This window comes from Pan troglodytes, chromosome 5 (genome assembly GCF_028858775.2).
Source record: "Pan troglodytes isolate AG18354 chromosome 5, NHGRI_mPanTro3-v2.0_pri, whole genome shotgun sequence".
Classification (NCBI taxonomy): domain Eukaryota; kingdom Metazoa; phylum Chordata; class Mammalia; order Primates; family Hominidae; genus Pan; species Pan troglodytes.
In genome coordinates this window covers 161211732-161333627 of record NC_072403.2, presented here as the reverse complement: position 1 = coordinate 161333627, position 121896 = coordinate 161211732, and the positions used below count along the sequence as shown (strand labels likewise).

The 121896-nt window shown below is 37.5% G+C and overlaps 2 protein-coding genes across 16 annotated transcripts; both read right to left on the bottom strand.

Annotated features, from left to right (window-relative positions):
- Positions 1-8964: 8964 nt before the first annotated feature.
- TAB2 (TGF-beta activated kinase 1 (MAP3K7) binding protein 2) lies at positions 8965-102272 on the bottom strand. 15 transcript variants are annotated; one of them, XM_054686397.2, is made up of 11 exons: positions 101761-101839; positions 77257-77405; positions 72991-73075; positions 72806-72892; positions 68337-68419; positions 49932-50122; positions 40975-42475; positions 22724-22884; positions 22426-22519; positions 21304-21384; positions 8965-11010 (listed from the first exon to the last, which is right to left on the bottom strand). In XM_054686397.2, the coding sequence occupies exons 6-11, from the start codon at positions 50031-50033 to the stop codon at positions 10868-10870; spliced, it is 2082 nt and encodes a 693-aa protein (XP_054542372.1). In that variant the 5' UTR covers positions 50034-50122; positions 68337-68419; positions 72806-72892; positions 72991-73075; positions 77257-77405; positions 101761-101839; the 3' UTR covers positions 8965-10867. The 15 variants fall into 15 exon arrangements, with proteins under 15 accessions (XP_054542372.1, XP_063669634.1, XP_063669633.1 ...); XM_063813564.1 differs by lacking the exons at positions 72806-72892; positions 101761-101839 and adding an exon at positions 101367-101665 and having other exon boundaries at positions 68337-68416; XM_063813563.1 differs by lacking the exons at positions 72991-73075; positions 101761-101839 and adding an exon at positions 101367-101457.
- Positions 19210-20227, bottom strand: SUMO4 (small ubiquitin like modifier 4). The gene has a single exon (XM_001173140.6). It carries the CDS (start codon positions 20095-20097, stop codon positions 19810-19812), a length of 288 nt encoding a protein of 95 aa, XP_001173140.1. The 5' UTR covers positions 20098-20227; the 3' UTR covers positions 19210-19809.
- Positions 102273-121896: the final 19624 nt, after the last annotated feature.

The following is a 121896-nucleotide window of genomic DNA, read 5'->3' as shown; positions in this document are numbered from 1 at the left end:
AACAAATAAAGACCAATACAGCATAACAACTATTTACAGAGCATTTCCATTGTATTAGGTATTCTAGGTAGTCTAGAGCTGATTTAAAGTGCAGGGGAGGATGGGCATAGGTTATATGCAAATACACCACCATTTTATATCAGGAACTTGAGCATCCGAGGGTTTGGTATCCATGGAGGTCCTGGAATAAAACCTCTGTGGATTCCGAGGGATGAGTGAATATTTTAATGGAAAAGATACTTGAAAATAGAACTAGAGGTGGGCAGCTCCCTGGAGAACATCTCTTTAATCCAAGCTGTGAGGAGGCCAGAGGCCATGCCTGCAGGATGTCCATCCCTGACGCTGGTGTCCCTTTATCGACCATCAAATGGTGGTTGCATGGGAGTGTGGGCACCATTAGGACAAGGCAGCTCTTTCCTACCTCAAAACAGTGATCCTCAGCAAGGACCGGAAGACCAAAGTACCAGGATGGCACGGATCTTGGTGTACATATGGCAACATTCACTTGGACACTGTCAGTGGGTCACACTGAGCTCCCTGAAAGAAAATGATGACAACACAATGCTCCTAACACAGGGTGACCACAAGCAATTATCCTTCTTAGCATTAATTCAGTAGTGTTATGGTTGGAGAAGAAAACCATGCAGATATGTGGTGATATATTATAGAGGAATTGGCGTATATATTACTAGTATAAAGTAAGTTTTAAATAAAACCGAAGTTAGCAACAGTATGGGTAATGGAAACTATCACACAGGAGGGCGTCTCGTAGCTTTGGCTTTAGATACGACGAGGTTCTGTTTCACATCTGATCATTACTAAGGGAGAACCTCGTGGGTAGCTTGTTTTGTGTTCTGCTTTTCCTCTCGTTTGTCTTTCTCATGGATGTAAACACAGTAAATGTTTCTTCTCCTAAATATTTTTAAAAACATTATTTTTATTAATTTTTTTGAGACAGGGTCTCACTCTGTCACCCAGGCTGGAGTGCAAAGGTGCAATCTCAGCTCACTGCAGCCTTGACCTCCCTGTTCTTAAGCAATCCTCCTGCCTAAACCTCCTGAATAGCTGGGACTACACGTGTACAGGTACACTACGCCTGGCTAATTTTTTTTCTTTCTTTTTTTTTTTGTAGAGATGAGGTCCCACTATATGGCCCAGGCTGGTATTTGTTCCTTTTTACTGCTGAGTAGCATTCCAGTCTGTAGACACACGAGCATCTGTTTCTCCATCCACTATTGATGAACATTTGGGTGGTTTCCAGTTTTTGGCCACTATGAAGCTTCTCTCAACATTTAAGTCTTTATATGGACTTATTTCTTCATTCCTCTTGGGGAGATTATCCCCAAACTTTTCATGGCTAATTTTTGCCCATTTCTTTAAGTACACTCTTACTTGTCCTCCACAGAATGTATGTTTTCCATCTTATCTTCTCCAGCTTTTAGCCAAACAAGGTTACCTGCAGATCCCTATACCACCCCTAGAGTTTCTAAACTCCACCATGGCTCACACTGTTTCCTGTGTCTGGAATGTTTCCCCCTCTGTCAGAGTCTCACCCACCATTTCAGTCTCATCTCAAAAGCCTCCTTTTCATTAATTGTCCCTGACTCAACCACAAGAAATTGTCTCTCTTCACTGAACTTTGTAGCTTTTTGTACAGCACCTGTCCACAGTTAATCTCATTATTAATAAGCGGTAGTTACGTTCTATAAAGTCTCCACAAACACTGATTTAGCAGAGTGAACAGCGACTTGCTCCTAGGGGAAACGCAGGGTTAGGTTCCCACGAGCCTCTGCCCACGATATTTTCACCAGCCCATCAATACATGGCCTAGTTTTACGTGTTTCTGTTTCAAGACACTTTATTCATGAACACTGAACTCATAACTAACAGGGCTACAGCTCGCGCATGAACAAAGCTCTCTAACACATGTATTTTCTCACTAAGGCCCATCCTGGCATTCTTGGGCTTAGAACACTCGACACCATTTCCGCACAATGTTGAGGGCATTTTAAATGGCAAAATCACCAATACAAATGCAAAAAACGTATCCCTAAATAGACTGCAGACAGGACACTTGGTTCACAGTACAGGAGCTGACACAAGAGGCAGACCATTGTGTAGCTTGACCTGAGATGGGAATATGACCATTGGGTGACTCAAGTTTGTCACTGTTCTACCCATATCTGCAAAGGACTATGAAAGTGCCATGACCATTTTTAGCAAATAGGGAAATTCACAAACGAATCCACAGATAATGATTGACTGTACTTGCATGCTTATTTCTCCTTTATAAGCTCTAAGGTGGTGACTGTCTCTCGTGTCATCAAACACACTGCCTGACCTATGGCAGGAATGTGATACTGAAAAGCATTTGGGGAAAATCATAGAAAAATTAAGCTAGACCCTGTCATCAAATTTATAACGTAACATAAAATTTGTTGCCCACCTACTATGTGCCAGACCTAAGCTGGAAGCAGGGTATAAAGCAGTGAAGAAAATGAGAGAATGTGGCTAAGATTAGGAAGACTAGCAAAAGGAGGAAGTAGCAAATTCAAAATGTGAAATTTTTGAAATATAAAGATGATTGTGCAGATTGAGAACTGATAAATTACTATTGCTACCTTAGAACAAACTGGAATCAAAAGGACAAAATGACAGTTGGCCTAAGGTTTTCAGTGAGTACTACTTATTCTTTACTCGTTTCCAAATTTGGGAGCCCCTTGTTTCTTGTAATGTGAAGCCAGTAGTTACCTGTTAACTGTTAGCATATTAATAATAAACAGTAGAGGCCGGGCGCAGTGGCTCATGCCTGTAATCCCAGCACTTTGGGAGGCCGAGGTGGGCGGATCACTTAAGGTCACGTGCTCAAGATCAGTCTGGCCAACATGGTGAAACTCCATCTCTACTAAAATACAAAAATTAGCTGGGCATGATGGCAGGTGCCTGTAATCCTAGCTACTCAAGAGGCTGAGACAGGAGAATCGCTTGAACCCAGAAGACAGTGGTTGCAGTGGGCCAAGATCGCGCCACTGCACTCCAGTCTGGGTGGCTGAGCTAGACTCTGTCTCAAAACAAAAACAAAACATAATAAACAGTAGAAAAGAAAGAGATTGTGGTTAATAAAGAGAGCAATACAGGTGGAAGTTTAAAAATCTTTGCTGTGTGTTTTTGTCATTCGATATTGAATATAATCATGCTTTGAGATACTTCATAACAAAAATCACCTATTATCATTCACTGGAATGGAAACTGCATATATTGCTTCTCATTCATTACCTTAGCAGAGCTTGGTTGTCTGGGTTAGCAAATTGGTGTTCTAAGATGTGTATGCTGTTTTATTACAAAAAGAATTTGGCAGTTCAGCAAAAGGGCATGTGAAAGACTTCTGTTAAAAACCAAAAGGTAGTAGTTAAGACTTCAATTCAGATTAATAAAATGTGGGCTTGTTTCATGTCACTCACTCTCAGGCAATGTGTTGGCTATCAGACCCAGTGGAGTTTAACCAGTGAGAGTCCCTGCTCTCCGCTGCTCATCCTTTAGTCAGAAGCCTGTCTCTTCACCTTTCTTGGGAAAGAAGAAGACAGGATTTTTACATACTTTGCATTTAATTTTCTTCTTTCTTTCCTCTTCTCTTGACCAGTGTTCTCCAGAAAAATATTCTCCCATGTCCCTCTGCTTCAATTTTGAGGGAAAAAAAAAAAAGGACATTCATTATGTCTAAGAAGAAGCCACTCAAACACTTTGGTCCATGAAAAAGCAAACTTTAAAATTTGAAGTAAAGTTAGATGTAACAGAGGCCTCAGGTTGAAATGCCAATTTCTGAATTTTCCAGAATATCCACAAAGATCTCTACTTCTTCATCCCCCTCTGGCACCACACAGAAGATACCAGAAACATTATTTTTGAGTTTCATTGTTACATTTATCTATCCCAATAGTATGATTGTGCCTTATTTCAGTTTTCCAAATGCAAAGCGTTCCAGCTAATTAGTGGGCTGGCCTGGGAACCTACTGCTTCTAATACTAGTTCTAGGGGAAAATACATACTACATTCAAAATGGCTGTACCCACTGGTTAACTTGAATAAATGTTAGAAATTAACTTGGCCTTCATGTTAAGAGTCGTTATCATCAAGTCTGGGTGCGGTGGGGCACGTTTGTAGTCCCAGCTACTTGGGAGGCTGAGGTGGGAGAATAGCTTGAGCCTAGAAGTCCAGGATGGGCAACACAGTGATACCCTATCTTAAATAAAAAATCATCATCAACTACTGACCTTTTGCCATGTATGAAGTTATTTGCTATGGGGACACAAAGACACACCTGTCCTGACAGTCATACCTTGGAGATATTGCAGGTTTGGTTCCAGACCACCATAATAAGGTGGGTATCACAATACAGTCAGTCACATGAATTTTTTGGTTTCCCAGTGCACATAAAATTGTTTACACTATTCTGCAGCCTATTAAGTGTGCAATAGCATTATGTCTAAAAACAAAATGTACATTCCTTAATTAAAAATACTTTATTGCTAAGAAATGTTAACAATCATCTGAGCCTTCAGCAAGTCATAATCTTCTTGCTGGTGGAGGGTCTTGATGGCTGCTGATTGATCAGGGTGATGGCTGCTGACCGATCAGGGTGGTGGCTGCTGAAGGATGGGGTGACTGAGGCAATTTCTTAAAATAAGACAACAATGAAGCTGGCTGCATCGACTGACTCTTTCTTTCATGAAAGATTTCTCTGTAGAATGTGATGCTGTTTGGTAGCATTTTACCCACAGTAACGTGGAGTCAATCCTCTCAAACCCTGTGGCTGCTTATCAACTAAGTTTATGTAATATCCTAAATCCTTTGTTGTCATTTCAATAATGTTCACAGCATCTTCGCCAGGAGGAGATTCCATCTCAAGATACCACTTTTTCTCGTCCATTAACAGCAACTCTTTATTTGTTCAACTTTGATCATGAGAGTGCAATTCAGTCCCATCTTCATGCTCCACTGTTAATTCTAGTTCTCTTGCTATTTCCACACCTGCGGTGACTTCCTCCACTGAAGTCTTGAACCTCTCAAAGTCATCCACGAGGGTTGAAATCAACTGCTTTCAAACTCCTATTAGTGTTGATATTTTGACCTCCTCCCATGAATCATGAATGTTCTTAATGTCATCTAAAATGGTGAATTCTTCCCAGGTTTTCAGTTTACTCTACCCAGATCCATTAGAGGAATCACTATCAATGGCAGCTATGGCCTTATGAAATGTATTTCTTAAGTGATAAGACTTCAAAGTCTAAATTATTCCTTCATCCACAGGCTGCAAAATGGATATATTAGCAGGCATGAAAACAGAAATCTCCTTGTACAACTCCCTCAGAGCTCTTGGGTGACCAAGTGCATTGTCAATGAACAGTAATATTTTAAAAGAAATCTTTTTTTTTTTTTTTTTTTTTCTGAGCAGTAAGTCTCAACAGTCGGCTTAAAATATTCAGTAAACCAAGCTATAAACAGATGGGCTGCCATCCAGGCTCTGTTGTTCCATTTCTAGAGCACAGACAGCGTATATTTAGCATAACTCTTAAGAGCCCTAGGATTTTTGGAATGGTCAATGTGCATTGGCTTCAACTTCAAGTCACCAGCTGCATTAGCCCCTAACAAGAGTCAGCCTGTCCTTTGAAGCCAGGCACTGATCTCTCTTCTCTATCTATGAAAGTCCTGGAGGGCATCTCGACACCTTCTTCCACTTCAAGGCTGTTTCATCTACATGGAAAATCTGTTTCCTGTAGCCACATTATCTTAGTTTGATCTTCTGGATAACTTGGTGCAGCTTCTATATTGGCACTTACTGCTTCACCTGGCACTTTGTTATGAAGATGGCTTCTTTCTGTAAATCTCATGAACCAACTTCTGTTATTGTCAAACTTTTCTTCTGCAGCTTCCTCACTTCTCTCATAGAATTGAAGAGTGTTAGGGCCTTCCTCTGGATTAAGCCTTGGCCTAAGGGAATGTTGTGGCTGGTTTGACTTTCTATCCAGATGATTAAAACTCTTCATATCAGCAATAGGCTGCTTCACTTTCTTATCACTTGTGTTCACTGAAGTAGCACTATTAATTTCCTTTGAGAACTTTTCCTTTGTATTCACAATGTGGCCGTTCGGTGCAAGAGGCCTAGTTTTCAGGCTATCTTGGCTTTCAACATGCCTTCCTCACTAAGCTTAACCATTTCTGGTTTTTGATTTAACGTGAGCGATGTGTGACTTTTTCTTTCACTTAAGGTTAGAAGCCACTGTAGGGTTATTAACTGGCCTAATTTCAATATTGTTGTGTCTCAGGGTATAGGAGGCCCAAGAAAAGGGAGAAAGACAGGGGAATGACTGGTTGGTGAACAGTCAGAACACACACATTGGCTGGGCGCGGTGGCTCACACCTGTAATCCCAGCACTTTGGGAGGCCGAGGTGGGCGGATCACGAGGTCAGGAGATGGAGACCATCCTGGCTAACACGGTGAAACCCTGTCTCTACTAAAAATACAAAAACTTAGCCGGGCGTGGTGGCGCACGCTTGTAATCCCAGCTACTTGGGAGGCCAAGGCAGGAGAGTCACTTGAACCCAGGAGGTGGAAGTTGCAGTGCTCCGAGATTGCACCACTGCACTCCAGCCTGGCAACAGAGTGAGACTCCATCTCAAAAACAAACAAAATCTCTCTCTCTCTCTCTCACACACACACACACACACCAAAAAAACCACGTATTATCAAGTATCAGTTAAGTCTCACACAGACATTGTTCAAACGTCACTTAAGCCTTAGATGGATATGCTTCATGGTGCCCCAAAACAATTACAACATCAAAGATCACGGATCACAAATCATAACGAATATAACAGTAATGAGAGTTTGAAATATTGTGAGACTCATCAAAACGTAATACAAAAGACACAGAGGTACATGCTGTTGAAAAAAATGGTACCAATACATTTGCTCAATGCAGGGTTACCACAAACCTTTAATCTGTAAAAAACACATCTGTGAGGTGCAATAAAGTGACACACAATAAAACAATGTATGTCTGTATCTAAGTGGAGAGGTCAAAGTAGCAATGAATGCCAAGTAGGCAGAAAATATAGCAAGTGCTATGAGAAAAGGTGCGGTTTGGAAAGGTCTCATGATGGTGACCCTTGATTGGATCACTGGAAAGTTAAATTTAAGTACAGAGACAAAGCAAATGGCATGGACGAAAGTACACTGGTGGGGATGTGCAAAGCCTATTAAGGGAAGTGATTAGACCAATTTAGTTTTAAGAGGACTCTGTTGGAAAGTAATGATCCTGAAGAGACAGGTAAGGAACAAACAAGTCTTACCAGTAAGCTCAATGAACAATGGGGAAATAATAAAGATTTCTGAACAGGACTGTGTGGGCATAGTGTTATTTCTGTAATATACTGTAATCTAGCTGCAGTGTGCAAGGAAAGAGTAAGAACTTGGAATCAATTAGGTCACAGTGTGAAAGGGACGAAACCTATCAACAATCCATGGATGAGTTCAAAGGTGAAAATTAAAAAAAAAATATATATATATATATATATACATATATATCTGGAGCCAGGTGCAGTGGCATGCATCTGTAGTCCCAGCTACTTGGAAGGCCAAGGTGGGAGGATAACTTGAACTCAGGAAGAGGCCAGCCCAGGTAACACAGCAAGACCTTGTCTCTAAAGAACAAAACCAAAAACCACTGGAAAGGATTTCCATGGTGAAGATACCGCAGTCTTTGTTCATGGCTATGAGGATCAATAAACACTTCTGGCATAAGATCAGTAAGCTGTATTGGTTCCGCATCATGTCAGGGGAAGGCTGCCCTCAGAAGAGGAAGAACGGAGTAAAGAAAGGAATCTGTGAAGAGGGAGGCACTAGAGAGAAGTGTGCTTTGGGTCCATTTTAGGCTTAAAACAAATATGCAGACATGCAAACACTAGAGTAAGTTCTTTAAGTGTTTTTCCTGGAAAAATGATTTGTTATACTCCATCATAAAATGTACACTCTTTAGACAGCTGAACATATAATACAAATATAAACATACCTGATCTTCAGGTCAGCCTTCCAAAGTTTTATAATCTTTGCAAAGCTACCAACCTTTGACATTAAGAGGGAAAAATTCAATCTCAGTGATTGAAACATTAAATTCTGATCCATTGAGATGTCCCTAGACCAATTCAGATAAATAGCTAACTTACCTGTTAATACTGTTGAGAGAACAATACTTCACAACCCATTTATGTAAAAAGACGGCCCACTTTTAGGACAATGCAGTTCCTAGTCAGAGAGAAGGGGTTGGCTCAGATAATAGTTTCACATTAATCCTTACAACACCCTTGTGAGGTGGGTTTAGCATTAATCTAATCACCTTCGTTCGACAAGGAGAGGCAATACAAGCAAGGAACTGTCCCAGGATTACAGAGTAAATCTAATGAAGACATCTGAAATCACAGCATTTTGGGAGGCTGTGAGCCGATCACTTGAGGTTGGGAGTTCAAGGCCAGCCTGGCCAACGTGGCGAAACCCTGTCTCTACTAAAATACAAAAAAAATTAGCCAGGCGTGATGGCGTGTGCCTGTAAACTCAGCTACTGGGGAGGCTGAGGCAGGAGAATCACTTGAACCTGGGAGGCGGAGGTTGCAGTGAGCCGAGATTGCTCCACTGGACTACAGCCTGGGTGATAAATCACATTTGTCTTTAACAATGGGGTAAATTTTGAAAAATCCAAAGGAAATAAAAGGGAAAACTATCATAAACTATGAAAAAAGAAGTCTAGGGAAATTGATAAAAACAGTCCAAGAAATGCAGCTGAGTGTCATAATGTCACAAGGAGACTCTAGAGAAGAAGTTTTCCCTGATTTCCATTAATGCTTAAATGATCTGCTGATGTATAAATTATCTCCTGTCCCACAAACTGAAAACAAGTCACAAAATCCACATTAGAATATAAGTTTTTTAATTTTTATAAATAACTTATCTGTTACAAAGATAGTTTACCCAGCTAAATCACAAAACCATCAACTCAAGATATCCAAATTACGTTTTATTAATAAAACAAGTAAAAACTGATTTATCAATCTTCACATAGAACTGCAGATGAAGCTGAAAAACAAGGCCTATTTTAAAAATAAATTGCATCAAACATAAGGGCTTTGGGTCTATGGTTTAATTACCTAGGATTGTCATATTTCTTCCCATATACAAAATGCAAAGCCTGAAAGTTAAGGCTCTGACATTCATAGAGATCAACTGTAATAATCCCATTTAAAACACAGCCACTTGCAAACATTTACAGTGGGTGGTAGTCTATATTATCTTCCATCCTTTGCTCTATTTCAGCACTTCCCTTAGCCCCATTCTAAGCACTCATATAATTTCATAATTCTGTCTTTTTAAATGCATACTGTTATTTCTTTTTCTTGATTTCATTTAGTTATATACATTCCTGATCATCTGAATATTTATTTTCCTTACAAAAATATATCATCAAAATAAAGAGATGCTTGAGGTTGCTTCAGTGTTCAAGTTTGCTTGTTTTTCTTTTTTTCCAGCTTTTCTTCAGTTGTCCTAAATATGGCTAGCCTTGTTTTATAAATACACATGATACTGTCACCAAGTCAGCATTAGAAATGGACTGCCCCAACAGTAAAGCATTTAAACTTCTCTCCAAAAAAAGGGCTGTAGGTACTGCTGCTGTTGCTGGTTTTGAGACTGTACTTTCCCAATAACAATTGCTTGTGCAAGTTCTGTGGGACACCAAGCAGATGAAGCTTAACCTTGTTGTTCTGTCAGTGGGTTAAAAATATCTTGTTTTAAGCTTCCCTGTGGAAGACAAACACTGTGTTGTGTCACCCACTGCTCAAGTCAGTATTTAATGTGACCTACAGACATCACTTCTGTAATATCATCTGCAATTCACTGTGCAGCATCTGCCTGTCTTCACACAACATTGGAACTCATGAGGGCAAAGTACAGAATAAGTAGAGGAAAGTTATTCTGTGCATACTTTCATCTCATTAATGCTTTTTTATTTTAAGGCATTGTTCCTCTCAGGTAAGGCTTAAAAAGGGACATGATCGTGCTTAATTACTAAAAGGAAAAAAGAAAATTAGTTAACAAAAGGCTATTACACTATACATATAGAAATATAAGAAAATAATCAAGAAGAAAAGAAATCACTTAAAGCAGACTCGAGAGATCTGTACAGTAGGAAAAGCTTTGGGGTATTTCACTGCACATTTGTACAGACAATGCATGCTGCTTTCCTTTGCATCTTTAGCCCCTAGATGCTGGCTTCACAGAGTGGAGACATGTTCAGGGAAGACAAAGACAAGGCCAAGAGTACCACAGATTTCTGAAGTTCTTCCCCTATCCAATGGCACTATGCGGCAGCAAACAGTTCTTAAATAGTTAAACCTTGTTCCTTTTCTTCGTGTATGTAGTGTTTCACTGAAAGCTTTACAAATAAAACAAGCTATCATTCTATTCCTTCCTCCTGTCAAAATTCAGTAGTGACATGAGGGGAAAAAGGTATTGGGAACACCTAGGTGTTAACATATTGAGAATTATCCATAATGGGACACTGGTAACACTGTACACAGTTAGGCAGTGGGCAACCAAGTCTTTCAGCAGATTACTTTTCATGTGATGAATTTCAACTGCTCATGACATTATACTGAGGTATTATTAGCTCTGTGGGCTGACATTTAACATTAGCACAACACCATCTTGTCACACCTTCAATTTGACAAAATCCTATGTAGCAGTGAAACTTTTTCCCGATGACAGACTAGTTTCTTGAACTTTAGATGTGGTTTTAGAGAAGATACAGGGCCATTTGGCTCAGAAATGCCTTGGCATCTCACACTGTTCACAGCGAATTAAGGCTGGATGGTTCAAAAAAGTACAGGCAGTACAATTCCACTGAGCTCCCTCATCATCTTCTGTGTCTTGAGTCTTTGGTGTTTTGATGATGGACCTTTGATCTGTAAGAAAGAAAAAAATTATTTTATAAGTAAAAAATCACAAAGTCTAAAAAATTACAGGCAACTTTAAACACCATTTGTAGTGCACAGCCTGATGCAGCTTGCTCCCCAAATGGGGCACCTAGCTGACACTGACACACATGCTTGATCACTACCAACCTCTATCTAGTTGGCACTTCTCCCTCTGGGAAATACAACATGAACATGATGTAATCACCTCCAATCTCCTTAAAGGAGAAAATAGCATCATTACCTACAATTTATAGTAGAATAAAGGGTATCTAATAGCAAAGATTCCCATAATACCACTCAAGATTGTAAAAAGCTGTCCTACTGCAAAACAATACTGTCAGTGTACGTAAGTCTCATTAGAGTTTCGTTTCCCACTGCAGTAGTATTTATATTTGTTTTCTACCAGAAAGGGCAGTTTTTTTTTGTCAATTCATGTTCTCTATCTGCCAAAAATGTAAGCCTTGGATGACACAAATAAAATATAAACTAGTATCTAACGTCTTATCCACAGACTCTGGAGAAGTAAATCTATGTAAAAATTTTACCATACTTTATTTTTAAAAACCACATTTGGTATGGTAGAGTAGAAAGAACACTAGAATTGAGAGTTGTGAGAATGGAGTTCTGTTCCAGGCTCTGCTACTAATTCCTGAATATTTTGCTCTGTGATCTCAGATAAATCATATACGTTCTAGGTCTCTTTGTTTCTTACTTATAAAATAAAGGTCACTGGAACTCTAAGAGACCAATGTTCTAGAATGTTTATATGGATAGTGGTATCTTAAATACAGAGAATAATTATATTCCTCAAAGGTTATCTCTAACAAGCGATTACATTTATAAAACTACTTAAAAAAATTTGGGTCCCATAATGAAATTAGAACAGTATTCCTACAAATTAATTTTGGGAAGTTTAAAGTAAAAGGAGCATGCATTGTTGAATTTTTCCTGTCAAGGTTATTAATTTGAAGAATCAAACCTATGTTAAAACAATGTATATTAATATGCAAATTCCACCTACCCTACTGATAACTTTTCTATTTTAAAAGAGAGACTATTGTAACAAGTAAATAAAAATATAGAAGTCAAATTTTATGACAAATTTTAAATAATTAAGTGATATTTGGTACTTTGTACCCCTTTAGCAGCACCTTTCTTACTCATTGTACAGAAATTTTCTTGCTAAGTCCTCAACTTTAGGTGTTGGCTTTCCATTGTCAAAATTTTTGCCACATGCACAACCAACTTGAATGGTGTTTATACAGTATTTCCCCCAAACTGAATAATTTTAAAACAAACATCGAATTAATTCTTATCCTAAGTAAAAATATCTAAAAAAATCAAGGGTCTGACAATACCAGTTACTATGCCCTGAAACAACTGAAAAGAAATACAGTTTAAAAAACTTTGACTTTTTACCACATAAAATCATCTCACATTCCACATCTGGGAAACATTTTATAGAATAATTGTTTTAATCTGGGGATCCATCCTACTTACTAGAATTTTGGTCTCAGGCATTAGAAAACATTTTCACCTGACATGTTTTTAGTAAAACCTTGTTGATTCTGTTTAACTGCAAAGGTTAAAATTTTAGGAAGAGTGACCATAAGGAAGTCCCTTTTTACACTTCAATGTATTATTAAATGCCAGCAAATTTTTGATTATTTAAGTAATATCTAAGGCAATCAATAAGGGATCTATAAAATTTTTCTTAAATGAAAAATCTCCAGTGGTTTTCTTATAATCTCACTTGGTAAACTTAGAATTATGATTTTTTTTTAATTAGAGGTGTTCAGAAACTAAATAACCAAAATTGGAAAAAAGAGGAAATTAGATCACAAACAATGGTCTAAACACATTTAATTTTAGCTGTTAAAAAAATCTCTACATTATGAAGCAGAACTGACTTCAAGGACTAAACTTCTATTCATGAAGTTAATGTGTATTTTAGCTCTATTGCAAAAAATTATTGATTCCTTATTTCTCCCAAAACAGCCAGCATACAAACTTCTATCTTTCATGTAAAAACTTTTAAGTAATGGATGTTTTTATTGGACCTTTCTTACTTATTACGGAAAATTTCAAACATATATAAAAGTAGAGAGGACAGCAAAATGAACCTTCATATACTCATCCCACTTCAACAACTGTCAAGACCAATTTTATTTCACTTATGTGAAATAACAGATTATTATTATTCTGAAGTAACAGATTATGTTGAAGCAAAAGAGGAAACTTTTCATAAGAAAAAATTCTTATTTTTCAAAAAGAGTAGGAAGATTATACTAAGGAAAATCATTCAGTGTCTGAAAAACACATCTTGCATATTTTAGAGTTAGTGCTTATACCGCTGTCATCTCTACTGCTTTATTCAATTAACATCCAAATAGCATCTAGTCTCTGAACATTTGCTTACTGTGTCAAATGCCCTAATCTCACTCTGATCCTCTGTAATAACTTTTCATTGTATTCCAGCTATATTTAAAAACATTTAAATAAAATATGAGGACAGAGCTACACCTAATTATACATAAAAATGAAGGAGGCTGGGTGCTGTGGCTCACGCCTGTAATCCCAGCACTTTGGGAGGCCGAGACGGGTGGATCACTTTAGGTCAGGAGTTCGAGACCAGCTTGACCAACGTGCAGAAACCCCGTCTATACTAAAAATACAAAATTAGCTGGGCGTGGTGGCGCATGCCTGTAATCCATCTACTCGGGAAGCTGAGGCAGGAGAATGGCTTGAACCTGGGAGGCAGAGGTTGTGGTGAGCCGAGATTGCGCCATTGCACTCCAGCCTGGGCAACAACAGCGAAACTCTGTCTCAAAAAAATAAAAAATAAACAAACAAACAAACAAAAATGAAGTAGAGCACAAAAATTAGAATGTGAAAGGAGAATGTGAAAATTCTTGTAACAAACTAAAGACCAGTAATATACTAGTTCTTCCTTGTTTCCATTTCTTTTTCTTTTCCTGCAATAAAACTTTATTGACAAAAACAGATGGCAAGCTGGATTTGGTCCATGGGTCACTGTTTGCCAGCCACTTGTCTAAAACCCAATTTAACATGGTATTCCTACCAGTATGTAAACGTGTGAACAACTGCCTGATTCATAAAATGTACTAATTTTGTTTTTCTCAACCTCTCCTTTTCCTCCCCTACGTAAGGCACTGAATTTCTCAATGACAGTAACCATACATTTTTTTAGGGTGTCCTGTTCAGCTTCACAGGAAAAATGTACATTTTCCTATCCATAATTCATACTTTCCTAGTCCTACAAACCTTAATGTTTCTTATGAAGGAAGAAGTAACACAAATAATTTTTATCTCTGAAGACATTTGAAAATACAAACATATGGGGAACAAATTGTAAGTCTGGAGTATTTGTTGCAGCACACTAGTGAGGATGATGTAACACTATGAGTGCTGACCTGATTCACCACGTGTTTGCTGACTTCCAGAATTTGTGTGAATGAAAACTTGTTTTGCTGTCTTTGTTTTGTTTCCCCCACAACTTTATTGATGTATAGCTGACAGTTAAAAATTATAAGCTGTACAACTTGATGATTTATGTATATACTGTGAAAAACTTATTACAATCAAGTTAATTAACATATTCAGCACCTCATATAGCTTATGTCCCCGCCCCCCACCGTGGTGAGAACACTTAAGATCTCCTTTAGCAAATTTCAGTTATATAATAAACTACTGTTAACTACAGTCACGTTGTTGTACACTAGCTTTATCTATCTTATATAGTTGAAACTCTGTACCCCTTCGACCACAATCTTCCCATACCCTCTTCTCCCAGCCCCTGGTAACCACCGTTCTGCTCTCTGTTTCCAGGAGTTTGATATTTTTGAATTCTACATATAGGTGAGATAATGCAGTATTTGTCTTTCTCTGGCTTATGTCACTTAGCAAGACATCCTCCAGGCTCACCCATGTTATCACAAATGACAGGATTTCCTTCTTTCTTAAGGCTGAGTAATATTCCACTGTGTGTGTGTATCTCTCACGTTTTCTTTATCCATATACAGAAATTTATGTTGTTTTCATATTTTGGCTATTGTGAATAATACTGAAAGGAAAATGAGTGCAGATATCTCTTTGAGATACTTACTGCATTTCCTTTGGATATATGCTCAGTAGTGCGATTGCGAGATCATACAATTTTAAAGTTTTTGAACCTGCATGCTGTTTTTCATAATAGCTGCACCAACTTACATTCCCATGAAAGTGTACAAGCGTTCTCTTTTCTCTATGTCCTCATCAATGCATATAATCTTTCACCTTTCTCACAGTAACCATTCCAATAAGTTTGTAAGGTGGTATCTCACTGGGTTTTAATTTGCATTTTCCTGATGATTAGTGAGGGTGAGTACCTTTCAATATACCTGTTGGCTATCTGTATACTTTCTTTTGAGAAATGTCTATTCTGGTTCTTTGCCCATTTTAAAATCTGGTTATTGGTTTCTATTACTATTGATTTGCATGAGTTCCTTATGCATTTTGAATATAAACCCTTTAGGAGTTATATAGTTTGTGAATATTTTCTCCCTTTCTGAAGGTTGCCTTTTCACTGCTGATGATTTCCTTTGCCGTGTAGATGCATTTTAGTTTAATGTAATCCCACTTGCCCATTTTTGCTTTTGTTACCTGTGCTTTTGGTGTCATATCCAAACTATCACTGCCCAGACCAGGTCAAGAAGCTTTTCACCTATGTTTTCTTCTAGGAGTTTTATGGTTTCAGGTCTTATGTTTACATTTTTAATCCATTTTGAGTTTATTTTTGTATACAGTGTGAAGTAATGGTTCAATTTCATTCATCTGCATGTGAATATCCATTTACTGAAGAGACTACCCTTTCCCCATTGTGTTCTTGGCACGCTTGTCAAAGATAAGTTGACCACAGACGCATGGATTTATTTCTGGGCTCTCTATTCTGTTCCGTTGGTCAATATGTCTGTTTTTATGTCAGTACCATACTGTTTTACTATAACTTTGTAATATTTTTAAAAATCAGGGAATGTGATGTCTCCAGCTGTTTTGCTTACTCAAGATTGCTTTGGCTATTCAGGGTCTTTTCTGGTTCCATATAATTTTAGATTTTTTTCTGTTTCTGTAAAGGATGTCACTGGTATTTTGATAGGGATTACATTGAATCTGTAGACTAATTTGGGTAGTAAGGATGTTTTAATAATATTAATTCTTCCAATCCATAAACACAGGCTACGTTTCTATTTATCTGTGTCTTCTTTAATTTCCTTCATCAATGTTTTATAATTTTCAGCGTATTCCTAAGCACTCTTCTTCTTGCTATTGTGAATGAGAGTGTTTTCTTGATCTCCTTTTTTGATAGTTCCTTGTGTATAGAAACACAATTGACTTTTGTACATTGTTTTTGTGTCTTGCAATTTTACTAAATTCATTTATTACTTTTAACAGTTTTTGGTGGAGTCTTCAGGGTTTTCAACATATATGATCATGTCGCCTGCAAACAGATAATTTTACTTCCTCCTTTCTGATTTGGATACCTTTATTTTTCTTGTCTAATTGCTCTGGCTAGGTGATACTGTTTGGATGTTTGTCCTCTCCAAACCTTATATTGAAATGTAATCCCCAGTGTTAGAAGTGGGGCTTGGTGGGAGGTGTCTGCGTCCTGGGGATGGATCCTTCATGAATACCTTGGTGCAGGTTTCTCAATAATGAGTGAGATATTGCTCTGAGTTCATGCAAGATCTGGCTGTTTAAAAGGTGTGGCACCTCCCACCGTCTTGCTCACCATATGACATGCCTCTGCTTGCTTGCTTCACTTTATGCCATGAATAAAAGTTCCCTGAAGCCTCTCCAGAAACTGAGCAGATGTCAGTGACACGCTTCCTGTACAGAAAGCATGTGGATATCGGTGACATGCTTTCTGCAGAACTGTGAGCCAATTAAACCTTTTTTCTTTATAAATTACCAAGCCTCAGGTATTCCTTTACAGCAACACAAAAATGGATACTACATTAGAACTTCCTGTACTACGTTGAAAATAAGTGGCAAGAATGGCACCCTTGCTTGTGCCAGATCTTAGTGGGAAAGCTTTTGGTTTTCTCCATTGATTATATTACCTATGGGGTTTTTATATATGGCCTTTATTGTGTTAAGTTCCTTCTATATGTGTATGTGTGTGTGTGTGTGTGTGTATATATATATATATATATACATATATATATATTTTTTTTTTTTTTTGACAAGAGTTTCGCTCCCGTTGCCTAGGCTGGAGTGCAATGGCGTGATCTTGGCTTACCGCAACCTCTGCCTCCCGGATTCAAGCTATTCTCCTGCCTCAGCCTCCTGAGTACCTGGGATTACAGGCATGGGCCGCCAAGCCAGGCTAATTTTGTATTTTTAGTACAGACAGGGTTTCTCCATGTTGGTCAGGCTGGTCTCAAACTCCCGACCTTAGGTGACCCACCCGCCTTGGCCTCCCAAAGTGCTAGGATTACAGGTGTGAGCCAGTGTGCCCGGCCTGAGAGTTTTAATTATGAATAAATGCTGAACTTTTTCAAATGCTTTTTAGCATCTATTAAGATGACTACATGGTTATTCCTTTCATTTTACTTCAATGTGTGTGCTGTATCACATTAACTGATTTGTGTATGTTGAACCATCCTTAAGTCCCAGAGATAAACCCCACTTGGTCATGGCGTATGGTCCTTTTAATGTGCTCAGTTTGGTTTGCCAGTATTTTACTGAGGACTTTTTGCCTCTATGTTCATCAGTAATATTGGTCTGTAGTTTTCTTTAGTTGTAGTGTCTTTGTCTGGTTTTGGTACCAGGGTGAGGCTGGCCTCAGAATGAGTTTGGAAGTGTTCCCCCTTCTCATTTTTGGAAGAGCTTTAGATGGGTTGGTATTAATTCTTGTTTGAGTGTTTGACAGAATTCACTCATGAAGCCATCCAGTTCTGGACTTTTCTTTGTTGGGATTTTTTTTTTTTAAATTTCTAAATCCATGCTGGATATTTGTTGGGAGATTTTTGATTACTGATTCAATATCCTTATTTGTTATTGGCCTACTCAGTCTTTCTAATTCTTCTTGATTCAGCTTTAATAGGTGATATCAGGTTTTTTTGGATATTTTTTGGATAGGAATGTATCAATTTTTTTCTAGGTTATCTAGTCTGTTGGCATAAAATTGTTCCTAATATTCCCTTATGATCCTTGTATTTCTGAGGCATCTGTTGTCTTCATTTTCATTTCTGATTTTGTCTCCTTTTTTCCTCAATTTATCTAGCTAAGGGTTTGTCAATCTTGTTGATTTTTTAAACAACCTCTTAGTTTTACTATTTCTTTTTCTGTTGTTTTTAAATTCTCTATTTTTGCTCTAATTCTTATTATTTTCTTCATTATGCTAACATTAGGCTTAGCTTGTTGTTCTTCTACTGGTTCCCTGAGGTATAATTGAGATCTTTCTTTTTCTTTTTTAATGTACGTATTGTTTATCTCTAGAAACTTCTTAGTACTGCCTTTGCTTCATCCCATAGGTTCTAGTATGCTACGGTTTCCTTTTTGCCTGAAGATACTGTTAAGATTCCCTTTTGATTTCCTTCTTGACTCAATGATTATTCAAGAGTGTGTTTAAATTTCCACAAATTTTATGGTTTTCTTGCTGTTACTGATTTCTAGTTTTATTCCACTGTGGTTAGAAAAAATACATGGAATGATTTCTATCTTCTTAGGTTTGTTTAAACTCGTTTTGTGAACTAACATATGATCTATCCTACAGAAATGTTCCGTGTGTGCTTATTCAAATCAGCTGTTTCTTTATTCATTTTCTGCCTGGATATTCTATTATTGTAAGGGTACCTACAATTGCTGTCAATTTCTGTCTTCAGATCTGTCAATATTTGCTTTACATATTAATGTAGTCTGATGTGGGGTGTGCATATATTTATAATTTTTATATTTTTCTGTGGAATTGATCCTTTTACCATTATATAATAATCTTTGTCTCAACAGTTTTAGACTTAAAAATCTATTGTTTCTGATATAATTATAGCCACTTTTGATTTCTTTTAGCTACCATTTATATAAAATCTTTTTCCATCCCTTCACTTTCTGCCTATGTGTGTCTTTAAATATAAAATGAATCTCTTGTAGATAGTATATTATTGGATCCTGTTTTTATTTTTCTTATTTCATTTTAAACAAAAAGTTTATTTAAATAAGAAGCCTGACTTGAAGGGAAAACTTTCTAGGATTCTTTCTTTTTTTTTTAGAGTAATTTATCCCTACTTAAAGACAGATTGCCCTACATGTAACAGCTATGTACACAAAAGTTATAAAATTGTCCTTGGTTTTACAATGATAAATGAAAAACATGAAAATCCTCCAATTGAACAAGGTATGTGAGAATTTTTTTGTAGTTGTTGTTAAAACAGTGAGAGCAAAATAACTTACTAGAATATAAAGATAAGACCTGAATGAACATGCCACTAATGGATAAAGGGGGTATTTTCACAGAATCAGTATTTTTTCCCATCCTGTCTCCACTTGATGTCAATCAAAACACACCACTGGCTGTTTGGTTTGAAGAAAAAAGCAATACGCTTGTGTACACATACCAGTTACTTCATGTATAATAAAGGAATGTGGAAGGGGGAAACAAAAGAATAGAGAAAACTATACTGTAGTAGTCAGAATGTGGTGGAACCAAATTGCAGTTTTCTAATTGAGAATGTAGTAATCTTGGTCTTTAAAGAACAGCGTTCTGGAGTAAAGAAGCAGGTTCCCTTTTCAGTAGACACCTCCCGTAGGCTGTTGAAACACATCAATTGTATCTTCATCTTCCATTTCCAACTGTGCAGGTGTGTCTGTTCCACTGATTGGTTGCCCACCAAATCGGAATCTGATCTGCTTCACTGACAATCCCCGTGGTTCACAGTAGGCTTTCATTAGTTTACTAAGTGGTGTCTGCCTCTTAATCTTAAACTGCACCACAGAACCATCCTGTCCCGCCACCTTCAAATTAATATGATTCTTGTTCTCAGTCTTGACTTCTTCTGTGGGCTTTTCGTTGGCCATGGTGAGCACCAGAGTCTCCTCAGCTGCTGCTTCACAAAAGAGGTGGCGGGTCCGCACCTAACGAGTACACAAGCAGCAGGAGGAGCAGCAGGAGGTGACAGTGGTGGATGAGGGAGAGGGTGCGTGCACATCATGGGCTCCCTCCCCTCCCGCTGTGTGCACCAGCACGAGCTGTTGGGGCCTCCCATTGGTTGCTGCCAGATCCTGTTTTTAAAATCCATTCATACAACTCCTTGTGAGTGGTGAGTTTAATCCATTTCCAGTTAAGGTAATTACTAAAAAGTGAGGACTTACTATTGGCAGTTTGTTGCTTCCTGTCTATTTGACAACTGTTTTGCTCCTCTTTTCCTCTTATTGTCTTCCTTTGTTATTCGACAACGTTTAATCGTGATTTACTTTGATTATATTTGGTTATACTCTTCTATTTTAAGTTGATAACAACTTAACTTCAATTGCATACAAAAATACTACTGCATCTTTACAACCTCCACCCTCCCACACTTTTGTGCTCTTGCAGTTTTCTTCTTTTAATATTATGTATCCATTAACACATTTTTACCTTTTAACTTTCTTATTAGAGTTGAAAGTAAATTATATACCACAGTTAAGTGTTAATCTATAAATATGTCTATATTTTTACCTTCAGCAGTGATATTTATGTACCTGTTTCCATTTCTACACACATTTTAATGCCTGGATCAAAACACACAGACATACTTTGACATGTCTTAGTTTGGTGTGCATATATTCTGAGAATATCAATGATATAAAATGATAGAAGGTAGAAAACTATTCATCTGGAATTTAGGGTATTTTGATTAAAGTTATATATAAATTAAACTAAATATTCATGGAGGGGGGAACTTCCCTAAGGTATCTTCCTTATCATTTGTCTAAAGTTTTAAATGATACAAATTTTTGTACTTAGTAATTGTTTTTTAACCAAGACTTGCTATTATTGGTTGGGAGTACATAGTGTTTCCTAAGCTTGTGCATATTGCTTTTAAAAAGCTAAGAATATTACATCTTTGCATCCTCCCAACCCCAAGCATGTAAATGAAAATAAGCAAACATCTTCTTAATGAATTCATTTAAGAATGCCAAAGTTTGAAGCAATTCTAGAGAGGAAGGTTGCTGAACAGGAAAAATTTTCTAAAATTTTGCTTTTCAAAAGTAACAGTTTTCATATTTAATGGATACACTAACCTTTGGGTTTTGGTGGCACAGGACCTACAAATCCAATATTGTCATAAAAGTTATGAATAGCGCTGGGGTTAAAATGTGGTCCTGAAATATATAAAAAGTAAATATATCAATGCTTATAGCTCAAAAACAACTTTACTTTTTAAAACAAGTATTTCTTTCTAAAAATAAACATGCTATAAGAAATGCTTTTCATTTATTTTGCCCCTCTAACCTCGAATTATATGTAAGATTTCAAAACATATTTCAAATATATTATCTTAGGTATAATGTAGTACTCATAAACATGGGTAAGTGGTAAACTGTGAAAGAAGTCAAATTAATGCTGGTAAGACATTAACAGAAGTAGAAGTAGATCCCTGTTCTATGTGGCAAGTTAAAATAACTTAAAATTTCACAATTTAAAATGTAATTTTAAACGATCAAACATGGACTTAAGTAACTAAACAGCTTTACCTCAAGTAAATATAAAAACCTTGCATTATGTAATAGAATGGTTAAAATTTTACACAAAAAGAGTAAGTTCAAGGATTGTAGTTTCTAGAACAGCACCAACTTTTTAGAGTTAAATTATGGTATTTTTCTATGAATGTTTAAAGATAAATAGCTTAATCAACATTTAAAAAGAATAAAAATAAAAATAATCATCTTCCAGTTGAACAGATTCTAGAACACAGTCCCAAGTGTGATTAAAGACTTCTCTTTTGGTTAGATTCCTTCCCCTTCCTGTCTTTTCCATTTTATATCTTTTTATTATTTATCCAACTTCAGAATTAGGTTTAAGTGATAACATTTCCTTTTAGTTCTCTATGGAACTGAATTAAATTGTAAACATTATTTACTATAAGAAATCATTGCTTGTCATTAATAGCTCAAGTATAATAAACTATCATTGTCTAAAGAATGTATAAACCTTATTTTTATTATCTTCTATATTTTATCAGTTAAGATAGTGCCATTGAGATGGGGGTGACTTTTTAAATATATTCTTAAAAGTCTGTCTGGCTCCAAAGCCACATGTTCTGAGACAGTAAGATTATGATTGATAAGTCTGTTTTTAGCCACAGGAAAACTGCTGGTGAATTAAATACGATGAATTTCAGCTACAAATACACTGAACTTTACCTCGGGCTTGAAAAAGATCAATTTCTTTGGTTAAGCAGTCAATGTCAATCTGGAGTTGTCTATTACAACTTCTCAGCTGCTGCATTTCTTCAAGCTGAAAAATAATTCTATGTAAGTAAGATTTGCACTGAATTCTTAGTCATTAGTTAATAAAGAATGGAGTTTGGCACAAGAAAGTAAGGACAGAAAAACAAGAGTTAAGAACATCTGAAGAAAACTAGATAGAGATATTACACTTATGTTAGATGGCCTACTCTCATGTTCAAGCAGAGATCACAACAGTTACATAAAGACTTACGGAAGGTATCTGGGATATAGAATTTGATCTTTTCAGGCGCCTTCGAGTTAGATTATTTTCCATTTCATTAACCTCAGATTTTAATTTATCCAGCTTTTTCTTTTGAATCTCAAGTTCTCTTTGAAGTCGTTCCATTCTGGCCTTCTGGTGTACCAAAAGAGCTGCAACACACATTAGTAAACATGAGGACCCACCCACTTTAATCAATTAACCTTTAAGCAGACTTGGAAAAGCAAAGAAGAATTTGTCAAAAATCCCAAAGCTACATTAAAACAAAATATTGTAAGTTTAGGCATTTAAAATTTCAATTTTTTTTTTTTTTGACACGGAGTTTTACTCTTGTTGCTCAGGCTGGAGTGCAATGGCGCGACCTCGGCTCATTGCAACCTCTGCCTCCCGGGTTCAAGTGATTCTCCTGCCTCAGCCTCCCAAGTAGCTGGGATTACGGGCAACTGCCACCACACCCCACTAATTTTGTATTTTTAGTAGAGACGAGGTTTCACCATGTTGGTCAGGCTGGTCTCAAACTCTGGACCCCAGGTGATCCACCTGCCTTGGCCTACCAAAGTGCTGGGATTAGAGGCTTGTGCCACTGTGCCTGGCCAAATTCCAAACATTTTAACTGAAAAATTGTTTTAGTCATTTAAACAAATGCCACTTTTTAAATGTTTTCTAGGATTTGGAGAAATTCATTTTATGAATGAAGACAGCATTTTTAGGCTACAGCTTCTCTAAAGGTTTTCGTCTTTTCAGTTAACCTACTTACTACTGTATCTAATTCACATCTACCCTCGGAAAGGACAAGCTCTCTTACTTCAGAGTTTGTCATGTTTGGTCTATGAATGAAGCATTCTAATATGAAAATGTTATAGATATTTTAGAAGGGAATGTAGAATCCATTTTGATGTATGCAACAAATAAAACAGGCAGATTGATTTCACTCCACATAAATGTTAACATTAAATTATCCCAATTGCCACTTATATTTTTGTATATTCAGATTATATTTTGTGAAAATATCTTCCAAGATCTTTAAAGAAACAAAATAAGCAATCAATCCTGCAGCATGAACTACTTGGGAAACCATAATCAACTACAAATACTGGTATATGTTTTTGTGATCTGTCCCTGGACATGAATCTCATCCTTTAGGATACTGGACTGGAAGTGAAGATACTTGAATCTACTTTTTATAAAGAAACAACATGGGATGATTCTATCTTGAGAAAAATAAAGCAGATTTGGAAAAGAACTTTAAACAACCTCTAGAAATAAAAGTCACTGAAATGAAAAAGCCAAACAGATTACAGTAGATTACATACAAAGACAGTTGGTGACCTGTCAGATAGATGTAAGAATGTTACCCAGAATGCACAGATAATGTGACAGAAAAAATGAAAGAAGACTTCTGAAAGGTCTCACATGCATCTAAGAAAAAAATTCCAGGCTGGGCACGGTGGCTCACACCTGTAACCCCAGCACTTTGGGGAGGCCGAGAAGGGTGGATCATCTGAGGTCAGGAGTTCGAGACCAGACTGGCCAACATGGTGAAACCTGGTTTCTACTAAAAATACAAAAAGTTGCCAGGCGTGGTGGTGGATGCCTGTAATCCCAGCTACTTGGGAGGCTGAGGCAGGAGAATTGCTTGAACCCGGGAGGCAGAGGTTGCAGTAAGCCGAGATCACACCACTGCACTCCAGTCTGTATGACAGAGTGAGACTCCAACTCGGGGGCGGGTAGGGGGAGACAGAGAGAGAAAAGAATTCCAGAAGGAGACAACAGAGAGAACAGACAAGAGGCAAGATGTGAAGAGATATTGGCTGAAAATGTTTCAAAATTGAAGGGAAAAAAGGAAGTAACAAATTTTAGAAGATAAAATAATTTGTTCACCTAATTAAATTATACAAGAATACAAATGAATAAAGGTATTTCCAACAAAGTCTGGGGAAATTCAACAATCACAGATAGCTGCTGAAATAACTACTCAGTATATGTTCTGATAAGAAGGAAATTAAACACAAAAGAATGGAATAAGATGAGTAAATCTAAAAAAAAAAAGCTCTGACAATAAAACAAAGGAAAAGACTATGGCAGGGCAGGGGAGCAGCAGACATTGTCTAAAACAAAGTGAAAATAAAATATTAGAAAAGAATAACAATAAATTGGAAGTGCAAAAATCAGAGGTGAAGTATTCTAAGGTCTTGAAGGTATTTAAGAAGAATACAGTTAAATGTTGCTAAGCCAAATATACATGTTCAGTATTTAGGGATCTGTGCTAAAGGAAGTTAAAACAGAATGTGCAGTTTCTAAATTAAAAGACAGAACCTAAGGAGAAATGAGGGAAATTTAATTAAACCTAGATAGCAGGAAAGGAGGGGATAAAGGAAAGAAACACAAAACAAAAACCAGACAGGGATAATTCCAAATATACTAGAAATCACAATGAATGCAACCTAATTAAACATATCTGTTGAGATGAGATCAGCAGACTGAATTGTAAAACCTCAGCTATATGCTGCTTATAAAAAACACTCAAAACATAATTAACTTATCTATTATTTAATAAGTTGAGGGTCTATGTGTCAGATGTTGTTGTAGGCATTTTGGAAGTCCATGAACAAAATAGGAAAAAATCCTTGCCCTTGCGGAGCTCACGTTACCACGGTAGCAGAGATTGGGGTCAGGGAGTAGGGCAAGAGAAAGACTCTAAACAAAGGGTAAACAGGTAGGCAAACTATGGCCCATGGGCCAAATCTAGCCCACTGCCTGTTTCGTCATTAAAGTTTTATTGGATACAGCCTTGCTCATTTGTTTACTTGTTGTCTATGGCTGTTTCCATTTTACAACAGCAGAATTAAATAGTTGTGACAGAGATTATGTGGCCTACAAAATCCTAAATGATTTACTATCTGGCCCTCTACCAGATGACGTAGAGCCTTGCTGACCATATTAAGGACTCTGAATAAAATGGGGATCTATCATAGCACAGACGGGTTCAAAATAAAAGGACTCAAAATAAATATCTTGCACTTCAGGCACTACTCTAAGAAGCATAAAGTAATAGCAGTCAGTTGCTGGAAGTATCTGAAGACTGTGGTGCACTGAAGGCAACAACAAAACCCAAACCCAGCTCCACTCCTGACTAAATTGATGCAATGCCTCATAATAATAACCTGAAAGAAAAAGAGATGCCCTCATTTCTGGGTGCAAATACCATTTCCTTTAGTTTCCTCTGTTCCTTTACACACAGTGTGTGGCATTCAATAAAAAATTATGAGACATACGAGCAGGAGAAAAATGTAATTCATCATCAAGAGATAAAGTGATCAACAGAACTATACTCAAAGATGATGCAGCTGGAATTACCTGACAGAAAACTTAAAGATTTAACTATGATTAATATGTTAAAGGATCTAGTTTAAAAGGTGGACAGCATGCAAAAAAAAGATTCACAATTTGAGGAGAGAGGTGGAAATCATGAAAGGGTCAAATGCTAGAAATAAAAAATATGGCTAGAAATAAAAAATTCTTATCAGAGATAAAGAATTCCTTGGACAGACTTAACACACTGGACACAGAAGAATCAGTGAACTTGACAACAGAAATTACCCAAACTGAACACACCAAGAAACAAGTGAAAAAAAAAAACAAAAAAAACTTAAGAGTTGCAGAACAGTATCAGTCTATGTGTAACTGGCAAAAGAGGAGAGAAAAAGGCAGGAGAAATATCTGAGGTGATAAAGACCAAAAATTTTCCAACATTAATGGAATACAACAAATCACAGATCTAAGAAGCCCATAGATCACCAAATAATGCTAAAACAAAACACCTAGACACATCACAGTCAAAGTGCTGAAAACCAAAGAAAGAAAATCTTGAGGGCAGCTAGAAAAATTTCATATAATTATTTCAGAAAAAAATCTGACTTTAGGGCAAAACATATGAGATAAAGATGTTCTTTACTTAATGATAAAAGGAAAAAATGCTAGTATACAACTCTGCATGGAAAATCATAAAAATAATCTAATTTATTTTCCAACAAATACATCATAAAGTATACATTCCAGGATAAGGTTGAGCATTCTGCCAGTCACAGCTCCACCAGCAATCCCCAATCCCATATTCCTAATGTTTCTATCAAAACAAGAAAGTAAATCATAGAGTTTGAGAGATACTCAGAAGGCCAATATTAGTAGGAGACAGACTTTAACAGCGGGCAGAAATCTGATTCAATGATGATTTAGGAGACTTGAAAGAGCCACAGTTGCTACACATATGGTTGTGAGGTGTTTTGAGGTTAAAGAGTAAATTCTTCAGAATATTTCTGAATAAGTATTGCATCCTTAGAAATTCACAAAGGGGTTTTGCAATGGCTGAAGATGTGGCTTACCTTTGAGAATAAAGGCAAAGTATCTCTTATGATTAGTCTGAAGCTCTAAAGTAAAATATTGCAAATCCATTTACAATTACTTACAACTTATTTATGAGGCATTTCTTTCCACTTTAAACAAAATTTTAGAGTTATAATGACTATATTACTTAGAAATGACATACCTAGTTGGTTGACTTGTCTAGGTATGGCTGTTATAAACAAACTAAAAATGCTATGAATATACTAGGAAAGTGGTTCTCTATTTCTTAGCAATTTTTTCTTCTAAGTGGCTGAATTTTTATGTGTTTAGTTCACTTTTCATTTGTGGTTTGAGATTTTTAGATAGGAATCTGAGAAAGATGAACTACAGGGAAAAAAAGGGGTCAAAGTGAATTTCTAAAAATCGCTGTAAAAATTCAGCTAAAGTCGAAACTCTTCTCTAGCTGTGAGTTTTGTCTGCAAGTTTAACCTTGAGTTTACAAAATAATACCCAATATTTGTCCATTATGAAACAATGTGATTAGACTCATTATGAAACAATGTTAGTAGATCATTAAACAGCAGAGACACTTTTGCTCTAATTAGCCTCCACTAAATGAAAAAATCTTCTGTCTCCTGAAACCCCATAAAAATGAGGTATGAATGAAAAAGGTACAATCCACCAACAATTAAGAAAAAGAAGGCAATTAACTCACAACAGAAGTCAAGTTTCTGGAAGGCTAGAAGCAGATGAAATGACAGCTGAATGAAGGAGTGGAGAAAGCTGAAGTCTCATGGACAAGGAGGGTGCTGTAGACAAAATGGCAACTCATCTGCCCTGCAGAAACCTTGACTTTGGAAAATGCAGGTAACAACAGAAGGCAGGAGTTAGGAAAGGGCCAGAACACAGAGGCTTAAGTAGCTATCTGTATATCGAACAGTCAACCTCTCTCCATCCTAAAGGGAAGGTAGCTGTAGGTTTAAGGATCACCTCATAGTTGAAGAAAATCTGATATGAAGGCAGGTGGATCATTTGAGGTCAGGAGTTCAAGACCAGCCTGGCCCACATGGTGAAACTCTATCTCTACTAAAAATACAAAAATCAGCCAGGTGGTAGTGGCGCGTGCCTGTAATCTCAGCTACTCAGAAGGCTGAGGCAGGAGAATTGTTTGAACCTGGGAGGTGGATGTAGCAGTGAGCTGATATCGTGTCACTGCACTCCAGTCTGGGCGACAAAGTGAGACCCTGTCCACCCCCGCCCCCCCGCCCCCTGCCAAAAAAAAAAGAAAATCTGATATGAATGTGAAAGGTCTGCATAAACAAAGAAAAAAACTAAATCCAGATTAAGTGAAGACAACATAGCAGAGAGACAAGAACTTAAATAATGATTAATATCATTAAGAGATTTAAGACACTATTGTACCTATAAAACAACAATCTTCCTCGAAAAGGAATCAGAGAACTAGCTCTCGGAAATTAAAAACATCACTGCCAAAATGAAAATTTCATATGTGAGTCGGAAAAAAATTTAAGGAAATCTCTTAAAATGTAGAATGGAAAGACAAGGAGGGGCCGGGTATGATGGCTCATGCCTGTAATCCCAGCACTTTCGGAGGCCTAGGAGGGAGAGTCATTTGAGCCCAGAGTTTCACCAGCCTGGGCAACAAACGGAGATGCTGTTTCTACAAAAAAATTAAAAAATTAGCCAGGCATGGTGGCGCGCGCCTGTAGTCTCAGCTACTCCAGACGCTGAGGTGGGAGGATCATTTGAGCCTGGGAGGTCGAGGCTACAGTCAGCTGAGATAGCACCACTGTACTCTACAGCCTGGGCAACCGTGACACCCTGCCCCTGCCCCTGTCCCTGACACCCCCAAGAAAGACAAAGACGTGAAATATACTGAAGATGTAACGAGAAATAGAAAGCTCGTTCAGGACATTAAATAGCTAAACAAGAGGAGGTCTAGAAGGAGACAATGGAGAAACCATAGTGGGGATCAGAAAAGAATTTCCCAGGGCTGAAGGGAGACACTAGCCTCTAAAATGGAGGAGTCCACTAAATGTGGGACAGGATGATTAAAAAAAACCCCTACACCATTGTAAAATTTCAGACTACTAAAGACAAAGAAAGATCTTAAAAATTTCCAGAAAGAAAAAAAAGCAGATTACATACAAAGGTACAAGAATCATATTGACATCAGATTTCCTCAGTGATAAGGAAATCACTACATTTTTCTGTGGAGAAATGATATTCAACCAAGAATTCTATGTCCAGCTAAAAATATGAGGGGATTTCCAGATATTTAAGGACTTAAGAGAATTTACCTCCCAAGTCTCATTAGGAAAATACTTAAAGACATGTTCTAGCAAATTGAAGGAATAAACCAAGAAGGAAGATAATATAAGATCCAAGAATGGCGACTGTAATTTATAACAGGGAAGAGAAGACTCCAGGAAAAATGAACAGATGGTATCTTGGAGATGCTGAAAGGATATGATAAAGACAGAGAACAACAACAACAAAAATTAAAAATTCCAAGGAAAACAGATAAATGACTGGGCTTTGCAGTGAACAGATGATGAAGGAATTACAGGTAAAGAAAAAAATATTCAGTATCTTTTAAATCCTCTTTCAAAGTTAAATTTTAATGGATAAAGGTAATTTAAGCATGCAACTCTCTCGTAGTTGTTGTTAAAAATAAGTGAGTACTAAGTGAATTCAAGCACCAGGGCTCTTAAACCACTGCTATAAGCATTCTAAATGGTTTATACAGAAAGCTCAGTACTTACCCAACTTTTGTCAGCTCACGAACAATGGAGAAAATTTCTTCGTTACTCAATTTTATTTGAAATTTAAAAAACACTCTTGAAGTTCCAGATGGTGTTAGTTTTATTAATTTTAGTTATTTTTTTACTGTAAATAATGTCAAATTTCTCCAGAAGTTTAAAAACAAAAACACGAGAATTTGCTTACTGAAAAAAGACATATGTCATTGGAAAATATACTAGGGACTTGTAGATACAAAGATTTTAGGCTTCTTTAAATGAAAAAGGAAAAATTTTGCTACTGAAAAACCTAATAGGTACTTACTTCTGGTATCTTTTTGTTTTTTGTCTGTAATGACAATTTTACATGTCTAAATCAGGAACAAGCCTAAGTCATACTTAAGTCATTGTACCTAGGAAAGTACAATGTCAGCTTCTAAAATAAATCAAGATTTTTCTAGGCTGTAACTTTGTTGACAACAGGAATCACATCTGTTTTATATATCACTGTATTACCATAGTCACTTATTTGGTGACTGAGTCATAAAAGATTCAAAGATGGCAATTATAACTTTAAAGCAAACTTTTAAACTATTTTGTCATTTTTAAAGGCAATTTGAAATCAGATCTTGTAACAGTGCTGCAATTGGGCCCATAATTTGGGCAATAGATGTAAAACAAAAGTATGAGGAATGATGCTTAATCTCTGTAATTATTTTTAAGAACTTACTAAGAGATGAATTTTAGTCATTTTAGCATAACTGGTGAGACCTCTTGCTAGATAATAATTTGCTGGCCTTTATTTTACATAATTAAGATTCTGCATGTAATCTTACAGCATTAAGATACAATCTAAAACTTTTATTTTAGACAGAATGAAAACAGGCCTTGAGGCACCAAAAGAGCCTCAAAACAATATAACTGGATGAATCATTATGCGACGTGGGAGTGATTATGGCTTAGAAAGGTTTATACCTTTTTTTTTTTTTTTTTTGACACAGAGTTTTACTCTTGTTGCCCAGGCTGGAGTGCAATGGCGTGATCTTGGCTCACCACAACCTCCACCTCCCAGGTTCAAGTGATTCTCCTGCCTCAGCCTCCCCAGTAGCTGGGATTACAGGTATGTGCCACCACACCCAGCTAATTTTGTATTTTTAGTAAAGACGGGGTTTCTCCATGTTGGTCAGGCTGGTCTCGAACTCCCAACCTCAGGTGATCTACCCGCCTCGGGCTCCCAAAGTGCTGGGATTACAGGCATGAGCCACCATGCCTGGCCAGGTTTACACTTTAAAAGAGGATATGTTCAAGTTTTGAAGGGATGCCATGAGACCAGTTCAATATGGTTTCAAGGTAATACTAAAGAGAAAATAACCGTAAGATTTCTGGGGCTGGGTGCAGTGGCTCACAGCTGTAATCCCAGCACTTTGGGAGGCCGACGCGGGTGGATTATGAGGTCAAGAGATTGAGACCATCCTGGCCAACGTGATGAAACCCCATCTCTACTAAAAATACAAAAATTAGCCGGGCGTGGTGGTGCATGCCTGTAGTCCCAGCTACTGGGGAGGCTGAGGCAGGGGAATTGCTTGAACCCGGGAGGCAGAGGTTGCAGTGAGCCGAGACTGCACCACTGCACTCCAGCCTGGGTGACAGAGCAAGACTCGATCTCAAAAAAAAAAAAAAAAAAAAAGATTTCTGTTATTCTTTTTTCAAAATCTTGGAATATGGAAAGGCTTTCTAAATAAGACACAAAACCCAGAAGCCATAAGAGGAAATTCTGAGAAGTCTGAATATGTAAAAGTAAAAAATTTATAAGGCAGAAAAATTTTATTGACTAACTAAAAGGTAGTAACAAAGTAGAAAGAATAGACTAGGCATTTTACAGAAATAGGAAAGTTCATAAGATGAGAAATACAAATGGCTGGAAAAAGAACACATGAAAAGATGTTCAACCTCAATCGTATTTAAATATGCAAATTAAGCTCCCAAGAAAAAGATGAAAATTTAAATAACCTAAAGCAACAATATATTTTTACCTATTAAACTGACTAGATAATACTTTTTTCAACCACCTACAAAATATGATGAGTGGGGAAAGGAAGGAGGAAAGAATATTCTTATAAATGTTACCAAAAATGTTACCCGTTTGTAAGTATGGGAGCATAAACTGGTAAAATCTCTTTAGAGAGAGCCTCAAAATTGAAATTGGCAACATTTATTGGCAGTCATTAGTGTCCTTCCCCACATTCTTCTGGCGCTCTGTCTCCCAGGTATGTGGTAGAACTGTGCCTCCCTGTTCCTGCTGAATTAGGTGTGGCTGTGTGCTTTGTTTTAGCTACAGAGTAACATGCGTTGAGGCAGAGGCTTAAGGAGCCACTGCTCACCCACTATGTTTCCTTGGTCATGGAAGCACAGAGATGGAGCTTCCCTTAACCTGGGTCCCTTGGTGAGGGTGATGGAGAACAGAGGCCACCAGCTAATCTATATGGGACAGGAAATGTGAGCTAGAAATAAATCTTAGTTGTTTTTAAGACATGGTTTGTTACTGCAACATAACCAAGCCTAAATGATACATCTATCAAAATTAAAAACACATATATCCTTGGACACAGCAGTTTCACTCCTAGTAATCTCACAGTCTGCCAAGATACTTGGACATGGGTACAACTATGTGTACACAAGGATTTTTATTGCAGCACTGTTCATAAAAACAAGATTGGCAACTACTTAAGGTCTATCAAGAATGGACTGGTTAGATATTATGGTACACAATACTATGCAGCCATTTCTTAAAAAGCAGATCCTGCTGACATGGAATTCTCTCAAAGAGATAAAGACAAAAAAAAAGAGACATAATCCTAGAAGAATACAAAATGAACTGTTTGAGAAACTAGTTATCTCTAGTGAGGGGAATTTTTCATTATATACCCTTTAGTTCTGTTTTCAGTTTTTTAAAAAAGCAAGTATGTAGGAAAATATTTTAATGCAATTCCTATCAGAATTCCAGTTGACTTCTATGTATAAATTGACAAACTGATTCTAAAATTTACTTAGAATTTCAAGAGACTCTAAATAGCCAAGCCTATCCTGAAAAAGAACCAAGCAGGAGAACTCACATGTCCCAATTTAATAATACAATAATTACAGTAATTAAGACCATATGGTATTGGCATAAAGAACATATAGAACAATGGAAAAGAATTGAGAGTCCAGAAATGAACCCACGTGTTTATGGTCAACTGGTTTTTTACAGGGGTGCCAAAATCACTCAATGAGGAGAAAAAGTCCTTTCAACAAATGGTGCTGGGATACTTGGATAGCCACATGCAAAAGAGTGAAGTTGGATTCTTACTTCATGCCATGATATAGAAATTGCATCAGAATGGATGAAAGATCAAAGACTAGAATATAAGAACTAACATTATATAACTCTTAGGAGGAAAAAATAGGGGTAAATCTTTATGACCTCACCTTAGAGTTAGAAACTGTTTCTTAGGACACCAAACGCAAGAGCAATAAAAGAAAAAATACATAGAGTTTGGACTTCAGCCAAATAAAAAACTTGTGCTTAAAAGACACCATCAAGAAAGTGAAAAGACAATATACAGAATGGGAGAAAATTGCAAATCATGGAAGGGACTTATTTCTAGAATATACAGAGAACTCATACAACTTAACAATAAAGATGAATAACCTAATTTAAAAGTAGGCAAAGGATATGAATAGGCATTTCTCCAAAGAAAATATGCAAATGGCCAGTAAGCACATGAAATGATGCTTGACATCATTAGCCAATAGGGAAATGCAAATCAAAATCACAATTAAATACTTTGCAGCCACTAGGATGGCAAGTAACACAAAGTCAGATAAAAGCGTTGTTGAAAATGGGGAGAAATGAAAACCCTCACACACAGCTAGTGAGAATACAAATCACTTTGGAAAACAGTATGGCAACAATTCCACTGCTGAAAAGGTGGAAAACAACAAAATGTCTATTAACTGATGAATGAATAAATGAAATGCAGTGTATTTATATAATGGCGTATTTGGCCATAAAAAGGAAAGAACATGTCGCTGCTACATCATAGATGAGTCATGAAAGATCAGATTCCATTTTATATCAGGTGTCCAGAATATGTAAATTTATCGAGAAAGAAAGTAGATTAGTGGTTGCCTAGTGCTGAGGGTGGGGGGTAATGGGATAGGGAGGTGATAGCTTACAGGATATGAGGTTTCCTATAGAGGAGATGAAAGTGTTCTACTGGCTGGGTGATGGTTGCACATATCAGTGAATAAACTAAAAACTGATGTATACTATAAGTCAACTGCACTGTATATTAACTATATCTCAATAAAGCTGTTAAAATAATGACTAAACATTAAAAAATTTTAAAGAATAATAGATTTACATAACTTAATATATTTAAGAAAGTGTACTGTTCTCATTTAGTGAATGTCAGACATATTGTAGAGTATGTGCATATTATATAATCCCACGTGTTCACAGACCCATGTGTATAGTGTGTTCCTGCTTTAAGAACAGTGTGTGTATACACATATATACACACATGTATGTGTATGTGAATATAAAGGGAATGAATATAATGGGAAGGGGAGTATAATGGGAAGGGGATTGAGTGAATATAATGGGAAGGGGATAAGTAACTGCTAATAGAGAATACCTCTCACAGTTAAATAAGGGAAAAGCTGGAGGAAGTGACAAGTCAAAGGCTGAAAGGAAACACATTTTTATTGCATTTCTGTTTTTTAAAATTTCTTTTACTGAGTGTGTTATTTTCATAATACTTTTTAAAGGTATTAATTTAATGTAAGAAATAACCAGCTAGTAGGTAGAGCTCTCCAAAACCAGAATATGCTACCTTAGGAGGCAGTTTGTGTCTCATAAGAATTTAAAGTACAGAATGGATTTACACTTGATAGGCTGGATGGGTATGTGGACTGGATAACCTTTGGAGTAGAATTCTTCATGCCCTTTAAAGTCTCTTCCAATTCTGACATTTACCCCAAATTAAAAAGGTATTTAGTCTTAAGACTGGGAGGAACCTACAAGTAGTAGGGCTGATTTGAAAAAAATATTCTGTAAGTGGTCCAATGTCAACTAATCTTAATTGCTGAGTTTATTATTGTTATTTTAGAGACAAAGTCTTGCTACATTGCCCTGGCTGGTCTTGAACTCCTGCACTCAAGCAGTCTTCCTGCCTCAGACTCCCGAGTAGCTCGAACTACAGGCATGTGCTACTGCAGTAGGCTTTTATTTAATAATGTGATTTCAATGTCAACAAAGAACAACAAAAAGGTATTTCCAATCAAAAGATACATAAAGTTAAACAAAGTACAAGTTTTAGAATCTGAACTAAATAAAATTATATTTCCTTTTGAAGAGTATCTTGCTCATTGAATTTGTGCCACAATAAACATTCTTTATTAAATCTCATTAAAAAGAAACGTGTTGTGATTTGGATAGATGTACTAGTGAAAAATGGTAAGGAACGAGAAACACAAAGTCCAAGAAGCTAATTTTCAACTCATAATTTTTCTTACTTGTATTTCTATTTTAGGTTCAAAGTCAAGGCTACTGCTTAACACTATGGTAGGACTTTAAACATAACTGAGGAAAAACCATATTAAAATATCATTAAAAATATTTATGATTTTATATATGTAATTTTTTTTCTTTAAATAATAAAAAGTTTACCAGCTAAGTCAATACCACAGATGGAGTTCTGTGGAAATTGTATTTGGCAGCAATGTTAGTTTATTTTAAGAGTTTCTGGCTTCTGTAACAAAATAAGAAAGTAGGCCTTTTTCTCTCCACCATGAAAATTTGTTGGAATGCTTTGTCCTCCATACCTATAAAAGCTGCCAGTGTTACAACAGGTATACCACTATGAAGACACTAGAGTGTCTCAGAATATGCTGAATGATAGTTTTCAACATTTTTTGGAAGCTAGAGTTGGGTGGTATGACTTAAGGGGAAAAAAATGTAGCTATATCTGACCACTGACTACCAGCAAGAAAATTTCACTTCTGTATTTGTTCTTAATGGGTAAAATAAGAATTTTCTTCATATCTATAAACTTTAAACTGAAAATTTCTCTCCAACCTTAATTTGTTCTTTCCACTTTTGTCTCTGATTCCTGTAGTACCTTAAGGAATCAAGTTTAATTTATTTCCTTTAGGAAGGATGGTGGTGCTGACAGACTTAGTGCTGAGATGAGTGGGGTCTTGATGTTTCATTAATTTACTTCTTTTGCTTCTGATCACTCTATAGTAGAGGGTGTATTAAACAATATACCTTTCATAAACAAATTTTCACTTTTGACAGTTTTTATCACAGTATTTTAGATTTCAAATGGTAGATTAAAAGAAAAAAGAAAAAAATGCATTTTGGTTACCAAATTTATATATGTATGTATGTTCCCTTCTCAATTTGGAAAAAATATTTTCCTATGATTCTAGTGCCTGGCTCCACTTATTTTTCTACTCTAAAACAGTATTTCCAGGAGCATTAGAAAAATCAATTTCACTGCAGAAGACAGAGATATTTCTTTTCTTTTTCTTACCCATACCACTCAGAGTTTAGAAAAGATCCTTGCTTAAAGATCAGGATTACTCAGGCCACCCCGTTTAGTAACTGCAGAGAGTGTCTGTGAACTACGTAGGGTAAAAGCAGAAAAGATGCATTTTCCAGCAAAGGCCTCCTTTGTCTCGAATTAAGTGAATGAAACACTAGATCAAGATTGTGTCACTGAGCTAGGCGCGGTGGCTCACGTCTGTAACCCCAGCACTTTGGGAGTCTGAGGCAGGCGGATCGCCTGAGGTCAGGAGTTCGAGACCAGCCTGGCCAACAAGGTGAAACCACGTCTCTGCTAAAAATACAAAAACTAGCTGGGTGTGGTGGCATGTGCCTGTAATCCCAGCTACCCAGGAGGCTGAGGCAGGAGAACTGCTTGAATCCGGGAGGTGAAGGTTGCAGTGAGCTGAGATCGTGCTACTGCACTGCAGCCTGGATGACAGTGAGACTCTATCTCAGAAAAAAAAGACCGTGTCACTGGGTGATAGGTCAATCTGGATCAATACCAGTTCCATAGTAAACAGAAACAAGGAGAAGAAAAGTTGGAGAACAGTACCAATCCCAAAACAGTGTGCACACACAGATAATGCAAAACTATGTAGTCAAACAAATGTTATAAAATTCTGTATGTAGGTAGGTATGTTTAAAGGAGGTGATTATCAAGGTTGTTAGAGCTGTCTGAAGGCTATTAAGCAATTTGAGGGGCAGATTCTGCAGAAACCTGCTTTCTTGGTAGGCTTTAATTTAAGCTCTCAAACCACAGACTTCTCTCATCAGAAATTTTTTTTATTTTTACTTTCAGGTGTCCTCCGAAAGTGCTCTCTACTTCTATCCAGGGTGTTACTTTATTGTTTAGAGTTCTTTCTTTCCTTTTTTTTTCTTCTTTTTTTTTTTGAGACGGAATCTCACTCTGTTGCCAGGCTGAAGTGCAGTGGTACAAACTCGGCTCACTGCAACCACTGCCTCCCAGGTTCAAGCAATTCTCCTGCCTCAGCCTCCTGAGTAGCTAGGACTACAGGTGCACGCCACCACACCCAGCTAATTTTTGTATTTTTAGTAGATACCATGTTGTTTCACCATGTTGGCCAGCATGGTCTTGATCTTTTGACCTTGTGATCCACCCGCCTCAGTCTTCCAAAGTGCTGGGATTTCAGGCATGAGCCACCATGCCCAGCCTTAAGTTATTTCTACTTGTTGTTATCTATTTACTGTGTTATCTTTCCCTATGGTTGCCTTTTTTTTTTAATTAATGGTTTTTTAGCTACATCCCTCTCAAATTGAGGCACATGTGGCCCCCACAGTGTTGTACCATGGGCTATAAGTGAAGCTACAAGATACACTTAAAATATCTTTCCAAAGGGTTTATTATGAAAATCTGGAAAGGAAGACATTATACTGTAGTGGTTAACATTGTGGGCTTCGCTAACTTCCTAGTTAGAATTTTTTTTTTTTCCTTTAGACAAAGTCTTGCTGTCACCCAGGCTGGAGTGCAATGGCATGATCTCGGCTCACTGCAACCTCTGCCTCCCGGGCTCAAGCGATTCTCCTGCCTCAGCCTCTCGAGCAGCTGGGATTACAGGCGTCTGCCACCACGCCCCGCTAATTTTTGTCTTTTTAGTAGAGATGGGGTTTCACCCTGTTGGCCAGGCTGGTCTTGAACTCCTGACCTTGTGATCCACCCACCTCAGCCTCCCAAAGTGCTGGGACTACAGGTGTGAGCCACCGTACCCAGCCTCTAGTTAGAATTTTGACTCTGCCACTTGTCCTTTGACAAGTTACTTAATCTATCTGTTCTTCAATGTTTTAGTCTAAAAAATAATACTAGTGCAAATAAAAGGGCCCTAAAGTTTGCCTTCTATGTTTAAGTAAGAGAGTAAGAAGGCCAGGAAGGCTGGAACACAGTGAGCAGGTGGTAAGCAAAAGGAAAAGAGCTGGGGGGAGAAGCTGCTCATCCTGTAGGGCTTCATAGCTTTTATTCTGAGTGCAATAGATAGTGATCATGTGCAGAGAAGTGATATGATCTGATGCATATTTTTAACAGTATCTCCCTGGATGCTGAGTTGAAAGAAGACTGCAAGGAGGCAAGGACGAGAATGGGTAGGTCACTGCAATAATCCATTTGAAAGGTGATGATTGCTGAGACCACAGTAGTGATGATGGGGGAAGTAAGAAGTCACAGGCCAGGTGTGGAGGTCACGCCTGTAATCCTAGCACTTTGGGAGACTGAGACAGGCAGATCTCTTGAGCCCAGGGGTTCAAGACCAGCCTGGGCAACATAGGGAGACCCTGTCTGCAAAAAAATACAAAAAGTTAGCTGGATGTGGTGGTGTGTACCTGTAGTCCAGCTACTAGGGAGGCTAAAGTGGGAGGATCACTTGAGCCCAGGAGGCTGAGGCTGAAGTGAGCTGTGAACATGCCACTGCACTCCAATTTGGACGAAAGAGCGAGACCCTGTCCCCCCCCAAAAAAAAAAAAAAAAAAAAAAAAAAAAAAGAATAGGAGGAGGGGAATTGAAGATAGCAAGTTTAAGAAACACTTTATTTTCACATTCTAGTTAAACATGAATATATTTTTAATATCACTAAATATGAATGCCTACTTTACTTGAAAATTTCCCTTATCAAATTATCTTCATAAAAAATTTGCTACTTAAGAATCAGCAACTATCCAACCATAGGAAACTTGATGTTTTGATGGAAGGACAGGAGGAGAAGGTGACTTTGGGAGAAGAGGAGAATTAAGTTGTAAGTGGAAAAAATAATAGCATATAACATTTATAAACTGCTGAAACTAAACAAAAATGGTTGTAGTTAATCACAGATATATGGAAAATAAAAGTTTTAACACAATTTCTAGGGCAATTGAAATCACTCATGTACCCCTAAAATGTACACACACAAATACATGCACACGCATACCTAGGATTCACTTTACTTAAGTTTGGGCAGAGCCCTGGGTACTTTATTTTTGAGATAGGGATCTCGATATGTTGCCCACGCTGGAGTGCAGTGGTGCCCTGCAACCTCAAACTTCTGGGCTCAAGCAGTCCTCCCACTTTAGCTTCTGAGAAGCTGGGACTAGAGGCGGGTGCCACTGTGCCCAGCTGATTTTTTAAAGCTCCATGAATGATACTGGAATTCGAAAGGACCACAACCCAGCTTGGACTAAGAATCACTAGTGTAGCTGTTTAAAACATAAAATAAGGCAAAGCAATTAGGACCCCCTAAGAGACTCAGCAGTAAAATCACTATATCAGAAATGTGAAAAAGGATGAGGATATTAGTGACAGTAGGGGCTGCATGCTGCCTGAGGGTGATGTTATAGTATTTTCCAACCTACAGCTGATACATGAAATGATTCACTGCAGATACATATATGACTAAGATATGCCCTTACTCTAAAAGGCTCAGTTCATCTACAAACTGGCATAAATATTCAAGAAAATGAATAACCTCCACCTTCTTATCTAAATGAATTTATTTAACAGTCCTACTGAAAATTATGTAACTTAAGAGGTTAGATAAAACATATGACAGAAATTTCTCTATTTGAATTAATATAGACATAATGTAGTATGCCAATATCAAATAGTCTATTTCAGAAAAGGATAATCAATTGAAAGATTTGAAAATAATGTCCTTATAATTCCATGTAAAAAGAAATATATTAACCAACATTTAAGGGAGAATGAAAGGGACAAATATCAGGAACAAGATTCAAACTTCTCTTTGAGGTAAATTATTCTAATACTTACGCAGTAATAGACTTAATATAAAATAAGACTAAAATGTTGTATTAGAAAAATGAAGAATTTCCCCCCACCCCAGAGAAGGGTCTCACTCTGTTGCCCAGGCTGGGGCAGAGTGGTATGGTCACAGTTCACTCTAACCTTTGAACTCCTGGGCTCAAGCAATCCTCCTACCTCAGTCTACTGAGTAACTGGGACTACAGGTGTGTGCCACCATGCCTGCATAATTTCAAAACCTTTTGTAGAGACGGAGTCTCCATATGTTGCCCCAGCTGGTCTCAAACTCCTGGGCTCAAATGATCCTCCCATCTTGGCCTCCCAAAGCACTGGAATTACAGGCCTGAGCCACCATGCCCAGCCAAGAATTACTTTTTCTTCAAATATCCGGTCAGAGAAGGCAAATTTACCATATTAGTCAAGAGAGTCAACTAGTTGCTTATTAAAACGTATTTCTAGGAATTTTTATTTACAGAAAATTTAAAGAGAAAGTCAGCATCGCCACAGGTATAAGATTAACTGAAAACAAAGTGTTATAAACATTAACAAACCAACTAACCAGATTTGGTTACTCTGAAGAGCTGATAACCCAATTACTCAAACTTCCAGTTTTATAATAATAAAATAAAATTAAAATTAAAATGTATATATATAATACTCTCAAATGTTACAATAACATCATTTGGGGCAATATTTAAACAATGAAAGAACAATGCTAACATCCATTTCTGTTGTGAAATCAAATGCACACCAACAAGCCCAGCATGGAAAACCATCCCACCTTTAGTATTCATATTACCTTGTGTGTAGGCAGCATCATCAGATCCCATACTCAGTTTCCGTGTTTCACTTATTCTATCCACATGTGCTAACGTAGGGTCCGTGAGGTGCTGAATATTCTCGGTTTCTACATAATGATCAGGATGATTAAGTAGATTTGTAAGTTCAAAGGTAGGGGACACCACCCCTGGTGAAACTGCAGGGGGCTTATTGGGAGAAACTGTAATTTTGAAAGTGTATTTCGTATTGGGCTGAGTGACTACCACTCGAGGAGAGGTTGCAGAGTTATTGCCTATTGCTCGACTTTTGGGAGGATGGTGATGAATAAAGGCAGGACCCATGCTCACTTGCCCAGACATGTTCCTGGAGGCAGCAGATGCTCCAGAGTTTGTGGATATGAAGAGTGTGGGCTGATTCCGCATGACCTGTTCATCTCCTGCGGCAGCATTCGCTGAAATATAGACCTTAGGTTGACTACGGGACATCAGCTCATCCGTATTTGGGGGGCTGGCAGCTATGTAAACAGTGGGCTGATTTCTGTTTAAGGTCTGGCTATTGACTGAAGAGGAAGTGCTGGAGGTTCGAGGTCCAGAAGAACGCAGTTTTGAAGAATTATTTCTTTGTGGGGGTTCAAGTTTGATTTCAATCTGGTTTTTTCGAGGTCCTGTTGAAATATTCTGAATGTTATATTGGCTATGGGCAGAAGACTGTGAGCTACCAGATGAATGAATGGTTGGTGGTTGTGAAGTAGTAGGTGAACTGATTGGCATGTAGACATGAGAGGTCTGGTGGCCTTGCTGATTTGGCTGTTGAGATGAGGTATGTGACAGAGGATTAGATGCAGGACAAGTAGTCCAGGGACCAGGCTGTGAAGGCTGATAAACTTGCTGAGGGTTCATGGGATTAAACTGAGATACCCAGCCAGAATGCTGTTGTGTCTGTCGAGTTGTACCACCAGGAGTTGTAATGTAAGGCCTAATATAGATAGAATTTCCCTGTGGACTGTTAAGTACAGGTGGAGGTACACCATGTATGTGCAAAGATGTAGGAGTATTACGACCAGTCTGGATATTTGGGGCTAAAGTTACCATAATGGGATTAAATCTGGGAGTTTGTTGAGAAAGGCTAGATGTTCCTTTGCTGCCTAAGTGAAATCCAAGATGTGGTGCTGAATTTGAAGCACCAGAGGAACTGGACATTCCAAAAACATTAAAGCCTTGAGGAACTTGAGCTGGTGCTGTCTGTGGCTCCTGCTGAAATAGTTCACTATTGGACTGGCCACCTTGAAGTTGTCCATCACTAATGCTGTGCGTTAGAGTCCTACTTCCATTCATCCTACTTCCTTCTCTTCCATGGTGGTAAATGTTCTGTGATTGCAAGTCCAAGTTGAGAGAAGTCATGTGATTGCGCAGACCAGAAATTCCAGAATCATCTGAAAAATTCAAGTCTCCTTCACCATAAAGATATCTTGTACTCTCCTGAGAGAGAACAGCACAGCAGGCATCCAGGTTATTATTATTCTATGAAAACAAAATAAATTGATTGATGTTAACAATCAGAAGCTAATGCTTATATTTGCATCTCTACAAATACATGATTAACAAGTGACTGGCTAATACAATTATAACATATATTTGGATATTTAAATTTGAGAAGTATTTTTATGCAAATGATTGAATTAAAAATCCTCACTACTAATGTAATGGAAAAGCTCTCTCTGACTAACAAAGTGAATCAAATCATTGTTCCACTTTAGCAGCTACAATGGATAAGAGGAGTAAAATGGATTCAGACAGATATAGTAAAATTATAACCTAATTAAAAAGGCAATTTTAATGTTGAACAAAATATAATCATTCAACTTAAGTATATAATACTGTATAATCAAACATTTTTTAAAAAGCTAAATGGAAAAATATTCGATCAATGTTTGATATATAGCACAATGTATCAAGTGCTATACACATTTGTTTAAACTAATAAATGTTTAAAAAGTTACATTTGTAGCATTTAAAGTTCTGAAATTCATACCAGTCATCTCAATCCTTCACACGCTTCCTCTTAACTTGTGTAATCTCTCTCTCTCTGGAGGCTCAAGGTAGCCTCCAGAAGAACTAGCTCCTATCTCTGCCTTTAGATAACATCATAAAAATCTACTCCAGAGGCGGGGGTTGGTGGGGGGGGAACCTCAGATTGTTTTTAAAGAATTCTCAAAAGACACTGACTAACCAGTAGTCATAAATCATCCGCGAAAATGTTTGCCAAACACATACTATATGCATAGCACTGTGAGCCTGTGGAAGAATCAAAGACATATAAAACCAAACTTTTCCCCTAGAAAGGGAGACAAACCACAGATTTCTGAAAAGGTAACATGAGTACATGCCAAATATTAAGTGGCAATGAAGTTCAACAGAGAATTAACATTGTAGGCTACCGAAGAAAGGACTGAGTTAATGAGGAAGGTATGGCCTGATGGTTTTCATAGAATATGTAGAACTTGAACAACAACAACGACAACAACAACAATTCTTGGTGAAGAGAATGGCACGAGTAAAGAAGAACATAAAGGTGAGAATTAAGTAAAAGCATGTTCCAAACAAGATGGCTGGAACAGATCTGGCTGGAGCTAAATATTTCTATTGAAAAAGTTGTTAAACAAATTGTTGCAAAAGCAGATTGGAATTAAATAACGAAGGAGTTTTGAAAAATAAGTCACGCTAGAGTTTGACTGTATGATAAGCAATGAGGAGAGCTACTGAAAGTGGATGAACAGAGAAGTAAAGACACAAAGGGTATTCAGGGAAGAGAAGTCTATTGATACTTAAGATGAATGAAAAGGTGAAAAACCTTTGGCAAGATGAGCAGTTAAAAGACACAAAGTAACGAGCGTTTGATAATGGAAATAAATTTTAAAATAATATAAATTGTCAACACAATTTGGCCACAAGAGAGAAACAATTCAAATAAGCCTGGAAGATTAAGAACCAGACAGAAAGGAGAGTTTTAGACTTAAGAAAGATGAATAACCAAGTTAAAATGTCCACAGGCAGTTTGATATGAGATAAAAATCATATTAAGAAAGAAGTGGACTAAAAAGGCATCTTGATGCCTTGTTAAGGAAATGACAGTTCACATTGTTTCAACAGGTAATATAAAAGGATAGTGAGCAAGGTTTGACTTCCCCCTTCCTAAAACCAACAACTTAAACCTCTCATGGTAGAAAAATCCTTTTATCCTACTAATAACTCTGAATTGATACATACTAATTTTTCAAATAAAGTTGAAAAACTGATCACAATCTTTATCAACGATTCCTATTATAATTAGATCTTATCTTTTGCCAAACCTGATTGGCCCTTTTTGCTTTAAGTTAAATTTATTGCCATTCCAAGTAAATTCTTCTTCCTTCTAAGCCAAAGCCCAGAGACTTTATCTTCCTCTCCCCTCCTCTCTGTCATCATTCTCAATTTAAAATTTACATTCCCTACCAAATCCAATTCCACATTTCCTTTGTAAAAGCTTGATACTCATATTTAGCCTTCTTCTTTAATTCTCTTGAGCGCTCAAAAATTCCTTTAATCCTTTGTAATCTCTGTAATTATTCAATATGTTCATATCAAAAAGCAATATTCTAGCTCAGTTATGCCATAATTTATGTGCACTCAAATTATTTACACTCTACAGACATTACTTTCTTAATAGCAAAACATAAAAGAACTTACAGGGGTTTTATAAGGTTACATTAGGACAAACGGAAATGTACTTTTTATTAAAATTTTTATTTTAGAAAATTTTAAACATATATAAAAGAGAGAGGAAATATGATAAACTCCCACATACTTATCACCCATCTTTGTTCGTTTGATGTATATGCCTCAGCTACTCCCCCTACCAAACTAGATGAAGTCTCAGACATTATCTCGTTTTGATTTGTAAATACTTCAATATGTACTGTAAGAGACAGGACTTCAAAACATAACCACGATGCCATGATCATACCTTAAAATAATCAATTCTTAGCATCACCTAATATTCAAATAGCACTAAATTAAAGCATAAAAATGTCTTTGTACAGTTAGTTTAAATCAGGATCTAAATAAGGCCTACATATTTCATTTGGCTGATAAGCCTTTTAGGTTTCTTCTAATAACCAGCCCCTCCCCTCTTTTAAAATTTTTTCTAGCCATTTGTTTGTTGAGAAAACTTGGTATTTGTGTAGTAGAATTTCCCCTATTCTGGACTGCACCCCGTGGTCAATCAATTTCCCCTGCATTTCATTGTAAACTAGTAGTTATATCTAGGGATGTGATGAAGTCTATGTTTGAATTTTTGGTGACCATCATAGACATCCACTGTCAAATCATACAAGGAGACACAGCAATGTCTGCCTGTCTTTTTGTGATTTTAAAACCGACTGGTAGATTCAGATGTTGTCAGCTTGATCCAACTAATGATTTTTAGCAGCTATTGATGATCACTGCTTAGAAACACTATTTCGTTAGGGGTGCTAAACAGTAATACTGGAATGTCCCAATTATAAGATTTTGGCCAGGCGCAGTGGCTCACACCTGTAATCCCAGCGTTTTGGGAGGCCAAGGCGGGATGATCGCTGGGCCCAGGAGTTTGACACCAGTCTGGGCAACACAGTGAGACCCTGTCTCTAAAAAAAAAATCTTGTTTTTAATTAGCCAGGTATAGTAGTACACCTGCAGCCCCAGCTACTCAGAAGGCTGAAGTAGCAGGATCACTTGAACCCAGGAGGTTGAGGCTGCAGTGAGCCATGATCATCCCACTGCTGCATTCCAGCCTGGGTGAGAGTGAGACCCAGTCTCCAGAAAACATAAAATGGATTTCCTCTTCATTCTTAGCAGCAATTCTTCCTTGAAATGCTTGCTCTCTTCAACTATTTGGTTACATTCTGCACAGAAGAGGCAGGATAAAAAAATTCTTTTCACCAATTTTCAGAATAATAAATTTGGTCCCTAGCAACCTCCAAAGGTGACTATGATTTATTTTTAGTATCATTATAAACTCATGTGTCTTTAATATTTTGATGTGTTTCAATCAGTTTTGGTCATTATGCCCCCTCTTCAAGTTACTGGGAACAGCTTCAAGTTGGCTCCTCGGTATACGACATGAATCCAGTAGTTTTTCAAAGCTTCTCTGCTTTCTGATATGACAAGATGTTCTAGCTTATCATGTACATCTACTCCAGACTTGCAATCAGCCATTTCTCAAAGCAGCCCTGGTTACTTTTAGTGAGAAAGGGTAGAAGACTCTCTTGAAGTGTATCAAAAGGGGTGGGATGTGAGTTTTTAAAAGGTGGAAAATCACTGCTTTTTGGTATATAGCCACAAATCTGCATTCTCCTCAAAGCTATAAAAAGGTCTGAATCATTAATTCCAGTTCCTCTTTCATTTTTCCCCAAACTCCTGCACAGACACAGAGATTACAGATAGTATCAAAGCATATATACCCTATGGCATTCATTCACTCCTTTAACCAACATTTACTGAGCATTCATTAGGCAAGGAGAAAGGAATATGATCGCTGATCGCAAGAATCTCACAGTCTAGTGGAGGAGAATAATGTGAACACAAATGAAATGCAGTCTGGTAGGTGTTATCATAGAAATATGGATAAGGACAATGGGTGAAGGTCATCTGAGAAGGTTCCACTAAGTACATGGCACTTAAATATTAAGTGTTGCATATACTGAATGAACAATACTTAATGCAGTACTTTGAAAGGAAATACCAATTTTAAACTTACAGATTCAATCGTCATGTTAAGAGAATTTAAAAACGGTAAAAAATTAAGTTAAAAAACCAAAGTGAAAACTATGCAATATTTTCATATTCTTCTGAGTTTTCAGATTTAATTACCAAATATAAAAATCAACTTTAAAGATATAAATTACACCTGTTGGTTATAAGTTATCTTACAGAATTCACAGCAGAAGGAAAAGATATGAGTAGTTCCAAAAAGAGGGAACTGTGCAACAGATAAACTTAAGAGAAAAGAGGATAGACACTTTTGTTCTCTCCCTGACAAGCAAGATGTTTAAAAAGAACATGTACACAGAATTGGTAGCATGGCATGATCCTTTACTAATTTTAAAAAGTTCTGAACCAGTATACTGCAGGAAGGATCTGTCAAAAGAACAGAAACCCACCCAACTGAGAAAGGAAGAGCAGCCCCAAAAGAGACGCTGTCATTTAGAGGTAGCTTAATTTGCCCGTTTAAAAATATTGCTCTAAATTTGGGAAAACTTGCACCCCAGTTGAAACCACAGAGGAAGGAGCTCTTCCTATTCCTTTCTTGTCAGATTTCTTGTTATATCAGCTAAAAAGTACATTACCTGGATACCCTAAATTATTATCAACTCACTTTTAAAAAGTGTGGTCTGTTTCAGGCAAGCAAAGTATTTCATTTTAATTAACACCAGGTGTTGGGAAGCATGCTAAGTAGAGGAGTTTGCTTTTGTAAAGCCAGATTAACATAGGGAAGGTGATGTAACTAGATGCCCAAAGGAAATGGAAAACCATTCATTTTTTATTTTTGGGTTAAAGCTTAATTATTTTATTTTTAAATACGTAATTTATTAACACAGATTAAAACCATAAAAAAAAGATACCTGTTGAGAAGTCTGAGTCCTAACTCTGTCCCATCAGGCCTGTTCCCTCTGGCCTACCATGGATAACCATCTTTTATTAACTTTGTTTTTAATTCTTCCAGTATTTCTTTATGCAAACAGAGACAAATACATGGATGTGTAAATATTTATTTGTCTTGCTCTGTCTATATACTCTGCTCTGCATCTTGTTTTTCTTAACACATACCAGAGATTATACTGTAAGAGTACATTAGAGTGCTCTGTTTTTTTTTTGAAAATATTTTAAAGTAATTCTACAAAAGGCTCTATGTTTTACTCCCAGTTAGGGTATTTCAAAATCTCTATACCTGTACTATATGTAGGGAAATGCTCTGGACAGTTCTTTCAATACGAAGTCTACAGAAATTTATCAAAGAACTTACAGTATCTTTCTGTTAGTTTTTTAATAACCTACTGAACAGCATAGCTTTATTTTACCACAAAATTCTCTTTTACTTGAAAAGTTAGGGAGAAGTTACTTGGGTTCTAGGGGGGAGACTATTTTTCCCCACTATCTCCGCTCCTTTCCCACACTTTCTTTTAACTTCTGACTCCATCTTTATTACATGTTTTTATTCTCTCTTTTTTTTTTCACATTCTATATTAACAAATGTAAACTACTGATTCATTTACCAAATATACCTTATGGGCTTTCTGCTGTTGTTATTCCTTTTAGTATTGGCTGCTAACATTTATTGAATACTCATTATGAATCAGTTACCCTACTGGTTGTTTTATCTACATTGTCAAATTTAACTCTCTGTGTAGTTTTTTTTATTCCCACTGTACAGTGGAGGAAATGAAAGTCAGAAAATGAGGGTCAGAGAAGTTAATTAAGTTACTGCTAGCAACTGTCAAAACTTGAACTCAGTTTGGTTCATCACCAAAAGATACGCTCTTAACCATTATACTATAAGAAAAGGCATTGCTGGTGGGAGAATTCCATGCAGCTCAGGATGACCAGAACATAGGGTATGAACAGGAAGGACTGGACAAAGATCAGGGTGTAGAAACAGCCAGGATTCCAGATCACAGACCTTGTATGCCCTAGTCAAGCTATATGAGCTTCATTCAGAAGGGCACAGGGAACAATCAACAGGTTTTAAGTGTGTGAACAGCTCTGCACTCTGGCAGAAGAGGATAGATTGGAGAGACTAAAACTGGGTTAGGTAGAGGCAGGTAGACCAATTAAAAGGTGATAATGGTGATAAGGGTGTGAACAAAATGTAGTCATTATTATAAATTACAGATTTGATAAAAATTTCATATAATTTCAAACTTTAAAAATCACTTCAAGAGTAAATATGCTTGACTGAGCCCCAGATACTTTTTTTTTTTTTTTTTTTTTTTTTGAGATAGGGTCTCTCTCTGTTTCCCAGGCTGGAGTGTAGTGGCGTGATCCCAGCTCACTGCAACCTCTGCCTCCTGGGTTCAAGCAATTCTCGTGCTTCAGTCTCCTGAGTAGCTGGGACCACAGGTGTGGGCTGCCACACCTGGCTAATTTTGGTATTTTCAGTAGAGACAGGGTTTTGCCATGTTGGCCAGGCTGCTCTTGAACTCCTGGCCTTAAGCAATCCACCCGCCTCAACCTCCCAAAGTGCTGGGATTACAGGAGTGAGTCACAGCACATGGCCCCAAATACATTTCTGATACAAAGATTTCCAGTTTAATAAAATAGAAAGGCACAACTATCACTCAATATTTGGAATTGTAAATTTCCAAAACTGTGTATACTAAGAACAATGTACAAATTAGAGGGTGATACTAATTGGAAAACTTACAAATTAAATTTAAAAATATAAAAACAGACTTTTTTCCCCCATTTGGAATTGGGACCTTAGGCATTGTCTAGTCAAACTCTTTTATTTTACAGATTAAAAAAACCTAAAGCACAGAGGGCATATTCTTTATCAGATATGCTTGGGGTGCCCATTTAGGATTATAACCCAAGTTTCCTGACTCCTTAATCATTTTTCTCACTTTCATACTAAGATCTGAAATTAGCTCTCCTGGCAGAACAGGTGGGAGAAAAGTTAAGAAAGCTCACATCTAGTAAGTACAGATATTATCAATGCTTTACATTCAGATCTCATTTAACTCTCACAACTACTCTACAAGTCAAGTATTATCCATACTACAGATGGGTACAGAAAGCTCCATCTTGCTAAAGGCCACATGACTATCAGACACCAAAGTTTATCTCTTTTCATCATAATACACTAACACCAACAAGAAGATAACCTAAAAGAGTTTTTCTTCCAATGTTTAAAAAAATACCAGGTTTGTATTAACAAATTCAGAAATCATTGAACACTGACCTGTAACATGCACCTGGATACAACAACTTCAGGTACTTCAGGGAATTTTTGTCGCAGGTCATGTAAAACCTGAAAATCAATTTGGTGGCTTCCTTGGGCCATTCGTATATTGCCTGATCAGGACTATTTGTACAGTAGGCAATTCTAGGCCTTAGTGGAAATAGTACTCATCTCTTCTGTCCAAGCATTTTCTGTGAAAGAAAGAAAAAAAATTTTAATGAGAACTCATTATAGAAGGAATATTGTTGTGGATTTAAAATTTCAGTACAAAAGAATATGTGCTTTAGCACTTAACATTATGAACTATAAAAATATTTAGACCTAAAATGCTTTCCATATAGTTATACTATCTTTTTAGTATAAACTCTGATGGTAAACTTTTATACTGTCTAACTCTTATGTATTTATATGCTCTATAATGGCTGAGCCAAAAAGCATTCCAGTAAGAAATTACTTTCAAGGTTGTCTTCCCAGATTCTTTTAAAAAGGGAGAAGAAATAGTATCACTGATTTTTTTCTTAATGATTACCCCAAGGTGAGTAATCTAAATTCTTAAATTCTGGATACTGAAAAAATTTGGTACTACAAATGACTCCGTTTTGTCTAAAACTTAATGATTCAAAACCCAATGCATTCAATATTTTGCTTTATCTTTCAAACATACTTAATCCTTAAATGCACAATCAATTCATTCTCAGGAGCTTAGTAGCATTTTATTCCCTCTGCTTCTGTTAAATCAGTATTTTTAAAATACTAATATTTCCCAAGGGGTTTGATTTAATTGGCTGAGGAGTGAGCAGCCTGGGCATATGGAGTTTTAAAAGATCCCAAGGTGATTCTAATGTGTGGTCGAAGTTGAAAACTACCCACCTTATTTTTATTCCTATTGTTTCTAAGGTAAACCATGTTTAATGTTGAAAAATCTTTTGGGGATATAAATAGGAGATAAGTACATTAACCTAAATAAAATATTAAGACATTTAAAATCATGCTATTTGAAAACACCTTTCATTAGGACAAATTTCATAAGAAGACAATCTCTTTAAAACTAATTTCTTATTTGTGGTATTTCTCTTTTTAACCTCGTTAACATAAGCCTAAAAATACAGGTCTATATATTCATGAATGTAGAAACTGGGTCTCTTTTATTATTGTATATCTAGCATTTTATGAACAGTCTTCAGCATAAGAGTAGATATTTAAAATAGTTTTGAGTAGATTTATAGAACTCCTCAGTGCTCAATAAAATAAGTGCTCACTTATATAGTAATAAGCCTTTTAGTTTTTTATCATCACTTGATTAAATTGTACTTAATTATTTTATCTATGTGGCTTTAGCTTAGTTACATCTCATGGATAAAATCACTGCCAACATCAAGTTATTTGCATTGTAGATTTTCCAAAAGTATTTCTGTGTAAACACACACACACACACACACACACACACACAAATTTTCGCATTCAAAAGTAGTGTTTCTATAAATGGGTTGCAGGAGAGAAAGTACTAGAAATTAGTAAAGGACATTTAAAATAATTTAAGTGGCGACAATCATGCTATAGAACTGCTCATTTTAAGGAAGCCTTCCTTGACTCCTCTCTATCAGCTCATTTCTCCCTCTTCCCCCAATTTTGGGCTAAAACTCCTGGAAAGGGTTGTTTATACGTAAGTGTCTTCCCTTCCTCCCTCCCTTCTAATCTCTTTTAACCTACCCCACTCAGGCTTTCATAGTTTTTCTCCACTGAAACTACACTTATCAAAGCCACTATACACTTTCAGTTTATGAAACCCAATGGTGAGTTCTCAGTCCTCAACTTACTAGATCTCTCTGTAGCTCAGGACCCATTCAACCACTACTCCCTCATTCTTTAAACAATTTCTTCATGCGGCTTCTGAGGTTTATACTCTTCTGGCTTTCCTTCTACTTACTGGCAGATTCTTCTCAGTTTACTTTGCTGGATCCTTTTCCTTTTCTGGACATCTGAATGTTGGTGGCTGGTAGAGTTCAGATCTATGGTTTCCTTTCAACTATATCTACATTCATCTTCAAGGTAATTTCATTCAAATATATTGCTTTAAATAATATCTATATACTGGGGCTTGGCAAATTATTATCTCCATCTCCAATCTCTTCCTTGAGACTAACATATCCAACTGGCTAACTGACATCTCCTTTTGTGTATCAACTTATTTCAAGCTCAGTATGTCCAAAATCAAACTCTTAATTCCTCCCCCATCCAAATCAATCCTTTCCCAGTCTTTTCCATGTCAGTAAATGGTACCACCATTCATCCAGTTGGTCTCTCATCCCACATCTAATCTACCATCAAGACTTCTTGGCTTATATACAAAAAGTATTCTTAATCTAACCAATTTTTCCCACTTGTTACTGCTCTTGTCCAAGCCACCATCATAATTCATCTAGACTACTACTGCAAAGGCCTCAATAGGTCTCCTCCCCACCTTCCTTCTTTTTGCCAACATACCACTTCTTCCCGTCCCCAGTATTTTCTTTACTGAGCGGCGTGATCTTTGTGAAAAGTAAATCAGAGTCATCACCTTCCCTGTTCAAAATGCAATGTAACAAAGCCCCTGGCTATCTACCACCCCTCTAACTTCATCTTCTACCCTCTCCTTGTTCCCTCAATTCAAAATGGCAGTCTGGTGATTTCTCAAAGAAGTCACTCTTGTTCTTCCCTTAGGGCTATCGGATTTGCTGCTCCTTTACTACTGGAACAGTTTTCCCTTAGATCCACCTGCATGGTTCCCTTCTCTTATGTCATTAAGAATGTTGATCAAATGTCACTTCTTCAGAGACAGTTTCCCTGACCAATCCCTCTATCTAAATAATGCCATAACTCTTCCCCATCTCCCACCATTGCACCCTCATACTGCTTTTATTTCATAACATGTATCAATACCTGAGATATATTTTATTATCTCTCCATCCCCAAAACATTAGCCCCACGGGATCAAGGACTCTGAAGTTCACTGTTCTATCTCCAGGATCTGGATCATTCCTGGCTCACAGAAGATGCAACACATTTGTTGAATAAAATGAATATTTTATTATAAGGTTTCTTTATAGTTTCCTTCTATAAGGCTTCCAAAACATATTTCAAATGATCTAGATTTGAAAAAAAAATTTATACACAATTTGAGGGAGAGGCAAATAGTCTGATTGAGACATTTTTATTATTTAAAGGAGGATGAACCATGAAAACAAATTTCAACGTATTTCATTATTAAAACATACACTGAAATCTCTCACCATACTTGCCTGCTTTTCTAATAAAGACTATCACCTACACAAATGATAACATTCTTCAATTGTACAATTTTATTTTATGGGTTCTACTTCCTGTGATGGCTGAGTAACGCCTACCAGACCAAATCTTTCATGAATAACAACTATAAGCAGTAGAAATGCATAAAAAACTACCTGAAGGAGGAAGAAACAAATTGGTGGAGGGAAGAAAAAGGGGTCAGCACTTGGAAGAAGGAAACAGCAAGGGTAACTTTCCATTTTTTAATGGCTTTTACTCAGAGAGCAGGTCCCAGTTAGTTTGGGTAGCTAAAACTCAGATAAAAAAACTGCAGTCTTACTTGCTTGATGAACCAAAGGACAGACAATGGCATGATCACAACAGCTGAAAGCTTAGTGAGTAAATCACAGGAAGGAGAGAACCACAAAGAGGAGGTCCTAAATTCTGTGTATAAACTCTGTATTTATCTTTGATCTCCAAACTATACATATGTGCGACAGATTCCATTCAAGCAGCAAGGCTAAGGTTAAAATAACTGAACTGCGATTTCAGAGCTTATACTTTAAGTGTAGTCAAGTTATCTGGCTTGAAACAGATAACAAACCAAACATCAATACTCACTGGAGGAATACAGAATCCAGAATCTCTACATGGCATTCATAATGTTCTAAATAAAATCCAAAATTGTTACACATAAACAGAAAAAAACTGACCCATACTCAAGAGAAAAGGCAACCAATGGACACAAAGCCCAAGATGAGCCAGCTGCTAGAATTAGCACATAAGTATTTTAAAGCATCTATTTTAACTATGCTGAAGGATTTAAGCGCAAATATGCCTGGAACTCTCAGCAAAGAAATGGAAATTATACATATATAAAGCAAATAAAAATTTAAGAACTAAAAAATAAAATAACTGAAAAAAATTCACTGGGTAGACTTAACCATGGATGGGAAATGACAGTCAGTGAACTTGAAGACAAAGCAATAGAAATTATCCAATCTGAAGGATGAATAGAAAAGTGACTGTGGGCGAGGGGGAGGAGAGAAACAGAACCTTAGGGACCTGTGGCAAGGTACCATAACATACTTGTAATTGGAGATTCAGAAGGAAAGGGGAGAAAGAATGAGGTAGAAAAAAAATTTGAAGAAATTATGGCTAAAAGTTTTGTTAGTAAAATATATAAATTTACAGATTTAAAATATCAGCAAATCCCGAATAGAAAAAAACAAAGACTACACATAGGCACAAGATAGTCAAACTCCTGAAAACCAAAAAGAAAATCTTGAAAACAGCCAAAGAAACAGAATGACAATAATTTAAATGATGACTTCTCATCGGAAACAATGGAGGCATCAGAAGACAGTGAAATGACATAAGTGCTGAAAGAGGAAAAAACCAAACTGTCAATCAACCCACATACTACATCCAGCAAAAGTAAACTTTAAGAGTGAAAGCAATATAACTATTTGAAAATGTAGCCTTTGTGGAGCAGTAAGTCATTTGTAAGGACAACCCAAACACATTACTGAAACAATTGGTATTTACTTAATTTCAAAACAAAAACCAAGAAATATCTTATAAATTTACTCTGTAAAATTATTTCTCATAATAAACAGACACATTTCCTATGTTAAGATGCAAAATAAACCCTCTCCTGAGAAAAAGAATAAAGAAATCATACTTTATGAAATGTTTGCAGCAATAGGTATAAAGTTCTGGCATCTAAACTTCCACCAGCTAAAATGATCTAGGAGGGTTAATTCCTTCTAAATAGTAGCAGAGTATATACAGCACTACAAAACATAAGTAGACATATTGGAACGGTTTATAAAATGTGCCATATTCTTTCCTTTCTTAAAGATTATGTAAACAATTTTTGATTTCTTAGTAACTATTACAGCAAAGAGTACTAGGCACTGGTTAATGGCTCACTCAGACTGCAAGTTATGCTTCATATTCAGTGCAGTTTATCATAGTGGATGTTTCTAGGACTATAAGAGTATACAAAAGCTAACTGTTTAAACACGAGACCACGTCTCCAGATTAAAAAAACAAACAGAAACAAAGAATGCAACTGGATATATAGGTCTTATGAAAATCTGGGCATTTATGAGGCAACTAGATAAGAGTATTTAAAACTGGGACTATCATCATCTATTTATCTACCAACCATACATTGAATGAGTGCCTAGTATGCAGGAGATACCATGCTGGAGATAGTACAAGTATTAGAGTCAATGTCCTTGCCCTGCAGATCACAGAAATTGCTAGGTTAAAGGCACATAAATACACGTTTATAATTTAGATAACTATTTTAACTTGCTCATTATTTTGTCTTCTGTCTACCTCTTCTGCACTCGGTCTGCTGCCTGCCATCTCGCTTGTGGCTATCACAGCCACTGTTTTTCTCTTTCACATCATTCCAAAGCAGAGCATGGGAGCATGGTACATTAGAAAAAACTGTAGAGAGCAAAGATCAAGCAAAATAGGTAGGGCCCAAATCATGAAGTGCCTTATAGGCCATTAACATTTGGGGATTTTATCTTAAGAACAATGGGAAGCCGATGAAGGATTTAAAGCTCAGAGGTGGGAAAGGTGACATGATCAAGAAATCATGTGCGTATAAAAAACGGCTATTGTATGGAAAAAGGGTAAAAGAATATATGAGAAGACCAGTCAGAAAACCACTGCTGTAGTTCAGCCAGGAAATGGTAATAGCCTGTACTGTGGATAGCAATGGAGACTAGGTAGAGAGAAGTGGAAGACCTTAAGGGATATTTAGGAAGTAAAAATGTACAGAAATTTGGTGATGGATTAGAAATTGGGGCAAAAGCGAAGGAGGTGTCAAAGTTGATTTCTGATTTGCTCAACTGGATAGTGGTCTCATCTCTGAATTAGGAAACAATGGGAAAAATCAAAGAGTACAAACAAAGAGAAGGATTACAGGTTTGTTTCTGAACCTGTGGAATCTAGGATACCTGTAAAACATCCAAATAGAGATATCATACAGGGAGTTGTGATATATGGGTCTAGCGTTCAAAGGACAGATCTGACCTGCAGAGAAAAATGTGAGGTGCATCTGTGGTACTGGCGTTAATTAAAACCTGAGTGTGAATGAGAAAATCCTACCATATAATTTAAATATATCATTAGTTATATTATGGATAAAACATTATATAGTAATTATTAATTTTTTCACAATGGTCAACATTCTATCCTCAAAAAAACTGAAGAGCATGTTTAAAGATGGATTTTCAAACATCTTAATGAATTTTTTGTTCAGAAAATATTTTACTGTGGCATTATCCTGTAATGAAACTTTAAAAAATGTTTAAGAAAGAAAACATGTAAACAGTTTAAAAAGCCAGCAAGTGCTATGAAGCTCATTAGGGAAACTTTCCCTGCCTCATGCCTCTACACCTTTGATTCCTACTCTGTAGAGGTAACCATGGTCAAGACTGAGCTGTTTCTCCACATTCCTACCTACTGTTGGAGGTGAGGCCTGGTGGTGAATGAATCATGGGGGCAAATTTCTCATAAATGGTTTAGTGCCATTTATGAGAAAATAAAGATTTAGCTTTAGAACTCAGTGCCTACCCCATATATATATATATATACACACACCATACTTCTCCACTGCTATACTCCTTAGCCCAGTTACTTATTTTACAATTTTTGTTTAATCAATATTCAATGTTTATATTACATTTCCCCCCTATAAATACTGTTAGCTTAGATACTTAGTCAATAATAAGGGATGGACTAAATCTCCAAAGTCCCTTCCTGTAGTGGTATTTAGGGAAGAAAAGTATAATTTTAATTTAAAAACCTATAGAATATTAATCATTTGTGACCAAAGCTGGTATTCAACCAAGTCTGATAAAATAACAAAGCTCTTGCAATTCTAACACTAGGGAAAATGGGGAGAAATGGGAGGGAGGGGACAAGGGAGAAACATTACTATTGTACTTAAGTTATAGATTTAGATTAGATGAATTATTTTCTAGAAAACAAGCTGCCTTGATATTAAAAACAAAACAACACCTCAAAACAATGACTATAAAAATATGGCAAAGTCTGTCAAAGATTGAAGTTAACTGCTCTTGACTAGTTTCCCCTTCCCAGTACACCAAGCCAGATGGGATAGTTTTCTAAAACTTTCCAAAAAAAGGTAATTTTTGTGTAATTTAAATTGTTCCAAAGTCCAGACAAATTTCAGTTTTCAATTTACTTTAAAAGGTTATAATATAGTTAGGGTATTATCTCCTCTAAATCTCATTCTGAACTGTGATCCCCAGTGTTGGAGGTGGGGCCTGATGGTGAATGAATCATGGAGACGGATTTCTCATTAAGTGGTTTAGTGCCATCCCCTTAGCGCTGTCCTCACGATAGTGAGTTCTTATGAGATATGGCTGTTCAAAAGTGTGTGGCACCTCCTGTCTCTTGCACCCGCTCTATGTGATATCCAGGTTCCCCCTTTGCCTTCTGTCATAGCTGTAAGCTTCCTGTGGTCCCACCAGAAGCGAAGCAGATGCCCAGCACCATGCTTCCTGTACAGCCTGCAGAACCATGAGCCAATTAAACCTCTTTTCATTCTGAATTACCTAATCTTGGGTATGTCTTTACAGCAATGTAAGAATGGTCTAACATAGAAAACTGATACTGGGAATGGGGCACTACTATAAAGATACTTGAAAATGTGGAAGCAACTTGGGAACTGGGTAACAGGCAGAGGTTAGAAGAGTTTGCAGGACTCAGGAAGACAGGAAGATGAGGGAATATCTGAAAATTCTTAGAGACTGGTTAAATGGTTATAATCAAAATCTTGATAGTGATATGGACAGGGAAGGCCAAGGTGATAAAAACTAAGATGGAAATGAAGAACTTATAGGAACCAGAGCAAAGTCAGCCTTGTTATGCCTTAGCAAAGAGCTTGGCTGTATTGTGTTCATGCCCTAGGGATCTGTGGAAGTTTCAACTTAGGAGTGATGATTTAGGGCATCTGACAGAAGAAATTTCTGATGTGGACTGGATGTTTCTAACAACCTATACTCAGATGTTGGAGCAAAGAAATGACTTAATGTTGGAAGTTATATTTAAAGGGGAAGTAGAACTATAAAAGTTTGGAAAACATGCAGTCTGGCCATGTGGCAGAGAAAGAAAAGGCTTTTTCGGGAGAGGAATTCAAGCAGGCTGTGGACTAACCACTTGCTAGAGATTGGCCCAACTAAAAAGGAGCCAAGTGCGAACAGCCAAGACAATGGGAAAAAGGCCTCGAAGACATTTCAGAGATCTTTGCAGCAGCCCCTCCCATCACAGGCTCAGAAACCAGGAGGAAATAATGGTTCAGGTGGCCAGGCCCAGCCCTGCACAGCTCAGGACACTGCTCCCTGAATCCAGGCCGCTCCAGCTATGGCTCAAAGGGCCCCAAGAACAACTCGGGCTGCTGCTGCTTTGAAGAATGTATGCCACCTTAAACCTTGGCAGCATCTGTGGTGTTAAGCCTACAGGTGTGCACAGTGCAAGAGTGAAGGAGGCTTGGCAGCCTCCACCTAGATTTCAGAGGATGTATGAGAAAGTCTGGCTGGCCAGGCAGAAGCCTGCTGCAGGCACAGAGCCCTCACAAAAAAACCTCTACTAGGGCTGTAGGGAGGGAAAATGTGGAGTTGGAGGCCCCACAGAGTCTCCATGGGGGCACTGCCTAGTGGGGCTGGGGAAAGGGACCCCTGTCCTCCAGACCCTAGAATGTTAGGTCCACCAGCAGCTTACACCTTGTGCTAGAAAAAGCTGCAGACACTCAACTCCAACTCATGAGAACACCTGCCGTGGCTGAACCCTGCAGACACAGGCAGGGCTGCTCAAAGGCCTGGATGCGGGACATGGAGTCAAAGGAGATTATTTTGGAGCTTTAAGATTTAATGACTGCCCTGCTGGGTTTTAAACCTGTATGAAGCCTGTAGCCCCTTTCTTTTGGACAATTTCTCCCTTTTGGAATGGGAATGTTTACCCCATGCCTGTACCCCCATTGTATCTTGAAAGTGAATAACTTGTTTTGATTTTACAGACTCATAGGTAAAGGGGACTTGGCTTAACTCAGATGATACTTTGGACTTCTGAGTGACGCTGAAATGAGCTGAAACTTTTGGAGGACTATTAGGAAGGAATGATTATATTTTGAAATGTGAGAAGAACATGAGATTTTGAGAGGCAGGGGCGGAATAATATAGTTTGGATGCTGTCTTCTCTAAATCTCATGTTGAATTATGATCCCCAGTGTTGGAGATGGGACCTGCTGGGAGGCGACTGGACCATGAGGGTGGATTTCTTATGAATGGTTTAGTGCCACCTGCCTTGGCACTGTTCTCATGATTGAGTTGTCATGAGATCTGGCTGTTTAAAACTTCCTCCTCCCTTGCTTCCGCTCTTGCCATGTGACACACTGGCTTCCCCTGTGCCTTTGGCCATGATTGTAAGCTTCCTGAAGCCTCACCAAAAGGTGAGCCGATGCTTGGCAACATACTTCCTGTACAGCCTGCAGAACTAGGAGCCAATTAAACCCTTATTCTTTCTAAATTACCCAGTCTTGGGTATTTCTTTATAGCAATGCAAGAACAAACTAACACAGGCTAACATAAAAAAAAAATCAGAAAAAAAAGGCTATCATTTTCTGATGTAAAAATCTAACATGCAAATAAAGCAAACAAAATACCTATATACCAAGAGCATTTACTTTAAAAAAACTGGCACAAAATTTTTGAATAAAAGATTAGGAAACAGAGTATACAAACTATAGAGCTGGATTTATTACTGGTATCACACTTTAAACTAAACTTATTAATGTACTTCCATTATATTAATAGTTAATGGAGACTACTTATACTATTATCTCAATAGATACCAAAAGCACATTTAGGAAAATTTAAGTCTTACTTTTGGGAGAAAAAAACTTGGCTTCAGTTCCAGAATGATAGTGTACTGAGCTAGTTCAGAACCTCTTCTGTTATGAAAAACCAGAAATAATGAAAAAATGATTGACTTTGTTTTGTAACAGCAGAGCTTGCAAGAAAAAAATTCCCTGGTGCCAGAAACAAAGACAGAATTAAAAGCCACTATAATAAGTGTTTAAGTTAAAATACTGTGGTGATATGTAGGGGAGAAGAGTTTGGAAGGAGAGAGATATAGTTATCAGAACTAGACATACTGGAGCTGGGGTTTTAATACTATGTGGAAAGAAGACACATTATAGGACCACACCAGAAAGACATTTTATTTAAATGAAATAGTTGCATAAAGCATAGATTCTGGAAGGTCCTTCCTTACTAGAAAAAAGCAGCTAAACCTCTATCCATTGCCACATAGAAGCCACAAGAACTGAAATTCACTAGAGCCATGAGTGGGAAGGAAACATCTCCCTTACAAAATTAAAGACACGAGCCCGCACCATGCACAGGTGTGGAATCCAAATTTACACTACAGGTGTAGAAAAGAAACTTAAAATAGAAATTAACAAAAAAATTGCTCTGAGGCTGGTGATACCATAGGATTCCTGGCAGAAACAAAAGTAAAACTGCTATGGAATCTTACTTCTTTAACCCAGGAAGCAAAGGATTTCTAGAGGTAAAAAATGAAAAACAAATAACATCATGTTGAAAATGAGCTCATGTTAAATAAAATTCAAAAGCACAAAGAAATAATCCACTATGAGTAAAGATCAGGAACATTAATTAGATGATTAATATCTAAGAATGTAAGAGAACAGAACCTGAAAGAAGCTATAAAATAAAAATATTTAAAATGACTGTGGAGATAAAAGGAAATCATAACAATAAGAAATAAAGTGAAAATGCAAAATTTGAAAAAGAATCAATTAAGACTTCTAGAAAATATATCATCATAAAATGTAACAATCAATGAATAGGTTAAACAGCAGAAGGTACTTGAGACCACAGAGAAAGGTGAACTGGAAGATGGATAAGAGAATAGCAACCAGAAAGCAGCAGAGCTTATAAAGCAATGGAATATATGGAAGAGAAAATGAGAAACAGAATGAAAATACGTACTGCATCTAATAGAGGACTTGTAGAAAGATGTGAAAGAATAAGGGAAAGGCAAAATTCAAAGAGATAATGGTTGAGAAACTGACAATGTTTCTTTATAATATACTGAAAACACACACACACACACACACACACACACACACACACACACAGAGTTCTGAAGAGAAAAATAAAAAGAAATCTGCACCTAGATGTATTGTAGTGAAACTGCAGAGTACCAAAGACAAATATTTTATCTTTAAAACAATCAGAGAGAAAAGAGCCATAATCTACAAATGAATAACTAGATTGATGAACTTCTAATTAGTCGCAGTAGATGCCGGAAGACAGAATAATACAAGTTGAGCATCCCTAATCTGAAGATATGAAATACTCCAAAACTGGAAACTTTTTGAGTTCAACAGGATGCGAGCATGAGTGGAAAATTTCACATAAGTACTTAAGACAAACTTGCTTCATGTGCAGAATAATGTAAAATACTGTATAAAATTACCTTCAGGCTATGCGTATTAAGGTGGATATGAAATATAAATCAATATCGTGTTTAGATGTGGGTCCCATCCTGAAGATATTATATATATACACAAATATCCCCAAATCTGAAAAAATCCAAAATCCGAAACATTTTTGGTCCCAAGCATTTCTAATAAGGGATACTCAACTTATACACACACATTTCTGAGAGAACGTAACTGCAGATCTAATTTAATTTGCAGACCCTATGACTCAGCAATTTCACTTCTAGGAGCTTATTTGAGAAAACTGACAATCATGTAAAGATATACATGAAAAGGCCGGGCGTGGTGGCTCACGCCTGTAATCCTGGCACTTTGGGAGGCCAAGGCAGGTGGATCACTTGAGGTCAGGAGTTCGAAACCAGCCTGGCCAACATGGTGAAATCTCGTCTCTACTAAAAATACAAAAAATCAGCGGGGTGTAGGGGTGGATGCCTGTAATCCTAGCTACTTAGGAGGCTGAGACAGGAGAATCGCTTGAACCCAGGAGATGGAGGTTGCAGTGAGCCAAGATCGCACCATTGCACTCCAGCCTGGGTGACACAGCGAGACTCTGTCTCAAAAAAAAAAGAAAAAAAAAGATACATAAGAAAAGATGTTTATTACAGTATAATTTATAACATGACAAATTCAGAAACAAGTTAAATGTTGTAAAGTATTAAGTTCATCTAAATGTACTGACATGGACAGATGTTCATTAACACCGTTCAAGGGGGCAGAAGCATAGACTAAATTAAACAATGTATAATGTAATCCATTTACATATTGATAAAGAGTCTTTACTATTACTTTATGTCCATCAAGGCTAAAATGTGTGTGCGTGTGTGTGTGTGTTTTTTTTTTTTTCCTTGAGACGGAGTCTCCCTTTATTGCCCAGGCTGGAGTGTAGTGGCACAATCTTGGCTCACTGCAACCTCCGCCTCCTGGGTTCAAGTGATTCTCCTGCCTCAGCCTCCTGAGCAGTTGGGACTACAGGTGCGCACCACCACGCCCGATTAGTTTTTGTATTTTTAGTAGAGATGGGGCTTCACCATATTGGCCAGGCTGCTCTCGAACTCCTGACCTCGTGATCTGCCTGCCTCAGCCTCCCAAAGTGCTGGGATTACAGGAGTGAGCCACTGCACCCGGCTAAAATGTTTTATGCTGAAAACACACTACTTTTAAAAAGTAAAATAAATTAAAAGTAAATAATAAAGACGTGGTTATTTCGGTTTCCAGCCACTAGACTGTTACAAATGTCATAATGCTGGTGAATGAAATAATTGAATAGTCAAGGTATCTGTAAAAAATACGATATGCTCTTTTGAAATGACAGGTGCATTTTTATAAATTACTGTAAAAAAATTCTATGGATAGGTGAAAGTCTGTTTGTAGCAAATTAATCATATAAGAGATTTTAATGCTGGAATTCATTTCAAACCAAACAAAAACAAAATCCTAAATTCCACACTACAAGAGTGAATACTCAACATCTGATGTCAAGATCTACAGATGAAGGCTGGAAAGATTTTTATGCTTTAGATCCATCCTCACCTGCTATGGTGTGAATGGTCAGGTCCCCTCAAAATTCGTATGTGACATCCTATCCCCCAAGATGACAGTATTGGGAGGTGATCAGGTTTGAGTGTGGAGCCTACATGAATGGGATTAGTGGCCTTATAAAAGAGGCCCGAGGGAGCTGAGCTGCCCCTTCCACCATGCGAGGACATAGCTAAAAGGTGCCACCTACGAACCACAGAGTGGGAATTCACCAGACATTCAGTCTGCTGGTGCCTTGATTTTGGACTTCGTAGCCTCCAGAACTACAAGAAATAAACTTCTGTTGTTTATAAGCTACCTAGTTTATGGTATTTTGTTACAGCAGCCTGAATAAACTAAGATTATCATCTTATTTCTGTAACCTTGTTTAATGGTTGCTCATTTTGACAATCCACATCTACGTGTATAAAATGAAGTTGAGTCTCACTTTCAGTTAACCCCCAATTTTAGTCACAGAAGCACTGTGAAATCTTGCCTTTAATAAGGCCATACTAAGCTTTCTACAAATACCTGTTGAATGGCAGTCTCCTACATTTCTATGTGCTAAAGTAGAACTACCATTACCTTTAGTTAGAAGGAAATAAGCATTTGGAATTCTCTAGGACATTAGGAAATATGATTAAATTAGGAGGTATCAGAACAGATTCAATAATTCAAATTTTAAGAAATCTATTTGAAAGCCCAATATATCACTTTGTCATTTATCACTTCTCAAAGAGCCTTTCAATAGCATTCGTTAAGTGTTACATGGAAAAATAAGTTTTTTTTTTTTTTTTTTGTGGCAATACATTTGAAAAATGCTGTTACTTAAAGTTAAGGAGGTTTCTTTATTTCTGGACTTTAATATGCACTGTTAATCTTTGGGTAGCGGCAGCAGATGCAATATTTCTCAAATTTAGTTGGGCATGATCCTATTTATCCATAAGCATCTTGAGGTAGGAAGCACACAGGTAAACAGTGTCATGTAAGTAAGGTAATCAAAAGACAGCAGTACCTTTCTCTCTTAGGAATTTATGCTAAGGAAGTAATTCAACGTAAGTTTAACATAGTTTTTTTTTTTTTTTTGAGATGGAGTTTTGCTCTTGTCACCCAGGATGGAGTGCAATGGTGTGACCTCGACTCATTGCAAACTCCACCTCCTGGGTTCAAGCGATTCTCCTGTCTGAGCCTCCTGTGAAGCTGGGATTACATGTCCCTGCCACCACGCCTGGCTAATTTTTGCATTTTTAGTAGAGACGGGGGTTTCTCCACGTTGGCCAGGCTGCTCTCGAACTCCTGATCTCAGGTGATCCACCCACCTCGGCCTCCCAAAGTGCTGGGATTACAGGTGTTAGCCACCACACCTACCCTAAGTTTAAAATAGTTTTCTAACAGTAAAAACCAAAAAAGAACCAAACAGCTTAACTTTTGGAAAAGCAGCTTTTCAAACTGTAATTTATTAATACTTGACTATTATGCAGACATTAAAACTTATTAAAACCTCAGAAAATGCAAGGAAGTAGTCATGTAATATTTGGCAAAAACAGAAAGACATTATCATGTAAATAATTTTCACTGGGGAAAATTTTAAATTGGAGACCAAACAAAAAAGTATAGGGGCGGCGCATCATGGGAGCTTTAATTTATTAAAAAATAATGATCTTTAATTAACATCCAAATGTCTGTTAACACATCACTTGGTGAGGGGAATCCTCACCTCAGAGTGCAGTCTCTATAGATGTCAATTTGGCAATCTGTATCAAAATTAAAACTGCATTTATTTTTTGACTTCACAATTCTATTTTTATGAATCTGTTTGCAGATACAGTCACACAGAAAACTATATGTATTTGCCAAAGCATGTTTCTAATGATAAACAACCAAAAACTACTTAAGTATCTGTTAATAGTGATGTGTAAACTATGGTCATTCACAAAAGTATAATGTACTATACAGCCATTAAAAAGAATGAGATGCTAATATGGAATAATCCCCAAGATACAATACTCAGTTAAAAAACTACCGCCACTAAGTGCAGAACAGTGTTCTGTATTCTCTTACATACAAGAACACACACGCTTTTGCGTGCACAGAATATCTTTGGAAGGATACACAAGAACTGGTAACACTGGCTGCCTCTAGGGAACGCAATTAAGGGAGATTTACTCTTCATTATACACCTTCTTGATCTAATAAAAAACACACAAATAAATTTTAAAAACCTATTTTATTTAATATATTGTTTCTGTAATAAAAAATATTCAATAAAAAGTGAAAATAATGTGTTTTATATTTCATCTTACAATTTAGACTTGGGGAAATGAAGATGCTTCAAAGTGTTATGTAGTCCAAGACTACCTGAAGTTCTAAAATTGAGATTACATTTTATGACATGATTTTGTGACACGATCTACCTTTCTAACATATTAAGTATATTTAATCAAAAGTTTTGAGATTTGCACAATCCAAAATGAGGCTCTGTAGAGTGCTTGTTTACCTACTTCTCCTCCGATTTCAGGATCAAATAAACTGATGTGGTAACATAAGAAGGCATACAGATGTACTAATTAAGGTAAGCAGGTGTTTGTGTTCAAAGGGCATGATTCCACTTTGGATAGCAGAAGCTAGGACCAATTAGATGCACATAATTGAGGTTTTGATGAATGTTATAAAGAAACCAATATCCAGTAAAGGACATTGTAGAGAAATTTAGTTAAATTTTATCTAGACATCTGTCAACACTGAGAAGCAAGCAAATAGAGAAGCAGGATTTAACTTTTATGCATAAATGTAATTTGGACTCCAAAGTTTTAGTGGGTTAAAAAACATATACGTGTATGTATGTCTCTTTACATATGTATACACACACAAATATATAAATATATATATTTAATCTCTCACTCTCTATATATAGAGAAATAAAATATACACCTGAAGAAAAGTTAGAAAATAAGCATTGTTTTAAATGACTGCATAACAGTCCATCAGGTCAATATATTACTATTTAGCCAGTCTTGTAAACAAATAACTAAGTTGTTTCTAATTTTTCTCTAGAAAGCTACGCAAAAAGTTTTTTGTACGTGGACCATTTCCATATTTAAATTATTTCCTCAGAATAAGACTTTATATTCACAATGTCAAGGCAACAATATGAAGGTTAGCCTTTAGATTTTATCTTTATTTTACAAAGACTTAAAGGGGTTGTTCCCCACTTGATTTTTTCCTAATGCCTATGTAATATCCTGCTTGCTAGCACTAAGTTAGTGTTTCTCCATTCTGGATGCACATCTAAATCACTTGGGGAAGAAACTGATAACAATGATTATCTGAGGAAGAAGAGGGAATCTGGGAGAATAAGGGCTGGGGAGGAAGACTTAAGAAACTTTCTCTTCACTGTACACCTTTTTGTGCTTGTTGAATTCTGTATTATATTCCTGTGTTACCTAGTAAAAGAGAGAAGTAAGGGGAAGGAGTAAGGTGGAGAAAGCATCAGCAGCAGCAAAAGCAATCCAGCAGCAGCAGCAGCAGCACCCAGAGCTTTGAAACGCAGAGTCCAAAGTTGGGGAGGTAACTCAAACCTGATAATGAGTTTTAGAATGTCTGGATGTAGGGCCTACACACGCATCTCTGTTACTCAAAGTAAAAACAAGATACTCCACCAGTAACTGTGATGGGAAGTCAAGGTAGAGAACCATGGAATCAGTAATTCCATTTTACAAGGCTGATGATGTTCAAAACAGGTAAATCTTAGAGCAAACAAAGTTGAGTGTGTAAGCAGGAGGAAAAAAAGGTGCCAAAACCTTAAAAGCTCCTTAAGATTTAAGATATGGTACAAAAACGGCAACTTTCCTCATCAGGAAAAGGGTGTGTTTCCTAAATCAGCATTTTTTAGTTTGGTCTGTGGACCACCTGAAACAAAATCACTGGGCTTCACCCTGGACCTACTGAATCAAAGTCCCTAAGTATAAAGCCCAAGTATGTTCACTGATTCATCTTTGAATCCACTGTGATGAGCCCTCTCAAGACAACTGCTTATCTGAATGTTTCTTCAAGTAAAGTTTACTCCAGTTCCTACAAGACCTCTAGTTGATAACACAGTAAATGAAAGGCAGGGAAGGGACTAATCAAAAACCAAGATGACTATGGTCAAAGGATCACATATAAGAGGTGCTTATAGTAAAGTATTGATTTAAGGAAGGAAAATAGAGATGGAAAGGGGTGTGGAATTTCATGAGTTTAAAAAACTGGGTGAAAGGCAATGAAATAAAAAGATTATTAAAATGAAGTCAATCACCAACAAGCCTATAACAGGAATGGTTAGAAACTTGTATGTAACTTGATTCAATGGGAAAGAAATAACTAGGGGAAGAAAAAATTACCTCTATTAAGTATACACAAACAGATTCTGCAGCTACTATATATTTAAGAGTGTAGGAAAATGTAGTTGTACAATAAACACATATGGATCACCATAGGTCAGCTAAAAATGAAGCTTATTATAAAATAAAAGCTGTTTTTGGGCAGGTAAATTTCTGAAAAATCTTTTACTATCAAGAAGGTGCCATACAAAGTAAACGGTGGAGCAAAGCTAAATTCCCACAGATCTAACTTTTAAAAATAAAAGGAATAACTAGTAATGTATCTCACATAAACTACTCAATTTACATAATTTAAACTTGACAAAGTATTGGCCTTTACTATTAAAATCTTAACAAAGAAAAGGAACCAATGAATAAATAAAATGTTACTCTGAGACAGGCATAAACTTTCCTGAAGAGTAGTTTCTTAAGAGTAGAACTAAAAGAACCAGCCATGCATGCTTCTAAAATTTTCTGGTGAAAGAACATGTTAATAGTTTAAAACAGAGATAACCTAATGTTGCTAAATATTTCAACCTCAGTTCCATAAGTGCACACTGTCTTATCTAACTAGATGAGACAATTATGATATAAGGTATATAAAACAGTATTTGATACACAGTGATAGCTGGCTAAGTATAAATTCTAGGATTCCATGGGTTTGTTTATGAAGTTTAATATGCTACTTACTTGCAGTAACTTCTTGGGCAAATCATTTAATTTCTCTGTGCCTCAGTTTCCTCATCTATAAAATGGTGATGATAGAGTAGCTACTTCATAGGATTGTTAGGAGAATTAAATGAGTAATCCAAGTAAGATAATAAAAAGAGCACATAGTAAGTACACATGTAAATAAAATATCAATACTATCATTTCATTCTTCGTAAAATGGAGAAAACAACTCAAGGAGCTTCAAGGATTAGTGACAACATAATTAGAGCCAATTGCATTATATCTGTCCTGCCTACAGCAAAAAGTACAAACTGGTAGTAGTAGTAATTATTTATTTTAAATATCATGAACTTCCACGAGGTGCAAAGGAACAAAACCTTACAGGACTGCATATTACCCTGGTTGCAGAATATTGTAGGAGTGGATTGAGCCTTTAAGGCCTTCTTTTTCAATGTATACGGGACAAAAAACTTGCAGTTGGGGAAATCTGACAAAGCTACATGACAAACTCAACAGTACTAGGTTGTGCAAAGTGCTAGATAAGTGGCATAAACTGTGTTATAATAGGTGTTTAAAGGGATCTCTCTGGGCTGAGGAGGAAGTGGGAAAGTATTGAAGCATAGGAACTTAAAGTATAAAAGAAGTAAGGCAGATTCTGGGGATCGTGTCACCTGTCTTGCAGGAGGAAAAAAGGAGGGACAAAGAGGAAAGAAGGGGATTATGAAGAAGGTACTCAGGATGGGGGTAGTTACAGGAGAAGCTGAGAAGATGAATGAAGGTTTCAAGGTATAGTGGTCTTTATCCAAGAAGACCTTGAGATACGCTAATGCTAATAAGGTTTTAATATATGTCAAACTATATATATATACATCATTTTATCTTTGTACCGTTCTTACATAATTATGAGTTTTGCTGGAACAAATTTAATTATGTTAACAAAGTAAGCTGGGCATGGTGGCACATGCCTGTAGTCCCAGCTACTCAGGAGGCTAAAGAAGGAGGATCCATTGAGCCCAGGAGTTCAAGGATGTAGTGAGCTATGATTGTGCCACTGCACTCCAGCCTGGGTGACTGAGCTCTTAAAAAAAAAAAAAAAAAAAAAAAAAAAAAAAAGACATAAAATATGGTTCATGCCAAATATCAAACAGTAGTAGGAAGAAATACATAAAGTTCACTTCTCAACCGCACTAGGATTCTTCCTTAGCTTGTGTACAAGAATGTAAGAGAAGATTTTTCCATTTCAACATACGCTAAAAGCAAATTCCAGTTTCCAAAGTAACCATTAGCGGTAATAATTTTTTCTGTAAATCATAAAATCCTGAATTGGACAGAATTCTAGGAAGTTATCTCATAAAAGTATAATTTAAGAGATCTGAAAAATGCCTTGTTGCCCAGTCGTCTCCTTGTTAAGACTTCCTCTTCTCCCAGTCAATCCTATTTACCTCTTAAAAACAAGCCTTGGTCACAAAGAAAATTCTTCACGTGAGAAATATTAGTTCCAGCCGGGCGCCGTGGCTTACGTCTGTAATCCTAGCACTTTGGGAGGCTGAGGCGGGTGGGTCACCTGAGGTCAGGGGTTTGAGACCAGCCTAGCCAACATGGTGAAACCCTGTCTCTACTAAAAATACAAAAATTAGCCAGGCGTGGTGGCAGGTGCCTGTAATCCCAGCTACTCGGGAGGCTGAGGCAAGAGAACCGCTTGAACCCAGGAGGCAGAGGTTGCAGTGAGCTGAGATTGCGCCACTGCACTCTTGCCTGGGCGACAGAGTGAGACTCCATCTCTGAATGAATGAATGAATGAATGCGTGCATGTATGTTAGTTCCCAAGCAGAGAGACTATTTTTCACTGGTGTATCCTAACTACTTGGTGTATGTCAAGTGGATGCTCAGTAAATATTTGTTGCCATAAGTCTCTAAATAAACATCAGAATACATACAGCTTTTAAAGACTACTCTAAAAAGTGGTTATCTATCTCCCCAAACTCAAGCGTTTCCCTTAACCTCAGATATGTCAGTGCTGCTATATCTGTTTTGAAAATGTAAATATGTTCCATCACGATTGATATGAGAGAACAATTTGAACATTAAGTGAATTTTGCTGTAATTTCATTTGTAAGAAACACTAGGTGAACACAGAAAGCTGTATTGAGCTAAAACAAGCAGCATATGAATATACAAAAAGTAAACAGGAACACACCTGAAACACTTACCAGCTATCTCAGCTTAACAGATCTGCACGTCATTAGTCACACCCAGTCACATTACTGATTTCAAAAAACTCTTTCTTGACTATTTTTTTTTTTTTTTTTTTGAGACGGAGTGTCACTCTGTTGCCCAGGCTGGAGTGCAGTGGAGTGATCTCGGCTTACTGCAACCTCCGCCTCCTGGGTTCAAGCGATTCTCCTGCCTCAGCCTCCCAAGTAGCTAGGATTACAGGCGCGTGCCACCGTGCCTGGCTAAGTTTTTGTATTTTTAGTAGAGATGGGGTTTCACTGTGTTAGCCAGGATCATCTCAATCTCCTGGCCTCGTGATCAACCCGCCTTGGTCTCCCAAAGCACTGGGATTACAGGCGTGAGACATGGCGCCCAGCCTTGACTACTTTACAATAACTCACAAGCTGCAATTCTTCCTGTGCTCCCTTCCATAAGCAAACTTTAGGTCTCATTGAGGAAAAAGTACAATATTCATTGTAGTATTTACATATTTCTTATTTTACATATTTCTTAATTTATTTAACATGAATAAAATTATCTTTAAGATTTTTTTTTTTAATTTTTTGAGATGGAGTTTTGCTCTTGTTGCCCAGGCTGGAGTGCAACGGTGCGATCTCGGCTCACTGCAACCTCCGCCTCCCGGATTGAAGCAATTCTCCTGCCTTAGCCTCCTGAGTAAGCTGGGATTACAGGTGCCTGCCACCACCTCTGGCTAATTTTTTTGTATTTTTAGTAGAGACGGGGTTTCATCATGTTGGCTAGGCTGGTCTCGAACTCCTGACCTCAGGTGATCCACCTGCCTCGTCCTTCCAAAGTGCTGGGATTACAAGCATGAGCCACTGCACCCGGCCTTATCTTTTTTTTTTAATGTTCACAGGTGATGTTTCCAAGTGTTACAGCCATAATTCCTTTTTTTTCCCATAAGCCCTGTGTGTTTTTTTGTGTGACTTTGCATAGCATGGTGATATTTAGGAACATGCCTCTGGCTCAACAACTGACTATTAACATTAACCTCTCCAGGATGCCAAATGGGACGGCAGAATGTTTCGACCTATCTATTTAGTTGTCAATATGATGCTAACAGTTTTTTTTTTTCTTTCTTTCTTCCCTTCTTTCTCCTACTCTTTCCTTCTCTCTCTTTCTGAGACAGGGTCTTGTTCTGTCACCCAGGTTGGAGTGCAATGGCACAATCATGGCTCATTGCAGCCTCAATCTCCTGGGCTCAAAGGATCTTCCCTCCTCAGCTTCCTGAGTAGCAGGGACTACTGGTGCGCAACCCCAGAACTGGCTAATTATTGTATTTTTTTGGTAGGATCTCCCTATATTGCCAAGGTTGGTCTTGAACTCCTGGACTCAAGTGATCCTCCCACCTTGGCCTCCCAAAGTGCTGGGATTACAGGTGTGAGCCACTGTGCCTGGCCCAGATTCTTATTATAATTACAATTTCTCTCTTCTGTGAATTGGCTGGCATTATCACACTGCCATGAATTACTCTTAAATAGTACCTTTACCACAGAAAGAAGTGTTGATAATGCAGTCAGAATAGCTGGATGATGCTATAATTTTTTAAATTAAAGCAAATTTTAAAACCTTTTGACCTCAATGAACATTTCAAAATTAAACATAAAATAAGAATCATATTACCTAAGTACATACACTATTTAAATACCTTTTACATTATTGACATATTATACAAGTATCATATCATATACCAGTTAGCTAATACTTGGTGCACTTCAGATTTAATTAACTTTAAAAGAATTTATAAATGTTAATTTAACATAAAGTTTTAAAATTTACTTTTTATAGTAAATTATTGGAATTATATTTCTTGGAGCATGATGTTACAATTCTATCAAGGCAAAGCAAACTTTACTTAAACTCCATTTAAGATAAAAATGAGGTAACTATAATCAATCTTTACCATAAACTTTATCACAAAACATTTATAATACTAAATCATTTCACACAGATAATCAGTTATCTGCAAAAATAATGTAATCCAAATGCTACTTATTTTAAGTTAGCTATTATGTTCAGATTTAGAGTGATTTAAAATTTAAAGGGAGCAAATGATTATGTTACTAAAAACTAGATTTCTTAATTTTATAAGCCTACAATAATTTACTTTCTAAAGAATAACAATAAACATTAATAAAGTAGCATAATAATCCACACTACTTCCTCTTAAAGAGAAAATTTCCCATTTTGTCATTTAATGCACTGCCTCAAGGCCATGAATGCTGACAATTTCTGATGGTTAACAGGCTTACCAGTTATAAGTTCTTCTAAAAGGAATGTGCAAGTCGGCCACACTTGGCAATTTATGTACTGTGGTTTTGTGGTAGGTACTACATTTTCTAAGGATCAAGAAAAGTGCAATAAATCTAAGACGGAATGGTTATACTTCATCAAAACATATTATATAACTACCTTTTGTGCATTTTATAATTCATACCTCATTATTATTTTGCAATACATTATCGTTCACTGCCCTCTTTCACTCTAATTTTTGGATAATCTATCCTGTGCATAAATATCATCTATAAAAGAAAACAGAAGGTAAGTATGATAATAAGTTCCTATTTATGGGTAAAAGGGAAAGAGGAGAAAAGAGAATAAAAGCACTTGAAGGAACCAATTTTCATCTTACACCAACCATAAACATTTATAACAAACCAATTCACTGAATGATGTGTAGAAATTTTAATAAGTTGGTTAAATATTAATTTAAAATGGCACCTTAATATTCAGAGAAAGTTATAAGAAGTATCACCAGCTGGGCACAGTGGCTTATGCCTGTAATCTCAGCACTTTGGGAGGTTGAGGTGGGCGAATCACCTGAGGTCAGGAGTTCAAGACCAGCCTGACCAATATGGTGAAGCCCCATCTCTACTAAAAATACAAAAATTAGCTGGGCGTGGTGGCAGGCACCTGTAATCCCAGCTATTTGGGAGGGTGAGGCAGGAGAATTGCTTGAACTCGGGAGGCGGAGGTTGCAGTAAGCCGAGATCACACCATTGCACTCCAGCCTGGGCAACAAGAGTGAAACTCTGTCTCAAAAAAAAAAAAAAAAAGTTTCACCAACTGATCTGATCCCCATGCAGTTTCAATCCCTTACTTGGTCCCATGGTTTTTCCTGTTCATCTCATATAACTCTGCTCATTTTCTTTCTAATGTCATAGCCCTCAGCTGACTTTTTCCCATAGTGGACTCCTGGCCAGCTGCTAAGGGAGAGGGGTGTGTGTGTGTGCATGCGTGCATGCGTGGGCGTGTGCACAATAGCACTAGGAGTATAAGTTCACAAGTTAGACAAAGTGTACATGGATATTTGCTACTACTAATAAAGTATCAGAGTTCTAGCTTTCTATCCATCTATCCATCCACCCATCCACCCCTTCCTCCCTCTCTTCATCTATCCAGCTATATGAATTAAAGCATCTAATCTAGAAAAAACACACATGTGTTTAAAGTGGTGTAAACAAGAATGGTCATCCCAGTGTGTGCTTCTAAAAACAACCTCAATGGCCATCTAGGAGGAATAAATAAGTACATTATTGCATAGCCACACTAAGGAACACCATGCAGCTTTTTGTTGTTGTTGTTGTTGTTTAGTGGAATATGATATCCAAATAATTATATGGACAAATATATCCAAATAATTATATGGACAAATATATCCAAATAATTATATGGACCTATAAGACCTTATTGACTGAAAAAAAATCAAGATGCAGATTCCATGTATAACACCTTTTGTGTAAAAATAAAGATACACAAAAGATGCATTATATTAAAAAGCTTTTAAAAAATGTTTTGTCCTTTCCTATGATGCTGAAAATAGATGTATTTTAAACAGATATTTTTATATGATTGTATAGGAAAGATTCTGAAAGTATACACACACTAATTATTCTGGAGAGGGGGCTGAGTAGAAGGATACATGGATGGAAGGTATTCCAAGGAGGTTTAGTCATCTGTCCCAATTTTTATAATAACACATATTCATGCATTACTATAAAGTTATTCCTTATGTATTTCTCCATAACATTACTTGTATTCTGATATGTAGATAGAGTAAGAATAGAACAGAATGAGTTATTTGAAGGTACCTGTATTAGCCAACCACAGGTACCTTCAAATAACTCAAAGCCTGTGTTGTCTATGCTGAAACTGTTATGGATGTGCAGTTTACAGCTGCAGCACTGACCAATTATCAGGATGCTTGATAGATGAGATTTACAGTTACTTTCTAACTTAAATGTTACTTATGAATTTATATATGTAGGTCCATCCATGATTAACCATGTCTAAGCTTAGTGTCATAATTTGTAATCCTTGGTTAAAACAAAGAAGCCAGGTGACTTTTTTTTTTTATCTAAAGGCTAACTCAAGGTGAACTATTTATTATGCAAGCACTCAAACTGACTAAGTATTACACATCTACCAATGAGATGGTTTAATTAATTAAAGGAAAGAGGTAAGGGGTGGTAGAAAAAGAAGTAGGCTTATTGTTACTATTAAATATAAGGGTCTCCCAATAAACACAATACCTTTATGGAAAGTTATTGTACTATCATACACAAAGGTGGACAAGACACACTGTTTTCTCTGAGCCTAGAGTATAATCACTTTGGTTCTACACTTACTATGAGCCAAGTCTTGTGCTAAATGCCTTAAACATGTATTATTTCAGTTACTTTTTACAATATTCCGGTAGTGAGGATTAAGTGAGAAACTGCAGGTAAAACTCTTTACACAATGCCTGACAGAGTAAATGTCCCTTGTTAGGCATTACTACTGCCTAACCTCTAACTTCATCAATTCAACCCTCACTCTACGGTAGTCAGCTTTTCAAAAGATTCACTGACTTAACACGTACCAGTTCTGAGAAATCTTCAACGGATTCCTATTGCCTATTAAAGTCCAAACTCCTTCATCTGACATTCAAAAAAACATGACATAGCTTCATCTCCCATCACACCCCTCCCTATCCAACTATTCTCTATGCACACTGGACTGCTCACAATTTCTATAATATATTAAATACTTTCATCTCCATAACTTAGAAATACTCTTGCTGCTTTCTATAAAGAATTCTATTTATCCTTCATGGTTCAGCAGAAACATTACCTTCTCCACAAAGCTGATTCTCTCCAGTACTCTTAAGTATGCTGTATGCATCTCTATTATGATACTTTCATATTACTTGTCTGTAAGCTCACTAAAACAAGGTTTATTCATTTCTACATCCCTGCTGTGTCTATTTACATTGAATAATGGAGAAAAATTTCACCATTAATAGTACCACTGAAAATAACTAAGCCTTGATATTCATATGTAATTCCTTCTTCAATTTCTACTTCAATTCACCTAACAGTGGTAATGACCCTAACTAGTAGCTCCCTTTCCAGCTCTAATTCAACACTCAGTGACACATAATTCTTTAAACACCAAACAAATAATGTGGCACATAATCAGTGACCTAATGCTGACTAAATTGCCAGACATTAAATTCATTATGCATTAATACTGCAGGAAGGGATGTAAGGAAGGAGTTAAGCACATGCTAGAATATTAGGATTGCCTTTTAAATTCACAATTGGGATACAAAATTCCTCTTCAGTTTTCGGTAATCTCTAACCTAGATAAACTGAACTAAAATCAAAAGACATGTATGATTATCTACCCATTTAGTAAATAAACTCATCTTTCAGGGATTAATTCTGTTTCTACATCTATATATATTGGTAAAAGGAATAAATATCCTTAAAAGCTAATTGATCTTGGCCCTCTAACCATTCATGAGTAGCTTTCTCTTGGTTAAAATCTAAGGCATTAGGAAACCTCAGTTTTTGGTTTTGCTGTTACACTCCAGGATGACTCCGACTGTTTGTAACTTCCTTGGCTGGTTTCTTTTGGGTAATCAAGTAAAATATTAGCAAATATTAGTTATACACTTAGTTTAAAAATATAACTAAATTCTTCAGGTAAAGTACTATATAATACATTGCTCGGTTCTATCCAGAAATAATATGTCTAATTTCCAATTACTGAAGAATATATTAACCTTTTTTTTTTTTTTTTTTGAGACGGAGTCTCACTCTGTTGCTCAGGCTGGAGTGCAGTGGTGCAATCTCAGTTCACTGCAACCTCCGACTCCCTCAGTTCAAGTGATTCTCGTGCTTCAGGCTCCCAAGCAGCTGGGACTACAGGTGCACGCCACCAAGCCTGCCTAATTTTTTTGCATTTTTAGTGGAGGCAGGGTTTCGCCATGTATGAATATATTAACTTTTTAGGTAAAGGCATTAGTAGGGTAGAATAGTTGAGGATCTCAGGAAGAGGGAAGTAGTTTCATTAATTGAATTCCCTATACTGCTTGTACTCAATGTAAACCTTTTAAAGAAAGGCAGTTTTGTTGTTGATGTTTGTTTTTCAATTTTTTTTTGTATGTTTATACGGCTTCACTCAATAGCATTTCACATTTATTTTTCTTATGTTTTTGCATTAGTTTGCTACTACTAGCAAGCAAGTTAAATTAGAAATATTCAGGCAAAAGGTATGTTAAACTCAATACTAGCTGCATGTTACCTAGATGTTAGTGTTACTATACTTTAAAGCAAGATGACTATAAGTTTTGAAAGTCAAGTTTTAGTTACTATAGATTTAATAATAAGGCAGTTACACAGGCTAAGCTTGACTGGTGCCATGGACTTTAGCATACCTGGAAATAGAAAAATTCAAATTGTAGCTGTTCTTGGTTGGCCCATTGCCATTTTTGCAGCTTACAAATTGTTAATTAAGTAACTGCAGTGAGCTCATCTCTACGGGATACTTCTTTTCCAGGGCAGGTCCAGGAACTGGGTCTGGAGCCTTGAAAGCAGAAGAAAAACTAGAGTAAACTAGAGGTAGGCAGAACAAGAAATGTGACCAGATAACATTATGAGATGTAATAGCAGTAAGGTAGTCCCCAAAGTCTCTCACATAAAATATTCTGAAGGGAAAATGGGTCTCTTAAATTGCAAGTAACCAAAGGATGCTGTTTACTTTGGTTAAGTCATTCTTTTAACCTACCCAACACTATTCTGGACTCTCAATTCCAGCAACTCAAAACAGTAGTTTTTATGAAATCTCTAATGGCTTTTAGCAACAGACTGTCCAACAGGAGACCACAGAGTAACTCTAACAGAAAGAGAAAAACAACAACAAAATCCAAAATTGGAAATGTAAAGTTCTCATTTTCAGGTCATTTTGCTCTTCCCTTTCACTATTGTGTTTCCAATCATCTTCTAAACACTCCCCTAATTTCCTATGATCAATTCCCAGGGGTTTCTTAAGAAATGCTTTAGATATATCCAAGCAATGAACTGAATGTTAAGTTCCAATTTTTAAAAACACTTGGTAATTCTTAAAGAGGGAGGCAAAGAACAGCTCATAAGATGTGGTTCTTAACCACACTGGAAAATCTTTTTTTCCATTACCAAAATAGATTCAATGATTTTTTTTAAAAAAATTTTTGTTAGGGCCATATAAAACAAAAACCAAAAACAAACTTGCAACTACGAAGGTTACAGAAATAATAGGATATTATGAATGGTAGAATGTTGTACTATTTTGATTACTAAAACTTGGAAATGATGTCCTTATGCTTGGTAGGCTGGTACCCTTACGAATTTCTCTAAGAAACTAATCCCACAGGAGTCAAAATAAATAGAATTTTCTGCTGCTCTCAAATTATCATAGATGTTGTGAAAACTGTAATAGGACAAAAAAAAGTAGTGAAGACGAAGATCCAAAAACTGAATTCCCTGCATTTCCAGTAACTAGCAATATAAACAGCAAAACAGAGTAAAAGTAGTTTTTGTGAAAAATGTAAATTTTCCATCTATTGTGATGGCACATTGTAGGACAAGGAATTCTGTGAGAGAGAAGTCTAAGTTCAGATCTGATTTCAGTATGGCTTTGAATTTAAACTGCAGAAATCTCCCTTTTATTAAATGGAATATCACTACCCACCCTGCTGTACTGTCCATGAGATTTAGCTAAAGTGTATGTAAAGCACCTAACAGTGTGGCACATATAGGCATTCAATATATTTTTCTGCATTATTAAAGAATGTAACACATTTTCTTGTTCTAAACATGTGGGTATACTTAAGTTTTCATTTTCACAAATGCTAAAGCAACAACTAGGTAGCAGGCTTTCGGTTTAAATAATTCAACTATAATCACATTCTAAGACATGTAACTGATTATCTTCCAGAATAGCCACAAATTGAGTATATGAGAGAGGTCAATTTTGAGAGCTGATGATAAATAAAAATATAACAATTTATATTTAGGATATAAAAAGAATCAGTAGTAAACAAGAAGACATGTAATTCTTCTCTTTCCAAGTAAAGTATAAAATACTTCTGTCAACACATCTCTTGTTAAAAAGTTATATATAGATCCGGTATAATCCTTTTTAAAAAAACATAAAAGCAATCAATGCATGATATAATTTGGTCCTTAAGTTAGGAAATGTTTTAAGGGCAAAGAAAAGCCTTATATATGGGCAATAATTTTCCTCTTACTGATAGAACAGTGGGTTCCACACAAAATTATTATTTACCAAATATGGCTCAAAGATCAGATTACACCCTCTCTAAAATTACCAAGTAATAGAGCAAGTATCACAAGCCACAAGGAATTTTTAAAAATGATTTCCTTATAGTTGTTTTAAGTGTATTCTCTGCCACAACTTCATTTTAAAAGTTTTAAAAAGTTAACATGGAAGTGTCTTATTCAAAATATACTAAAACTTAGATGATAAGACTGAATTACTGCATTCCTCAGAAAGAAGGGGAAAGGGTATTTAAGTTTGAGGATTTCCATTCAGTAACTCATATGAATAGGCTTTCAGTTTAAAGACCATCAAATAAAAAAACCACTTCAGATAAACCACTTTAAAAAATTTTTTAACTAGTCATCATACTGAAATCTCATTACTTATAGTAATATTTCAGTTGATTCTCTTGGCTTTTCCAGGTATACAATGTTATTTACAAATTATAGTGAACTTGCTTTTACTCTTTTAAAAAAACATATTAAGTAATTTTTACTCATCGAAACTCCAATAAGCAGCAGAGTTAAAACCAGAAATGTATCTGTAGCTGTCTAACCTCATGTCCAAGGTTCCTTCTTTATTGTACTAGCTTGACGTTACTAATAATTTTCTTTCTGAAAACTTCTTTTCCGGTCAACACTCTGCATTCTAGTTTCTTAGAATTCTTATTTCTATGCCTCTTATTAATGTTTGCCAAAAGGATGTAGGTGTAAAGTTATAACATTCATTCTCTCACTTGTTCCTCTGGCATCTTATTTACACTCACAGCATAATCTAAGGAGAATCTCCTTTAAATTGTAGTTTAAGCTTTTTATTCTACTTGATGAAACTTAAAAGATTCCGAATCATAGATTTGATGTTGAAAGGAGCCTTATAGATTATCTAGTCCAACACCCTTATTTAATAGAAGAAAAACATAAAGTTCAAATAATATGTCAGTAGAATCTGAATAAAAGTTTAACACAAAAAAATTAGCATTATTACTTATGAATCGTAAAGTAAATGCCTACATTTATATACAGTAAATATGAACAGAGCAATTAAACAAATTTCAAGAGTAATTATTGAGGCCGGGCATGGTGGCTCAAGAGTAATTATTGAGGCCGGGCATGGTGGCTCACGCCTATAATCCCAGCACTTTGGGAGGCTGAGGCGGGTGGATCACCTGAGGTCAGGAGTTTGAGACAAGCTTGGCCAACATGGTAAAACCCCGTCTCTACTAAAAGTACAAAAATTAGCTGGGTGTGGTGGTGCACACCTGTAGTCCCAGCTACTAGGGAGGCTGAGGTAGGAGAATCGCTTGAACCTGGGAGGTGGAGGTTGCAGTGGGCCGCGATCGCACCACTGCACTCTGGCCTGGGCAACAGAGACTCCGTCTCAAAAAAAAAAAAAAAAAAAGATTAATTATTGGGCCGTGCTTCTTTCCTGTTAAAAAACACTTATCCCTATTTCTAAGAGAGTTTACTTATATGACAGTGTCAATGTATGAGTCCATTTATTAAAGTGGATTTAAAAATTACAGAATGGCAGACAAAAAAGTTAAAACCTACTTAATCCTACATATTTATGCATTAATTATATCCTAGATTTTCTTTCTTTTTTTCATTTTTTTTGAAACGGAGTCTCATTCTGTCACTCAGCTGGAGTGCAGTGGTGTGATCTTGGCTCACTGCAACCTCCGCTTCTGCAACCCCACTTCAAGCAATTCTCCTGCCTCAGCCTCCCAAGTAGCTGGGACTACAGGCGCGTGCCACCACACCCAGCTAAGTTTTGTATTTTTAGTAGAGCCAAGTTTCACCATGTTGGCCAGGATGGTCTTGATCTCCTTATCTCATGATCTGCCCGTCTCGGCCTCCCAAAGGGCTGGGATTACAGGCGTGAGCCACCGTGCCCAGTCATATCCTAGATTTTCTAACAAAATTACGCTATCTGTGCTTCCCACGTGAGTTGATGTCCTGACCCAGTCCAAAAGACAGAAACAGCATGGACTGCTTGCTACAGCACTTAGAACAGTGCCTGGCACATGGCAGCTCCCATTGCTGCTGAACAATTACTACTCTAAATATATTCACGTTATAATAAATATAGCCATAGGAATGATTCAACCATACAGAAAAGAATCCTGCTACAAGGTGAATTATCTCACTCTACCCCTTTTATTCTGTTTTCCAGGTTTGGTTCCATGAGTAGGATCACAACCTTCACTTATTTAGGCACACCTTTCCAATCGATAATTTCTGTTATCAATTCAGAAACACTAAGATCTCAGTCAACATCAGTCTGTTAGGCTCCTTGTAGGTTGCTGTTAAGCTCCTTCTAGGTTTCATTTTAAAAGGAAATTTTACACTCCAACAACTTCCAAGCTTTCATGTGAAGCAAAAATATGTTGTTTCTTCTTAATTGTACTTATGTTTAAACTTAAACTCTTCCAAAACTAGTTTCCCTCCTCAACTTTCCATTTTTGTCAGAAGTAGCAATTTCTTTTCAGCCTGCAAAGTGAAGTTACCTTAACTCTTCTCTCTTCTCTTTCTTTACCTTTACCCAACTCCTTGAAATCGCATCCATTTTGTAATTAACATTCCTTAAAATACAACTTCTAAGACTCTCCTCAATGGTTATTACAGTCAATACAGTCCACAATTACTTCCATAGTTCTGAAATAAAATGTCAGGACAAGATTTTTCCATGAAGCTTCATATGGAAACTCATTTGGTGGTGGCAAAAATCTTGAGTTGAACTGATGTAAGGTTATTTACAGGCTTGATTTAGCCCACTTACTGTGAATATTTTCACCTTCACTGCAGAGATACTAGTGTCTAGTTACAGGATGATACCTCAGACCTTGCTGGGAGAGTTATGTAATATACAATATACACGTTACCTTTCCCAAATCCAAAAATGTTTGAATCCCAAAACACAGCTGGCCTCAGGGTTTCAGATAAAGCATTGTGGACCTGTATAATATTATTCTAGGAATCCTAATTTAGGCACCCTATACTTAACTTTCTTCCTGATACTCTCTCTTACCTGACTCCATGCATCTCAGCTCCCATACCACCAAGTTCTATTATTTTTTCTTTCCAATATCTCCTGCAATTCTACTGTATCTCTAACTGCTTACCACCCTATCCCTATCATCCAACATATAAATGACCAGACCCACTGCTTAGCTCCCTGCCAGTCTTCCCACCCTCTGTGTAAGTATAGTATAAGAGATTAAGAAAGCTTCCTATATAACCACTTTAAATATTTCACTCAATTGCAGAGGAATTTAATAAACTGAAACAGATAAATAATAAAAGAGGAAGGACAGTGACTGTGGTATTACAAGATGAGTTTCTGTTATTTTTTTAAACAGTTTATCTACAATTGTGAGCTAAGAAGAGTTTGAGCCTTTTTTCTAAACTGGTTGAAACTTTGAAATTTTCTATGTTAGCACATCTATTCTGTAACTGAAACAAAACAAACAAATGAACAAAATTGGCAAGGCTCCTTTCCTGCTTATCACTTCGGCTAAAACCCCTCAGTGTGGTTTTTCAATGCCTTCTCCAGTTTGGTTCCACTAGATCAGGGGTCATGAATCCCTCTGGCAGTCTGGAGAAAGCTACAGAGTCCCCCTCAGAGTGGTTTTAAATGCATAAAATACAATATCTAGGATTATAAAGAAAGCCAGTTTTACTAAAATATAGTTAATTGTTTTTGAAAATATGGTTTTAAATGCATAAAATAAAATATACATTACTAAGAAAACCAATTATACCGAAACAGTTATCAAGTGTTTTTAAAAACCTTGTATGTGATATATTCATACATATGCTTCTTTAGTAATAATACAATAAAATCTAGTGGGAGTCTAATAAAAACCATAATTCTGAAGTAGTAATATGCATAAATTATAGAGATATCGACAGCTGTAATCTGAAAATATCTGTGCTTTTTCTATTAGTAATAAAAGATATAGGTACTGCTAATATTACTGTAGTCTGCCGCTTAAAATCTTATTAAAAGGAAATGCTAAATTTCAGTTCAAAGTTCATAAAAATATAAAGATGTCACTTTTTTTTAATCTAAATGCATGCAGCCCTCTAAATTGTATCCCTGGATCCCTTCAGGGTCATGCAGATTAAAACTACTCTATTAAATTCACCTGCTTCTATTTCCCAGCAGTCCCCACACCCTTAGGAATCTGGGCAGGCCTGTCTGAACATGTTCAACCCACACTTTCCTTTCTTTGCTTACTACACTACTGCCCTTGCTTAGAATGTTATGTCTTCACCTTGAGGCTTATCAAAATCTTAACTACCTCTTCAAAACCAATTCCAATTTCACCTTCTACTTGAATTCTTTTTATCCTGCTTCAGCCCACATGGATCTTTTCCTACAACTACTAATGTAGCTGTAGGTCAATGCTTTATGATTCAACATTTAATTATTCTCTTACAGTCTACTTCTGTGTCTCTTCATCTAAGTTGTAAGATCCCCGGAGACATGTGCTATGTGCTTACACATAGAACACTGCAGATACATAATATAGGCACATATAAAGTACTCAGCAAGTGCCCCCAGTAAATCAAGCACAGAAGATCATCTGTTTGGCAACTTTGAGTACCAGAAAATACATCAAGATAAGCCAAAAGTTCCACTAAGGAGTTAAAACAGACATAAATAAGGCTTATAGTTCACCTCTATCAGAACCTAGATACTCCTATTTAATTAAGAACCCAGAAGCTTATTTACTAGGCAGCAATGAATTCCAAGTAATAAATCAAGGAAGGAGCACTAAAGTCAGCACAAGACAATGATTCATTCCAAACATATTGGTTAAGCACTACTACGTGCCAGGCACTGTTCTAGAATCTATGATTCAGTTCTCATATAGCAACTTAGTGCCAGGCCTTGGACTAGAACCCGGGGTTCCTGACTCATTCTGAAGCTCTGAAACAAAATGTTTATTTCTATCTTCCAGAAAAGGTTTAGTATGCAGGGTAAAAGTGGGGGAGGGGAGGAGGTGTTACTATTTCAGAAAGCAGCAAAGTATGTGAAACATTATAAAGAAATAGATTTGGAGGTATGAATATCTATATTTATCTACACACAATATACATAATATATTGTAAAATCTCTATAAAATCTCTAAAATAGATTCAGGAGTAAGTTTCAATCATTTTATGTACTTACTACCTAAGAATACTAGATGAATGAGGTGTTACTCTGCTTATTAATATTTTAATCACAAACACTTCATAAAATTGTATTTTTCTTCAAAGAGCCCTGCCAAGTTGCTTCATTTATTTGATGTAAAAATAAAAAACTAGGTCAGGTATAGTGGCTCATACCTGTAATCGCAGCACTTTGGGAGACCAAAGCAAGAGGATCACTTGAGCCAAGGAGTTTGAGACTAGCCTGTGCAATACAGCAAAACCCTGCCTCTACAAAAAGTTAGAAAAAAAGTATTAGCCAGGCATGGTGGCTGGTGTCTGTAGTCCCAGCTACTTGGGAGGCTAAGGTGGGAGGTTAAGGCTGAGCCCAGGAAGTTAAGGCTGCAGTGAGCTATGACTGTACCACTGCCCTCCAGCCTGGGTGACAGAGTAATACCCTGTCTCAAATATATGTATGTGAATATTATATATATGTTATATATACACACATATATTTTATATATATATAATACATACATACATACATATCTATATATAAACTTTTCTACCAATTTCCTGGAGGTGAGGTGGGGTGGGGTGGTAGTAATGATGGTAGTAGATATTATTCTAAATAATCTTCATCTTTTTCCCTGGGGAAACGGACCAAAAGAGGATAATGAGAATGTGGGTAGGAAATGGGGAATTGGTCTCCACAAATTTCAAGCTCTACTGCTGACAGTGACTAAAAAAAATTACTTTTCCTAAAGGGAAGTTCTTAGACTAATAGCAATGGAATTCAGTGAGCGAGTGAGGGAAGGAGGGAGGCAGAAGGGAGGGGTGGGACTGGAACAAGTAAACTAATAGCCTGACAGTACCATGCTGGCAACCTAAAGTCACCTTGTCCAAAACTCAACTCACTGCCTCCTACTCACTAATGTATTTCTCTGTTAATTATAAATGACATGCTTCTGAAGCTAGAAACCTCAGAGTTCTCAATTCTTTTCCTCTCCACATATAATCAATGGCAAAGTTTCACTGATTACTTTCACAAAAATTTCTCTTTTCCACCACAATGTCCTTGTTCAAGTATGTGTTATCTGGGCAATCACCTAACACCATGACCTCTTGTTTGACTGCTTGTTCTACTCTTAAGGTTTTCTTTTTTTTTTTTTTTTTTTAAGAGACAAGGTCTTGCTCTGTTTTCCAGGCTGGAGTGCTGTCATGTAATCATAGATATGCAGCCTCGAACTCCTGGGCTCAAGTGATCCTCTCAACTCAGCCTCTTGAGTAGGCAGGACTACAGGTGCACTTTACCTGCCGAGTTAGTTTTTTATTTTTATTAGAGATGGGGTCTTGCTATGTTGCCCAGGCTGGTCTCAAACTCCTGGCTTCAGCAATCCTCTTGCCTCAACCTCTCAAGACTCTAGTATTACAGGCCTTATGCCTGGCTAAGCCTTTCTAAACTGTATTTCACAGTGGTAACAAACTTGGCTAGCTTCCTAAAAACTGGCTGAATCATGTCACTTTCCTCCCTAAGAAAGGCAAGAGATTTTGTAGAGATATGCTGTAGTGAGTTTCAGCAGAAGGTGCTGACACTGACACAGGGAATAATGAAAAAAAGGTAAGAGAGAGGAGACCTGAGGATGAAGAATTTAGAATAAGTCAGAAAAATCAGGCAGAGAAAATGTTGGGAAGAATGGTATCAAGAAAGCCAAGTGAAGAGTTATAATAAAAATGATTATAAAGTTTAAAGTTTATTATTTTTATAATTTTATAGCAATAAATTTTCTATTAATAGCTTATATTTACTAAGTGCTAGGCACTAGGTCAAATGACTTATAATGCATAAACTCATCTAATGCTCCCAATAATCATGTGAGGCAGGCACCTCTATACGAGACTCAGTTAACTACACAGTTTGTCCTACTAGACAAAGAATTATTTTATACAGCTCCCTTTCCTTATTCCCTGAGATGCTTAATGCAAAGCACTTAAACATTCTTACTATGTTGGTGTCAACAATACCAGAGAAAGACATTCTTTTTACAAACTTTATTAATTTGCCATGGACTAACACAATATATGTATCTGTACACACATACAGACATATAGACATACACACACACACACACACACACACACACACACACACACACACACAATGGATCTGGAAATAAAAGAATATATGGTTTTAAAAATACCCAATCTCCTAATATTTAAATCTGCATTGGAATAGTAAGGGCTAAGGGTATTTTTGTCTTGTAAAGCTCAAAAGTGGAAAGGTATATAAAAATACTGAAGAGAAACTTGGCCTATACATCTACCATCTACCTGAAAATGGGCAGAAGGACTGCGTAGAAGACAGACAGATTAACATTCCTTTCTTTTAAAATGTGCACAAGAAATTTCCTAGGAGACATGCTATTATGGACTCAACTCTAAACCTGGCCTACTATTTGCAATGTGTACTCCATTCAACACAAGAAATCTGGGCCAAAGTTTAGACGAATTTGCAGAAATCCATTACCACTAGGGAAAAGAGAAAAAAGAGGCAAAATGTACGCCTCACTAATCTTGGGTTGGTGACGCTGCTATGTATGGGTGCAATCTCTAGGGCTAGAATACTTGTTTGGAAGCATCAGAAAGACATTCAACCACAACCTGTACTGCAGAATCCCAAAAGCTCATTTACTTTCGAAAACAATCAAGTTTACTAGCTCTAAACTCTAGTAGTCTTGTGTCCATTCATTCACAAATATTTACTGAGCACTCAAGCGCCAAGGTATCGTACTCATGCTATAAAAACTGACATTCAGTGGGAGAAACTGAAAAGTAAACAGATAATTATAATACACATGGCAATCTTGCAATGGGGGTAAATAAAACGAAGTGCTAGAAAGATATAAATTATCAATAAGGAAATATTATTGGAGCTAATAATCAGTTACAACAGAAAAAACTTGTGGCATTTAAAAAATTTTCCAAATTACATGAATTTAAAGTACACATGATCACAGTGGGACTCAGGAGTTATGTCTTTCTACAAATTCTCTGTGACTAAGACTGACCTGCTCCCTTTACTGATGTATTTCTGGCTCTAAGCCTCTCCTTGCCAGCTATTTTACATTCCTGTTTTTCATCTTTATTTTACATTTATCTCTCTGGCTGTTTTTATCTATAAGATAAATGTTGCCACAGAAAGTCATTCGGGCACTTAATAACAGTGTCAAACCCTTTCCACAACATGTAGTTACTTCATTTTATAAAGATTTAGGGCAAAGCTCTAAAAATTAGACACTATTAGATGACCACTGTTAACAGCCATTTACCTATCAAATAAGTATGACTAAGTACATATTAAACATCCATCCCCAAATCACCTCCCAATTACAAAATTTCTGTTGCATTTCATGTCACATACACAGCAGAACTAATCCAAATTTTCACAAAGCTCTTTCACATGTTAGAACAGTCTGGCTTTTTGCTAATAAATCTGAAATTACAGTAACTAGAAAGCAGTCACAGGTATAGTTTTAAACAAATACCACTATAACTTCTTTCACATCAACTCCACTGATACTCCCAAATTCATATTTCTAGTCTGAATCTCTTGCCTGAATTCCATTATACCGAATGAATTGCCCAGTTGATATCACTGGTTATATGTCTAAAAGGCATTTCAAAGTTAACACATCCAAAAAAAAGGCTCCTGATTGCTCAGTCTAAACTTGCTACTTTACCATGCTCCCAAACTGAGTCAATGGCAACTCCATACTTCCAATTGCTTGCGCCAAAAATCTCTTGTCATCCTTGAATTCTCTTTTATGCCTCAGATCCAATTCATCAGCAATTCCTTCCCACACAGAGTTTGAAACATATCCAAAATCTGATCTGTTCTCACCCTTTCCTATTACTGTCCTGGTCCCAGCCACCATCATCTAAGTATGACAATAATTTCTAATATATTTTCCCTGTTTAAATCTTTGCTCTATCTCCAAAGTCTACTCCACACACAGCAGAGTGAATATTTAAAAAGGTAAGTAACTACTAGCTACCAGCTTAAAGAATAAAAGCCATATGACCATATCAATTGAGGTAGAAAAAAGCATTTGACAAAATTGAAGACCTACTCATGATAAAAACACTTAACAAACTACAAATAAAAAGGGAACTTCCTCAACTTGATAAACAGCATCTACAAAAAACCTACAGCTAACATATACTTAATGGTGAAAGACTGAATGCTTTTCCACTAAGATCAGAAACAAGCTTGTCAGCTCCCACCACTATTATGAAACAGCATTGCAAGTAGCAGAGGAAGAAAAGGAAATAAGAAGCATACAGACTGGGAAGAAAAAAATGTAAATAACTGTCTATGCACAGGCACATCAGAAAACCCAATGAATCTACAAAATAAACCTCCTAAAACTGATAATTTAGCAAAGTCTCAAAATATAAGATCCACTCACAGAAATCAACCAACCATACTGCCACATATTAGACATGAACAATTGGAAATCAGAATTAAAAACACAGTATCACTTACAATTGTTCTAAAAAATATATATCTAGGTATAAATCCAACAAAACATGCACGGGATTTTTATGCTAGAAACTAAAAAATGCTGGTTTTTAGACAAAAGAAATAAAAGAATTAAATAAAAGACATACCATATACCATGTTCATGGATTGAAGACTCAACAAAATAAAAATGTCAATTTCCCCGAAACTGTCATTTTACAGATTCTAAATTTTACATGGAAAGGAACTAGAATAGCTAAAGCAATTCTGAAAAAGGAGAATGAAGTTGGAGGAATTTCACTATCTAATTTTAAGACTTACTATATAGCAATAGTAATCAAACAGTGTGGTAGTGGTGGAGGGACAGGCACAAAGATCAATGGAACAGAACAGAGAATCCAGAAATAGATCCTCACAATTACGGCTATCTGATTTTTGACAAAGGTACAAAAGCAATTCAATAAAGGAAGGATAGTCTTTTTTGTTTGGGACCTAAGGTTAGCCAGTGTTCTCAGACTTGACAAGAAAGGCACAATCCATAAAAGAAAAAATGCACAAAATGAACTTCATCAAAGCTAATTTTTTGCTCTGCAAAAGACCCTGTTAAGAGACTATAAAGACATGCCACATACTAGGAGAAAGTATTTGTAAATGACGTATTCAACAAAGGACTTGGATATAGAATTTGTAAAGAACTCTCTAAACTCAACAAGAAAACAAAACAATTCAATTAGAATATGGGCAAAAGACTTGAACACATTTCACCACAGAGGATATGTAAACAGCAAAGAAGCACATGAAAATATGTTCAACATCATTAGCCATTAAGGATATGCAAATTAATGGTCACTACATACTATTAGACTGGGTGAAATAAGAAATACTGACAATACTAATGCTGGAGAGGATGCAGAGAAACTGTAGGTTTCTCACATATTGCTGGCGGGAATGTAAAATTGTACAGCTACTCTGGAAAAGTCTGGCAGTTTCTTATTTAAACATACATTTATCACGCAACCCAACAACTGCACTCTTGGGAATTTATCCTACAGAGAAGAAAACGTATTTTCACATAAAATCCTGTAAAACCTGTTCACAGCAGTTTTATTTTTACAACCCAAAGTTGGAAATTCCAAAGTCAAATTGTGGTATATCCATACGATGGTAAACTCTTTAGCATTAAAAAGGAATAAATATTGATAAATGCAACAATTTGGAAGGATCTCAAGGGGATTATACTGGGTGAAAAAAAAAAAGAGCCCATCTCCAAAGGTAACATCATGTACGATTTCATTTATGTAACATTCTTGAAGTGACAATTATAGTGATAGAGAACAGAAGCAGATAAGTGGTTGCCAAGAACGAAAGGTGAAACTTAAGGGGTAAAACAAGGGAGTCTCTTTATGATGATGAAACAGTTTTTATAACCTAATTGTGAAGGTCACATGAATTTATACATATATATAATAATGTTACAGAACCACACACATACAAATGTCAATAAATAAATAATGTTCTAAGAAGTGAGGGGGGAAAATACAAATTAGATTTTATCTTAAAGCCCTTTGGTGACTTCCTACCCCATCCTGAGTAAAATCTAAAGTCCTTATCACAGTCTAAACACCCTACATGAACAGCATACACAGTTGGATATCATCTACCCTACTTCCACCCCCCAACCCCCCCAGCCCAGCTCCAATTATATTGGCCTTCCTGCTCTTAGAAGATGGCAAGGACATCCCACTTAAAGGCCACTGCATTTGCTACTGCCTCTATTTTCATTCATGTACCTGCTCAAATGTTATCTAATCAGACAAGCATTCTCTATCTCCTCCATATCAAGTGAAGTCTTCCTCTTTCTCCCTCCATAGAACCTTAAAATCAACAAACAGAACTCAAATGTCTTCCTCACCTGTTGCAACCCCGGTCTGTTCTGTAATGGTGAACATCACCATCACAACTATGCACCCAGGGCATGTGTGATCTTCACTGCTTTACGTCACATTCAATATTTCCTTCTCAAACACATTACCTATTCTTCTTAATTACCCCATTATCAGTGCCTTAATTTGGGTCCTAATCAACTCTCAAATAGATACTTATATGCCTGCCTCTTCCTCCCAAGTCTGGCTCTTTTCTAAGGTATTTTGTGCACTACAACAAGAGAATCTTTCTAGAATGTTAATTTAAGAACTTGTCTTCCATCCATTTGAAGGATGAAGTTAAATCTCCTTTATGGAGTATACAGGTGCTCTGTCTTTTTTCTAATTTTCCACCTCAGTTCCAGCTAACCCACCACTGGTACCTAATGCACTGTAGAACTACACACAGTTACTGTGTACATGTGGACTTTCCTACCTCCATCTTTCATGCATGGTGTTTCTCTCTATCTAAAAAGACCTATCTGCAGCCTGTAACTCTCTTCCTTGCCTATCTGATATACACTCAGATTAAGTGTCACCTTTCCTAGGAAGATTTCCCTGTCATGTCCTTTCATCCCTTACTGAATAGGAGATACTGCCTAATCCTTATCCATAGGAGACACTACCTCCTATGGATTCCTAAAGTATTTTATGTTTAACCCCGTCACAGCATTTGTCACGGTATATCACATGTGTTTGTATATATGTCTCTTAAGGACAAGAACTGTATCTTACATATCTGTCCACCCCTTTGACCTAGCAAAGTACAGGCACACAGCAGGAACTCAAAACTATTGGATAAGTAAGGTAGTTTGAATAATAAAGAATGTAGAGGCCGGGTGCGGTGGCTCATGCCTGTAATCCCAGCACTTTGGTAGGCCGAGGCGGGCCAATCACAAGGTCAGGAGATCGAGACCATCCTGGCTAACACGGTGAAACCCTGTCTCTACTAAACATACAAAAAATTAGCCAGGCGTGGTGGCACGCGCCCACAGTCCCAGCTACTTGGGAGGCTGAGGCAGGAGAATTGCTTGAACCTGGGAGGTGGAGGTTGCACTGAGCTGAGATTGCACCACTGCACTCCAGCCTGAGGGACAGAGCAGACTCCCTCTCAAACAAAACAAACAGAATGTAGAGATGAGACACAATAGAAGAATGAGTAAGGCAAGGTTTCTTGGGTTAGCCAACTATTCTGCACAAGCATGTCATAGAAGACATATGAAATACGCTCTATGGAGTTTCTGTTCTTTCGATCATGTGATAGTCTATAAAAGTTGATATACTGATAGATAGCTTGGTTTGGTTAAGATGACCACTTCAATCTTCTACCTAATTACTTCAACTAGGTAATGAACTAACTTCAATTAGGTAATGAACTAATTACCTTCAACAAGAGCACTTACTTCTTGTTCCACTTGCAAAATTACAGCAATGGCTGTGTCATCATTTAAACGTATGGCAATGTTCATGAGGGGAAAAATCTCACGAAGAGAATGAGTATGTCTCATGCAGGCCAAACAATTACCTTAGCTAGACAATCTCAAAGGGCATTCAACACGTGTCAATGCACTTTCATATGCAAAAAAGCAGAATCGCCATATGTGGAAGTGGGAATTTTCTTCTGAAATCCCCATTTCCATGTGCTTATTTTTCCATTTCCTATAAAATCATCCTAAGAGTTGGCAAGCAGTACTTTAGTCAAGTACAATTCAGGTACATGCTAATCATGGGGTAAACAGTAAGTCACTCTCAATGCAAATTATAAAATATCTGTATTTCTAGCAACTTTTATTTGACACGGATCCCTTGGATGGTTCCTTGAGCACATTTTCTCACAATTCTAGTAACTACTTAACTGTGACACCTACATACATCTGCAACATACAGCTGCTTAACTTCTGAACAGCAGACGCGCTCATGTTTATCAGGTCACTAATTGACTTTTAAAAATTAACCAAGTTGCCAGGCTCAGTGGCATGCCATACGTAGTCCTAGCTACTTGGGAAGCTGAGGCAAGAGGATGGCTTGGGCCTGAGAATCGAGACCAGCCTAGGCAACATAACGAAACCCCCATTTCTAAACAAATAAATAATAAATCAATAAAATTAACCAAGCAACTATGTCATAATTTGTGCTCAGTAATTAAATGGAACATTTAATCTGTCTTAAATTTTTAAAAAACAACCATCTTGCCTATATTTTATAATGATGACAACCCTAATAGAAACCTACAATCAGGAAATGCTAGTATAAAAGAAAAGTGTAAAAGACAAAATAGTCCATAGGATATCAAGAATGTGGAAGCAAATATCTATATAATAGGCTTTGTACCACAGATCTGAATATTAATATTTAAAGGCCAGTTTCTCCCACTTAAATTTTTATGCAATTATTAGCTTTGCTGAACATAAGATAAACTCTTGCAAACTACAAAAAAACAAAATTAATTTGCTGACCTAATTATTACTGATATTAAGTGACCTATCCAAAAGGATGTGAAAATGTTAGGTTTTCTAAATAACGGCATTTGATCAAAACAAAAATCAAATTTCTGTGCATAATACTTCACTCTACATGTTGACTTTTCCAACAGCAAAAGCTAAAAACCGCTTAAAAAAACAAGGCTGAGGATGGGTGGATCACCTGAGTTCGGGAGTTCGAGACCAGCCTGGCCAACATGGTGAAACCCTGTCTTTACTAAAAATACAAAAATTAGCCAGGCAGGGTGGTGGGCGCCTGTAATCCCAGCTACTCAGGACGCTGAGGCAGGAGAATTGCTTGAACCCAGGAGGCAGAGGTTGCAGTGAGCTGAGATTGCAACATTGCACTCTAGCCTGGACAACAGAGCAAGACCCCATCTCAAAAAAAAAAAAGAATAACAAAAACACAAGGCTGAAAAGACCAACATGTACCTTATAATTCTTTCTGCCATGATAACATGTCATTTATCCAATGATAAATGGTTCAATCTCCTATTTGTGCTTCTGGTTTTATTTTACAGATTGCACAAAAACTGCACACGTGTAAGATTAAAGCATATTTATTACCTCTAGGCTAAGAGATTTCATGTATATACACTACGGAATGTTCTAAGCCTATGAACTTAATAAAATGCAATGACTTTTTTAAACTTTTTTTTTTTTTTTTGAGATGGTGTCTTGCTTTGTCACCCAGGCTAAAAATTTTTGTCTTAATCTACTGGGTAAACCAGTGTAACTGTTGTAGACTATTTTGCTGTAATAATTAGTATTGAATGCTATTTGTATAACCAATATTTTAACATAATAATACAATTTGTTTACTCTTCCTGGTACTATAGCAATACAGATAACTTATTAACAAAATATAAAACCATTGCTACAGCTGCTGTTAAAACAGGCTGGGTGTGGTAGCTCACACCTATAATCCCAACACTTAGGTGGGAGGCCAAGGCAAGATGATTCCTTGAACCTAGGAGCTCAAGACCAGCCTAAGCAAAATAGGAAGAACCCTTCTCTACAAAAAATAAAAAGTAAGCTGAGCGTTGTGGTACGCATCTGTAATCCCAGCTACTTGGAAGGCTGAGGTGGGAGGATCACTTGAGCCTGGGAGGTCAAGACTTCAGTGAGCTGTGGTTGTGCCACTGCATTCCAGCCTGGGCAACATAGCGAGACACTGTCTTAAAACATAAACATAACAGAAAAGTATAAAGATCATTTTACACAGATAAAGTGGCACAAGTTTTGTAGTATTATATTAAACCTCATATTTGAGGTGTTTTCAAAATCTTATCCATGCCAATTTTCTAATGCTTTTCCTAAAGAAGAACTATATTATAGATTTGTGGACTAATTTCAAATTGAAAATGCAGCTTTTCCCACAGGAACAGGCAAGAAAAATACAAAGAATTAACAATCCGTATGTTTATTTTGTAGTTAAAAAAATAATGATGATGTTTTGTTTGTTTCATCTTGGTCTAAGGAGTTACAGTAAATTAAAAAGTATAGAAATTCTTTTTTCATTCTATTTGTTGAGGAAAAATGAAGTGGACAGATACCTTGAAGAAAAAACCTAACGAAGCAAAATTCCAAATGTAAAATTACTTCCCATTACTTAAGCTACATATCCTAATGTAACTAGAACAAGAATTCACCTGTTCTATGTAAGGTAGGTATTACTATATCCATTTTTCTGAAGAAAACTCCTTGGCTCAGAGTGTGTGAATGATGTCTAAAACCACATAGCTATAGTCAGCAACAGAACTCAGATTTGAACTTGGGCTCATCTGGTTTTAAAGCCCAGAACTTTTATTATACTTCATTGACTCCCAACACGGTAAAATTAAGATATTTAGTTAAAGAGGTGGGGGCTGAGAAGCTGAAAAATCAACAAAGAGATCAACTCAAAATCAAAAGCAGTATTTTCCTAGCCTGGGCAACAAAAGGAGATCCTGTCTCTACAAAAAATTTTTAGAAATCAGCTGGATGTAGTTGCGCACACTTGTAGTCCCAGCTATTCAGGAGGCTGAGGTGGGAGGAAGGCTTGTGCCCAGGAGTTTGAGATTGCAGTGAGCTATGATTGTGTCACTGCACTCCAAAAAAAAAAAAAAAAAAAAAAAAAAAAGTAATATTTTCCACAGTTTAAAACCAGGTAAAGTCTCTTCTACCCCTATGGCCCCAGTTCATATCAGAATTACTGCTTTTGTTGATTTCTCTGACTAAACAAAAGTTGCTTGGCCTGAGGACAATGTTCTGCAAGGTCAAGTTGCTGAGTTCAAGTTTTCATCTGCATTAGCAAGTATTTTCTCTCATTGATGAGGAATGGAAAGTCACTCCCCTGAACTGCCCTGCCACTGGCTCTATACTGATGAGCCAAGCAATATCTCTGGCCTGCTTCACTGGCAAACTGACAGGAAGCAAACTTGTGATGTGCTCAATTTTGCTAACATTAAAAAAGGTAAACATTAAGATATTAAAGGTCAAAAATAATTTTCCTTAATATCAATGTGAGAGTAAAACTTTAAGCTAAAATTCAAAATAATATTAATAATATTATTTAATGATTCAGATGATGGTTAATAAACTGGTGAATAAAAATTTATAGATCAAAAATTACTCTTTCCTACACATTTTAATGGATTATTTTAGACAAGTCTATTATTAACAATCGGCATTCACACATTTCTACCAAAATCTCTGCTAAAATCCCCATTCCTATACTCTTGCTGCTTCTCTCTCTCTCTCTGCAGGACCTTTCCAACCTCTACTTTATTATCTGGCTTCTGTGACTTGTACTAGGAGCACTGGTACTAGGCCGGTTTTTGTTTTTCTTCTTAAGTGAAACAAGAATTCCATTTTCTTTTAACAAGGCAATTAAAATACTACAAATTCTTATACTGCTCTTGTCTCTTGTACTTGTTTGTAGGTAAATCAGACTTCCTTTCTGAAGCCACTCAAACTGACACCTTGTAGGAATCATTTCTGTCCTGTAGTAGACAGTTATTGTTCAAAACAAGCAAAGAAAAAAAAAATTACAAGAGTATAAAATATTCAGTTGTATGTATTCCTATCTCATTTCTAAAGTAGTACTGTGGCACATCAAATACTAAAATGAAATACTTTTCATCCTATTTGTTCATATTTGAATATAAAGCACACGATACATGCTTTGTGGAGAACTTTTTAAAAATCCAAGAAATATTTTGGGTAAATGACTGAAAGCCTCATAACCTGACAGAAGTCTTAAGTTTGGAGAAAGCTAAAATTATTATTCTTTAGGTAGAGGATAACTTACAACAGAACAGGAAAGAGTTGACTGGCGCTAAGATTTAGGCATCTGAAGAATGCTTAAAATACTGTGAAGATGGGAGGTGGGATGCTGGTGGGACGTTTTCACTTTTCAGTGAAAACACCAGTATTTCCTGTATCACAGAAATGTAGGTAAACGACCAAGCTATTTAATCCATAAAACCAGGACAAATCTACACTTTCATTGAAATTATCTTAAAAAGATAAGGTAAACTTGTTCTTTAACAGTTAAGAGCAAATAATTATTCATAAATTTTCTTCTACTCTTTTAAAAACTGCTGTATTACTTTTTCACTTTGATGCCAATAACATCATAGAAATAGGTTAATGAAGACTAATCTAGCCACAAATAATTGATTTCTTCCTCTCAATTTCTAGAACATTTTTTGAACTTTTGGCTAGATTCACAAAATAGCATTTAAGAGACTTTGCATAATGATATCTTATTCAGTGCTTAAAATTAAAAGTAGAGATTCCAGTGCAGTCACCTTTCAGACTCAGGAGTTTACTACAAAAAGAGCTGTAATTTACAGAAAAATGATCATTAAGAACTATTCAACATTTAACACACAGTATTTCTTGAACTCTTAACTACAGGTCAACCACTGAAAATAATGTGAAGTAAAGACTGAAAGGAAGACATGTTCTGCCCTTGAGGTGCTGTTTCGTGATCTTCCAGTCTAAAAATGAAAATAAGTATTGCAACTTGCATGGTTATTCCACTTTTCCCTCAAAAATCCCATTCACAATTTGAGTTATTTTATCCTTGCAAAAACTTTCCTTAATAATTTGTATAACAGATTCTTTGAATTAACAAGCAAAATGATGACAAAAAGCAAACATTTACTCTATAGTTACTATGTGCCAGGCACTGTACTAAATATTTTAAAAGTATTTACATGAATTGGAATTTTATACACTGTTTGTTATTTCCTTGCTAAAATGCTGAGATCCAGCTCATCAACCTATTCAACAACATACGACACAATGTTCCTTCACCAGAAAAAGAAAGATATCGTATCCATTTTACACAGAAGAAAACAAGCTCAGAGAAGCTAACGAATTGTAACTGGTCCCAAATCTAGTGGCAAAGCTACTAAGTGGCAAAACCAGGATTAAAAACTCTGATTTTCTATCCAGCCATAAAACAGCTTTCTGAAATACTAACAATAGGAAATCGCTGTTGAAACTCTGTAACTTTGAAGTATAAATACAATTGTGTTCTGAAATTTGAAGTGTATTCTTAAAGGAAAAATTTTATGTATGGGATAGGTTTCGCTTTTTGAAATCAAGGATAATGCCCATTACACAGTTTTTAAAAAGCTCAATAAGCAATGTTCATTCCCTAACTCCCTTTTCCGTTTTATTTTTCTGCACAGTACTGTTTTGTCCCAGGCATATTACACTGTACTCATTTATTAAGTCTTTTACCACTAAATGTAAACTATATGAAAAGCTATTTTTGTCTGTTCTTCAATACGGCACCTCCAGCATCTGGAAGAGTCCCTAGCACATAATAAGTGCTCAATAAATATTTCTGAAATGAAGAAAAGCTTGGCACACAGTAGGCATTCAATAAATATTAGTTCCTTTCTCTTTATTATGCAGGATATCACTCCCTGGGTACCATATTCTGAACTGGAATACATGATTAGAAATGAAATAAAATTTCTTATTAAAGTTTTACATTACACATGAGTAAGGCAAATCAAAAGGTCGCATTCAGCAAAGCCTCATTTATGAAGCATAAAGGTAAGGGGGTGTATGTAAATTAAATTTTGAACAAATGCACTTTTAAGTGCCAAAACTTTAATCAATTTTCATAGACATCTTTTATTCATATAAACATACACAATTTTACTTTGTGATAATTCTGACTTGGATGTCCTGAAACATCACTTGTCAGCTGACACTTCTCACTGTGCTCACTCCTTTTCTAAGGAATAGGAAATAAAGTAAACATATTCTGTAAAATGAGTCAATAAAAATCCAAGTGAAAATCCAAGTGAAACGCATAACCTCAATGTAGGAGCTGTGGGATCACTATTCTGGCATCTTTTTCTTTTCCTAGGAGGCTGAATGAATGTAGGTTAAGTACCACTTACTAGTAAATAGGCTGTTTTGAGAGATGGAATACTTAGAAAAAGATAGCACCCTCTTAGCAATCTCTAATTCCTTAGTTTTATCAAGATCAGTCAAGTTTAGTGATTAACTAAAGAAAACATAAAAAGTATAACTCCTAAGAGTACTTACTCAGGTTTTTTAGCTTTCTGAGTAAGCAGCGTCCTTGATTTTTTAGGACCAGAATCATAAGAAACAAAATGTTAAAATACTGTTAAGTATTCTGGAAATATGAGCCAGAGGCAAAAACATATGAACATGCATACATTTAAATTCTATATAATTTCAATGTCTCCAAATCCTTATCATTTTAATACAGAGGGTTTTAAATAAGATGACATATATAGAGTGTCAGAACCTATGAAAAGGTTCAGAGACAATCTCCTTTGTACAGTTCAGCATGATCATTTTCCTGTGCTTGGCAGCCACCGCTACCCACATCTCCACATTCCTAGCTGCCTAAAACTTTTCATCTAATTCTCTGCTAGCATCTTATCCTCTGTCTCTCCTCCTCCTTATTACTGTTTTGCCCAATCTTCACATGTGCCTCTGTTATTACCTCATAATCCTCCCATTCTAGAGAGACCCAATGTTAGATCAAATAAAGATGACATAAGTGAAACAAAGGAAAAGTGCTACTAGTGTTCTCCGGGTCATGGGAACCTGGCCAGAGAGAGATATAATGGAATTAGAATTTGGATTTTTCAATTACAGTTTAATTTATGAACTTTATATATTATAAAGATTATCAGGAACTTTCCCCCAAAATATCTATAACAAGGCAAAAATTCTAAAGTATGATAAAAAATAAACTTTTAGTCTTGATCTGTTTATATAACTCAAAAAAATGCTGTTTTAGAAAATACACATTCCTCAAGGACTTTTTTTGCAAGTAACTCATAGAGTAAAACAGCCTACATTACACTTATTTTTCAAAATGCAGTAGGTTCACAGATACACATATGTACATTTCACTCTAAACAGTATTTTGTGAAAAGAAATTTTCCTTACTGGGAAAATTACGGATGTAGAATAAACTTCTATTTCTGCCAAGACACAAATGTAATAAGACATTTAACCAAGTGTAAGTTGTTAATACTAAAGAAGCAATTCTCAATACTGACCTAAGTGGGGATCTGCCTACATAACTGCGGAGTTTAAAAACCTCATTTCATTAGGCATTTGGGAGGCTGAGGCGGGTGGATCACCTAAGGTCAGGAGTTCGAGACCAGCCAGGCCATCATGGTGAAACCCCATCTCTACTAAAAGTACAAAAATTAGCCGGGCGTGGTGGCGAGCGCCTGTAATCCCAGCTACTGGGGAGGCTGAGGCGGGAGAATCGCTTGAACCCGGGAGGCGGAGGTTGCAATGAGTCAAGATCGCACTACTGCACTCCAGCCTGGGTGACAGAGCGAGACTGTCTCAAAACAAAAAACAAAGAAAACAAAAACAAAATTAAAAAAAAATTGTTTCCCAGTCTTAGCAATACCCTTAGCTGAAGGCAAGCGCTTTTTTTCCACTAGAGGACCAAGCACAGGTGTGATTTCAATCAAACGGGATTAAGTTAAAATTTATTTTTCAAAAATATGTATTTGATGAGGTTCTGACCATTTTATCCACTTCTTAATGAGTCACTAAAGCACACGTTCTACTATGAAATAGTTAACTAAAGGGGGTTCAATAGTAGCATTTCATCAGTGTCCTTAAGAGAATACTTTTAAACTCAGGAAAAGTTACTCGATGCACACAAGAGAAAAAAGAAATAATGGAATATATTCAGGGGATAACTTATTCATCTATAATTGACGTATTCAACTTTCAGTTTGATTCTTGAAAGATTTAAAACTTAAGCACCCTCTATTAGAAACTGATTAGACCTATGGGGGAAAAACCCAAACAGAAGTTCTGAATCACTGGAATTTTTGTTCTATTTCCTGTTAACACATTGATAGTACATCATATTCGTTCCATACATGTTTTTTAAAAGCAGCAGAATCCTTAAACTAACTGTACCCTAATTTAGCCTATAGCTCATGTATCTAACAATTCTTCCCATTGTTTCTAATTAAAATGCTCAGCCAAAGCCTACAACAAAAGAAAAGCAAGTCTTCCTTTATTACAAACTGCCATGGTTTCAAAATTTACAGTTTCAAACCGTCAAAAGTTTAAAATCGTGATTTCATTGTTACAAAGAATGTAAAGATATTTTTTAAAAGGTGTCAATACTCTGCTACTGTATGAAGAGTGTGGTAAGCAGAAGTGAAAAAACTGAAAGCAAATATTCTATTCCATGCCCACTAAAATTCCCGGCCAAATCTGGAATTGCATAATGATCATCATAACCTTTAGAGTATGCTAAAGCGGAAACGAAATTCCTTTTCTAAAATGTGAATCAATCTGACCCCAAAATTAGACACTTTACAAACTTACCTAAAACAGACAAAATGGATGCAAAATTATATTGCCGTACAGTTGCTCTGAATACGATCTTAGCGTTCAAGAACTTTCCAATGAATAAGGGCACTCAACAGCCTGCACTGGGGGCCTAAATTTCGTGAACTACGGAGAAACCCCTGTGAGGCTGCAAATTCCCTCCGCTCTCCTGGAAAACCCTCTTATCAGAAACATTTGAAGAATTTATCCACAACAATTAAGCTGACTTGAAGAATGGAAACCTAACATCTCAAATATACTATATATGGAATGAAACATGGCCAAACACATAAATACAAACTCACACGGTCTCTGACACTTTGGTGTACGACTGTGCCTGAACATCTCACAGCATCAGCAACAGAAACATCCACCTGTCACCTGTTCAGCACCGCCAAGAGACCCTTGCAGCCTCCCTGACTCAACCACAATCGTAGGGTTTGAGGTTGATGGGACTGAAAACTAGAAACATCCAGTGAGATCTAAGGGGCCACATATTCATAGTAGGGCTTGCCCCCCACTTCAAAGACGGCTGCAGAAAACCAAGATCCGCAAAGGAACGATGTTCTCCCTCCCGCCCGACCCCCACATAACTGCCCCGTGTCTGTCCCCAAAACCCCCTGCCCCTAAGTCATCTTTAACTAGACCTCGGCTCCCCAAAAGGAGATTTTTCCTCCCCCGCCCCCACCTCACACATGCCTGGGGGCGGGTCAGGGGCGCCGACGCAGGGAGGGGCCCTCCCGAGCCCCTTGCGCCCTCCCCCACCCGGGGCTCTCCTAGGCGCTCGATTCCAATGAAGCTCCCCCTCCCCCCCCGCACGGACGCCCCGGAGCCCAGGCCCGGCCCGATGCTCCCCACCCCCACCGGACTGGGGGACTCGGGGGGCCTCCCTCTCCGCCTCGCCACTGGGGGAAGGAAAGAGGCGGAGGGAGGAAGAGTGCAAGTTAGAAGCGAACGCCCCGCACGGGCCTCGCGAGGCGGCAGAGCCCCTTCCAGACGGAGGGGGGTGCGGGGCGATGAGGGGACAGCCAGGTTGGGGATCCCGCCGAGGCCCGGCAGCGCTGTCCGCTTACCCTTTGCCGCCGCCGCTTCCCCCTCCTCCTCCTCGGCCGCCGCCGCCGCCTCTCCCACTAGGGCAGCCGTCTCCACCGTCGCCTCCGCCACCACGGCCGCCGCCAGCGCCGCCGCCGCCTCCGGTTCCACCCGGCAGGGGGGACACCTCAGCCCTCCCTCCCTCCCCGCTCAGCCCCCTCCGCTCGCCCGCCGCCGCCAACTCCCTCCGGCCGCCGCCGCCGCCACCGCTCCTGGCTGAGGGGGAGGGGAGGGGGTCGGGCTGGGTCGCCCCGCCGGCGGCTGCAGCAGATCAAAAACGACGGCTGGGCGGCGTCGCCGCTCCCCGATCCTCGGCTCCGGCTCGCTCGGCCTCCCCACCTCCCTCTGCCCCCACCCCTCTCGCGCTCGCCTGCCCTCCCCCCACCCCCCCAGCTCTCGCTCGCTCTCGCCGCGGCTCCGCCAGCCCAGTCCAAATCAAAATACTGTCACACAATATGGCGGCGCGGCGGCCGGCAAACACCGCGAGATCTGCAGCCGCGGCTGAGGCGGCGGCTGTGACGAGGCCTCCCCTAGCCGAACGGCGGGGGAGCAGCAGGCGGCGGCGGCTGCGGCTGCGGCTGCGGCTGCGGCCCGGGGATGCTCTTCCTCCGACCTGTACCCCTCCCCCGACACTCGCAGTCTCTACGCCTGTCTTGCTAGGGCTGGAGGGAGGACGCGGGCCGCCGCTGGGGCCGTGCGAGGGGGGTGCCGGTGCGGGCAGCCCGGGGAGGGCTGGGACCCCCTTTCTCCGCCTGGGCCCCCCATCCTTGGGGGTAGGGTGCGGGTTCCACCTCCCGCCACGGGGGCCGCTAGCAGTTTGGGCTGAGGGAAGAAAGGAACTGAGCTCGCGTCCCAGCTGCACCTCGCGGAGGGGCTGGCCGGGTCCGGAAGCGGGTGGCGGGACTTGCGGGGCGGCCGGCGGCGCCGCGCGGGTGGGGTCCGGGGGCCCGGCCGGACGCCGGGGCTCTGCGGCGGCCGAGAGGAGCAGGTGGGCCCGCGGCGGAGGCTGGCGCCGGGTCGCTGCGGGCCGGGACACACCCCCTTGGAGCCCGATCGCACCGCCGGCTAACGGGAGGGACCCGTGCGGAATCGTCCCTGGGGTGTGCGGGAGACGTCTTGGGAGCCTCACAACTGGCAACTTCGAGACTTGGAAAAAGCGTCGGCTTCTGACTTTTCTTGAGCAGTTGAGGGGGAAAAAAGAAATCTAAATGCTGCGGGGGTTTCGTTGTTTCGATTTTATTTTAATTGCACGTTCCTAGAAGTCCTAGAAGCAGAGCCAAAGACTAGCTTTGCGGGAAGAGGGGGGGCCTTCAAGTTTCTATCTCCTTAAATAAATATTTGTTTAGTGTCCCCCTAGGGGGAAAAAAAAGCGTGTTTAATACTCAGACGTTTCTCACAATGTGAAATATTTATTTAAAAATTCTAGCGCTTCCATGGTGTCCAAAACACTAGGGCATTTTTCTGCCCCTGTCCAAAATGTCCATATCCCTGCCGGTTTCTTCCTTGAAACAATTCTTACTCCAGAGAAAAATCCTAAAGGACCATTTTTATACTTTTATTTCCAGTGTGAGCACTGTAGCTACAGTGAGAATTTTTTTAAACCATCTTTTAAATAGTAGAGCCTTCCTCACAGTTAAAAGTTCTTTCTCCCCACTTCCTTTTTCCTCATTCATCCTTTGAAAATACCTGAAGTCTGGGCTATAGCACCAATTCAAATACTTTGCCACTTCAAAAGCTGAAAGTACTTATGATTTACAATATCGGAATTTAATTATTCTCCATTGGCGATACCATTAAGAGAAGCAAAAGTAAAATTAGGATTTACAAAATTGGAAAGATTCTAGTTTTACTGGCGAGAAGAAATCATTAACTTTAACGCTTTACAGCAGTTCTCTGAGGAATTATTTCCATACTCGATAAAATAATTGATTAAATAATTTTAGATAAACTGAATCCATTAAGTAAATTTCACTTGTCTTTGAAACCATTATAAAGTACAGAGGCAACAATTGCTTTTGAAATGGTAGGATGATGTATTTTATGCAAATTTTTTAAAAATTTTATGGAATGTACATATTTTAATAGAAATATAATGCTTTATAGATTATAGGTTTGAGCAGGTCAAGTCTAAAAACCAGTGGGGGGCAAAGAAGGTATGTATAACAAATACATCCTTGCACCAGCAGTGCACTTAGAGCTATGTAGTCATGAGGAAGCATCAGACAAACCCAAGTAAAGGAAAATAAAATATAAAATAACTAGCCTGTATTTTTAAATCATGACCAATGTCATAAAAGACAAAGACTGCAGACTAGAAAAAACTAAAGACATGGTAACGAAATGCAATATGTGACCCTGAACTGGATCCTTTACTGGAGGAGAAAAATGTCATATAGGACATTATTGGGATAATTGGCGAAATTGGAATATGGGCTGTAGATTAAAGAATTGTATCAATGTTAAATTTCCTGAATATGTTTGCATGAGAATATCCTTGTTTATAAGCAAACACACTGAAATATTAAGGGGTAAAAGAACATGATATATGTGATTTTCTCCCAAATGGTTCAGAAAAAAATAAAATACATACATATACACACATACACACATCTGTTACACACATATACAGAAAGAAGAGATTGATACAATTTAAACCTTGGTGGTGAATCTGGGTTATTTTTAAAATAAAACAATTAAAAATTGGTGAATCCGGATGTTTTTGTACCGTTCTTGCAATTTTTGGTAAGCGTGAAATTATTGCTAAGTAAATAGTTTTTAAAACCCAAGAGCTTTAAACTTCAGAGAGTTCCTTTATCTCACTAAGAGGAGGACTGTTATGATATAGAGAGATGATAGATCCTTTTACAATGGAACTGTCCCTCTGTTCTGAGTAACCAGAATTTTGGTCATTCAGCCTTTTCTTCTTCCTTAATCTATTTGAATTTGGGACAAAAATAGGAGTCTTTGTGTATTTGGTAAATGTGATTTCTGTATTTATTGATTCAGTAAATATTCAGTGTCTTTTATCCTCAAGACTGGAGAAAATAAAAAGGAAAAAACAAGACTGGCATTCAGGTGCTCTGTGTAGTCATTACAGGAAAAAAAAAAAAAAGATATAGTTCCTGGACTACATTCAAGAGCTTTTTAGTCTAGTAAGGTCCTGATACAGTAGCCACTTGCTACCTGGGGCTGTTTGAATTTAAATTAGTTAAACAAAATTAAAATTCAGACTTCCAGTTGCACTAGCCACATTTCAAGTGCTCAATAAACCATGTGTTCCATCTGTTCTATGGAACAGGGCTTGTAGTAGAACAGACTGCACTATATAAATAGCATTGATACAAGGTAGCTGGCAATAAATACCATTGAAACTTAGGGGAAGAGGGATTACTTTGCACAGGGTGGAAGTGGAAGAGATATCAGGGAAAGTTATAAGAAGATTGCATATAAACAGGTGAAAGTGAAGCAAAAAGCAAGAGTATTCCAGGCAGAGAAAACATGCACATAGCAGAAAAGGGACCGATATCTGTGAGAGCACTTCATTCTGTGTATCTGTTAACAGAAGGTAGGTAGAGGAGGGAGGGTAGGGCTTTATGAAACCACAAATGCTGAGCTGCTGAGCCTGGACTGTTCTCTAGGCATTAGGAAGTTTATAAAGGTCTTTGGACAAGACAACATGAACAAATGATTCTTTAGGAAGGATAATCTAGCAGGTACATGAAATAGATTAGGTTCGAAGGCACAAAGACCAGATAGCACTGTAATAGCCCAAATGAGAGATAATGAAGAGTTAATATAGTGTGGTCTATTGCATGTGTTTAACTTTAAACTTAAATCCCAATCTGTAATGGCTTAAGTAATGAAGAATTTGATATCTCACAAATTTGGAAATTTGGAAATTCCAAAGTAGCATAGACTTCAGGTCTGAAAGATTGAGAAACTCAATGATATCATCAAGGACCAGGTCCTTTCCATTTCTGCTTTGCTATCTTGGGTGCAGGCATCACTGTCTGGTTAATAGTAAGATGGAAGATGGTAGTGGCCATTCCAAGCATCCAAGCCACAATGTCCAGAAGAAGAGAGATCATCTTAAGAGAGGGAAAATGTTTCCCAGAACTGCTCCCCACACCTCCTGACTGAATTCCTTTCCCTTCCTCTCCCATCTCCTAGGCCATAGTTGGATTGCATGCTCATTCCTGAATCAGTCCCTGGTCTACATGGTGGAACAAGTGTCAGGGAGTCAAAGATGGAGAAGTAAGAGTTAAAGATGACTCTGAGGGTTTGAGCCAAATGACTAGGGAACAAGAGAAGAGAAAAAGTTATGGGAGGAAAGATGATTTTTGTAATAGTCCTCAGTTTGAGATGCTAAAGAGACGTCCAGCTGGATATGACCAGCAGGTGAAAACATGGGACTGGAGCTCAGAATGAAGATCAAAGTTGAGGATGTACATTGGAAGTCATCTGCAGAAAGAGAATAAATAAAGCCATGAGATTGCCAAAGGAGAGGAAGGGTGACAAGGGCCCACAAAGCAACCCTGGAGGGAGAGGTGCAAACAGGGAAGGCATGGTCAGCAAGCTAGGCAAACCTGGGCCATGTATTGTACAGAAATCAGGGGCAACAGATGGAGTTTCGGGAAGGCCAACAGTGTTAGGAGCTGTGGAGAGAGAGGGCTGAGGTGGGAGGATCTCATGAGGCTGAGGTGGAAGGATCTCATGAGCGTGGGAGTTTAAGGCTGCAGTGAGCCATGATTGCACCACTGCATTCCAGCCTGGGTGACAGAGTGAGACCCTGTCTCAAAAAAATAAATAAAATAAAAATAATAATTAAAATACATCTGCATATATTTTAAAATATTAGGTGGCAAAGATTGAGGATGGTAATCTGATGGAACTGTAAGGTTAAAAAATGTCTGTTTAGGCAGGAAATAAGAAGCCACGGCCATATTTTTAGGCTGAGAGTAAAATTCAAAGGTGAAAAATTGAGAGTACAAAAGGATGAGATAATGGATACAAAATTACGGTTAAATAAGAGGAATAAGTTAAAGAGATTTATTATGCAACATGGTGACTACAATATTGTACTCTTGAAAATCAGAGAGTAGATTTTAAGTGTTCTCACCATAAAAAATAACTATGTAAGATGATATGTTAATTATCACAATTCAGCCATTCCACAAGCTTGTGTTGTACAAGACATCGTGTTGTACATAATCAATATATAGAATTTTTCACCCAGCGGTAGAGAGGTTGTGGTGGCCTCCATCCTCTCAAATATGTGAAAAGCAAAGAATTTTAGCGGTTTCAAAACACATGGAGGCAGGGCACAGTGGCTCATGCCTGTAATTCCAGCATTTTGGGAGGCTGAGGCAGGTGGATCACTTAAGGTCAGAAGTTCGAGGCCAGCCTGGCCAACATGGCGAAACGCCATCTCTACTAAAAGTACAAAAATTAGTCGGGCGTGGTGGCACACACCTGTAATCCCAGCTACTCAGGAGGCTGAGGCATGAGAATTGCTTGAACCCGGGAGGCTGAGGTTGCAGTGAGCTGAGATTGTGCCACTGTACTCCAGCCTGCGTGACAAGTGAGACTCCGTCTCAATAAATAAATAAATACAAAAAAATTTAAAAAAAAGCACATGGAAAGGAGATATCAACTGATGTGATGTGAAGGAAGAGCATCATTCATTCATTTTTATCTTATTTCTCTAACATAAATGAGGTAATTTATGTGCGCATGCTCTTATGTGCACAAAATGTGGTATGTATGTGTTGTGTGATGCCACTGTGCGGAGAAGCACCCGAAGTTGTTATGAACAATAAAAAATTTATTTCAGAGAATACTAACAGTGGGGTCCATGAGAAATCAGCAGTCCTGTTCACCTACTCAGTTACCCTTTGCGCCAGGACTAGACTTGAAAACAGAATGAATTAGAATGAGCTAATCTTCTCATCTCTCCCTTCCTTTCATGACATATTGTAGTCTCTTTCATAAAAATCAGAATGGTATTGGTTAGCATAATTGGCAATTATTTACAATCTGTCATAACATCACCTATCTTTAAGCTGAGCTTGGGTGGTCAATACATTTAAGGTTCTTCTTCACCTTTGGATAGCTATCAAACTGTTATTTAAAAATTCTCTTATCTTCCCAACTGGCCAACAATGATGGTTTCCATTTTTGAGACTAGGTTCCAATATAAGATCTTAGAAAATATTGCTAAATGTAGAACATGGCATATTGATAACATGGGTGTAAAACACAAATGTGATAGGAATTTGGGGCATACAAAATTTACTAATTATAAACCAGTTACTAACACTAGCATTGATAGTGGTACCATTACTACTACTACTACCAATTCACAACTAAAGATAGGGAGGTTTAAGAGGTTAAATGACTTACATAATCTAAAACAACTAGTAAATGAACAGTGGGGCTTTGAATAGATCTTCTGACCCCATACACTGGGTCCCTTCACCATACCATTGCGCAAGACATATTCTCTGTGCTTTAACAATTTTCAAACAACTATTAATGGCAATAATAAAACGGGTAGACAGTTTAAGAGAAACTAAGTTACTCTGGGAGTTTCGAGAGGAGAAGATCACAGGAGAGGGTTATTGGAGGTGATATTCCAGATGAACCTTGAACAAGAGTTGAAATTTCAATTGACAGAAAAACGGGAGGGCATTTCAGGTGTCTGTGATAGATGGAGAAAAGACCAGAGAGTCAGAAAAGATAGAGCATATTTAGGGAACACGAAGTAGCTGATTTTGCAGAACTGTAGGAAAAATGTAGGATAGTGGTGGGAGACAAGACGAAGCAGGTAGCAATGTGAACTAAATTTGGAAGGTGGAGGTATACCATTCAAGTTTAGTGAACGATGGAACGTAATTAGATCATAATTAGATCTATGCTTGATCTACCCTCAATTCAGGTGGAGAAGGAAGAGAGAGGAAGTAGGGAGACCATGGAGTCAGTCATCATTCGGCAAAGGTACGGGGAACGCAAACACACTTGTGGCAATAAAAGGGAGTGAGAAGCAAGATCAATTTCCATGGTAGATTTTTCCTTTTTATCACTTTAGACAAATGAAGGAAAATACGGGGTGAGGGAGAAAGGTATCAAAGAAGACTATGTGATTTTGAGACTGAATAATGGAGAATTGTTATTCTATTAACAAAAACAGTGAAGTAACGTAGAGATATTGCTTTTGATGGGAATGATGAGTTAGATTTTTTCATGTATTGAATAATAATTTTAGTTCTCCTGGGGGCCTTCTTGAGCCTTCTCTGTCATTCAGATGTAAAAGGATGAGAGGCCAAACTTACAGAGAATGCAAATGATCAATCAACGTACAAAAGACTTCAGTCTCATTGGTAATCATGTAAATGCAATTTTTTAAAAAAAATAATATATTATTTTCCAGCCTATTACATAAGGTTGAGAAAACAAATTAGACAAACTACTCAGAAATAAATTTAAGAAAAATATAGGATTTGTAAGAAGAAATCTAAAAAGTCTATTGAAAGACAAAGAAAGCTGGAGATAAATAGAAATAACATACACTTGAATAGAAAGTTTTAATATTTTAAAAATGAAAATTGCCCCCACATTTACGTTTTTTGTTTTTGTTTTTGTTTTGAGATGGGGTCTCACTCTCACCCAAGCTGGAGTGCAGTGGCATGATCTCCCTTCACTGCAACCTCTGCCTCCCAGGCTCAAGCGATCCTCCCACCTTAGCCTCCTGAGTAGCTGGGACCACAGGTGGCGTGCTATCAGGCCTGGCTAATTTTTTTGTATTTGTGGTAGAGATGGGGTTTCACCATGTTGCCCAGACTGTTCCTCAAACTCCTGGGCTCAAGCAGTCGGCCCATCTCAGCCTCCTAAATTGCCGGGATTTCAGGCATGAGGCACTGCGCCCCACTCCATGATTATAAACTTAACTCAGTCACAATCAAAAATTGACAAAATGAGTTTAAAAGCACCTGGATATTTTATTAAGTGAAATAAAATAACCAGGTTGCAGAACAATGTGTATAGCATGCTATGATTGCTGTAAAGGAAGGAAAAATCACACACACACACACACACCCACACCCACACACACACACACACACAGTGTGTCCTGGGAAGGGAAATGGGAAACTAAAGGAGAGAGGGACATCTCATTTCATCCCCTTTCCTATTTCTGAGTTTGAAAATGTAAACACATTATATATCAAAATTAATGAAATCAATGAAGAAGAATAGCTAGACCATTTTTTTTTTAAAGAGGAATAATTGAGGGCAGGCGTGGTGGCTCACGCCTGTAATCCCAGCACTTTGGGAGGCCGAGGCGGGTGGATCACGAGGTCAGGAGATCCAGACCATCCTGGCTAACACGGTGAAACCCCGTCTCTACTAAAAATACAAAAAAATTAGCCGGGTGTGGTGGCGGGCGCCTGTAGTCCCAGCTACTCAGGAGGCTGAGGCAGGAGAAAGGTGTGAAGCTGGGAGGTGGAGCTTGCGGTGAGCGGAGATCATGCCACTGCACTCCAGCCTGGGTGACAGAGCCTCTGTCTCAAAAAAAAAAAAAAAAAAAAAGAGGAATTATTGGTGTTGGGGTGGGGAGGCATTGGTATGACATACTTGACCATACAAAAGACTTGTTACAAGGATTAAATGAATGAACATATGTAAAGGGTTTGCAAAAGTATATGTAAAGCATATGTAAAGTATATGTAAAACAGCATATATAAAGGCTTTGCACATGAAGTATCACATAAATAGTTGTTGCTATGATTGTTATAATCTTGATACATGAAGTATATGACTTAAATGCCATCTATCACGAAGGAATATATCGATTTTTACGACATGAAGTTTAAAAACTTTTAGAAGGGAAAAAATAAAAAAATAAGATGAAACACAGAAAACGGGGAAAATAAACTTAGAACATATATGATGAGCAAGGTCAGTCATTCCACATATTTTTTTTATTATCTATCCTGGGTCAGGCATTACACTAGACGCTGGCTATGTATACAGTGATTAAGAAGATGGTCTGGCCCTCATGGAACTTACAGTCTACAGAAACTAAGAGTTAATATTCTTAATATGCAAAAGGTTATTAAAAATCATAAGGGAGAAAAACCCCACAGGGTACAGAGAATTTTTTAAAAAGAAAATATCGGCCGGGCGTGGTGGCTCACCCCTGTAATCCTAGCACTTTGGGAGGCTGAGGTGGACGAATCATGATGTCAGGAGTTCAAGACCATCCTGGTCAATGTGGTGAAACCCTCTCTCTACTAAAAATACAAAATTAGTCAGGCGTGGTGGCACATGCCTGTAATCCCAGCTACTCGGGAGGCTGAGGCAGGAGAATCACTTGAACCTGGGAGGCGGAGGTTACGGTGAGCCGAGATTGCGCCACTGCACTCCAGCCTGGGTGACAGAGTGAGACTCCATCTCAAAAATAAATAAATAAATAAATAAATAAATAAATAAATAGAAAATATCACTAATGGTTAAAAAATAGGAAAATAAATTCAATCTCTATAGTCAATTTCACTCTAACAAAACTAATAAGATACATTTCTTTCTTCGTTTGTTTATTAATGGTAAAGATTTTTTTAAAAAGCCAAACTCCAGTGTTGGCATGGTGGAGACAGAGGCATTCTTGTATCCTGGGAGTGGGAGTATAATCAGTGTACGCTTCCTGCAAGGCTGTTTGACAACATGTATTGGAATTTTAAATATGCAAACTGTTTGACCTCTTCCACTCCTAGGAAGAAATAACTGGATGTACATTTGAAGATGTGTGTCAAAGGATGCTTACCTCAACCTTCCTTATAATAGTAAAAAAATAGAAAACAACCCTAATACATCTTACTAAGTAATGAGTTAAATTATGGTGCATTGGTACAATAAAATAAGATGTAGTGGTTAAAAAGAATGTAGATCTATATACATTGACATGAAAAGATGTCATAATATAATATTACAGGAAGGAGGTAGATTTCATGACATTGTCAAAAATACTATGATCCCATTTTAAAAATGTGGGTGTTTGTCTGAATGTGGGTATGTATAGAAAAAAGTCTGGAAAGATAGATTCTAAAACATAACAGAGTGCTTTGGGGTGATAAAATTAGGAGAGATCTTTGTTTTATTCTTTGTACCTTTTTGGTGGTATTTTCTGAATTTTTAGCAATGACTAGATTACTAATATGTCAAAATTAAATTATTCAAAATTGTTCCTTAAATATTTCTGAAAAACTCTTTGGGAATAACTTTGGTTTAACCAAAGCCATGATAACTGAAATTTTTATTATTCGGACTCTCAGGTTTTCACATTCATATTTTTTCCTGTCCTAAGTCAGTAGGGAAACCTTTGTAAATAATAAAATATTTCAAGAATTTGGAACAAAATGACAATCACAGAGTACTGACCTCATTTCCACAACGGTTAAAAGTATTGAAGAAAAAGAAATCTTGAGAGGGCAGCAGACAAAAAAATCTGAGCAGCATTGACCTCTGTGAAATCGGCTCCTTGGCAGGGGTGGGGGTGTGGTGGAACGGAAGATAAATGAGGATTTCACGTCTTCCTTGGTTTGTTATTGGCCTTATTGTTCCCCAAACTTCATAAATTTCCCCAAATAGTAGGCTTTAGGGTGCAAGAGAACTACTCCCCTTGTCCATGTCACTCTTCTCCCATCTTGGTTGAATTTCATCTTATTTGCCTTGTTATCTGGACATAGAGTTCTTGGCTTTGCAACTGTGCTAAGGTGGCAGAAAAATTTCCCAATTCAACCCAGTCTTTTGTGAGACTCGGGGGCCTAATGCTGACCATATTTGCAACAGAATTGCTCTATGACTCACAACACTACCCATCCATGAACAGACAACAAGGATGTCTCAGCCCCAGATCTTGGGGCTGGAGGAGGGGGCAGCCTTTTGGGACTATGGGGTGATTGTAAAGAATCTGTGATTTCATATAGGTCCCAAGTTTAGAAAACAAAATCGACAAAAAGACAATTACTGTTATGTGGGGGCCAACATTTTGAAACACAGATTAAAAAGGAGTTCTTATTTTCAAAAGTTTACAAACTACAAATTAAGAAAATAAACTCTGTATGGTCTTTCCTGTATTTGTATCTCTGTACATGCAGTTTCCCTCTCCCCATCCCCACCCACAACTTTCCTGCCCTGCTGAACCCAGCAGGGGCAGGATGCCTAGCACACAGCAAGTTTTCTTTTTTGAGACGAAGTCTTTACTCTGTCGCCCAGGCTGGAGTTCAGTGGTGTGATTTCTGCCCACTGCAACCTCTGCCTCCCGGGTTCAAGCGATTCTCCTGCCTCAGCTTTCCAAGTAGCTGGGACTACAGGGCTGCGCCACTACACCCGGCTAATTTGTGTGTGTGGTTTTTTTTGTTTTGTTTTGTTTTGTTTTGTTTTTTGAGACGGAGTCTTGCTCTGTCGCCTGGGCTGGAGTGCAGTGGCGCGATCTTGGCTCACTGCAAGCTCCGCCTCCTGGTTCACTAGAATGAGGCCATTCTTCTGCCTCAGCCTCCCGAGTAGCTGGGACTACAGGCGCCCGCCACCACGCCCCGCTAATTTTTTATATTTTTTATATTTTTTAGTAGAGACGGGGTTTCACCGTGTTAGCCAGGATGGTCTTGATCTCCTGACCTCGTGATCAGCCCACCTCAGCCTCCCAAAGTGCTGGGATTACAGGCGTGAGCCACCGCACCCGGCCAATTTTTGTATTTTTAGTAGAGATGGGGTTTTGCCGTGTTGGCCAGGCTGGTCTCGAACTCTTGACCTCAAGTGACTCTCCCGCCTTGGCCTCCCAAAGTGCTGGGATTACAGGCATGAGCTACCATGCCTGGCCACATAGCAAGTTTTCAACAAGACTGTTTAGTCCAAATTGTATAGCCCTGTATAACAGCCCACCCACTTCTTTCCCTTCATCTTATTTCTCTTAGAACAAAATTCACACATGAATTACAGAAAAAGGGAACCAAACTGATTGTGGTGGTACTTAAAGGTGGGTGAAGGAGAGGCGTTGGTCATCTTCATGTTCCTAGGCCTCATTATTGCTTTACTGACTAGAAGAATTCACAAAATTTTCTAAACATTTCTTTTCCAAAACAAATGTGGAAATGCTTGCTATTGTAAAATGGAAAACCTTATGCATTCTGAAGAACTTTATAATCATAAGTCTGTGTATCTGAATTGGAGGAAAAAATGACATGTGAAGGAAACATTTGTAGACTCCAGTTTCAGCTACTATAGCATTTCTTTAAAAAAAAGTGAAAACAATATTACCTCAGATTTATGAATAACTGCTTTGTCTATGTTACTCTCAAAATCAGCATTTCACCAAAGAACTTTATGTTCTATTGTTTTTTTTTTCTTTGAACTACTTTTCTTTCCATGTGATAATGTCAGGATTTTTAGTTTCTAACAACTCGTCTATTAACAGCAAAGAACAGGCAGGACATTTGAGATAAGGAAGTAATTAGGAGGTGCTTTTATGTGTTTAATGGTTCCTGAGTCTGAACAGTCTTGTGAGATTTGGACAGGGCCCTTTGAAAAAGGAAACGTATTCAAAGTGACAAACTAATGCAAGATTTCCATTTTAAGCTTGTGGTGAGCCCAGTAACATAGGTTCATGTAGCAGAATTTGACATTAGATTATGTTAATAAGGCACACTCCTACCCCAACTCTATCCCATTTATACTAATAATCAATATATCAGGCAGGCACACGAACAGGAAGAAAGACATTCTATCCATGACAAAACAATTTAAAACATTTTCTGAGTGATGTTTCCAAACTTGGAAAGACCGCAGTACAGTCGGCTCTCTGTATCTGTGGGTTCCACATCCACAGATCCAACCAATTGTAGATGGAAAATATATAATAAAAATAACAATAACAAAACAATAAAAAGTAACAATATAATAATAAAAACTAATACAAGTAAAAATACAGTAGGTAGCATTTACGTAGTATTTGGTATCATAAATCATAGATTATAAATAATCTAGAGATGATTAAAGTATATGAGAAGTATAAATAATCTAGAGATGATTAAAGTATATGAGAAGATGTGTGTGATATGAAGATACTATGTCATGTTATATAAGGGACTTGAGCATTTGAGGATTTTGGTATGCATGGGGACTGGAGGTGGAGGTATTCTTGGAACCAATCCTCCCAGGATACTGTGGGAGGACTGTACTAAGCCACTTTGAAACAAGTGATTCTGGTCCTTTAGATAAAATGAGAGGCAATCCTGATAATGGTGTACCTATGCTGTTTTCCATAGAGAAATCAGATGTGTGTTGCGTATTTGTAAAGCCAACTGCTTTGTGAAGTGAAGGCAGAGTGTCGGGACCTAGGCTTTTGCTGTTGTGTCTGCCATTTCTTCTGTTTTTACCCATCAGTATAGGACCTGCTCCATAACATGTCTTTGTCTGGTGAGCCCGGACATGTCCCACTTCTGAAACTCCAGAAACAGAGCTGATCCAATTAAAGCAGGCACTTTCAGATGGAGTTCACAGACTTTTGTTACTGAAGGAATAGGGAGAGCCAGCAGGAAACTGGGCTGCCTGGCAAAACCCATGGTGACCATCGGTAGAAATGGAGATGTGATCACTATAAAAATGAAAAGCATCTTTAAAAATAATGAGATTGCTTTTAAACCTAGAAAAGTGTGAGGAAACCACACCAGGTGGCCATAAAATCAAGAGTACCATAACCTTAGATAATGACCCCCTGATTCAGGTTCAGGACTGGGATCACAAGGAGACCTCATTGGGAGAAAGTTGGTGGGTGAGAAGATGGGGGTGGAAAGTGCCATGAGCAATATTACCTGTGCTCAGATATAGGGGAGAGAATGAACAAATTCAGTCTCAAACTCCTAAGGACTCCTAAGCTGTGATCCAAACTGCAGAGGTTGTTTAAACAAAATTCGAAATTAGAAAGAAAGTTTCCGGTTCCTTCATTGTCTAGCTGAAATGCCACCTCTGCACTCCCTCTTCTCAGTCCTCCAGACACATGCTCTCTTTTCGTCTTTTGAACCTTCAGCACTGGCTTTGCGCCTCCCTCAAGGCACTCACCACTCATTGCCATTTAGATCCCCACTTTCCCGACTTCACTGATTCACCTTTACCTTTCCATCTGCCATTGCTCCTTGCACACGACCTCGTCCATAGTAGGCATAGCAAATATTTCAGTGAAGAAGTAAATGAATATATTGATTCTTTAAACAGTCCAGTAAAATGCAAAGTTAGGTACAAATAAATCTGTTGTGGATTGAACAAAATCAATACATGTAAAAGTTTACTTTTTTATTGCACAATAGTACATATTTATTGTAGAACTTTAAGAAAATACAGGCAAGTAAAAAATTACCTATCATTATTCTATCAAGAGAAAGCCACTCTTCTGTATTTTCTTCTATTTGTAAACATACATAGATATATGTATGCTTATATTTATATGTATAAATACATAATGTGAACACAAACACACACATACATTTTTCCAACCAAAATATAATAATGGGGTATCCTGCTTTGTAGCCTGTGTTATTGCAGCTTCTCTGACTAGCAGACATCAAGACATGATTAGATGCAACGGTCCTCAACATTTTTAGCACTAGGGACCGGTTTTGTGGAAGACAGTTTTTCCACAGACTATGGGACAGTGGAAACGATGGTTGTGGGATGATTCAAAAGCATTGCATTTATTGTGCCAAGGCCACAAGAGCATTACATTTATTTCGATTATTATTGCATTGTAATATATAATGAAATAATTATACAACTCACCATAATGTAGAATCAATGGGAGCCCTTAGCTTGTTTTTCTGCAAGTAGACAGTCTCTCATCAACCCTAGATAATCCTGTCTGGGGTTGATGGGAGATAGTGACAGATCATAAGGCATTAGATTCTCATAAGGAGCACACAACCTAGATCCCCTGCATGCGCAGTTCACAATAGGGTTCGTGCTCCTATGAGAATTTAATGCTACCACTGACCTGACAGGAGGCAGAGCTCAGGAGGTAATAGGAGCAATGGAGAGTGGCTGTAAATACAGATGAAGCTTCACTGGCTCACCTGCTGCTCACTTCCTGCTGTGTGGCCCAGTTCCTAACAGCCTCCAGACCAGTACTGACCCATGGCCTGGGAGTTGGGGACCCTGCTGATAAGATAAGAATCTGTGAAAGAAAGTGGGGAGAGGCTGGGAGATAGATAGATAGATATGACCCCAAGCGAAGCAAAAAAAGATGGGAAGGTGAGTGGTAATATCCTAGACTGCCATGTAGTGCAGAGAAAGTTCAGCAAGACCTTGAGGAGTACTTTAGTAGAAGAGCTGGGAGACGTGGACTCCTCCATCATCAGAAGAGTCTACAATTCCCATGAAGGAGACTGCAATAGTAACTCTATCAGGTTCAATCACTGTGGCCTTGGCATGAATGCAGAGACAGATTTTCGGAGAACAGCAGCAGAGGCCTTTGGGCAATTATACTCCCTGTAGTTGGAAGTGCACTACCAATTAACTACCTTTTATTAGGGCCATCTTTCCAAGCCATAAAATATTCATATATAGGGTTTCAATAAATATTTATGCTTCAAAAATATACATAGGTATTTTAGAAAACCTGGAAAATGAACTGAAAGAAGATAAAATTTATAAGTAAGTCTAAGCCTAGAATTACCCACTGTTAACATTTCGATATATGCCTTTTCAGGTTAAAGTGCATATATGTAATGTTATATGCTTATATATTTGTATAAATACAAAATATAAATACATATATATGTTCATAATTTTCTAGCATTTGGGAAAATGACAGTGTCTGCTCTTTAGTCTATCTCGGACATATTTCTGAATACCTATATGAAACAGAACAGGCTGTAAGTTTGTAGAAGCTGATTGAGAGATTTTTAACATATACAATGATAAGACATTGTATCTGCCGAAGTGATTTTCTGCTTGGATTTTTGGAGATAGGCTTAATTTTATAATAACTCTTCACCGAAGTTATTTTACAAATTGTATATATAGTTTTGTATTAAATGATATAAGAATTTAATGAGCAAACGTGCCATAATCTTTCAAAGTTTACTTCTATTTTCCAAAGTAGTAGCTTAGTGACTAACCCAAGAGCTTTATAAAAGTGATTTATTTTGAAATTATAAAAATAAGATTTTAAAGGTTGTAACATGTTCAGTAAATAGTGTTTGTTGAAAAGTAGTGGTTAAATACATGGAGCTCTTAGTCACAATGCACATGACTAAAGAAGAAATGTTATGTGGAAACATTCAAATGAAGATACAGTTCTTGTAGTATGAAACAACTTTTACATAAATGAAACAAACAAAAAGATTTGAAAATGTGAACTGGTATTCATTGAGTTAGCACCTACAAGGATGGGTTCATATTTCTCCCCACTATGCTTTCTTGATGAATGTATATGTGTAATGTACAGAAATGACCATTTCATTCTCTTATTAACTTCCTGCTGGCCTTCACTTTAAGAAATTTTTATAGTTGAAAATGTAATCTATATATGAAGGCTTCAACAACCTCAATATATAGGTAAGATTATAATTCCCTTAATACTCCAGTTTATAATGGCCCCAAGCACCCACTGCTTGACTGGCAGGCTTTCCAACTTTCTTCTAGCATTGTTGTAGTTCCCCTGTTACTGTCTGCTGGTGGACAGAGAATTCAAATGTCCCTTGAGGCTAAATCTGGTAACTGCTGGCTTCTCATTGTGCCTTCTGGTTTTGGTTGTCCTAAGTGCAAGGGATTTGTCCCTGGTAATGTTCAGTGGTTGCTGACCACCCTGCCAAGAGCTTCTACTCTCTTACAGAGATGTGGCTCCAGCCATCCCAATGTGGACCTCTGCCTGTTAGTCTAGTTCATGATAATTCCAAGTGTGAGAAGGAAGATGGCCTCTTGTCATCATCCAAATTCTACCAGGTTTCTCCCACAGCAAAACTCCCCAAGCTCTGAATGGCATAGCACCTGATATAGCAATTTCAATTTGCATATAGGTTCATTTTTGCCAAGTTGAATCCAATACGCTTGAGTAGCTGAGTCAGGATTCTCTCTTTCCAGGAAGCAGGATGCAGAGACTAGGATACTTTAATTCCATGATTTAGGTCTTGAAGCTAAGAACCAATGGTATGGACTCCTTTCACCCCCCAGTGCTCTCCTGGCCTTCTGCCCACTCTTCCCTGCCATTGCCTCCTTAGGATGAATTTCCTCAGTCTGACATTTGGTCTTTCTTTTAACCACAGTGGAAGGCGTGTGTTGGGGAAGAGGGTGAAGGTGGGGTAAAAGATGGTTCCTAACCAACGACTGACAAATTTTACGTTGCGTAACACTAAGCTATGCTCAAGGATTAACACTGAATCAGGTAAAGGCTGAAGGAAAGAGAATGATCCAGAAGAGTCATTTTCAGTCCAATATTGAATTTTAAAATACCTCACAGAATCGTGTAATTTTACAACTGGAAGGGATTTTAAAGACTTTTTCATCCAACTCCCTTATTTTATCTGTGCAGAAACTGATGTGACTTGCTCAAGGTCAGAGTTATTGACAGAACCAGCTCTATAACCAAAATTATCTGACCCTGTCAACCTCGCACCCACAATTCAGCAAACACATCTTATTGATCAAAACCACTCTGTTGTATTCTTACTTTTATTAGAATCAAACATACAAACAAGAGCTTTAAAATTTTTTTAAATCAGAATAACTGTTAACAATGTATAGATATTTTAGGATGGATCCCTTACCTGGATTCACCAGGATTACAGGGGTGTATTTTTAGTTTTCCATCTTCCTAGTCCTATACAAGATACTGTTCCTATATCGTTAATACATAGAGACAAAAATTCTTCAAAAATAGGAAGAAAAAAGGTATATTTCTACCTTTAGCCAGAAGCTTTTATCTAGCAACATTTAAAAAAAAATTTCTTTTTTAGAGACAGGTTCTAGTTCTGTTGCCCAGAGTGCAGTGGCACAATCATAGCTCATTGTAACCTCAAATTCCTGGGCTCAAGTGATCCTCCTGCTTCAACCTCCAGAGTAGCTGGGGCTACAGGTACGAACCGCCATGCCGGCTAAGTAAAAAAAAAAAAAAAAAAATTGTAGAACTGTGCTATGTTGCCCAGGCCAGTCTCGAACTCCTAGTCTCAAGTGATTCTCCTGCCCCCACCTCCCAGTGTTGGGATTACAGGTGTGAGCCCTGCCCCTGGTGTAGTAAAAACTTTATCTAGTTTATCTAGCTTTATTTAGCTTCATTTTAATCTAATAAATACTTGAGTACAGGATAGAATAGGTTTGCCCTAATTTATACCACATTATCAGGTGTATTCACTTTCTTTCTGATGTTAATTATTATTGTTATTATTTTTTGACACAGAGTCTTTCTCTGTCACTCAGGCTGGAGTGCAGTAGAGCGATCTCAGCTCACTGCAGCCTCCCCCTCCCGGGTTCAAGTGATTCTCTTGCCTCAGCGTCCTGAGTAGCTGGGACTACAGGCCTGCACCACCACGCCTGGCTAATTTTTGTGTTTTTAGTAGAGACTGAGTTTCACCATGTTGGCCAGGCTGGTTTTGATCTCCCAGCCTCAAGTGATCTGCCTGCCTCAGCCTCCCAAAGTGCTGGGATTACGGGCGTGAGCCATTGCACCTGGCCTCTGATGTGAATTATAACGGCTGCTGGTAAGACCAGTGGCCAATAGACACTAATGTAATTACTATAGTCTCTTGACCAGAATTAAACATTTCAAGCCAATGCTATACCATGAAAATTTTCTACTAAAATCAGGCAGATTCTTAACACAGTTTTTCTCTTCCACTGTAATACTTTCATTTTCTGCTATATATGAAATATATAAAACAGTTAATAGTTGTGCAGTCAAGGAAGAAAAATAACTCCCATATTCATTTAGCATGAAAAGATTCTTTAAGCAAATCCCCAGTCAGAAGTTAGGATTGATAGTAATAATAGAGATAAGCATGTTTTTAATTCAAAATTAACATAAGCAGAAGGAATGTACTTTGCCAGTTATGGAATTAATCCCTCTAGCTGAGATTATCTTCAAAATTTTCAGACAGGTTCTGTCAAGTGGGAGAATATAATATCATTTTATAGAATTAATGTCTGAAATAAGAAAAATTAACGTTTCTTTGTGCGTGTGCATGTGTGTGTGTCTTAGATTTTGTAAAATATCTTCCACATTCTAATTCTTTGTTAGAATAAACTTAAAGAGTAATTACTATAATCTCCAATTTATAAATGAGAAAAACCTGAAGCTCAAAAAGGTTAAATGACTGTTTTAGGTTACAGGTGTAGTAAATAGTGGAGTCTTTTTTTGTTGTTGAGACCGGGTCTCTCTCTGTCATTGTGGTGTGATTACCGCAGCCTTGACCTCCCGGGATCAAGCAAGTCTCCCACCTCAGCCTCCGGGATAGCTAGGGCTGCAGGTGTGCACTACCACGCCTGGTTAAGTTTTTGTATTTTTTGTAGAAACGGGGTCTCCCTATATTGGCCAGGCTGGTCTCAAACTCCAGGCTCAAGCCATTGCCCACCTTGGCCTCCCCAAGTGCTGGAATTACACGTGGCTGAGCCATGGGCTGGGCCAATAGTGGAGTCTTGATTTGAAATAATGTTTTCTGATTTTATTTTTATTTTTTCTTTCTCTTTTTCTTCTAATGATTTAAA

Excerpts from the sequence above, each read along its gene's own strand:
- SUMO4 (XM_001173140.6), bottom strand. The coding sequence starts at position 20,097 with ATGGCCAACGAAAAGCCCACAGAAGAAGTCAAGACTGAGAACAAGAAT.
- TAB2 (XM_016956449.4), bottom strand. The coding sequence starts at position 50,033 with ATGGCCCAAGGAAGCCACCAAATTGATTTTCAGGTTTTACATGACCTG. Across the intron at positions 22,885-40,974 it reads TGATGCTGCCTACACACAAG|CTCTTTTGGTACACCAGAAG; the intron begins GTAATATGAATA and ends TGTGTGTTGCAG. Across the intron at positions 22,520-22,723 it reads CTATATCCCAGATACCTTCC|CTTGAAGAAATGCAGCAGCT; the intron begins GTAAGTCTTTAT and ends ATTATTTTTCAG.